The sequence below is a fragment of the Dermacentor albipictus genome, unplaced genomic scaffold, assembly GCF_038994185.2.
Source record: "Dermacentor albipictus isolate Rhodes 1998 colony unplaced genomic scaffold, USDA_Dalb.pri_finalv2 scaffold_22, whole genome shotgun sequence".
In the NCBI taxonomy this organism is placed as follows: domain Eukaryota; kingdom Metazoa; phylum Arthropoda; class Arachnida; order Ixodida; family Ixodidae; genus Dermacentor; species Dermacentor albipictus.
In genome coordinates this window covers 3430515-3573994 of record NW_027225576.1, presented here as the reverse complement: position 1 = coordinate 3573994, position 143480 = coordinate 3430515, and the positions used below count along the sequence as shown (strand labels likewise).

Genomic DNA, 143480 nt, shown 5'->3' with positions numbered 1-143480 from the left:
ACGCACTTCCGCCATTATAGATATGCCACGCCTGTACCATAAGACGCGTATCTTCATTCTTATGCCTGTACAATATCGCGCATTCATCTAACTCTGGCGTGCAGTTACAATCTTGGCAATGTAGGGAAAGATTAGATGGGGATCCACCGGTTAACGACCTTTTATGTTCCATTAGCCTCTGATTGACACACCGTCCCGTTGGCCCGAGGTAGAACTGGCCACAGCTAAGGAGAATATTATAAACCACACCCATACGACAGTCAGTAAAACTATTGTCCTTATTGTGCTGCACTGGACAAATATCTGTGCTTTTTTGCCTTTTACCTGCTCGCTTTTCCTCTGTACGGCAGCGCATATCGTACCTAGCTTATTAATAATATATGGGGTTTTACGTGCCAAAACCACTTTCTGATTATGAGGCACGCCGTAGTGGGGGACTCCGGAAATTTTGACCACCTGGGGTTCTTTAACGTGCACCTAAATCTAAGTACACGGGTGTTTTCGCATTTCGCCCCCATCGAAATGCGGCCGCCGTGGCCGGGATTCGATCCCGCAACCTCGTTATCAGCAGCCTAACACCATAGCCACTGAGCAACCACGGCGGGTTACCTAGCTTATTGAGAGCAGTGAAAGCAACATTAACATCATATCTACTTGCAACTTTTTAAAGCCTGTGCGACACTGAATGAATGTACGGAATAGCCACTATTCTTTTTTTTCCTATTACTGCTTTCTGTAATCACGTCCATCCCCCTCGAAACCGACTTCATTAGGCGCTCAGCCACAGTGGCCACTGCTACACTAGGATAACCTGCTTCTAATAGGCGCCGGACCTGCGCATTAAAACTGGCGCTCATTTTGTGTATGCAGGCAGGCTCTGATGAGAGAAGACTTAAGGCACGACATGGCAATTCCGTTTCTTAGTACTTTGAAATGCTTGGATTGACACTTTAGCAACGACTTCGAAGATCTTGGGGAGTACTGCCAACAAACGTGATTTTGTTCGAAGACCATGGAAATGTCAAGAAACTGAATTACGCGTCGCTGAGGAAATTCCTTGGTAAACTTTAATCCTCCTCCATAAAGTTTGAATTGCTCACTTACTGATCTAGCAGCGGAATTGAATTCTTCCCTATTGCAGAAAATCAGGTAATCATTAACGTAACGAAATAAATAACGCTATCACCTAAGGCTTTCTCTAAACAGCTGTCAATCTTACTCAGGTAAATATTGCTAAGAATAGGGGCAACCTTTGAGCCAATACAAACGCCTGATTTCTGCAGAAAAAACGCCATCTCTCCACCCAATCATCTTCGACTTCAAGTACATTAAACAAAATTCTAGAAAAGCTCCCGTAGAAACACCGCATCTGTCAATAAAAGCCGACTCTTGCACTTGTTTGTTAATGCATTCATTTACGGAATTTAGCAACCCGTCATGCGGCAAGGAATAACACAGGTCTTCGAAATCCATAAAAGCTAAATATGCTGTTAGTCACATCTAAAAGATGTGACTAACAGTCACAACTTTAGTCTGTCCGAAATTAATCGCCTGTGAAAAGTCATGTTCAGTGTAACAGGACCTTCTAGTGCTTTTAAAGATCATTTCCTGCGATGACTCTGGTCCTGATGAAAGTGCTTCGGACAGCGTTCTCAACTGAACTGTCTTCAGTGGCTTGTCTTGGGGCTCCGAATAGACTTCAGGGACAGGAAACTGTGAAATAGTTGAGAGAGGGCAAACGGCACCACATCAACTTGAGAGCACTTTGATAATGAGTAAATATGAAGATACAGCCCAAGAAAGAGTTACATCTGCTTACTACTACAGTACATTTATTATTAAAACTGTCCTATTTTATTAAAAAGCTATGTCACATTTAGCTACTGTGTGCTTTGAGTTGTCACTAATTTGTCTTTGCCATTAGCTAGCCTCTTGCTTAACTCGGATGGTAGATCAACGAAGTTGTAATAAATTTGGTCATGGGTTTCATTTGCTCACGGGTGAATTTTTATTAGAACTGCAAAGGTTTCTTTCTGAGAAACTTGAGTGGGCTTCTTTTATGGCTTCATGCTACTGTTTGGTAGCAGACAATTTCTTATTTCATTACATTGTAAGGTGTAACAGACTACATAAAATATGGGTCCAATCTTTCTACAGGCTACATCATAGTGTATGTTCAGATGTATCGGCCAGACCAGTTATCGTGCCTGCTGCTGTGCCTGCGTTTTTATAGCCACACTCCTAAGTACACATCCTTTAGCGTACTTCTGCATCAATGCAAAAATAGGAATGTCTTAAATTGGCCATTGTTTGACTCACATTTTACTGGCCTGCAACATTATTATGCAAGACTGTTCTCTGTTTTATCTACACTGTTTCACAGCAAGAGCATAGTATGTCATAGTGTGCTTTGAGTATGTATTTGGAATGACGCCATTTTTCTGCTTGTGTAGCTTATTTTTGCAGCTTCAAACCGGCATTTTTCATGTGAAATTATTCATCACAGATGTTGGGGTTATTATGGCTATTGCACTTTTCAGCTGTGGTCAGATATACAATTTCCTTTCTGTAGCATGGTTTATTGATATTGCCAACTTTTGGGCTTCGAGAAAAAAATTGCACAGCTTTCAGCCTAATGTGACCTGGTTTTTCTTTGTGAACAAAACAGGCTGATTCATCGATTGATTACACCTTCCACATGTAAAACAGATACAGTGGGCATCATTGTGCACACTGGGACATTTTACCCATGGGGATTTACACTAGTTATTACACAGCACAACATAACCACAAGACGGACTTGCAGTGGGTGTAGAGTTTTGTTTATGGTGAGCAAAATATTTAAAAGGCGCCTGCATGACCAGGCCAAACTGCGAAATTAGGACATTTGCTAGTAGCTGCAATGCACTCTCTAGGAAGCATTCTACAATATTTTTGTATGATTCATTACTGCAGGGGGTAGAAGAAATTGAACTTCTGTATATTAACATCCTGTAATTTTTATAATCATCACAATAAAACCTATTTTGATTCAGGTTCTGATGGTGCCAGGAGGTGGGCTTCTCTTTCAACAGAGACAGTCTCCCCCATTGCATCGACTAGCTTCTGCAACTCGCATTGCTTCGCTGCCTCCCACCATACTGAAGCCGATGGACTGCATCACAATGGCAAGCCGCACCTCCTTTATTTCTTCGTCTCTCACTCACTTTTTCACTTTGTATGATTAGCCAAAGTCACAAGCTAAGCTCGGTAAGTTTCAAGCAGTACGTCTTGCGTAGAGCCACATTTGCATATGACTGGCTCTCTCACGCTCTCTCGCTTCAAGTGCGCAGGGCCTTATTGGAAATTTAAACCATGTTTTTACCACACAGCCGTTTCATACTTAGCAGACACGTTCACTACCGTGTAATCTAAGCGGCACGCTTTTCTTTGCAATGCCCAAACATGGCGATGGGCCCTTTAGTACGAATTATCATTTTCAAGTTGGGAATATCATGTGGCCATATTGGTCACAAACGAATGCTTTGGCTTAAAAGTGACCGCCTCTTGGATCACCTACAGTGGTGGTGAAAAAAAAAATTGTGCCACATCTGAGTATGGACCCTGTACGTGTGAATGGCGGCGCAACCGCACTGTTGCCTTTTCTGCATTTTGTGCCACAGATGACACCACCAAAGTAAATTTCAGGATAAAAGACAAATCCTCCATTTTCCTGTGAACTTCTGTCCTGGGGTGCTATGCAGGATGCGTCGAGTTTGGCGAAACTCGGGATCTTCACGAGCTCTGGCGACACCCCAAGATGAAAGCACGAATGGTACCGAGACACAGTTTATCTTTCGACAAGCCTCCAGTTTCATTGGTTTATCAAGGTTCACTCTGGCTGGCTATCATTCCTTGGGCGTTGCCTTCTGGGCGGTCGACAAACTGGGGCTCACGTGATCATACCGTCGGTGCATGGTCGTGCCTTCTTTCACTTGTTTGTCGTTCCACCGAGTGCATTACATGCAGAAGCAAGTTGTAAAACAAATGCATTTAGTACAGTATTATTAGTTACTTTAACGTGGTTTAGAAGCATTTTGAAGCCTACGAGATGTGCACTGGATGCGTCTTAGACTAATTTGTAATTTAGTACGCTTCGCATTATACCACGAGGGAACGCTGAAGTGGCGTCATCACATCCATTCAACGGGCAAGCATGGCGGCTAAGCATCAGAGAGGCCCAGTGTAAACAAACCCGTACAAAGAGATTGCAGTGCGCAACGTAGTGATCAGGCTCGACGATGGCCACTATTTCTTGGATAGTTCTGTTCCTCCGTGGGCAATCTTCCCGTGCACCTGGTAAGACTGCCAATAGCTTCGGCGATTTTACAGATCGCAACGCGCACCTACTACCTACTATTCACGGCGAAGTGCTAAAGAAACAACTTGTCCGGTGCTGCTTGTGCGAGTGCGCCGAGTTCCTCCACTCTGCGTGACTGCGAGCGTCACGAACATTACATAGTGGGGGCAAAAGGCAGATATCCTATATAGCGACGATGGGACGAGGAGGTGGTACCGACGATGGATCTCGCTACCAACACAGTGAAGGAGACATCGACAAACTGCAGGTAAGTATATTTCTACTGTTTCATATTTAGCATAATAAGAGTGCACGGATTAAGTCACTTTCGTAGTAACGAACTGAATGGCTAGCAGCTTAAAGAAGGCAGTGAGAACCAATCAGTGTTCGTGCTTTTACATGCAAGTGGGCCCGCGAAAATATGGAAAAGATGAAGGTAACCTTCACTAACTTGGTGAGATAACAGAAATTCATGAGTGACATTAAGCCAGCAAAATTTATGGAAGAGTATCTTTATCCACGTGAAATATCAATAGCAAGTACTGATATAAAGCAGGAAACATACAAAAATTTCATGGGTTGAACAGCACATGGAAGGCATTACCGAATCGTGATCGCCACGTGACCGATACCCTTGAAAAAAGTCTAGAATCATTGCATTCCACCGGTTATGCAATATGGGACATAAACCCGGAGGTTAACAAAGAAACTTGAGATGTCAAGGACTGTGCAGAAAGCGAAGTAAAAAAAATTGTTGGAGATAGCATTAAGGCAGGAAGACAGTGGCGTAATAAACCATGGCAACTGATATGCTAGTTGAGATTAGGAAGAAAGAAAGGAATCGGCAGGCAGGCCATGCACGTATTCGATCACTTGTTGCCAATTCATATCAGGTGATTACATAAGCATGACAGAATGGATGTCAAGGAGAGAGAACCACAGCCGAGGATGGTAGAAAATTGCCTAATGGGACAAAAATATGTTTGTAGGCATAGGATGCAATCAGCTCGTATAAGACGGGATTGTAGGGTGAGGCATTTGTTTTGCAGCGAACAAAAATAGGTTTGTGGTGCTGACAGTAGAGACTCGTGAAGGTGCGGTGCCACCTCAGCTGCTGGCACACTAATCGACATGACAATGGGCTCTGAAAAAGAAAACCCCAGTTATGAAAAATAAAGCAACGTTGTCCCAACGCATTGTTTTATTATGCATACTACACTAGAGGCTTCCACAGTTAAGGGCACTTAGTACTAATAGTGCAACGAGCATTTTTCTTTGTAAATAATGGTTTGTATGCAGCTGATTCATTCCAATACACTTTTTTGCAGCAAAACATTCTGCTGCTGGAGGCACTCAACTGCCTGGTGGCAGTAGGCAAGCGCCAGGCACGTGCTCTTGAGAGTGTGCCAGAGGTCCAGAGGGCTGCTCTGCAACAGTAGTATGGGTGCCCTCACTTGCTCTCCTGTTGAGCCCACAGAAGGCACCTTATAAAGGAGCTTTCAGTTTAATATTTTGTTTATTATTCAAGAACATGAATAAAATTATTGCAGTAAACATTCTGCTGTGCATATTAGGAGACTTGTAACATGCACTTGGTGTCCCTTCAAAATAGGCAGAAACGTAAGACAACCTGTGCCACTCTTGGACCATGTAAATAAAAAATACACCGATGCAGCATACACGTCATCGTGCTGTTTGTTCTTTCTATGTGCAAGAATACAGTGCGTGTTGATTAGCCACAAGATGAATGGTGTGTGTAATTCACAATGAAGACAGGAAACAGCAGGAGCTTAATAATGCTATCACCTATAGACTGTGCATATGACTGACACTCCCCGATTCAAATGTGCCATTACATGCATGTTCGATACCACATATTCTTTAACATTGTCTTATAATTGCATGTACCATATTTCACACATCTTAAGCCCTTGCATAGCACACTCCTCATGTATCCATTTCATAGGCCAAGTAATTGTACACTTTGTCCTTTTGTGTTGTATGAAAAGCAGCAGCCTTTACAGTCGTATAAAACTTCAGAAGACAGGAGAGGCCCCACCCAGATGACCAAAGCGCAGCAGCCGATTGCTTACACGTCTAAAGAAATACACCCTCTCCAACGAGCAGGTATTAGTCTGTCCGGCGGCACGATGTCAGTCTAGAGTGCGTGCCCATTGGTGCAGGCTTGTGTTCACCTGCCTTAAAGTGCAGATTCCGCAGCCTCCTAAAGTTGTATCCGACTATAGAAACACGTAATGCCTTGCACCAGTTGCATAGACTTCTGCAACTTGATAGCACACAATGATCAGGAGCAGAAATCTATAAAGGCATCCAAGCAAAGCTGGCTGGCCACACTTCCATTATGAGGGGCTGGAAAAGGTCTCGCCAAATAATCCCATGACATCCTTGAAAAAGAGTTGGTGTTTGGCATTTCTTTAGAATCAAAAACAGATTACACTGAATGTTGTGTAGCACGTCAAAACAAACCGAGCTTGGTTATTTGCACAGCATGTAATGGGAGGTTGTGCTTCACATAGGAAACCAACTGCTCTGTCGAGTACAATTTTGAGGCCGGTATGGCAGCTATTATGTCAACAGTGCCTATATACGAATTACACTTTTCACAGGCCATTGATTTCACCATTATTTTTGTATGATGGTTCTTTCAATCAGTGCTTGTATTACATGAGCAGGTGGATTTGAAAGCAAAGCTTTGTTTGCAAACCTTCCGACTTCCATAATTGTGTGGCAAGGCACCGGCATGGTGTCGAATAGCTCACACTTCCTTGGTCCTGCACCAAAGAAGCCCAATGCTCTAATTGAAGTTGGATCGCACAACAATTCAATGGCACACAAAGAAGTGTAACACACACAGCAAAGCATTCTGCTGTGTGTATTTCTCTTTGTGTCCCGTCAAATTGTTGTGCAATTAAACTTCAAGCTTCGATACCAATACACCGTCTTCAACCTCACCAATGCTCTAGTTATTAGGCCACAATGGTGCACATCTTTGAAATTTCGCAACACAAATTAGCTCTCCAAAAAATCACAAATGTTAAATTTTGCAGCACAGCTGTATGTATGCACGTGCCATATTCTTTACCACTGAACTTACAGGAATCAAAGAGGCAAGCATTAACTAGCCTTGCTGCTGCCGTTACCATTATCATCATGACACCAATGGAAAGACAGTGCCACGTTTCAGTAAAGGGAGTGCTGGAGGGAAAGGTGTGACAGCGAGGGCGTACAATAAAAATAACGGTTACGAGACATGTTCAATGCCAATATATGCTGCATGTCGCTCAGCCTACTTTGGCATTGCGGCAAGCGTTTACTCGTTTGGGCATAGACACGTTTTGTGTAATCATTGCTCTAAAGCTGTACAAATGGTCTATTTGCTCTGCAATTTTTATTTTTATCATGGTGGGTTAAAGACCCACTTTTCATTGGCATCTGCACCACATTTCTCCCGATATGTAATTTTGCCTTGGTGGTTCATGACATCTTCACGTAGAGAGAGTTCTGCAAAGTATCAGATGTGCATTGTTCTACTGCTTAAGAATTAGAGCCCCATTATGAGACGAAAATATACAATTTATCCATCCAGAATAACGCCGCCCCCCCAAAAAAAGAAGATGCACTAAACCTCTGGCACATGCATCGACAGTGAACAAAGAAAACAATCTGAAGTATTTGCTTCATGCAAGCCAACACACTAATATCCTCAATGCATTTTCATTTCACCACAAATGCATAGGCACAACCGGCTTGGCGCAACATCCACATCTCGCGCTGCAACAAACTGTGCAGTGCCTCGCTGTTTCATAGTGCGGCCGATAAATTACGCATGACCAAAATTCAGCATTGTGCATACTTAGTAACTTCACCAATTAAGAACCCCAAGTTCTTTATGAGATTAGGATTCATAGGTCACTTTACACAATTTGTGATATCCATTTATCTATTTATGCTTAAATAACCTCTTTCCCAAGAAAGTGAGCCATTTGGAAGGCACCCTGACAGACAATTAGAACAATCGGCAAAAAGTGATCAACCAGCGAAAAAGTCTGTTAATCACAGTAACGCTGACATTGAAGGCGCCTTAATTCCTACGTACGTTCCGTCGACATACCCAACTACGTTCATAATGTTCCCACGAAGTAGGAAGCATTCTTTTATATATGCCCGCTCCGCCGCAGTATTCTGGAAAGCTAGCCACAGCTTACGCACTGCCGCATCGATAAGCGCGTCAGACACATCTCTGACACAGTTGCTAACAGTAGTTTGATGGCGTCCAATGTAACGCTCGGCGCTGACGCTTCCCTGAAAACTCCCAGTCCCGTAGAAACGGAGGGCACAGATGACTTGCTCTACGACGGTGAGCGAATGAAGCCCGCCACGCTGTCTCCGCAGACGAGAGTCTTCGCCTAGCTCGTCACACAGCCAGCACACTGATGTCTTCGACAGGCGAAAATGACGCTGAAACTCCCCGTCGGTCATGCAGGTGAACGGGTCCGGACGGTCATAGTGACGCTTGCTGCCGCTGGATGCAATGGAACAGGCTGCTGCTGCCGCTGCCATGTTGCCGAGTTGAACTCGGAGGGGGTTTCGCGATGTACGAGTTTAGCACGAGTTCGCCTGTCAATCAAAACCAGAAGTCACGCCCCGCGTGAGGCATGTAACTATTGCGCGCGCACCCACTACAGTTGGGCCACGCCCAACTTATATTCCGGCAACAGCGACGCGGTGTCGAGCTGAGAGGCATCAACAATCTTGACCGCCGACACAAAACACGCACAACGCACTGTCATCGGTGATGTACTGAGCACCACTATCAAAAACAAAGCGTTGACTGTCGCTGGCTCATGCACACATCTTCTCGGGCTGAGATGGCCGCACAACACGGTTTCATTGCCTGCATTGTGGCGCGTAGCGCACAGTAAATAATTATCGGCACGTCACTGTAGCTGCTTGCAAGGCGTCGATGCGTCGAGGGGGACGACGATGCTGAGGAGTGCAGTCGTTTGAGATGGCTGCTCTGTCATCGGTGATGAAATGGAGCCACAGCGTCGTAAACACGATCAGCGTCCGAGAATCGCTCGCTCTTCTAGACCCAGTGCCATGGCATTTCTTCATCACAAGCACTGCGCACTCAACAGTTCCACCACCTCTCTCCGTTCGAAATCTGATTTCATAACTGCGCACAAGAGCCCTCACCTGCCAAAATGCGAGTGCTGCGGTGTCGTTACGATATCCATCTGCGATCGCTGCTGGCTCCAGCAGAGGTAATCCGCAAGTGCCTTCGACTGCACAACACACTCATATACTGCGCACATGCGCTCAGAGGCGCCTTCCCTGGGCAAGCGATGACAAGCGATGAATTGTGTCGCTGGGGCAGCACGCACTTTTCGCAATGTATCGCAGAGGCTTCGCGCACAAAGATAAACAGGTACATTTTCACTGAACTGCGTCACTACGCACTCCAAAATAACATACCACCATTTGGCAGCGACAGCTGTTGTCTCGTTTTTAGTTGGTAAAGCGGGGGCCTTAATTGCCTAGTGAAGAACTTGCGATGAACAGCCGTACCGCGGCGCTGCGTTTCTATTCCCCTAATAGAGAAAGAGTGGCCATGACTCTTCATGGATCAAGACCGACTTTATTGCGAATAGCACTGCAGCGCCCCTAGGCGACTTATCACCGTATGAACGCCCTCGTGCGTGCGACCCGCTTCAATGTACCGCTTCTAAGCTTTCGCCTCCCTGTCGCCACTCGCGGCAAGAAGTGCAAAATTTAATAATTTGCTCGATCTCCGTTTGTCATCACAAATTTCTAGCGTTGAAAACGAAAAACAGGTACCTAAAGAAACAAAAATGTTTGTTATTTTATTTGTTGTATTTTAACGTATTCGTTTGAGTGAAAGTGTAGGTGCAAGAATGCGCCGCATGTACCCTGTCCGCATTCGATGCAGAATAGAAAGACAGTGCGCGAAAGATGAGGCACGCCCTTGACGCGCCCGGGAAAGGCGTGGCAAGCGGCTCACGGCAAGTGTGCAGACAGACAGCGGGACAGTCACGGTATCGCTAAGTTGCGATAATCCGTTGATAACAATACGCGGCGCTGGCGCGTTTCGTTTTGCAGCCTTCTGCGCTTGAAACGTGGAAGCAGCGTGCCGCGCAGGGTGTGCTCATGTTGTGATACGCGGCTTTTTGTCCACATAATTTTTTGCCTGCACCTTCGGCGCGTTCCGCACTATCTCCGTTCACTGACTGCCGTCGAGCAAACTCGGGTAAAACTCGGGTGAACGAGAAACTCGGCGCATCCTGCATAGCACCCCTGTTTGAGTTTTCGATCGAGCGTCACATAATCATAAAATAACAAATATCATGTAGATATGCAGCTGGTCTATAAACAAAAATTAGACTGTGTGGTAAATGATGAAAATATTCAACTATAGCGCAAAAAGCCAAAGGTCACACGTAGCGCTCGTGTGTGTCTCCATTTTTACCTTACTCAGTTTTCTTGCGCTCGTGTTAAATATGGTCACCACTTTTTCACTCAGTGGCTGTAAGAAAAAATGTGTAGTTCAAGATATTATCGAAGACAATGAATTTTTTCTTGTGTTTTACATCAAAAGATCACTGGACAGATAAATAGGAAAACAGGAATATTAATAAAAGTGCTTATGCGCACTAGGTTCAGAAAGCAAGCAGCCTCGGTTTTCCTCCAGCTGTTATAAGGGCTTAAAAGTGAATTTCCCCGTTATAGGTAAGCTTCCGCTTGCCATGGGTCGCACGTGCACGCAAAGAAGGAAGAACAGGACAAAGTACATGCCATTTCAAAGCAAGGCAGGCGAAGTGAATAAATACGCACATCTTTGTGTATAATAGGCACTGATGTCCAATTTACAAAACTCCCCCGATCCTGTCACTAAAAGTTTTTTTAATTATTCATGGCATATATTCATGCACGAATTTTCCACACACAGTAGCATGAAGCTGGCTGTGCTGTGCGTACGAGGCATCATAGTAGGTGTACATTATGTCAGTGTCCCGATATTGTGGAGTGAACATTGAAGAGATGTGCGTATTTTCAATATGCTGGTACAACCGTGTGGTTTTTTTTATGTAAAAAGGAACTAGCGTTGAAAGTGAGATATTGGTTTAACCATAGTAGCTGACTCGCAAAATAGCAAAACTGTTGTCACAGGAAAATTGTCTAATCTAATTTCGTTCTAAGGGTTTCTTTTCTATAAACAAATTCTAGGGTGCTACGTGCCAAAACCACGACTTTGTTATGAGGCACGCCGTAGGGGTGGACAACGGATTAGTTTTTATAATCAGGGGATCTTTAACATGCCGCCAATGCATGGGACACGGGCGTTTTTACATTTCGGCCGCATCGAATTGTGGCCACCGCGGCGGGTGCGTTTTTTTTTAATACGAACCAAGGAACCAGGTATTTCATGCGTCCAAGCATTACTAAGAGCAGATGGCAGCGCTAACACTGTAGCAAATAATGCTGCAAAGAAGAGCCAGGCTACAGTTTGTTTCGTATAAAAATAGAAAAGTGTTTTGTTTGAAAGCAAGACAAACTGATGGTCAAATAAGGCACATGAAAATGAAAGAAACAGCGAGCTTCTTACTACCGTACAAGGGAACCAACTTCAGTATCAAACAATAATGGTTCTGAAAAAAAAAAACTCAAAGTGGTCTCGGCATTACATGGTTGAAGACTTGTGCTTTAAAACTCAATCTTCAAGACCCCTTATTGTGGAGACGAGATTGGTGCGATACCGTGCTGATTGCTTGGGCGCTGGATATTGGTTCCTCTCTCAGGGCGTCATGCTGCGACTGTTCTGAAAAACAACAGTAGTGCTTTATTATACATGTGGCAGAAGCATGATTGTGCAGAGCTCAGTGAAGCACTCTAGCACAAAACATTTTTTGGGGGAAGAGTGGTCAACAAGGCCCAGCACTGTGTGTGTATGTGAGCACCGTGTGGGAGGACACTGCCGAATAATGTTTATACCGGCCAGATGATTATTCCGTTTCAGTTACCTGCAGAATATTAGTGCGTGGCCAGTCCGTGGCACCGTATACACTTTGAAACACATATCACTCACCATGGGACAAAATGTACACGCCCCGGTCACACACACAACACGTACGCAACACACCCATGACCACGCAGACAACGCACGCGCACACAACACCGACACAACTACATGCTGGTGGCCGTTGTTTGTTTAAAAAATGTAGAATATTATACCGAAACTGCAGAAAACTGCAGAAAACTATATTATACTGCAGAAAACTAAAGTAATGCTTAACAGTCTCGGAAGAGAACAGCAATTTACAATAGGCAGCGAGGCACTGGAAGTCGTAAGGGAATACATCTACTTAGGGCAGGTAGTGATGGCGGATCCGGATCATGAGACGGAAATAATCAGAAGAATAAGAATGGGCTGGGGTGCGTTTGGCAGGCATTCTCAGATCATGAACAGCAGGTTGCCATTATCCCACAAGAGAAAAGTGTATAATAGCTGTGTCTTACCAGTACTCGCGTATGGGGCAGAAACCTGGAGGCTTACGAAAAGGGTTCTACTCAAACTGCGGACGACGCAACGAGCTTTGGAAAGAAGAATGATAGGTGTAACGTTAAGGGACAAGAAAAGAGCAGATTGGGTCAGGGAACAAACGCGAGGTAATGACATCTTAGTTGAAATCAAGAAAAAGAAATGGGCATGGGCAGGACATGTAATGAGGAGGGAAGATAACCGATTGTCATTAAGGGTTACGGACTGGATTCAAAGGGAAGGGAAGCGTAGCAGGGGGCGGCAGAAAGTTAGGTGGGCGGATGAGATTAAGAAGTTTGCAGGCACGGCATGGCCACAATTAGTACATGACCGGGGTTGTTGGAGAAGTATGGGAGAGTCCTTTGCCCTGCAGTGGGCGTAACCAGGCTGATGATGATGATTATACCGAAAACTGCACTGACAAGTTTCACTTTATTATTGCCAATATGCACTAAGGTAGAGGATGTGTGAGCCTCAAGTTGATTGAGGCGTCTGTGGTTTTCTTTTTTAGCTACAGTGAAAGATACAAAAGGAGACACATTCAGAATGTTTATTGCTTCGTTTTAAAGGAACAACAGTCAAAGAAGACAAAGAAAGAAAAAAAATTCCAATTTGGATTCCACTGGTACAGTTGCAAATGTAATTACCACCCTCCTACGTTAATGTTTGTTTTGTTGGTTTCCTTTTTATGCGTGTCGCCTATTTAGGACTATAGTTGAAACAATTTTTAAACCATGCAGCAAATTAGAATGTAACTTTAAAAACTACTATGCACATTCCCTCATGACTTCCAATTTTATGACTCTTGTAAAAGAATCTTACTATTCATGTAAGGCACATGTTTAAACTGCGGAATCGTAACCGATCAGTGGAGAAGCGATGCTTCTTTTTTTTTGGAAATCGTAAATCTAGCAGCACTTTGGAGAGGATGATGACAACTGATAATTAACAGCATTGCCGTTATCAACTTATATATGTCTACAACAGGACGAAGGCCTCTCTCAGCAATCTTATTACTTCTATCTTGTGCCATCCCATCTTATGCCTGCGCAGGGGCGTCTGCGTCAGCAGGCGTTTGGTGTGTTGCGACACCACGTACCCGAGCACACGAGGGTTGGACTCTCCCGCGTGTAGCCGTGCGCGGCTTAGCCGTGTCTTGGGAAAAAGGGATCCTGGGGGTTGAGCCGATGCTCGGTGTTCGGACCTTTAAGGCCCCCCGGCGGAGGCAACACACCTCTTCACCTCTTCGGCCTCGGCTTCACATAGGCGGCTCCTCCAGACTGACCCACCTGGAGGAAATCGTCAGTCGCCTTTCCCTGTCCTCCTCTCCATTCTTCGTCTTTCTCTCCCACTTTCCCATCTTTCCTGTCTTCTCTTCACTTCTTATTACTTCCGTATTTCCTGGCGGCAAGGGTTAACCGTGTGTGATATATTCAACCTTGGGTATATACATTAGGTTATAGTGGCGCTGTATAGCTGGCGTCTGCAGGTTTCTTGGAACCTGTAGCGTCCCCTTGTGGGCTCCGTGGTGGGTGGCGACCACCGCCGCCGAATTTTGAAACCATCCAATGGCAGAAGCATTGCCACGACTTTCAGATCGGCCCCTGAAAAGAGGTCGCACCGAAGCAACTTTCCAGTTCTTTTTAAAACCAAGCGAAGACACATTTACGAAATACCATGTTCTTCATAGCGAAGGCAACACCACCGTTAGAAAACTGTCACCATTCATAGTATCGAAATGCCTAGCAAACACAATTGTATCGGGTTACAAGGCCTCAAAGATGGCTAGCGGAGACCTCCCCCTTGAACTGACCAAGAAAGGTCAACTAGAAAAGCTCGCCGAACTCACCAATATCGGTGACATCAAAGTAACAATCTCTCCACACCGCTCACTCAACACTAGCAGGGGAGTTATATCTGAAGAAGAGTTCTTGAACCTCAGCGACGAAGAGCTCCTCGAAGGATTTCAGGAGCAAAACGTAATTAAGGTTTAGAGAATCATACTACAACGAAATGACCAACAGATCCCGACGAAACATGTGATTTTGACATTTGGCAGTCGCACTGTGCCTGGTTCACTCGACGCAGGATATCTGAAAATCAACGTCAGACCGTACATACCCAACCCAAGGCGGTGTTTCAAGTGCCAGAGATTTGGGCATGCATCTCAATCATACAGAGGAAAGGAAACATGCGCGCGCGAAGTGTAGTGCCAACGACCATCCATCTGACAACTGCAATGCTCCCGCACAATGCGTCAATTGCAAGGGCGATCTTCCTGCTTACTCGCGGAGCTGCCCTTGCTGGAAAAGAGAAAAATAAATAATTGCAATCAGAGTAAAGGAAAAGATTTCATTCTACGAAGCGAGGGAAAGGCTAGGGCACTTACTTCAAGCAAGCTATGCCAGTGTGACGCGGCAGGGGGCAGCGTCACACCGGCCTCAGGAATCTACAGGGTCCACGTCTGGTACCCCTGTAGAAACCCCACCCGCCCCTTGGTGCCTGCAGCCAGTGCTGCTCCATCAGCAACGAAGACGGCCCAGCAGACCACAGTGCCGCTGGGCCCGAAGATGAACCGTACCCCACGGCCTGAGACGCGCGTCTCGGCGCCTGGCTCTCGATCGTCCAGCGCCTCGGAAAAGGCGATGGAGGTCGATCCGAAAACCCCGGCGTCATTGACGCCATAAGACCCGCGTTCCTTGGAGCGCTTACAGAAGGCTAACACCCAAACAATGAAACGTTCCTTTCCTTCGAGCGCTTCCTAAGCTTACGTGAGGCCTCCTTACAGCGAAGGACCGATGGAGGAAGCAAGCGTACTCTGAAAGCTCCTGTCACGCGTCCTCACGCAAGGAGCGGTTGCCGCATGCCTGGGTTCGAGATTATCTCTTAAAATTTTCACGCGAACACCATAATTCTATTGAAAAATGTTGTATCGTCGCACAATATTTAAATTGAAGAGCTAATATAGAGAAGCGTGGACGCTTTCTTCTAGTTTTCTTTACTAAAGTTAAAAGAAGTAGCGCATTACAGTGCAAAACTTGATGTGCTCCATCAACGCTGGTACGCCGGCGTTGTGCAACGCCTAGCAACGCCTAGCCACGCTTTCATGCCGCACGCGTGACTGAAACGAACATGCCTGCTGGCAAGACGTACCATGATGCTCGCGCTTCTCCGCAGGAGGGCGACAGCGCGCATGCGCAAGCAAGCGTCACGTGGTTAAGGAGTGCGGTGAAGCGCTCGTTCAGGGCCAGGAGCGGCGTAAGAACGCATGAAGCTAGCTTTGGAGCTACCTTATAGGCAGGTTGCGAACGTAGTTCCCGCGCCTACTAGGGCGCCCCTCGCGGCGGCGAGCGCGGAACCGGCAGGATACGATCGGCCCGCTTGCGTTCGGAAAGCCTGTATGTGCACTGTTTCGCGCGTAGCTGTTGCCTTTTCTGAGCAATGCCGAAGTGCAACCCGAGCTGTTGAGTAGTGGGCTGCAACAGCACGTACGCCAACTCTCGAGGAACAAAGTTTTACAGGTTTCCAAGCCGACCGTATGAAGCACACGGCGTCAACACTGGATAGCGCTCGTTTGACGGCATAAGCTGTTTTATGTTCCGGCGTTATGTCAAGTGCGTTATAACGCTGAATTCTATGCTTTTACAGCAATGATGGCAGCAACGGGACAACTGCAGTCAGTGGCGTAGCTAGGTCGTCTGGCACCCGGGGCCCATAGGTCTTCTGTCCCCTGCCCCCCTCCCCCGGGTTTATTCGAGGAAGGTGAGGTTATCAACAATTTCCGTGTGTCTCCAGACGTATATGACACCCCCCCCACTGGGCCCTTGGACCTCCCTCCCCCCCCCCCCCCCGTTGCTACGCCACTGCCTGCAGTGCGTACCAGGATATGCAGCAAAAAAAGTAATTTGTTCCCACACTGTACTGCAGTAAAGCTGTGGAACTCTTTCCCAATCCTCTCCCATTCAAACAGCGCTAGGGCTTGCTGAGAGATTTGAGGAGGGGTTGCAGCCGGCTGAGCTGGCATACGCCCTTCTGCGCCCAGCATATTATCAACGAAGGGGCAGTTGAGATAACCAAAATTTTTGACAACGTGGTTTATTGGAACCTCCTTTGCACGCACTGAAAAATCGCAACATAAAGAGTATCGCACTTCCAGTAACTTGGGCGAAAATATTTTCCCAGCGTAGTCTAACACAACTGATAAGTTCATCCCCTTTTTTCTGTGTTTGGGGAGAGCAACGTTAGAATACCTCTGGTAGGTCTTACCAGTTGTTCGTACGCCCCACGTTCCTAGATGGGATGTTTTGGATTCGTATTTGCCGTCCTGTATGTACAGGGAAACTACCGCGGCGTCCTTGCACTTCCCTGCGATGCCAGCACGGCAATCGCAGCTCCCCGCTAGGATTTGTCTGCTGTCGCCGATCTTCAAGAATCAATGTCGCCTATAATTTTTGATATTAACGTTGATATTAACACTTTGATGGTATAATACTTGTTAAATAAAACTTCGTGGTTTCTTATTGCTGGTTTAAGACAGACAACCTATTTTGAAATTAGAGCTTCAAAATGAATTGCATGTGAGGATATAATAATGTGAATAATAAAAATAGGAGACAGGTATAAAATCAGTTTATGCTAGCAGAAGGTCAAGCGCTTCGGTGTCGTTTATTTTTCGACCGCAGTAACTATGTACGGCTTCTGGCCTCGCCTATGTGTTATGAGGTGCACCGAGCGAAAAATTAACTTCAGTTTTATTTTTCTGTTGTTACCTTCGAGCCAGGCTGACTAGCAGCTGTTTTGAGCCGAGCAAGGCCTCAACTGAAAACAGGAATAACAAGATAGGGCACGTGCGAATGAGACCGTAGCCTGTGTGGAAAGTGGCTAAGCGAAGGGTTAACATGAATATATTCGCGTGTACACTTATGGTTGAAACGTCAGTACTGCATTCAAAACAGGAACATAATTATGCCTGCAGACAGAGGAAAGTAATGGTTCCTGCGATTATTCTTGATTACCACTATCCTTCTTGAAATTCAAGTGTCAAATAACTTCCTGGTGTAGTGAGTCAACGATCAGGACGTGAAACGGAAAACCAGCAATGCTTAAAACGATATCATATCTCAGATGGTGCTGTGTCTAGATGAGCATGTTTGATGAATCCTAACAGTTCACAACAGTTCACAGAGGCCAGTTTCTTATGTAATATTGACAAATGGTGACGGATATGTCTTTCGTAGAGTAAAATGGAGACAATGCATGGAACTTTAGCCAATATCTCCTGAAAATTTTACCAGGGCAACTTACTTACTAATTACGTCACTAAAGCCGCCAAGACTCCAAAAAAAGCACGATTATCGTTAAGATAACTACAAACTTTCTAAAGTAAGCGACTTCTTTGAGTTACCCGCACGATTCAATATGAATGGCACCAGTGGCGAATTTTAGAGAAACGCCACTGACGCTTTCTGCGCGTCAGCCATATTATTGTCATTGTGTTTACAGCTTTTTCTTGCGTTGGCGTCAGCTGTTATTTCGCATTCGTGTATCTGTTGTTTTGTGCTGCAGCTATGATAGAACCAGCCAGTGGCGTTATGCACCGCGTTGACACTTGCTTGCATTATTCTCTCTTCTTTTTTTTTTGCTTTCGCTACGTGCGCCCATTGCAAACGATGGCGATTGGCAGCAGTACGGTTGCTGCAGAGCCCGTTGATTTTTTATGCAAAACTCTGCTAGTCAGGGCCCAGATCACAGCACTTGGTTCTATGGCGTTCGCGTGTTTGATCAGGTCATCTTTGGTATCAGAGGATAAAAAAACTTAGTCCTTGAGGACGCTACCGCCACTGTGTCAGTATATACGGGGTATCTGTGGTAATAGGGCATTTAATAGAGCTAATAAATGAGCAAAGTTGCAGTGCCTCATAGCATTTGAGCGCTATAAAATAAGCGAAAATAACTTGCCTTGTATTCCTCTAGCAGACACAAGAACAGCATGCCAGTAAGCTGCACAGAAGTATCGAAGCCTGTAGAAAAGGCTCGACTTGCCTGAGTGGGGCAACTTTCACATGACTAATGTCTCAGTTTGTATAAAGTACGTTTGCAATAGTCCTTATTGCGAGTGACTGCCTTTTCTTGCTAAGGACAAGCAGGCACATTGGCAGATAAACATTTCAGGATGCGAACACTGCTGTAACAAATTTGTGTTGGAAAGCGAAGATCATATTCAAGGTAGTCTAACTCAGCAGTTTGCAGTGCTTGAATTCCCACTGAATGCTAAAGAGGCTTAGCCAAGGCAGCTTCGGTAGTGTCACCAGTGTCATAGTAGTGATCATGTATGGCCACAGGTTGGTATCTTCACTGGACATCTTGTGCGTTCAAGATCCTTGCGACGCACCCATCGCTCCCGTGGCTGCTCGCGATGGAAATCGCAAAACTGAATTTTGCCGTCGGCAAAGTGACATGATAGCACCTATATCTGCTTGGCAGTAGTCTGTCATAAAATGCTGGGGTGCCATATTATTTCCTGCCTTAAATATTTCAAGTGCTTCTCTGATGCAAGCATTTGTTTCAAATTAGACTACACATGCTTTGGCTGACATAAACGACATAGGCGTCCTCACTACAAGAAAAAAGTGGCAGTGCATGGTCAGTAGCCTCGTTTGCAGCGACAGTACACACTACAGTGTTTCTATATTTCTGTAAAAGCTCACTCATAAATTTCGACTGAAAACAGAATAGGAATGTGCTCTTGCACTGCTATGAAAACCATTTTTCAACAGTTTCACTCTTACTGCAAGGTGAGCTACGGTCTTCTTTTTATGGGCGCACAAAGAAATGAGCGTCTGGATTTTGCTTTGAAGCTATTAAACCAGATGAATGGCTTTTCCTGATCAGGATCAGGATCATGCGTCCACACCGTAGATGACGAAGTAACTTACGCTGAGCTTCACGCATCTCGCTGGTGCATTATTTTTTGTTTGCGGAATAAACCTAGCAGTCACTTCCGATCAGTGCGAGTTCAATGCTTCCGTCACGTCGTAGAAGTGCCCCATTTCAAATAGACGACTTGCTTTCTCTAAATTCTTTTCACGAAAAAAGCTATGAAGATCTTGTAATTCCCGAAACTTGGTTAAAATTAATTTCGGCACTCTGTTTCGCGCCATCGCTACCGTTTGACAGGACGCCAAACACGCAGCGCGGGCTGCTGACGCCGTGAGCAATCCTACCACATTCGCGCAACTATTCGTCAGATGGCGCTAGCGGTCGGAAAGACAGGGCGCCGCCTAGCACTTGCAACCTGCCCATGCTGAGGAAGCACCAAGGAAGCCTTCACCGAGGGCCCCTCAGTAAGGAAGCTTTCAGAGTGACATAAGGTAGCCTCACCGAAATGAAGGCTTCCTTACTGAGGTAAGGAAGCTTTCATTGTTTGGCCCTAAGCATATTATACGTTCGCTGAGAAAAGAAAAGGTAACCTGAACGGTTACCGGCTTTTAAACACATGTCACCTACAACTCGTAAGCTCACACGCACAAGTAACTTCTTTTCCAATCCCAATAACATGGCTTTCATCATTCATCGGAATTGCAGAGGCCTAATTCACAACCTAGGTGACATCAACGACATTATAAATAAGTTATCACCAGTGGCATTCTGCCTTCAAGAAACGAACCTAGGACCCAAAGCATACAAATTTTCTTAAAGGCTTTGCAGTTACAAGAAAGGACCGCGAGCACTCCAGTCGTCTATCAGGAGGTGTCGCTATTGTCGTTCAAGGCGGCATCCCTACACGGAACGTTTCACTAAATACTGCGTTTGAGGCAGTAGCTGTCACCGTTTTAAGACTGTCACCTTCTGTTCGTTGTACATCCCTCCCCATACCCATTTCACAACTCGAGACATGTAAAATTTAATTAGGCAGCTGCCGGAGCCTTTTGTTTTAGTTGGAGATTTTAATGCTCATTGCACTCTTTGGGGCAGCGGTAAGAATGACCAAAGAGGACAACTTATTGAAGATTTTATTTTAACAAACAACATCTGTCTTTTAAATTCAGGTGCGCCAACTCATTTTTCATCGAGTTCACGTATTTTACCTGCATTGATTTAGCATTTTGCTCTCCGGACATTTTCACCAATTGTAAATAGGATGTACTGAAGACATCATATGGCAGTGATGATCTACCTGCTATAATCAACCTCACATCAACGCTACCCATTATATCTCACTAACCGCGCCGTTGGAAACTACAAATGGCAGACTGGGCTGTTTTTGCGGAAAGTGCCAGGCTGGAGGAACTTATTTTAACAGACGTAAGCATTCAGGAAATTAATGAAAAGTTTACCAATTGCATAATTTCTGCAGATGAAAAGGCCATTCCGCAATCTTCTGGCGTGGTTCGGAAAAACCTGAATCCTTGGTGGACACGCGAATGCACCGTAGCAAAAACGCAGCAAAACAAGGCCTGGGGAATCTTACGCGGATATCCCACACAAAACAATTTTCTCAGTTTTAAACAAGCCAAAGCGAAAGCCCGATTTATTCGGAGACAGGCAGAAAAAATGTCTTGGCCGAAATATGTGTCTACAATTAATAGCACCGTCACATCCAAAAGGAAGTGGGACCAAGTCAGAAAGTTTAAGGGGGACTACTCACCATACACGATACCCATACTCACACCTTCAAGCACTCAGACAACACTACAAGAACAAGCGAATATACTTGGGGAACTTTTCTATAACGTCTCTAGCTCGGCTAATTATACAAAGAGGTTATTAAAATACAAACCGTCGGCAGAAAAAGAGAAACTACCAACTACTTGTATGTCAAGGGACGAATACAACGCTCCATTTCGGTGGCACCGCAGAAGCCATGTCACCTGTAACTCGTCTTCTGTTCCTTGAACAGGTGCTGTTGATCTGCGCATCTTGCCATGAGAACGCATACAACACGTGCATCGTTGGATCCGTTCCTGATATGGCCGTCTTCGACTGGGAAGTGCCTGTCAGTGACACCGTCGGCACCAGATACTATGGAAGCATCACGGGAACTTCGTCCTGTCCTATAAAGGCAGCGAATTCAGTAGCCTGCGGCAGTGGGCACGGTTGCACCACAGAAGCCATGTCACCTGTAACTCATCTTCTGTTCCTTGAACAGGTTGGTTTCTATACGTATTATGGTTACAAGAATGATAATCGCTTCATTGTAGTGCTGCCGTGCCCAAAAGTGCTTTATTTGTCATTCGCTTCTATGTGTTTGTTGTTATCTGGTGACATTGAGACGAATTCCGGTCCTAACACAACGCTCTTGAAAGAATTGCTTGACGGGCAACAAGCCATCAAAACGGATTTAGCCGCCTTGAGCAAGAGAATAAAACAAGTTGAGAAGACGGTGCAGGCTTTCAGGGACCAAGCCAATGTGATAGCCGAGTTAACTAAGACAAACAAAACCCTGAACGCGTCTGTAAAAACGCTGCACGATAGGCTGGTGTCTTTGAAAGACAGAAGCAGACGAAATAACCTCATGGTTTTTGGAATTCCGGAGGGCGAAAAAGAAACAACAGAAGAGCTGTCTACAAAAGTGCTTACCGATTTATTTGAGAAACAGCTGAACGTATCTCTGCACACAGTTGAATGAATACATAGGATCGGGAAACGGCAGAGCAAACAGCCACGACCTGTTATTCTAAAGCTGTGCGATTCCAGAGAAAAGTCAAAAGTTTACAAAAACTGTAAAAAACTAAAGGGAACTGGCATATCCATTGCTGATAACTACAGCAAGGAAACAGTTACCAAATGCAAGCTTCTTTGGAATTCTGCGCAGGATGAACGAAAACAAGGAAAGCGCGTGCGTCTTGACTATGATAAAATGTTCATCGATGGTGATATGTACAGTTGGGACGACGAAAAAAACCGTCGAGTCAAGCTCAGGCGTAATAAGAGTACTCTATCAGCTGTAAGCGAGGACTGACCGAAACAGAGAGGGCATCATGAATTTCGTCTAGTTAACTTTAACGCTAGAAGTATCGTGAATAAGACTGCAGGCTTAGAGTACATTTTAGTGAATTATGATCCGGACGTTGTTACGATCACAGAGACATGGTTGCGTTCAGAAATTCAAGATAATGAGATAATACCTCCCGGATACAAGATAGTACGTCGGGATCGACAGTCTCGAGGAGGCGGCGTTGCAATAATAATGAAAGAAAATATTGACTTCAAAACACTAAATGGTATCCCAGAACACGAAAGTCTTTGGTATGAAATGAATATTGGAACGTCACGAGTCCTTCTGGGTACAATTTACCGACCCCTAAACTCGCCTCTTTCATTCTTAGAGTCGATACAGAGTTACTTAGAAGCAAACAAAAAGCGCCACTGCCGACTACTCCTAACCGGGGCTTCAATTTACCTGCAATTAACTGGGATACATTCGCAACAGAATTGCGGGAACAGGCACACTGCGATTTGCTCCTTGACATTGCATTCACTTATGACCTTTCACAAATTGTTCGTCAAAGTACGCAAAATTCAGGGGAATGTCCATCTATCCTGGATCTGGTATTTCTTGACGGGCGCTTTGACCAGTTTGAAGTGTCGGTTGAGGAGGGTATCTCAGACCATGAAGTTGTCTTCGTTCAGATACCACATAACGAGACAAAGTCAAAGTATAAAGAGGCAGTTACATTTGTTCCAAATTTTTCGGAAGCTGATGACACAAGTATCATTGACTACTTGTCATTTGCACTGGACAATTTTGATTCTCAAAGTGATATCAACACCATGTGGCTGTCGTTCAAGGATATTATTTACCATTGTATTAGCAAATTTGTGCCGATTCGTAAAAGAAAGAAAACTAAACGGAACCCTTGGATCAACAGGGAAATCATCCAAGTAAAACGTCGAATAAGCCGCCAGAGACGGAAAGTAACCAAAGACCACGCAAAAATAACTGAGTTGTCTGCACAACTGCGTTCTATGATTACTGAAGCCAAAAGTAAATATTACAAAGAAATATTGACAGATTTCATGAAGTCGTCTCCCGATAAATTTTGGTGTCACATGTCGAAAAAGGACAACGAGTCGCATAGCATTGTAATTCATAACACTGTAGTTACTGATCCTGGAGTCATTGCTTCTTCTTACAATGAGTTCTTCCAGTCGGTGTTTTCTGCTCCATCAGAATCCAGTAATGAATCCGTACTCTCCCCATCGCTTCGCTCGGAAGAGATGTCAGACGTTGAAGTCTCGTACGATGAAATTGTAGTGCTTCTACTAAACATTGACGTCAAAAAATCGGTAGGCCCCGATGACATACCCAACGCATTTCTGCGCAGGTATGCGGAATGGGTTGCGCATTACTTAAAAATTATGTTTGACGTGTCACTTGCGGAAGGCCGAGTTCCTGATGACTGGCTTACGGCAAAGGTTGTACCGGTGCACAAATCTGGAGATAGACAGATAATTGAAAATTATCGTCCAATATCGCTGACCTGCGTTTGCTGCAAGCTCTTAGAACATGTTGTAGCCAAGTCAATTTACACGTACATCGAAAATGCGAACTCATTTTTTTCCAACCAACACGGATTCCGACAGCGCCTTTCCACAACAACACTGCTTCTTGGAACAATCCATGACTTTGCCAGTGCATTAAACAATAGGAAACAGATAGATGCCATCTGTCTTGATCTGTCGAAAGCATTCGACAGAGTGCTACATGCAGAATTGATTGTGAAACTCACTAATATGGGAATAAACGCGAAAATAGTAAAATGGATAACCTACGGTACCTCCGGGGCAGAACCCAATACGTAGAAGTGGAACACACTAAATCAAAGCCGTTGAACGTAACGTCTGGTGTCCCTCAGGGGTCTGTGTTAGGCCCTATACTATTTTTAGTATATATTAATGACATTTCCTCAGCAATTGACAAAGGTATCACCGTGCGACTTTTCGCCGACGATTGCTTACTGCACAAAGAAATTAATAGCATAGAAGATCAGAAATTACTCAGTGACGCTCTTAGGGCTACAGAAAAATGGTGTGACAAATGGAAAATGAAAATAAATGAGAGTAAAACTGTTGTATTGCACATAACGAATAAAATAAATCATATTTTTGATTTTAATTACACAGTGAATTCTTCGGTGCTTTCCACGGTTGACGTGCTGAAATACTTAGGCATACATATATCCGAGAATTTAAGCTGGTCCAACCATGTTACAAAAATATGCCAAACTGCGGAAAGGATGCTTTGGTTCTTACGACGGAAATTGCAGTTAGCCTCACAGTCAGTAAAACTAACAGCTTATTTAACGTACGTTCGACCCACGTTAGAATATGCCAGCATAATCTGGGACCCTTATCAGTCAGGGCTAATTGAGAGACTGGAAAGAGTTCAACGTCGAGCAGCAAGGTTTATCCTATCGCGTTATTCTCGCACAGATTCAGTCTCCGAAATGCTCGGATTGCTGCACTTGCCTACGCTCGCTGAACGCAGGCGCATAACTAGGTTAAAGTTCTCAGTCTTCTCACTAAAAACACATTCAACATCAAAAGTGAACAGTATTTGATAGCACGACAAGGTAGAACACTACGGAAAAGCAAATATAGTACTTTTAAAATACCTCAGATGCTCATTAACGCTTATGCATTTTCCTTCTTCCCAATAACCATTAAAGAATGGAATGAGTTACCGGTGTTAACGCGAGAAAGCATCAGTGCGGAATAATTCGAGAAATACTTAAGGCTACATTGAAAGAAGCACGCACGTATTCGTGTTTTTTTCGTTTTGTTTCTTTGGGAGGGGAGAGTGTATGACCTCGTTTATTAACACTGCGTTTATAGTCATATTTATCGGAGTATATGTATTATATTTCGCTTATGTATCTTCTTTGTTCACTTATGTTCTCCTATTAAAACACTATTCATGTACTGCCTTCATGTACTGTACTAATTGCCGAAATACTGCTACTAACTTGGTTTTTTTTTCGCTTTTTGTTTTTTTGCTATATGTATAATTGTAATACCATGTATTGTACTGATTGTCCAAGTGCTGCTTTGACCCACCCTGTAACGGCCGACAGGCCAACAGTATTCGTAAAAAAAAAAATTACGTTACAAGAGCTTAGCAGTGTTCTCTGTACTGGCAAGAAAACTGCAGTTGGTCCTGACCGGATCCATTATTCCATGCTTGCACACCTGTCCCCTGCATCCGTAGATGCTCTCCTTAAATTTTAACAACATATTTGAATCTGGAAGCATGCCAAAAAGTTAGAAAAACGTAATAGTTGTGCCTTTTTTAAAAAAAAAGGTAAATCCCCCACATCCCCAAGCAGCTTTCGACACATTGCCCTGACAAGCTGTTTGGCGAAAACATATGAAAGTATCGTAAATACCAGATTAACTTTCACGCTTCATATACGGAACTCCATTGATTCTCATCAGTGCGGCTATAAAAAAAGGTGTTCAACGACAGACCACCTCGTCCGACTTGAGCGCGAAATACGTGAGGCAGTCGTACACAAACAGCACTGCCTGGCAGTGTTCTTCGATTTAGAAAAAGCGTATGACACCACGTGGAGGTTTGGAATCTTACGTGACCTCGCCGTGTTAGGAATCCGTGGCAAAATGCTAAACTGTATCGCAGATTTTATGTCCAACAGAACATTCCAAATCTGTCTAGGCACTGTGCTCTCGCGCACGTTTATCCAAGAAAAGGGCGTGCCACAAGGTTTCGTACTTAGCACAACACTCTTTATAGTAATAATGAACTCTATCAACGAAGTCATTCCCATCTCTGTTATGCACTCCATACACGTCGATGACCTGCAAATAGCGTGCCACGCCTCAAACTTACCAACATGTGAAAGGCAGCTCCAGATAACAATAAATAAACTAATGGAGTGGGCTGAGAAAAATGGCTTCCGCTTCTCTAGTCAGAAAACTGTTACAGTGCTATTTTCGCAAAAACGAGGGTTGTACTTAGACCCGGATTTAAAATTGAATGATGTTGCGCTGCCGGTAAAACAAGAATATAAATTCTTGGGAGTAATCTTTGAGAAAAACTAAACTTCCTTGCCCACATTAAAGCACCCAAGATTAAGGCAAATAAAGCATTGAATATCCTCAAAGTGTTATCTCATAAGCACTGGGGTTCCGACCGAACGTGTCTTTTACGTATTTACCGGTCTCTTGTTCGTGGCCTTTTAGACTACGGCTCCATTGTTTACGGCTCAGCCAGACAGTCCCACATCCCACGACTTGATCCAGTACATAACCTTGAATTGCGACTGGCCAGTGGTGCCTTCAGAACGTCACTTATTCAAAGTTTATACGTTGAGTGTAATGAACCCTCATTACAGCAGCGCAGAGCATTGCTCACATTCTCTTACATACTCAGAATTCAGTCATCACCGCGACACATATGCTACAGCATCCTCACACAATGCAACTCACGCCTACACTATACAAATAAACCGAATATGATTAAGCCGCTTGTCCTGCGATATGAGGAATATGTCCTGGATTACGACATTCCTCGAGAAGTGCTCCAGGTTGCCAGAAAGCCAAAGCGTTTGCCCCCGTGGTACGACTTTCAACCGTTGTGTGACTGGACATTAACACATTTAGAGAAGAAAGACACCCCACTCGAAGACATAATACAAGAATTCGGTGCTCCTCAGGGCAAATATCAAAATAACATGTTATATTACACTGATGGCTCTAAAACGAAAGGACACGTGGGTGCGGGGGGTCGTAACGGAAAATTGGGAAAAAAGTATTCGATTGCCACAACATGCCTCTGTTTTCACGGCCAATGTTTTCGCTATATGGGTTGTTGTTAAAAAGATTATCGCTGATAAACACAAAAATGCAGTCATATACGAAGATTCTTTCAGCACACTGAAGGCTCTACATTTGAAATCTGAGTGTGAACCCCTGATTGGAGACATTTTAAACATGGTGGCTTTTAACGAATACGGGAGGTCAATTCTTTTCTGCTGGGTCCCAAGCCATGTTGGGATACCGGGTAACGAAGTAGCTGATAGATATGCATTGATGGGAGCGCATAAAGAAATTACCAACACAACACTCCCATATAATGATAGCATCCGTGCAATTAGAAAAGCCTTCTCGGTAAAATGGCAGCGCGAATGGGACCGTTGTGCCGATGACAAGCTACATCTCGCGAAACCCATAGTTGGCGAGTGGAAGTCATGCTATCATCAGCAGCGGTTCATCGAAGTAGTTTTATGCCGACTACGCATTGGGCACATACTCCTCACACACAATTACTTACGAACGAAGACACACTAACATGCGAGAAATGTCAACAGCCACTAACAGTTATGCACATATTACTCACATGTACACTGACTGAAACACACAGACGAACACTTTTGCACAAATTATATCAACTACACATACCTTTACACCCTGCTCTGATTTTGGGTGATGATCCGCTAATCCCATTATGTGACGTCCGTAAATTTCTAGACGACACTGGATTTTCACATAAAATATACATTACTAACACAACTATTTTTTCTTCATAAACTGGATTTTAAAACACCTCGTGTTTGGCGCAGCATAGCCTTAGCTGCTTTTGCGCCATTAAACCCCATTTAACTAACTAACTAACCATCTTATGCCTTGCGAGACTTTGGGATAAGCAGCCTTCGAGTCTCCAATGAAATCCATGGGCGTTCCAGCTGATAGCTTCCCTAATGCGTACGTGTAATGGTACAGAATGAGTTTAACTGTAACGCCAATACTTCTTTAGCTGAGTTTTGAGACGGATGGCTTGAAAGTGGCGCTAGTGTTCGAATTTGTGCTATGGAGCAATGACTTGATCATTTCTTGGAATTGATTTCGGAGTTTGTACACATGGCTGAAATGGAATATTTATGACGTTATTCAGTGAATCGTTTTAATCAGCAACCTGAACATTACAACCCCTCACTCATGTAAAGTCCACTTATTCATCTAATCAACATGGATTTTTGAAACTAAAGAAAGATGTCGCAGTTTCACCCAAAAAGTGATACGTTGATTGGGAGAGCAAATTAATAGTCAGTTATACGAAGTAAGGATAGCAGCCTTATCGGCACTATAGACTTGGAAACATTCGCTTACTAAATGAATTAACAAACATGGTGTCACCGCGTCTAACCAAACATGAACACATCACACTCGATGAGCATGGACACTCGCTGTTAAAACGCTCGTCTGAGCAAGCGCAGCAGTAGCGAGTGAAGTGACCTTCGTCCGGTCTATCGGTTCAACACAACAGTGGCGAGAAGACGGCGTGCGCAAAAATACGAGCCGTCTGCAGACCACCATCAAGATACGGCCGTGCAAAATAAGCACTTGAAGACGGAGTCGAAGCCGCCACCCTCCCTCCCGCGCTGCCTCGCCACTTTCCTGGAAATATCGCGCCCGAGATTGAGCCTTGCGACCGGTCGCGAAATGAGCATTTGCGACCGGAGCGCAACACCGTCTCCCCCCCCCCACCCCCACCCTCCAATCCTTTTACGGCCTTTCGCGCGAAGTAAGACGGCGCGTTTGCTCTGTGGTTTCTTCCTTCGCCAAATTGAGCCGCGATCGTCGGCTCCCCTCGCATATATTCACTCACAAATACAGCATACGACGCACGGAGACACTATTAGCGAGGTTGCACTTTATGCGGGACATCGCGGTGCCGGCGACGACAGAAATGCGCCTGGGGTGTCCGTATGGTTGCTATGAGAATAACAGAAGACACAGAACACCGTATATCATCTGCATAATGCGAAGCTGGCTTTCCTGTAACTGAAATTTTAATACTGAAAGGGAAGTTTGCTTCCGCGCAACGCAGGCTATGTGCGGTCCAAACATGTAGCAGTCGACAAAAAGACAGGCATGGCGGGCTCCCCGGCGTCACGGCGTCTGTGCGACGCGCGGCCACGCTGGGAGCACACACATTCCGCAGAGTGCGTAAACATGCTAATGTCTTCGCTCTTTGGATGGAGGAGCCCATAGAGTCTACCACAAGATCTTTTCCTCTACACACGCCTGTGCTATCAGCGCGTTTTTTGTACCACGTCTACTATCAGCGCTGAAAATGCCGCGCCGGCCCACAAGCATGAAAGACAAAACTATATTAATCGTGAGAGCCTTTTAATCAGAACTCCCATTTGTCGTCTGCTCTACGTCTCTTCCACGGTAACGTTGAACAGCAGAAACAGAAAAAAGTCAGAATTTACTTGAGTACCAGATATTTACAGCATTTACTATACACGACACCGACACGATCCTTCGAGTGCACTATACGTACGCCGCTAACAAATCACACGTCATCTATTTTTGTACCAATGTCAAGCAGAATGGCACAAGGTAGGAAATAGTTCTTATAATTCAAAGCGATGGCCACATAACGTTAACTGTATAGTATTAGATATGTGAAGCAATGATACACGCTACCGTTTTACATTCTTTTACCAAATGTTCTGCTCCGGTCCAATATATGCAATTTTTGATAATTTGTTTCTCATTTTTCTAGTCCATCATTCATGCATTTAGTTATTCTTTGTCAGAGTCAGGAAGTGAAACTAGCAGACAGGCATGCGAGGAAATCTTTCTGGCCACGCACGTGACGACATCATACCTTCGCTGCTCGGGTACTAGCACCGTCCGCACTGTGCTTTTAAAATGCACCGGCAGCACAACAAGCCACGCATTCCAGTGTTCCCGCTAACTATATTCAAAATAAAATGACGCAGTCAGTAGCCAGGCGAAATTGTTTCCCGACATTAACTCTCTAAAACACTCGTACTGCAGCTAACGAAGCAACAAAATCAATACTGGATGTCATGTGCCCTGGTATGAGGCGGGTTTATATGCCAGCATGCAAAGAAATAAAATGTTACAGAACAGTAAAAAAGTCGCACTTTGCTGTCACTCAATAAAATTCGTCGCATAGTGCCCTTTCTTGAGAACTTACGCAAGCTTTTTTTTCTTTTTCGCAGGCACAGCAAAAGAAGTACATTTTGAAAAGGCAAATTTAAGCAATGATACGTTTGTCAAGCCCACTTATAGCCCTTGCGTATGCTATAACAAAAAAAAAACTAAAGCTTAATTTAATACCCAAATCCGACGTTACTTCAGAAACCGAAACGTACGCTAAATTGTCGGAACATGTAGTTGCTAAATTTTGTCGCTGCCCGCCTAAATTTTCTTTGCGGGCTAAATTGTAGTCTTGTTCTATGTCATGAACACGTGGAAAGTATCGGGTAGAATACGTCGTGCGCTGTTTGTAATGTACTTGAAAAGAAAAGCACTCACCTCTTACGATTGGTGACAAAACAAAAGGAGCCGTGCCTACATGCGTTGACTCGAAGAGCAGCCATCTTTATTATGGAACCGGGCATCAAAGCAGTACCGCAAACAGCGCGTTGTGCATGGTATATGCATGAAAAGCAAAAAAAAAGACGCTAAAATTTTATTTTGTAGCTTTTTTAAGCAGTTACAATAATTTAGAACGGTTATATTTCAGTTTTGACTTGATTCATAGGCTGGATATCAAGAACAGAATTTTTTTCTTCTAACAGGCTTCTTGGAAATTCTTGGAATTCCTGAAAAAATCGGAGTTTTACCCAAATTCCATCATCGGGTTTCGGAAGAAGCTCGGGACGCAAGACGCCATGATCTTACTGAAGAACGAGATCATCGACGATACGACGGGCACAAAGGACAACAGGGTCATACTCGTGCTGGACTTGTAGAGCGCCTTCGATAAAGTGAGGCACTCGGCTATCCTGGCCCAAGTATCCAGGCTAAACATGGGCAGAAGGACATACCAGTACATCAAAGACTTCCTGACGGAATGGACCACCGAAATCGGCGCGGGTGACCTGCAGCTCGTAGAGAAGAAGCTGGGCAGCGTCGGAACTCCGCAGGGCTCGGTGATCTCCCCTCTAGTCTTCAATCTCGAGATGATCGGGGTGGCCAACCGGCTAGAAAGAGTAGTGGGAGTCCGGCACACCATCTACGCCGACGGCGTTACGCTATGGGTACCGGGAGGAAGCGACGGACACATCGAGACAACGCTGCAAGAAGCGGTCAACGCCATCGAGGAGCAGCTGGGCGGGTCTGGACTCGTTTGCTCTCCGGCCAAGTCAGAACTGCTGGTGATTCCACCGACAGGAGCGGGCAGGAAAAGAAAGAATATGGAAGTCAAGTACGAGCGTCCCAAGATCACGGCCAAGACAGCGGGAGGACAAGTAATACCGGAGATCGAGAAGATTCGAGTGCTCGGGCTGCTCATCCAGCGAAACCGAGACAACGGTGAAACGGTCAACAAGCTCGCGGGCAAAGCGGCCGCGGCAATGAGACTCATCAAGAGGGTGTCCAACAGAAGAGCGAGGATGAAGGAGGAGAGCCTGACTAGGCTCGTTCAATCCTTCGCAGTTAGCCACATAACGTACGTGGCCGCCCTCCACAACTGGAGGCCGAGCGAACGTAACAAGATAGACGCCACCATACGCAAGGCGTATAAGGCGGCACTCGGTCTCCTCGGGAGCACGAGCACCGAACAATTCATGGCGCTGGGAGTCCACAACACGCTGGATGAAATAGCCGAAGCACAGAGAACGGCGCAACTCGAGCGTCTCTCTGAAACGAGAACCGGAAGACAGATACTGCGGGACCTTGGCCTCGAGCCGAGGGAAGGCAAGCAGCAGAAAGACGTACCTATACCGGATAGCATCAACAGAAAGCTCAGGGTCTGCCCGATCCAGAGGAACGTGAACCTGGAGCACAACAAGGAGCGGAGGTTGGCGAGGGCCAGGGCTCTCGTGGACCTCCACGCCAGAGAAGAAGGCGCCGTCTACGTGGACGCGGTGGAGTATCGAGGGAGCAGCGACGCATACGCGGTGGTGGCTGTCGGGGCCTCGACGGGAGCAACGAAGACCGCGGCGAGCGTCCGGAATCGACAGGCACACCGGGCGAAGGAGGTGGCCATCGCCTTGGCCGTCTCCGACCCCGGATGCGCTACAGTGTTGTGCGACTCTAGAACGGCAGTGAAGAACTACGCCAAAGGTAGGGTATGTAGTGAGGCCACGCGCATACTGCGCAAGGCCGAAGACATCGCACGCAAAAGTACTGTGATGATCAAGCGGTTTCCGGCCCACATGGGCAGTGACGTGTCGGAACGCGGGAACGCGAACCACAACGAGACGGCCAACTCGGCCGCGCGAGGACTAACCAACCGCGCAGCTGCAAGCACGGCCGACTCGGAGTGTTGGTCGCGGTGCAGTGCCAAGGACAAGATGACCACCTTCAACGAAATAGTGAAGTGGTACAGACTGAACAGACAGACTATGCTGTTACCTCACCCGCGGCTTACCCGGAAGGAGGCAATGTTATACAGGCAATTACAGACGGGGTCCCTGCTCACCCCTGTGCTTGCTAAGCACGCGTGTCCTAGCGTGTACGCGAATGACGTGTGTCGACTGTGCGCTAAGGAGAGAGCCACCGCGGCTCACATCCTTTGGGACTGTAGCATAAATCCTTGAGAAGCCAGCGAGAAGACGACGATCCCGCCGCAGCTAGAGGCTGCAACGAGGAGCTATGACAAAAGAGACACAACTCAAGGCCATCCAGCAGGTCTCGGCAGCTCTAGAGAGGCAGCGACCGCGCGAAACCGAGGAGAAGGGGGGCAGCACCCCCAGGAAGGGGGCGGCGGCCCTCTCGGACCCGCAGAAGTAGCGAGGAACCAGGACCTCGAGGAGCACAATGCACGAGACTGACGTAGTGGCCGCATCGCGGTGAAAGCTTGTCCTGCCTGCGTGGAGGGAGCCTAACCGACTCTGCAGGCATTTTCACTAAAGTTGTTCTCTCTCTCTCTTAACAGGTTTCCGTCACAGGGCGTACACAGAAAATTTCTTTTGTGGTACGTAAATTTTCCATAAAGTTTCTTTACACGAACAACTTTTTTTATTACAGTGTATAGCGAAGCTGCTGCCGACGTTACACACCACCATCACAAGCGACGTACGTCACGCCCGCACGCACGTGTATGGGAGTGCAGCATGCATTCTCAGTCTTCTAGGCGCTCCAACAAGCGCGTTAGTGAACTAAATGTATGTTTAAAAGTAAAATGTGTAAAAAAATACGTAAAGTACGACTTGCACACAAGCTACGGACTTGATAGCTACTGATCGTTATTTGAATTATGGTTGAGCGAATAGTGAAATTTCATCTCGAATCGAATAGTGCCGAATAGTGGCCAAAAATATCGAATATCTAATCAAATATAGAATACAACATATTTTATTGAAAATTTACAGAAAGACCAAAGAAATGATGTTTGCTCATGTCCTCGAGCACACAAAGCGATTAGTGACTGTTACCGCAAGGCTACAAATTCTCATGGAGAAACAAAAGCTGTTCCACATGACCTGGCTTCAGGCTCTCTCGCCACGGTGTTACGGTGTTTCCTGCAGTTGAAAACATGCGTTCACTGGGCACCTCTGTAGCAGGGATGGGAAGGTATCGCAAACCAATTTTGGAGATTCCTGCATACAGTGAAGCGCCATGCTCTTTCCAATATTTCAAAAGGATCATCCTTTCTTGGAATCAGCGGCTCATTGAAGTATTTTTCAACTTCTTGACTACAAGGTGCTTGTTCTTTTTTGAGGCCAGCACTTCGACAGCTTCCCAGACTGTTCACCGGCCGTCTTTGCTTGCGGCATGACTTGTCGATGGCTTCGGATTTTGAAAGTGCTGCGACGGAGTGCGATGTGAGCGTGTCGACCAGTAATTTCGGCTGCCAGCAGCTCGGCGCCCTGTTACTGATTGATGGTGGTGCAGCGGTGGCGTAGCGGTAGAACACCCGCCTCGCGTGCAAGAGGTCCGTGGTTCGAATCGTGGTGCCGGCAATTTTCCACCGGATGAAAAAAAAAATCCGCGTGTTGATAAAATTGCATAAGCAGGCCTGGAGTGTGGCCTGATCCCGGTGACCAGAACCGGTAACGCACTCCCTCACCAGAGCAGGATTCGCCACCCTGGTGCAGTACTTGGCCACAACCTCCTATATGAACAACACAATCAAACCCCGGCCCCTCAGTCCCCAGCAGCTGTGAAGCAACTGACCACGGCGGCGGTCAGACCTGCGACGCAGCAGAGGGTGCTAAGAATCACTGGTTCCGGACAGGCCGCCATTGGAATATGAACCTGGCAACGTTTAATGCTAGAACGTTATCTAGTGAGGCGAGTCTAGCAGTGCTATTGGAGGAATTAGAGGGCAGTAAATGGGACATAATAGGGCTCAGTGAAGTTAGGAGGCCAAAAGAAGCATACACAGTGCTAAAAAGCGGGCACGTTCTGTGCTACCGGGGCTTAGCGGAGAGAAGAGAACTAGGCGTCGGATTCCTGATTAATAAGAATATAGCTGGTAACATACAGGAATTCTATAGCATTAACGAGAGGGTGGCAGGTCTTGTTGTGAAACTTAATAAGAGGTACAAAATGAAGATTGTACAGGTCTACGCCCCTACATCCAGCCATGATGACCAGGAAGTCGAAAGCTTTTATGCAGACGTGGAATCGGCGATGGGTAAAGTCAAAACAAAATACACTATACTGATGGGCGACTTCAATGCCAGGGTAGGCAAGAAGCAGGCTGGAGACAAGGCAGTAGGGTAATATGGCATAGGCACTAGGAATATCAGGGGAGAGTTATTAGTAGAGTTTGCGGAACAGAATAATATTAGGATAATGAATACCTTCTTCCGCAAGAGGGATAGCCGAAAGTGGACGTGGAGGAGCCCGAACGGCGAGACTACAAATGAAATAGACTTCATACTTTGCGCTAACCCTGGCATCATACAAGATGTGGACGTGCTCGGCAAGGTGCGCTGCAGTGACCACAGGATGGTCAGAACTCGAATTAGCCTAGACCTGAGAAGGGAACGGAAGAAACTGGTACATAAGAAGCCGATCAATGAGTTAGCGGTAAGAGGGAAAATAGAGAAAATTCCAGATCAAGCTACAGAACAGGTATTCCGCTTTAATTCAGGAAGAGGACCTTAATGTTGAAGCAATGAACGACAATCTTGTGGGCATCATTAAGGAGTGTGCAATGGAAGTCGGTGGTAATTCCGTTAGGCAGGATACCAGTAAACTATCGCAGGAGACAAAAGATCTGATCAAGAAACGCCAATGTATGAAAGCCTCTAACCCTACAGCTGGAATAGAACTGGCAGAACGTTCGAAGTTAATCAATAAGCGTAAGACAGCTGACATAAGGAAGTATAATATGGATAGACTTGAACATGCTCTCAGGAACGGAGGAAGCCTAAAAACAGTGAAGAAGAAACTAGGAATTGGCAAGAATCAGATGTATGCGTTAAGAGACAAAGCCGGCAATATCATTACTAACATGGATGAGATAGTTCAAGTGGCTGAGGAGTTCTATAGAGATTTATGCAGTACCAGTGGCACCCACAGCGATAATGGAAGAGAAAATAGTCTAGAGGAATTCGAAGTCCCACAGGTAACGCCGGAAGAAGTAAAGAAAGCCTTGGGAAATATGCAAAGGGAGAAGGCAGCTGGGGAGGATCAGGTAACAGCAGATTTGTTGAAGGATGGCGGGCAGATTGTTCTAGAGAAACTGGCCACCCTGTATACGCAATGCCTCATGACGTCGAGCGTACCGGAATCTTGGAAAAATGCTAACATAATCCTAATCCATAAGAAAGGGGACGCCAAAGACTTGAGAAATTATAGACCGATCAGCTTACTGTCCGTTACCTACAAAATATTTACTAAGGTAATTGCAAATAGAATCAGGAACACCTTAGACTTCTGTCAAGCAAAGGACCAGGCAGGATTTCGTAAAGGCTACTCAACAATAGATCATATCCACACTATCAATCAGGTGATAGAGAAATGTGCGGAATATAACCAACCCTTATATATAGCTTTCATTGATTACGAGAAAGCGTTTGATTCTGTCGAAACCTCAGCAGTCATGGAGGCATTACGGAACCAGGGTGTAGATGAGCCGTATGTAAAAATACTGGAAGATATCTATAGCGGCTCCACAGCCACCGTAGTCCTCCACAAAGAAAGCAACAAAATCCCAATAAGGAAAGGCGTCAGACAGGGAGATACGATCTCTCCAATGCTATTCACAGCATGTTTACAGGAGGTATTCAGAGACCGGGATTGGGAAGAATTGGGCATAAAAGTTAATGGAGAATACCTTAGTAACTTGCGATTCGCTGATGATATTGTCTTGCTTAGTAACTCAGGGGACCAATTGCAATGCATGCTCAATGACCTGGAGAGGCAAAGCAGAAGAGTGGGTCTAAAAATAAATCTGCAGAAAACTAAAGTAATGTTTAACAGTCTCGGAAGAGAACAGCAATTTACAATAGGTAACGAGGCACTGGAAGTGGTAAGGGAATACATCTACTTAGGGCAGGTAGTGACGGCGGATCCGGATCATGAGACGGAAATAATCAGAAGAATAAGAATGGGCTGGGGTGCGTTTGGCAGGCATTCTCAGATCATGAACAGCAGGTTGCCATTATCCCTCAAGAGAAAAGTCTATAATAGCTGTGTCTTACCAGTACTCACCTACGGGGCAGAAACCTGGAGGCTTACGAAAAGGGTTCTACTCAAATTGAGGACGACGCAACGAGCTATGGAGTTAGGCCAGTTAGGCCTAAGTTAGGCCTAAGCCTAAGTTCTGCCAGTACCTAAGAACATGGACCCCAACCTCCACGAGAGCAGAGGGCAGGCGCGAGCCGAATACGTGGAAAAGACACTAGCGCTACTAGACAACAAGGCATACACGGATGCTGCCACGTACCCGCGAGAAGGGAAGCGCACGGCGACGGCGGTGGTGGTGGACGGCGATGGGAATCTGATCACATGTGCGACGGTAAGGGCAGCCGACACAGCGGAGGCCGAGGAAATTGCCGTGGCGCTGGCCGCAGTAGAAGGATATAGGACAGGCAGGCCTCTAAACATCTTAACAGAATCGAAGGAAGCGTGCAGAAATTACACGAGGGGCAGGATTAGCAAAGCCGCCCTCAGAATTCTTGGCGGAGCCAACTTCACCGAGAGGAACGTTACGCACAAGTTAATCTGGATTCCGGCCCACGCAGGCATAGAGGGTAACGAAAGGGCAGACAGCCTAGCTCGAGAGACCACGTTCTGAGCAGAGCAGTCGCACGCCCCGGAGTATCACCCACATGCTTGTGAGGGAGGATACACAGAAATTAAACTTATACAGAGGGACGAGAGCCAAATATCCCCCACCGCACAAAGCTCTAACGCAGGAGGAAGCAACGAGTTGGCGCAGATTGCAGACAAACTCCTTCCAAATTTATACATCCTAAACAAAATGTACCCAACACAATACAGAGACACCTGCCCAGGGTGCGGGGCCACACCCACACTATATCATGTCACATGGGAATGTAAACAAAATCAATCATTCCACCAACACAATCACCCGAGTGCGGAGCAATGGGAGAGTCGGCTTACCAGCTGCGAGCTCACGGCCCAAAGGGCCTTAGTGCAGCACGCTAGTGGGGTGGCTAGGCTCAGTGGAGCCCTGGAATAGGGGCCCACCCTTGCCGGAAGAGGCTCCAAGTCGCCGGCGCCCAAGAAGACGACGGAGACCTCGAGACGCTAAATCGTTGAAGGAACCAAATAAAGTTTTTCTCTCTCTCTCTGTGTGAATCCATGGCTCATACCCCCTTAAGCATTCATGCTCCTGTAAGCAAGCGCAATATGCAATGGCTCATAGCCCCGTAAGGCAGAGGCTACAAGCGCTCAACAAAGCGAAGAGAGCAGCGCTTAAATTCTTTCTCATCACGCATACAACACACAGAACAGCATGGCGAAAACTGTCATCATCAATGGCTGATACTCCCGTGTGCAATGAATGGCTCATGCCCCAGCGAGAAAGCGAAAACTGCAATGACTAATAGTCCCGTAAATTTCATGGCTTTCTGATGGGAAAGTCAAGATCAAGTATGCTCTCTGGAGGCAAACACGTGGGAGCAAGTGTAATTGAAAAGTTAGAAATGCGCTTAAAAAAGCTCATTAGTTTTGTGAGAAGTGACTGCTTTTTGTCTTGCCTCTCAACAGATATATCCATGTGATAAAAAATAGTGGTACAATGAAAGTGCATATTTGCTTAGTGACATAATACATACTTGCAATGAGCACGGTTAGGTGCTTACATAATTTAACAGCACGTGAATGCAAGGGTGAAAATACAAACCACTCTCATTCTATATTTTAAATGCTGATATGAAGCATACAGATTTTCATGTCTTCTCTTTTATCTATTTATTACACCTAACTTTGTAAGTAAGCCTTCCTCTCAGGTTCCAGAAAGGGGAAGCACTGGGCGGAGATTACCCCATGTTTAAGAAGTCATTATCATTTACGTGCATGCTCACGAAATGAGTTCATTAAAACCGCTCTTGCCTCCCGAAGTGAAAGCAAGGAGCAATTAAGGCCTTTAACTGTGCACACCGTGGTTCACACCTTACGTGTCAGCTAGAAGCCACAGAGTCACTTCCAATTGAAAATTATTTTTTAAATGTAATGTTGCGGTTTCTCCTTCTGTGAAATAGTCATATGATATCTTTTGTCAGGTATTCGATATTTTCTGAGGGCGACTCAATCTACTTGCCGATCAAGTATATCATAATCCATGCCTCATAACCCCGTAAGCATTCACGCTCCTGTAAGCAAGCACACAATGCCATGGATCACAGCCCCGTAAGGCAAAAGCTAGAAGCTCTCAGCAAAGTGAAGAGAGCAGCGCTTACATCTAATCACGCATACAACAAACAGAACAGCATGTCGAAAGCTGTCATCATCAATGGCTAATACCTTTGTGAGCAATGGCGCTTACCCCGGTGAGCAATGGCTCATACCGCCGTAAGAAAGCAAAAGATGCAATGACTCATAGTCCCGTAAGGTTCATGGCTACTCACTTTGCGTGAAATACTTGCGATGACACTACACCTGTTGTCGTTATCGGTGATTTCAATGTGGATGTGTCGGTACCGAAAAGTGAGCGGTTTAGCCGTTCCGTGTTGCATGCATATCCCTTGCGATGCCGCACCGATCCGGCCAAACCAACCACACAGCTCCGTACGTGCATCGATTATCAAAGAATGTGATTGCAGTTGCGAGTGAAATAATGACCACCGACCAAGACAGTAAATGAGTGTGCGTAGCTTTCTTCACGAAGACACACCCATCAAGACAATAATTCAGTTCGTACCTTTGTTCCAAATCATGTGTCACCACCGTGTCGTGTTCTAAAGAGCTTCGCTGGTCAACCACCATTACACAGTGGACTGGCTCATGATTTTTTTCTGTTCGTTCTTGTTGTTCTCTTGTGCTTCTGTATTATTGTTAATATTTACTCTTCGTCGTTAAGCATTGGCCCAGCAAGGTTACACCCTCTTAAAATTGTAAGTTATGAAGTTTCAGCATATAAAAACAACGATTTCGTTATGAGGCAGGCCGCATTGGGGGCCTCTGGATAACTTTAGACCATCTCTGGTATTGTAACTTGCACCCAATGCACGGTACACGGGTGGTTTTGTATTTGACCTCCATCGAGATGCGGCCGCCGAGGTCGGGATTCCAAGCAGCGCACTTGGGCTTAGTAGCGCAACGCCATAGCCACTGCGCAAACACGGCGGCTCACCCTCTTGCTGTAGGGCCTGGCTACACTTTGTTATTAGCTACAGTATGAACACGTGTACAATAGTGTCTCGTTCATTTTTTGATGCAATTTATTTTCCCATGCCCTGCAACAGCCTCCATGTGTGGGCTAGCAATATGTAGGAAATATTGAACTAAATTGTTGTATTCATATGGGAGGTCAGGCCGGACCGGACAGGCCGCCATTGGAATCTGAACCTGGCTATGTTTAACGCTATAACTTCATCTAGTGAGGCGAGTCTAGCAGTGCTATTGGAGGAAATAGAGGGCAGTAAATGCGATATAATAGGGCTCAGTGAAGTTAGGAGGACAAAAGAGGCATATACAGTACTAAAAAGCGGGCATGTCCTGTGCTACCGGTGCTTAGCGGAGAGGCGAGAACTAGGAGTCGGATTCGTGATTAATAAGGCTATAGCTGCTAACATACAGGAATTCTATAACACTAACGAGAGGGTGGCAGGTCTTGTTCTGAAACTTAATAAGCGGTACAAAATGAAGGTCGTACAGGTCTACGCCCCTACATCCAGTCATGATGACCAGAAAGTCGAAAGCTTCTATGAAGACGTGGAATCGGCGATGGGTAAAGCCAAAGCAAAATACACGATACTGATGGGCGACTTCAATGCCAGGGTAGGCAAGAAGCAGGCTGGAGACAAATCAGTGGGGGAATGTGGCTTGGGCTCTAGGCATAGTTATTAGTAGAGTTTGCAGAACCGAATTATATGTGGATAATCAATACCTTCTTCCGCAAGCGGGATAGGCGAAAGTGGACGTGGAGGAGCCCAAATGGCGAGACTAGAAATGAAATAGACTTCATACTCTGCGCTAACCCTGGCATCATACAAAATGTAGGCGTGCACGGCAAAGTGCGCTGCAGTAACCATAGGATGGTAAGAACTCGAATTAGCCTCGACTTGAGGAGGGAACGGAAGAAACTGGTACATAAGAAGCCGATCAATAAGTTAGCGTTAAGAGGGAAAATAGAGGAATTCCAGATCAAGCTACAGAACAGGTCTTCTGCATTAACTCAAGAAGATGACCTTAGTGTTCAGGATATGAACGACAGTATTATGGGCATTATTAAGGAGTGTGCAATAGAAGTCAGTGGTAACTCCGCTAGACAGAATGCCAGTAAGCTATCGCAGGAGGCGAAAGATCTGATGAAGAAACGCTAATGTATGAAAGGCTCTAACCCTACAGCTAGAATAGAACTGGCAGAACTTTCGAAGTTAATCAACAAGCGTAAGACAGCTGACATAAGGAAGTATAATATGGATAGAATTGAACATGCTCTCAGGAACGGAGCGAGCCTAAAAGAAGTGAAGAAGAAACTAGGAATAGGGAAGGATCAGATGTATGCATGTCAGAGACAAAGCCGGCAACATCATTACTAATATGGATGAGATAGTTCAAGTGGCTGAGGAGTTCTGTAGAGATTTGTACAGTACCAGTGGCACCCATGGCGATAATGGAAGAGAGAATAGTCTAGAGGAATTTGAAATCCCGCAAGTAACGCCGGAAGAAGTAAAGAAAGCCTTGGGAGCTATGCAAAGGGGGAAGGCAGTTGGGGAGGATCAGGTAACAGCAGATTTGTTGAAAGATAGTGGGCAGATTGTTCTAGAAAAACTCGCCGCCCTCTATAGGCCATGCCTCATGACTTGGAGCGTACCGGAATCTTGGAAGAACGTTAACATAATCCTAATTCATAAAAAAGGGGACGCCAAAGACTTGAAAAATTATAGACCGATCAGCTTACTGTCCGTTGCCTCCAAAGTATTTACTAAGAGAATCAGGAACACCTTAGACTTCTGTCAACCAAAGGACCAGGCAGGATTCCGTAAAAGCTACTCAACAATACACCATCTTCACATTATCAATCAGGTGATAGAAAAATGTGCGGAATATAACCAACCCTTATATATAGCTTTCATTGATTACGAGAAAGCGTTTGATTCAGTCGAAACCTCAGCAGTCATGGATGCATTACGGAATCAGGGTGTAGACGAGCCGTATGTAAAAATACTAAAAGATATGTATAGCAGCTCCACAACCGCCGTAGTCCTCCATAAAGAAAGCAACAAAATCTCAATAAAGAAAGGCGTCAGGCAGGGAAATACGATCTCTCCAATGCTATTGCCAGCGTGTTTACAGGAGGTATTCCGTGACCTGGATTGGGAAGAATTTGGGATAAGAGTTAATGGAGAATACCTTAGTAACTTGCGATTCGCTGATGATATTGGCTTGCTTAGTAACTCAGGAGACCATTGCAATGCATGCTCACTGACCTGCAGAGGCAAAGCAAAAGGGTGGGTATGAAAATTAATCCTGCAGAAAACTAAAGTAATGTTTAACAGTCTCAGAAGAGGACAGTAGTTGACGATAAGTAGCGAGGCACTGGAAGTGGTAAGGGAATACATCTACTTAGGGCAGGTAGTGACCACGGATCCGGATCATGAGACTAAAATAATCAGAAGAATAAGAATGGGCAGGGGTGCGTTTGGCAGGCATTCTCAAATCATGAACAGCAGGTTGCTTCTATCCCTCAAGAGAAAAGTGTATAACAGGTGTATCTTACCAGTACTCACGTACGGGGTGGAAACCTGGAGGCTTACGAAAAGGGTTCTGCTTAAATTGAGGACTACGCAACGAGCTATGGAGAGAAGAATGATGGGTGTAACGTTAAGAGATAAGAAAAGAGCAGATTGGGTGAGGGAACAAACGCGGGTAATGACATCTTAGTTGAAATCAAGAAAAAGAAATGGGCATGGGCCGGACATGTAATGAGGAGGGAAGATAACCGATGGTCATTAAGGGTTGCGGACTGGATTCCAAGGGAAGGGAAGCGTAGCAGGGGGTGGCAGAAAGTTATGTGGGCGGACGAGATTAAGAAGTTTGCAGGGACGGCGTGGCCACAATTAGTACATGACCGGGGTTGTTGGAGAAATATGGGAGAGGCCTTTGCCCTGCAGTGGGGGTACCCAGGCTGATCATGATGATGATTGAACTTAATCAATAAATAATAAATATTGAAAGCCGTTCGGCAATGCACTAGAATATGCCTCCGGTATTAAAAACACAAGTACGACATTCTTTTTTGCGATAGGAATTATACGGACACTCCCGGCGAATTTTCGCCGTGCAGCCGTCGGCGGCGATGTGGTGGCCCGTGTGAATTTTTTGATGAAGCCGTCGTGGTTTCTTAGTGGTGGTTCCTTAGTGGTTATGGCGTTGCTGAGCTAAGCACGAGCTCGCGGGAAGGAATCCCGGTGGTGGCAGCCGCATTTTGGTGGGGGCGAAATGGAAAAGCACCCGTGTACCTGGAATGAAGAATTGGGTGCACGTTAAAGAACTCCAGGGGGTCGAAATTATTCCGGCGTCTCCAGATACGACGCAGCTCCTAATCGAATCGTGGTGTCGGCACGGAAGACCCCAGAAATAAGTTTTTTAAAATTTTTTTGACATGCTAGATATTATTTATCACACTTAAGTACCAACGGTTCTTTGACCTAGTTTAATGGTCTTGAATAATTTATTCATCAAAATTTTGACAATAGCAGGGAGCAGTGAACAGTCATAAACATTTCCTTGGCAGTGCATGCATTTTATTATAAGTAATTGAAAACTTCCTAACTATATTACGGTTCAAATTTTGATAGTGATGCAGTTTGACATGCCAACATCAGTGCTCTTAACGTAATATTTCACTGGCCGGTAACTATTGTCGACGATATCCCTTCAATCTCATCTCGGGCAGCGTCGAGGTGCGACGCCTGCAGCGCCACTGGTGGCACCCATGACGCTAGCTTTATCAGACGCCCGGTATAGCTGCCAGGGTGCTGTTCCTTCTGCCTTGCGTGCTGTTTCGGGCCATGTCACACCGTTACATAATTACAACGCCGTCCAAGGCGTTCAAGCGCCACACTAAGCCTTGCTATGGCTGTAAGTGCCTGTAGCTTCGGGCAAAATGGCCAACATTTTGCTACTGTAATTGCTACGCTACAAGCGAGTTGGTCATTTCAGGTTCAGGAGCTACTCTACGGCGACAATCTGCAAGGGTAGCAAGATAATGAGGGTACTGGTCCTTTCTGTTCATAGACGTGGTCACACCGAAGACGCTTTCAGCATAGGCGTCTCCTGGTCGTTGCTTACCGTGGCACAGTTAGCGTGCATGGTTGAAGCCAAGTGAATAACCTAGGCTATTTGACTTCTGGAAAGAGTAAGTAGTGAGTGTTAATGATGGCATCTTCGTAGTTGAATGTAAGTATAGGTAAGCAAGGAATGAATGACTAAACGGTTAAACAATAAATATACGCTTTTATTGACACACGAGAAAGTTTTCTTCTGGAATTGAGGAGAAGGAAGCAGAGGAATGAAGGAGAATCACGTGCATCTGAAGGCCAGGGGCGAGTCCATCGTGGCGTGAGGAATGTGTGAACCCTGATGCATCAGATCCTCACAATCGCCGTCGCGTGAATGGGCTTGATGCACGCCGCCTTCAGCGACAGAGATGGCTGGGAGTTCGGCCTTCGTTACTATTCACGTGACCCCACTGGCGGCTGCAGCGACCGTCCCACTGTCGTCACCACTGTCGGCTATGCGGCTCAGGTGTGAAGCTGTGCTGCCTGAGCCTAGAGGTTTAATTATGTTGCCAGTGGTTTTAGTGAGCCCGTGCTCCTGCGAACGGCCGCCGTAATTTCTCGAGCTGTCAAGGCGGCGGCACAATCTTCACCTCGTAGGCCACGACCTTGCTGTTCAGCCAGCTGAATGAGTTGTCAAACTGCAGCAAATCTGCGAAGATAACAGCGGATCGCATGAGCTTACCGGCAGGGCTCCTTTGATCACGTCGTATGCAATATGCTGAAAAATAGAACCACGGTCTCCCCTAATTGATAGCGGTAATGCACAGGGATTCCGTCGCAGCTAATACTTGGAGCTAATGCTCCAAGAGAAATGAGGGCTGCGGGAAACGCTGGGCGTATGGAAGGCGACATTAGGGGTGCGATCTTGTACGCGTTCCAAACTCGAACGGAGGCGGTCCGTTCTTTCCGTCGCGAAATGGGCGGTCCATTCCGTTGCGTTCGTCCGATAGCAGACAACACGGAATGATTGACAGCAGATATCACTTCACAATTGACGTCATGGCGTTCTTCACCGTTCAAACTGACCGACCGTGTGCGGCTCGGTGGAACGGACCGCCTCCGTTCTATTTTGGAACGCGTACAAGATCGCACCCTAGAGCTTTCACTTGTCCGAATGCGTAATTAGCGCGAACAGTAACTTTTGAGAACGGATCCAATACAAATTCAATAGTGCCAAAAGCGAATCGAATAAAATACTGAATAATTTTTGAATAGCTGTCGAATAATGAACTGATCAATCATATAAGGCGATATTATTATCTAAGAGGAATAGGCGGGCTAGTTGGTGGTCGATATCGGAATGGGTCATGTAACCGCGCAAACAACAAAGGACAAATAAGGAAACACACAGGACCCGCGCCTGTCCTGTGTGTTTCCTTCTTTGTCCTTTGTTGTTTGCGCGGTTACATGATCCATTCCGATATTATTATCCTTGTACACTCGCAACGTTAGCAACTTTCTGCAATTACATTGCACGTTATGCGACGTTCTTCAGTACAAGCGCAAATGGAGCGTTAGGCGCAATTAAGCAATTTATTCGCATACTCGTTATTCATTGGGGAGTGAGAATGGTAGCGGGTAAGCAGAAAATGTCTGGCTTCTGAGTGGCGTAGCATGTTCACTACAAAACTCCTCGTCTTTAATATCTGCATGGAGACACAATCTCTCCAATGGTATTCACTGCTTGCTTGGAAGAAGTATTCAAGCTATTAATCTGTGAAGGCTTATGAGTAAGGATCAACCGTGAATTTCTCAGCAAACTTCGGTTCGCAGATGACATTGTCCTATTCAGGAACACTGGGAACAAGTTACAACAAATGATTGAGGGCCTTAACAGAGAGAGTGTAAGAGTGGGGTTGAAGTTTAATATGCAGAAGACAAAGATAATGATGAATAGCAGGGCAAGCGAACAAGAGTTAAGGATTTCCAGTCAGCCTCTAGAGTCTTTGAAGGAGTACGTTTACCTAGGTCAATTACTCACAGGGAACCTTGATCACGAGAAAGAAGTTCACAGAAGAATAAAAATCATTATCATTAAAAAGAAAGGTGTACAATCAATGCATTTGACTGGTGCTTACATATGGGGCAGAAATCTGGAGACTGACAAGGAAGCTTGAGAACAAGTTAAAAATCGCGCAAAGGGCAATGGAACGAATAATCTTAGGCGTAACGTTAAGAGGCAGAAATGGAGCGTTTTGGATCGGAAAGCAAACGGGTATAGCCCGTATTCTAACTGTCATTAAGAGAAAAAAATGGAGCTGGGCAGGTCGTGTAATGCGTAGGGGAGATAACCGGTGGACCATTAGGGTTACAAAATGGGTGCCAAGAGAAGGGAAGCACAGTCGAGGTGGCAGAAGACAAGGTTGGGTAATGAAATTAGGAAGTTCGCGGGCGCTAGTTGGAATCGGTTGGCGCAGGAGAGGAATAATTGGAGATCATAGGGAGAGGCCTTCGTCCTGCAAGGGACATAAAATGGGCTGATGATGATTATGACCAGGAGAATTAAATTTGTCGCGCTTTGGCTCAAGCATTCATCTTCTTAGGGCACAGTTGCCGATTTGACATTACCGAGATCTATTCGAAAATACTCGAACATACGCATTGTGACTATTTGATTCAATGGCCGAATCGAATGGAGCAAGACTCGATTAGTTATTCTCAAGTTTCGTATATTCGCGCACCCCTAGTAATTACAGTTCGCGTAAAGGAGCGCTACCGGCTACATAAACATGAGAAGCAGGGTTGATGAGGCTGTCCTGAGGTGCAGAGTTTAACCTTGATGACACAGGGTTGTTAAAGCGGTAACTGACTATACACAACATATCCGCTGGTTTAAAGCATCGGCAGCGGCGCAACCGAGTGTATGTAGTGGCTTTTGATGGTTGGACGAGAACACCCGTGCAAGACAGAAACGTTCCACGCAATGTTGTTAGACAAAGCGCCACAACATGTCACTACCAGCGTTGTTACGGGCGTGCACATTTTCTGTAAACCTGTATTTCTCTGTAGAGTAATACCTACACTGACAAGCTCAAACTTTATAAATGGGCATATTAACTTCGTGCAACTTCCAGTTAAATGGCGCATTTCCATTTAGGCGTACTTTTCATTACCATTGCCAGGGTCCATATTTGTCCTCTCTTCGAAGCTGTCAGAACAAGTGTGACACGTTTTCCGAGAAATTCGCAGTGGCAAACGACGCAGTAGTTCATGCTTCGCGACCACATGCATCGCGTGAAATCATTAAAACGAACAAAATACCTACATAGTGTAGAAAATATCACGAAAGGTAATGCATATGGACATCATATTGCAAAGTATATATCAGAATGGTGCAGCTAGCAGGGTTGCGCTTGTTGGTACGTGATGCCGCAGTTACAGCGCTTAAATGCCAAATGCAACGAAAGTGTGAATCGTGTTAGTTTGAAATAATGTAGAAATAGAGAATCCTCCATGAAAATTTTTGCGTTTCCAATAGCCGTTTCTGATACCTAAACTGAAAATGTTGGACGGAGGTTGAACTTCTAGTTGATGCCCACGAAAGAAAAGGCATTGCTGAGCGAGTTAGGGGTGCGAATAGAGTGTGTGAAGTTTAGAATTTATTCTGAGGCCCGTAGCCTTAGTACCAGTACGACCGGAACCGATACCAGCAGGATAACCAGTACCAGATCTATATATCTTTCGAATCTGCGCACATTTCCAGACTGCAGAATCTCGCGGATCTTTCCACGAAATAGGCTAGGAACACACCAGATATGGAAAAGCGCGATACCGAAAAGCGAAATGAAAAAGTTGGTAAAGTCTACAGATTAGCCCACCCTGTGTTCTTTTCTAGTCCCTCCTACTAAGTCTTTGTTTTCTCGTCATGCTAATATGTACCCCCCAAGGGTAACTCGCCGAGAAAAGCATTGTCTAAAAAACGCTGCCATAAGCGCTCGTGGAAAATGATGCATTTTCTAGAGCATGCGGTTCCGTGGCATAACCTCTAAAAAATCTCGTAGGGGAAGTGCTATAGGACTCGGGTCATAGCCGCTAACCACCAGATGCACGCGTCGTCTGCTTAGGTGTTGTTTAGAGACTGCTAATAAAAAATTGTAATTACTAGCACTGCAGCTTCAACAAGATTGTTTCGGTGGCATATACTGCTCATTTATGACCAATTTGGCCAAGTTGAAATTTGGTTGCAGTTGGTGTTTAAGCGCATAGGACAAAGGCACATGAGCACCACAAACCCTGACAGAGCGCGCACACGGTGCAGTGTACAGGCACAAGAACAAATCGCTCTGATCAAATTTCCTGCAGTTCTTATGTGGAAAGCTAGCCTGAGTGAATCTTAAGCTTCATTCACAGCGCATGACGCATTGTCGGTCCAGTCTGCGGACGAGCTTGGCGTGGCTCAGCGATGCCGAATCACGTCGTACAGAAAAAAAATTTTAAATGATATGATGGGGTTTCACGTACCAATACCGCGATCTGATTATGAGGTACGCCGTAGTGGATGACCCCGGATTAATTTTGACCACTTGGGGTTCTTCAACGTATACCTAAATCTGAGTACACGGGTCTTTTTGCATTTCAGCCCCCTCGAAGTGCGGCCGCCGTGGCCGGGATTTGATACCGCGACTTTGTGCTTAGCAGCGTAGCACCGAAGCCGCTAAGCAACCACGGCGGGTGTCGCACAGAAGGAAGCCATGCATTGACGAGGGGCTTGCGCTACGATTCGTTGCATATCAGCGACGTCGCATGTCCGTGGGGACACGTGAGTCCAGCGGAGCGATCTCGTAATTCACACCACCAAGCTGACGCAATATCGTGTAGGGCCCTGCGTAGCGAAGCAGCAGCTTTTCAGAGAAGCCGACGCGGTGACGTGGCGTCCATAGGAGGAAAACGGAGCCAAGAGGAAATCGCATGTCCCGATGTCGGCTGTCGTACCGGATCTTCTGCGTAGCCTGAGACTCAGTGAGCCGGAAGCCGGCAATCTGCGTGCCGTGTAAGCCCAGGCGAAGACGTCTTGAGCACGTTCAGTTTGAGTGCTCGTCGAGGAAGGAAACAGTGTGCCAAAGGCAAAGAAGGGTGGTGGCCGAACAGAAGGTAAAAGGGTGAAAAGCCAGTTGCCTTGTGATGGGACGAACTATCGGCGAAGGTCACAAAGGGTAACGTGCTGTCCCATTCACTGTGGTTGTCAGAAACGTACATACACAACATTTCTGGGAACGTCCGTTTGTCTGCGGGTGGTAGGCGGTGGAAAGCCTGTGCTTGGCAGAACAGGAGCGAAGTAGGTCTTCAGCTACTCGGGATAAGAAGGTGGAGACGCGATAACGTCGAGTCGTAAGGGCATTTTTATAAAACGGCAAACGAAACAGTCGTTAGGCGCACCACCTTAGCAATGCGAGCGGTGCACATACCAAGCACGCTAAGCGTTCTTCCGTCGGTGACGCGGAGGGTGCGTGATGCAGCGGGTGTGAGGACTTCGTTCAGGCATCGGCGCAATTGGGCACTCATCACGGATACGTGCGCGCCAGTGTCAATGAGTGCTGGGACAGTGACGCCATTGACTAAAACGTTCATCATGTTCTGTTTGGTCGGCAAAGTGATCAGAGAGGGTTTTGAGGTCGAGTCATCAAGGCAGGGTCACCTCCGGCAGCTACACCACTTAGTTTACCGGAGTCGGGCGTCGGGGCTGCATAGGGGACGGTGGGCGACGAGCTGGTGGCGAACCGTACTGGTGACGTCGGAATGAAGACGAGGGACTGTTCCAAGAAGCACGAGGGTCATTGTTTCGTTGTTGCGGTGCGAATAGAAGCTGGTAACGAAGCTTGCTCTGTTCGGGGCTATAACAACTAGTGAACGGCGGTCGCAGAGGGGAGGAGACAGTACAGTTGTTGAAATGGTGAGTAACGTTACCAATACGACGGCCGGCAAAACAGATTGGCCAAACGCTGCGGTTCGCCACTCGGCTGTATTTTGGTAGCGTGCGCGATACTGCGCACCAGTCGATGAGCCTGGAGCATAAGGCACCTGTGAAGCGGCAACGGCACATACAGAATTTATTAAGATTACTTAAGATTAGTCACTTGTTCGCAGACTATTTCCTGCATAAATGGTGCTGTAGGCAAGTTGTTCCGCTCACTGGGGAGGGGAAAAAATTGCTGCAAGTGTGACTGCTTCAAGTTCTCGCCGCACTATCCGCGTCAGGTTATCTGATGATGATGATCGCTGCACTCTTAGCCTGTCTTCACAAGAGGATGTCGCAGCTGCGTCTGGCAGACGTGCGAACGGCGTTGCAATGCGGCCGCTCTAGGCCTGCTTGAAGCGGTGACACTCTTTTATGATGCCCTGTACTGTTTCACAATTTTTGCACATGAGCAGGTTGAAAGCATCGACAGCGACCCCTTCAGTACATTCGCAACATTGTCTGACTGAGCCATATCGCTGCCGGCCTTACAGCACAGAGCCAGCACATCCTGGATGTAAGAGACGTATGATTCTGTGGACGTCTGAGCGCGAATCGCTAGTTCTTTCTTAGCAGTGCTCTTCCACCCGGCGGGACGGTCCAACAAGTCCCTCAGCTTCTCTTTTCTCGTGTCCCAGTCGTAAAGCTCTTCCTCGTGGCTGTCATTCCACAGCTTCGCCGTGCCTTCCAGGTAGAAAACCAAGTTAACCAACACATTCGTCGGATGCAATTTGTTGTGGGCACTTACGTGCTCATACGTGACCATCCAGTCTTCCCCGTCGAGGTGGTCGGTGCCGCAGAACGTTCCTGGATCCCGCGTCTGAGCCAGCACAACCGTCGGTGTTGTAGCGTTGATGTGACCCGCGCAATATCGGGTCCTATTTCGTCCATCATGTTGTCCAGTCCGAGGTGACGACCACTGCGGAGCTCCGTTGTTGTTTCTCGTGGGTACTTCATACCTCCACCAATTTGTTACGTTGCAGAAGTCACATATAAAGATGTATTTACAATATTGTTACGGATGTAGAATGGATTTACTTACAGTGAAAAGCGCAGAGAAGAGATGTGAAGGTCCGCAACAACCGATCATCCCAAAAGCCTCACGCCGCTTCTTCCTTCTCTTTCCCGCTCCTCCGAGGCGGCTCTACATTTTCCTCCGGGGCAGACGAAATATCAAGCAAGTCAGAGTGCGCGTTGATGATACGGTTTCAATCGCGCGACGTGCACAACTTGCGTCTTGTGTGAACGGCGTTTATAAGCCATCACTTTAGCGTTGACATAGGCCACTTCACTCTAGCATTTGAGAATGATGAACGGGCCCGAATACTTGGAGAGAAGCTTTTGGCAAAGTCCCCTTTTCCGAATCAGTGTCCACAGTCACACGAAGTCACCGGTGGCGAATGTGACGGGCACATGTGCGTCGTAGCGAGCCTTAGCGTGAACATGCGACAATAGGGTTCAGAGCCGGGCAAGTCAACGTGCTTCTTCTGCACGACACAATATCTGCGTGACAGAAGCATCGTCGTTAGGTGAAAAAGGAAGTATGGTGTCGAGAAAACATTGAAGGTGGCGTGCGTGGAGGAGAAAGAAAGGAATGTATCCTGTGAGTTCATGCTTGGCTGTGTTGAAGGCATAAGTGATGAACGGTAATACGGCATCCCAGTTCTTATGATCCGCTGAGACATACACTGAAAGTATGTTGACGAGGGTATGATTGGTGAACTCGGTTGGACCGTTGGTTTGCGGATGATAAGGCGTGGAATGGCGGTATTGAGCACCACAAAGGCGTAGCAACTCTTCCCACGACGTCAGCGATGAACTGCCGGCCGCGATCACTTATCACCACAGGAGAAGCTCCATGGCGGAGTATAATATAATGCAGAAGAAACCGCGAAACATCGGATGCTGTAGTTGAGACAAGTGCTATTGTTTCGGTATAACGTGTTAAATAAGCCACGCACACAATTATCCAGCGGCAGCCAGTGGAAGACATGGGGAAGGGACCGAGTAAATCTATACTCACTTTCTCAAAAGGTAAAGTCGGCGGTTTAACTGGTTGCAGAGTTCCTGCAGGAGCTGTAGTCAGTTGTTTGTGGCGTTGACAGACATCACAGCTGGCGACATACTGATTGGTTGTCTTCCACGAGTGAGACCAATAGAAACGTTGTCGGAGGCGGTGGAGCGTTCGAGCGAAGCAAAGGTGACCGGATGTAGGGTCGTTGTGCATGGCCCGAAGTACAGCAAGGCGCAGGCATTTTGGGTAGACGAGCAGCAGTGGAGCACCGTTGTTTCATTAATTCTTGTGGTAAAGCAGACCGTCACGAATCACAAATGACGTAGCCCATTCAGATCCGTGGGTCGCATCAATAATCGGCTTTAGTGAAGGGTCGCGCTGTTCGTTCTTGTACACGGCAAAGATTGCAGTTAAGTAGTCGTAGAAATCGTCATCATCAGTACCCACGCTCTGAGAGGGAAGACGAGATAAGCAGTCGGCATCTGTGCGGTACCGACCGCTGTTATAAACAACAGAACAGTCGTATTCTTGAAGACGCAAGGCCCACCGAACCAACTACCCAGCTGGGCCACGCAGCCCAACGAACCAGCAGAGAGAATGATGATCAGTGGCACTCTTGAAATGGTGGCCATAAAAATAAGATCCGAACTTGTGGATGGCGAAAACAACAGCAAGGCATTCCAGTTCCGTGACTATAATTGCTCTCTGCTTTCGTCGAAGCACGACTTGCGTACACAACGACGTGTTGGCGTCCGTCATGAAACTGGACGAGCACCGCACCAACACCCACACCACTTGTATCAGTATGCACTTCCGTAAATGCCTCCGGATCGGAATGGCGGAAAAGTGGCCCAGAAGTGAGCAATACCTTCGGCTGCTGGAAAGCATTCTCGCACTCAGCAGACCATATGTAGGGAGTGTCCTTGCGGATTAGGTCAGCCAGGAGACAAGCCGTAGATCTGGCCGTATACCGTCCTTGTCGACGAGATATCCCAGCACAAGGGCGTTAGGCCCACCAAAAATGACACTTCTTAGCGTTTAAAATAAGGCCAGCCTATCGGATGCAGTGCAAAACAACGCCGAGCCGCTGGTTGTGCGCGTAGAAAGTTTGGCCGAAAATAATCACGTCATCTAAATAACGCATAAAGGTCTCCCATTTGAGACCACGGAGGATGGAGTCCATAAATCACTCGAAGGTTGCGGCGCCATTACACAAGCAAAACGGCATGACGTTAAACTCATAGAGTCCGTCAGACGGAACAAAAGCGGTCTTTTCTATGTCAGACGGGCGCATCGGTATCTGCGAGTACCGGCACCGGAGGTCAACCAACGAAAAATAGGATGCGGAGTGAAGGCAGTCAACAGCATCGTCCATGCGTGGTAAGGAATACACGTCTTTTTTTGACAGCATTCAGGCGGCGGTAGTCGACAGAAAATCTCCATGAGTTGTCTTTCTTTTTCACTAGTATAACAGGAGCTGCCCAAGGACTGCAAGACCCCTGAATAACGCCTTTATGCAGCATGTCGTCGACCTGTTCGGCCATCCTCTTTCTTTCTGTGGGAGATACACGATAGGGTTTCTGACATATCGGAGTCGCTTGCCCTGTGTCGATGCGGTGGTGCATGCGGGACTCTGGCAACATCCGAGAACGCTCGCGTCGAGTAAAATCAAATACTGACGTGTAGCAGGCCAGCACTTGTTGGAGTACGTCCTGCTCAAAAGACGACAAGGACTTGTTTATTATACGTCGCAAGTGATCCGAATAGTTCGGCAATGGTCCATTGATGTATGAAGACGTTGCAACTGTTCGTAAATCAATTGTGGCTTGCTCCTCAAATGTTGCCAATTTAAGGCCGACTGGCAGGGCAACAGACTCCGTAGAAGCGTTCACTGTCCACAAGAAAGCGTGCCCGTCGATGGCTTGAACACTAGATCGAGGGACCAACACATTCTTCTTAATCGCGTTGTTATGACCTGGCTCGACAAGAGCTGTGCGTGATCCCGTCCGGACACGTGAAGAACTCACGGGAACAAACATGGCTGTCCGACAGGGCAGTAACACATCTTCAGACAGTGAAAACACCCCGGCTTGATCGGTCTGCAAATCAAGTATGGCGATTGGCAGCGTGCTCCTTAGTAAAATCTCTCCAGTCCCACAGTCAAGTGTAGCGCTACATTCATGTAGGAAATCTGTGCCTAGAATAACAGCATGAGTTGCCTAGACCAATACAGTGAACTCGGCTCTAAAGCTATGTCCTCCGATCGCAACCAAAACCGAACACCAAGAGGGCGCAACATTTCACCTCCAACTCCATGAAAAGTTTCTTTCCGATCCCACACGAACATAACTTTCTGTCGCAAGTGATCTTTGAAGCGAAGTCTCATAACAGAAATAGCTGCACCCGTATCCACAAGAGCAGTAGTATTTACACCGTCTAAACACACACACACACCTTGTTCTTCAGCATAATAACATACGGAGGAATTGGCGAGTCTGAGCGTCCCACGACCGCAGCTCCATCGGCTGCACCAGCTAGTTTCCCAGTTGCGGCGGGGAAGGCAACCGACGGCGGCGCAGGGATGGCGAACGGCGCAGTCAGGTCGGCGGTGGTGTTACGCTCGGAGACAGGAGACTCATCGCGCGATTGGTGCGACCACTGTTGCCGCAGAGAGTGGACTCCAATGGCGCGGGCGCGTCTTCGTGCACACGAGCTGTGACACCGAAAAACGTGGCGCTTGCTGCGGGCGGCGGCGACAGAAACGCGCAATACGTCCTCGGGAACCGCAGCCGTAGCAGACGGGTATGTCGCAGTTGAAACTAAATGGAGCAGGTACGCGTGGCGCCGAGTATGATTCCGCGGGAGGATGTCGTTTCATCGGGTATTCCGCAGGAACACGTCGTCGTGTTGGGTAGTACTCTGTAGTGTCACGACAAAGTGGTGAGGACTGGCGGCGACTGAGATTCACCGGGACAGACCGCAAGCTCGTGTTACTGAAGTGTGGTTCTTCAGAAAGCGGTCGTCGCTCGATGCGATGTTCTCGCGACCAGGATGGTGGTTCGAGAATGCACTCGTCAACGCACACTGATAACCAGCGTCTACTCCCTGAAGTCATGCTAGTTATTCTTGAACCACTCAACGCACGATCGAGGCGATGTCATCGCAGGCAGCGACGTCCATACTTGCAACTGTAGTGACGTTGTTAAAGCGCCCGAACTTCGGTAAGATCTTTCGCGTCTTCAGAGCTTCGAACGACTGACATTGCTGCCTGAATTCGGAATGAGTATGCAGGTTTTCTTTCATTATTAAAAAATTGTAGACGTCCTCAGCGATGCCTTTCAACAGATATCCTACTTTTGTCTTCATCTGACATATTCGCGTTTACAATTCCGCGTAGGTTCCATACTTCTTCACAGCACGTTGCACACGTTTCACCATGGGCTCTGCGCGAAAGCGCGTGTCCCGCTTTCTTCTTTTTGTAATTGGAGTCACCAAAGCAGGCTTTCAATTCCTGGGCGGCAAAGGTTTCCCAAGTGGTGAGCCCGCGTTCATGAATGAAAACACATTCACAAGCTGCGTTCACAAACTGCGGTCAGCACGCGTTCATGAATGAAAACACGTTCACAAGCTGTTCATGAATACAACGTTCACAAGCTGCGCTGACGTACTCCACCCGTTATGCCGGCTTACTCTTTCGTAGAGCCTCAATCTGTCATCCACGTCTTGATCTGTTTTACCCAAGAATATGCCTGGTTCACGCGTCCAGTCGCTAGCTTGCCTTGGTCTCTGGCTAGCTTGTACGATGCCTTTTTCGATGGTGTTCGTTGACCGGCCTGCTTGGGCATCCGCCATGCTTGTTGACTCTAGTGGTAGTCCAGCCAGGCGTCTGCTTCTTCGAAGATCTTGTGGGACTGGCTTGGCCAAGGCGTCAAGTACCCAACATCTTCACCACTTGTTACGGATGTAGAATGAATTTATTTACAGTGAAAAAGGTGGAGAAGAGATGGGATGGTCCGAAGCAGCGGATCATTCCAAAAACCTCGCGCCGCTTCTTCCTTCTCTTTCACGCTCCTCCGGTGCGGCGTTGCAATATTCACATGGGAGACAGCGATGCACATCGAGATTACTGTCGAGACCGATTCCACCTTTTCACGTCAATACGTCTTCTTCTGACTGGCGCCACATTTAGTTGCACTATAACAATATTATGCCAGATCGAATAATTGTTATAGATATAAACAGTGACTTTAAATGAAGCAGCAACGCCCAATATTGACGCGTGAACAGCACATTGTTTATCTTTGTCGCATGATCTTTTTTCAGCCACTAACAAATGTTACACAGTTAACGCTTAGCGCATGACTCGCCTTCCTGCATCGGAACTTTCTTCAATGTTGTCGCCAATTCCAAAGCGAGGGAATCTTTTCTAACCGGCTTGGATGCGTGACCAGGGTAATAAACGGGAACTGAATCGAAAATCGAAAACTGCAAAAACCGTTATTGTTGCTCGAACTGGAACTGAACCCGAACGTTACGATTTTTGTAATGCCGGAGCGAAGGAAAAAATCAACATTTTTGCTTCAGGTTGGCCACCTTTTTTGGAGCTTTTCATCCATCCATAGCCTGTGCATGTGCCTCAACTATGGTATGCCTAATTTGTAAGCACACAGAGCATGTTCCTGTGGTTTAAAAGTAGCAGCACTGTAAATATGGTTTCCCGCGTATCGCGTCAGGGGGCACACTAGGTGTTGTGTTAAAGCGATACTTTCCATCGCTTCCGACGTGCGGACTCGCCCGAATTTGATGCCCGCAAACTACATGAGAGCGCAGCACGTATACTTGTTGCTTGTCCCCCGTATGACTCTGAACGATGGGCACTGGTCTCTTCGTTCGTGCCAATTAGCAGCGGTCCATTCAGTGAAAAAGTGGCACTGGGCCATTGATCGAATATATCAATCAAGGTAGCCATCAACGCTCTGTTAGAATATTTAGTTGGCACAAGCCTCGATTCAAGCCCGTGAGCGGGGCGGGGCCATTCGAACACGGGTGTGCAAAAAATCGCATCCCGCTGGCTGGCGTCATTACTGCTTCTCTGTGCCCTATTTTTGTCCTCTTGCTTTTTCCCTTGAACAGAATAGCAGGCTGCATGAGTCTCCATATAACCACAATATATTCTACTCTCTCTCCCTCAGCAAAGCTTCTCTTCACATAGATTCCTCCATTGGTGCGAGATATACTTAATTATTTTGCAACTATGTGCAGCCTCAAGAACAAACGACTGACATAATCTTTCAGTGCAGCTTAGCAGCAGCGTCGAGTTGAACAAAATAAATTTGCGCTGTTTTCTTGTAATTATTATTCGGTTATGCGAATCAATTTCAACTCGTTCGACACTGTGCGGGACGCGGATAGTGTTCTGCATTCTGGTACGCACGCGAGCGCCAGCAATCACGCTGGAATCGTACACTTGCCGCGTGCATCAGATTTCGATGACCGATGACTGCGCTCACCGATATGGTTGTGAAGTTAACTTCTTTCCGCACGCCTTCGGCAGTGCCTTATTCCTCACCGTCATGACAACGTGACAATATCAATTCTCAACTATATTATGCTACTGCTATGAACATCTTAATAAATATGCCACCGGCATGTCTTATTATTGGAACTTCTCTTCTAATATTTTTCTTGATTATGTATTTTGTGTCGCTCACCGCTGAAATTCACGCCTGCTTAGTCCATCGAGCCCCCTTTGCTACTGAAATTATTCGCTGTATCTCTCTTTCTCCGGATGTTTGTTTCAAGACGTGAGCGTTCACTTCCCTATATTCTGTTTTATCGAATACCTTAAGGAACATGAACGCTGCAATGTATAGAGCAAGAAAAATTAGCCCCACTACTTTTGAAACACTTAAACAATTAAGTGTTGAACGGGTCGGTCAGATGTTCTTCATGAACAACGATGGGAACACCTTGTTTTTGCGTGTTTCCAAGATATACCTGCGTTCTTTAGTGAAAGACTTTTCCGGTGTATTCCTTTTATAAAAAGAACAACGACAGAATAAAGCAAGGATGCCGTGGATGCCTGCTACAACTTATAGTAAGGATTAGCACCAAAATAATCTGCTTGGGATTCCATAAATTGAGAACACCTCCTAAGTTTACTACACATAAGAAGTTTCGTAATAAATTAAATGCTGATATCAAGGAGGCTGAAAGGATACAGGGTGATCATTTTAAAGTTTTGTGGAATATTTAAAAATAGCCTGTTGCAGATAACATAATTCCAGTCCTTGCGCTGGAATATTCAGAGGTGAACATTACTTGCGCGACAAATCGAAACACACTTTCAACGAATTACAAAAAAAAACACCAATTAGCTTTTGAATTAACTACCTTACGGCACATATTACAGTTTACAAATTATAGCCGGTGAGTTTGCACGACGTATCCACTCGAAATGAATTTCCAGAATGACGGCATTTTGCACATATTCGCCATCAATCTTGCCGTAAAAATGTACTGTTGTTCAACGCAACTTTTTTTAACATACTGCTCCTTTATGCATTGAAACATAAAAGTAACTGAAAAGATCATGTATTTCGTTCCACACTTTGGGAAATAATATCTCGAAACTGGTGTCTTCCTGGAAATTCATTTCAAGTGCATGTGTCTTGCAAGCTCCTGGTTACAATTTGTAAATTGCAATATGCGCGACAAGGTAATTCATTAAGAAGTAAATTACCTTATTTTTGTGAATTAGTTGAATATGTGTTTTGATTTCTCGTGGTAGTAATGTCTGCCTCTAGGAATAGTCCAGCTCAAGGACAAGAATTAGGCTATCGGCCACAGGCGATTTTTAAAAATTTCAGAACACTTATAAATGATCCCACTGTATTCAGTTGAGCCCGAACACAGCGAACACCATTGCGCAAATATTGTTCTCTTTATCAACAGTACGTTATAGTTGGACTTGCCCTAAAAACTAACCATCATTAGCTAAACAAGTTGAAGAAAGTACGCTTAACACCTGAAAATGAGGCTCACTGCGCTTATTGGAAGAAATCGGACAAATTGGTTTTGCGTACTGTATAAGTAGTCTCGAGCCAATAATGGCCATTACAAGTTTGTCAGACTGTTTACATCGTCCTAGTTAAAGCCTCTGACATATACGAAATGCTTCCGTGAGGCTATAAAGAATAATACCGTCGATATCCAGAGCATTCGTGGCGTATTTGTGGGATCAGTGGTTTTGATGTCATACTCGCTGCAACTGGAGGTCTCCGTATGTGGAGGTTGTCGCAACTTTAAAATTTACTTAATCCGAGGTGTTCTCCGAAGCACCAACGCCGAAACCAGCCGCAGGTATGCCCATCTTGGCCCGCAGTGGGCAAGACTTGCATCGACCACATGCGTCTGCAAGGCTGAGCTGACGTCGCGCACTAAGCCTTAGTGGACATCGATTAGAAGGAAATTTCAGCTTTCCGAAAACAGATAAAGCAGAAGAGAGACCCATGACCACGGTTCCAGCAAGTGTTACAGAAGCAACTATGAGAACATTTAATGTCCTGGCACTCGCAAACTACTTCAGCACGGTGTTTTCAATAGTAAGTGTGCTGACGTTACCCGTTTATAGCATTGCAGTTGCCGCGTTTCACTCATTGTAGCCCTTCCCTTTCTCATTCAGATCGATTGAGATCGTTCACTTTGGTGCGTTGCACATCAATGATAGCCTGTGCGACGTAACTACGGCGGCAGCGCATTTGTGAGTGAGAAAAAAATATTTGAACATAAAAGTGAAGCGCTGCGCTGTTTTGCTGCGTCACATGGCGTGCAGCCGTCTGCCTTCCCCTGGCGCACCGAGACGCAGCCGTACCGCGGTTCAATAAATTAAAATTAAATTATGAGGTTTTCTGTGGCAAAGCCACGATCTCATTATGAGGCCCGCCGTAGTGGGGGGCTGCGGTATAATTTTGACCACCTGGGGTTCTTTAACCTGCACCTAAATCTAAGTACACGGGCGTGTTTGCATTTCGCCCCCATCAAAATGCGGCCGCTGGGGCCAGGATTTGATCCCGCGACGTCGTGCTTAGAAGCGCAACACCAAAGCCAGCAAGCAACCACGGCAGGTCGTGGTTCATTCCGTCCGTTGTATTCGTACTGCATCAGCCCAACAGCAGGCCGTTTTAAGTGAATGGCTCCCTCATAGAATTTTTGCGAAAATTCTTAGGTGTTGATAAACTGTTAGTAGCAGTTAAGTTTACTTTAACTCGCATCGTTATAAGCGGGCTCGACTATTACGTGGCAGACTTACCATTAATTTGGTAACGCCTAGTCTAATTCGGCAACTTCCTCACGAAGGAACGTAACAGTAGGCATATTGACCAAAAAAGGGCTAAGTGATAAGTTCAGTTATTATTTTCTTACATGCTGTCCGCACAGGAGCTTCATTTTAGCTCCTTACCCCACAAGTTATACTGAAAGCCGTAAGGTGAGAAACATGTTTATGAAATCTCCCATAAAGAAAAAAAGAACAGCAGTCACTCACAAAAAAAAAAAGAACGCAGCTGCTTTCCACCATATTAAGGCAGGCCCAATAAAGGATGTTGCTTGATTTACTGCAGTCACGTTTTTTCTAATATATGCAGCTCTAATCGGGAATAAAAAGTTTACCGACTCCAGAATACCTTAACATGGCAACCGTTCCGGTGCTAAATGAGAGAAGCGACAGATACGTTGGGCAACTATTGGCCTATATCTGTTTCAACCAAATTAAAACAATATTATAGAACATGTAATCTCTATACCTTTTGTGGATTTTTTTAGAAAACACTCAAAATATACCAGCTAAGCAATTTGGGTTCCGCAAGAACGAATCTGCAGAGCTAGCGTTGATTAGTACAAAAAAGGCTCGTTGAATGTATTGAAAACAAGCTTTACTTGTTGGCAATATTCCTAAGCAATAGAAATGCTTTGGATTCGATAAAACATTTATTGTTATTAACAAAGATAATGTATCAGCGAAGATGTACTAAATTTAATTGTCAACTACCTGAGAACGCGTAATTAATAAGTTCAATCCAGAGAAGTCGTCTCTGTTCAAAAGGTTATAACTAGGGGTGTTCCGCAGGGCTCCATAATTGGACCTTGGCCCTTTTTATTGTATAATAATTACATATACAAAATATCACTAACTGACGACATCGTACATTGCGCGGATGACGCGAGTATATCCTTCAGAGATTCCAACACCGTGAAATTAAAAGGAAAGCCAGATTCTTAGAGGAGCTTTTCTTGCGGCTAGAAGCAAAGGAGCTTCAATGGAAGATTACAAAAGTGAAAGTGAGAGCCCAAAATCTTCCCATCAGGTGCAATAGCAAACCACAGCGATGGCCTGTTGGTAGAGCATCCACCCCGTATTCGGGAGGTATTGGGTTCAAAGCCCGGTGCCGCTAGAAACCGACTGGTTTTATGAGGCGTAGAGCTGTCCCTAGGCCCGGTGCTCGGCTACTTGTACGGGGTTCGCGTTTCAAAAGGGGGCCCAGTAGATACCCTGTAGGTAGTCTCTTGGCGCCCCTTGTGCTAGCACAGGTTACCTGGTCGAATAGCATCCACCGTAGCTGTGGAAGGCAGACTAGAGCTGCCGCCGAGTTCCTACCGGTGAATTCGGTACAAGCTTGCTCCCGGCCATGGTGCTCGGCCATTACGGTACGTAAACGCTCCGAAAGCGGTGTTTGCCTCCAACCAGATGGAATCCCCACCTATTAGGTGCACTGAAACGCCACGTAATAAATGGCTGCCATGGGAGCGCCCCAAACCTCTTCAGTGTATGTATTTAGCGTATTAGCGCCTGTGTATGCCCTCATCATTTGTGTGAACGTCTTTTATCCAAGCGCGCAGCTTCACCAAAGTCATGAATCACCGACTAGCCCATCAGTACAAATTACGCAACTTCATATTGAATTTTCAAGATAATATCGTACATTCTGTTAACATAAAAATTTTCTGCGTGCATTTCCACGAACATTCACCTTGCCACGTACACATTCCTTATTTGAAACTGAAGTTATCAAGGGCTGTACGTGTTCTATGGAAACTTCATTGTCAAATTGCAGCTAAGCTTGAAACTGACATTAACCCCTTAATGCATCAATGCTAATTCTTCTTTGTGAAAAAATTAAGCAAGATTTTGTTGAGGCCCGCATATGTCAGACCAACCTCACTATTTATTTAGAAAAATACACACCCTTGGTTGTGACTTTATGAAACAGAATTGTCGCCTACTATATACGATACACTATGTAATTACGGGTATACTTTTCACCATGCAATAGAACATTTGAATTGCCGAAAACTTGAAAAAAAAGGATATCACAACCATTGAAAAAACTTGAGGCATTGCTGAAACAAACGAACTCCATTTCGCACAGCTCCACCTTGTACAAGTTTAATTAAATTGGATGGTGTTATCCTTGATTGACTTATTGTAGTTTTGAAATCTAAACCGGATCATTTGTAGAGCTGAGTGTTACGTTAATTTTGCTTTGCATAGCCTTTAAGAGCTTGACACGAGAGTTATGTATTTGTGGTTACTGGTGTTATTAGGTCTTGGAATGTGACCGGCCTCAAGCTATCTTCATCGTAATCACTGTTGGAATTGTCATTCTCTTTCTTATTCTGCACCAAAAATGGTCCCAAGAGAGAGTATAGCTCGAAGAAATGCTATGTTTTGCGAACAAATACATTTTATTACGAGGAAACAAGTATCTACCATTATCCAGAAAACAACCAATAACAGCATGGTGTATCATGTATGATAGAATTCGTCCTTCTCTAGCAGTACCACCCGAAATAATAATATTTGGGGTTTTACGTGCCAGAACCACTTTCTGATTATGAGGCACGCCGTAGTGGAGGACTCCGGAAATTTGGACCACCTGGGGTTCTTTAACGTGCACCTAAATCTAAGCACACGGGTGTTTTCGCATTTCGCCCCCATCGAAATGCGGCCGCCGTGGCCGGGATTCGATCCCGCGACCTCGTGCTCAGCAGCCCAACACCATAGCCACTGAGCAACCACGGCGGGTCCACCCGAAATTATTTCTTGGTCAAAACATCACAGTTGACTAATCGACAGTAGTTAAAAACCCTGCCATTTCAGTTCGCTGATTTCAAGTGTATTTATTCAGCAAATAATCCGTTTATTTACAAACTTGTTAGATGTCATGCGAAGATCTGCCACCGTGTATTTTTAAACAAAAGAAAACCTAAATATTATTTTTCGTGACAAAGACGCTGCGTATTTGACTGTTTTAGAGGACATACACTATGGATGAGTATGTAGGATTTTGTTTCTTTCAATTCTATTACCCTAGAAGTAGTTCTGTGCGTACCATATATGATCTACCGTGTGGCAAAGGCTTAATAAAGAGACCATCGCGGGATTTGATCGCAGGATGAAATCCCGGGCACAACGGCCGCCTTTCAATGGGGGTGAAATGCGAAAACACTAGTGTGCATAAATTTAGGTGCACGTTAAAGACCCAGGTGGTCGAAATTATTCCAGAATCCTCCATTGCGGCGTGCCTCATAATCAGATCGTGGTTTTCGTACGTAAAACTCCATACTTTCTTTTAATTTCTTTCCTTTCAAGAAACCTAGGAACATGATTAAAAGTAAAAGTGAAAAGTGTTTACAAACCATTGCAGATATAAATTTACTGCACTAAAATACTTTCTGTTTCATGATTTTAGGTCTGCAATACATAAGCTGTCTTTTGCTATTCTCAACGGCAGATTCGTTAACCTTTGCGACATGATTAAGAAAGCCCAAGGGCAGAGTACCTGCTTGCTCATTGACCTCTGGATGGAGACTAAGACATGCCAACAAAATATGCCGTATGGTTTCTGCGCCATTTCCACACACTATGTGTGTATAAATAAGTCGCGGGAAATTTTCTGCTATAACATCGCGTTCTCAGGCATCCAGAAGTGGCTTCCAGCAGTAGTGAACTGCCATTTGAAATCAACAAACAGCGCCCCTATCTGCCGCGAGCTGAAGCAAGTACGGTTACTATAGGAGAGCGTATTTTTTTCGCGAATCACTAAACACAGAGTTGTGCAGAGTCAACGAGCCATAAGTACGCTTAAGCAACAGATTTTCCGGACACGACGCATGCGCGGTATCGTATCGTGTTTTCTTTTTTCGGCCGCTAACATGTTTCAAATTTGGTAGCCATCAGAGGTTGAAGTACGAGACTGTATGACAAAATCCCGAATATTAGTTCATTTTTAAGCAGAAAAATTTAAACAAAGCTTTCAAATAAGGACAGCAGAAAAAAACCCCGCTTCTGTTTATATGTTCCTTGAGTTTTACAAAGTTGTCCGCTTTATGCTATCGCAGCTGCGCTTCTCGATATGAACAAACAAGCTTCAGAATTTCACCAGGCAAATGAAGAGACTTTACTAGATAAGGAAACCAGCAATGGGCACTTTAGAACGTTTTCGCCGGCGCCTGCGTGCCGGCTGCGCCCACAAAGCCGGTTCAATAAGCACTGCGCAGAAATCTATGAGGGCTGATTCGCTCGCCTTGAGCGCTGCGCCTAGCGTGCCGGCTGCTTGTATATTTGACCTGAGTTGCCTTTGCACATACGTTTGCACAAGGCCTCGCGCTGTGCCTATCGCCCCGGTTTTGTGGACGTAGTCGTTACAAGGTAAATATACCTGTTAGCGAAGCTTCCATAGAAGCCCATACGTTCAAAACATGGCGGTTGTTGGGCGGTTCATGCGGCTTATACTGCCATTTGTACGAGGAGGGAATACTTCCGGAGGAAGAATAAAACAATGTGACGTCATATGCGTTAAAAACATAAGTGACGTCGTTTCGTTCTCAAAGGCACGAAATTTGTTTTGGTGGTCTGTCACTAGAGCTGTGTGTTTAAATGCCCCGCCATGAGACTTTATGGGCGGTACAAGCTTTCAGCGTGAAAAGCGATGCACGAAAAGGTCAGCCGTACGGGTGTCCAAACCGCACTTCTAGATCAGAACATACTTTCGTTGGAGACCGACGAAAGCTTTAGGTGTAGAGTGCTGGTTCTATCGTCGGACGTCGAGCCTGTTGGCCTGCGCAGTTGCACGAAAATGACTAAGATAAACAATTATCTGGCGGTCGTAACTCACTACTTTTGACTCAATAGGTTGAGAAAGGATGAAGCTACTCGCGTCACCAAATTCAGACCAGCGTCGACAAGCACAAAAGCACAACTTGTTAGGGGGGCATAGTGTAACAGGCGAACATTGCGAGCACGCCCTTGTGAACACTTTCAGTGAGCTACATTGCTTTGCAAGCGATAGCGGCGTCAACTCTTACGATGCTCTTACGTCAGCTCTTACCATGGGCGCTGAAAAAAAGGTATTTCTTGATAACAATAAAATGACATGGCGTGGTCTTTTCTTTACTCGTCACGCATATATAAAATTGAGTGGGAATTTTATTTTCGTTGAGTGGGTCCACCTGTCTCTCTCTTTAATTAAAAAAACGTTTATTTTCCCAATGTTTGTTCGCTCCAAACGTAGTCGCGCTTTAATCGCAGCTCCCATAACCACCCTTGCTGACGTCGGTGGCAATTTGTTATGAACCGCTTTTCGGCCGAATCTTCGCGACCTATTTGGACCGACCTTGGCCGATACGCAGGCGTGGGCGTAAAGCCTACGACACAGCTACCAGGCGCAAAGCGCTCTGCTACACAAATTGGCTGTGCGAATCCCGCCTGCAACCGCAAGACCATTCGCAAAGAATTATTGCGAAAGCTATTCGCGTATTTCACAAATGCCGTACTCTCACTAACGGCGAGGTCACGCGCGAGCGACTCGATATTATAAGGAGAGGCAAGTGATGAAAATGAACACGTAGTTGCTGCGTAGTGACAAATTAGTTAGCCCGAGTTCTTGGTTAACAAGAATGGTGACACAGGAATAAATGGGCTTTTAATAATCAAAATACTTGCAGAATGGACTTGGGCAATGGTTTTCACCAAACGACAGGTGGCGCATGTTACTAGATATATAAACAGAGAAAAATTAATACACTCTCTGGTTTTATGTGCGAAAACCACGATATGATTGTGAGGCACGCCTTAGTGGGGTACTCCAGATAAATGTTGACCAAGTGAGATTCTTTAGCTTGCGCCCAATGGACGGTACGCAGGCGTACTTGCATTTCAGTTCCACCAAAACGTGGCCGCCGTGGCCTGGAGATTCATTCCGCGCCATAGAGCTTTAGTGGCACAACGTGAAAACCACTACTCCATCATTGCGGTATCTGTCAGCAGTACAAGTAAACTGTCAGCAGTACAAGTAACAGCAACGATTTCAAATGGCGCCGGAAACGGGGTTTCGTACTATGCCAGCGACTGGGTATTCCGACTTCGAAACACATGGGGCTGTTTCCAAGGTCAGCGTGCCGTAGCGTGATCATATACGAATTTGTTTACATCGCGAGTTCTATTGAATGGCCGATTCATCATAAAATCTGCGGCCCTATAAAGTGTTACGTTTCGTGCTGACAAGGGCGTTCATGCGACGAACGTACCCAATGCTGCAGTCACGTCTCACACGTTTGATCAACGAACAATCTGAACGACCTTGGGAGAAACGTAAAAAGATCATTTGTCTTGCACGCATGACACTTATTCCCGTGGGGGAAAGTTTGCGCAACTTGGCAGCTCGCTCTCACGCACGCCAATTACTCGCCCATTGCCTGCCGCATTCAGGAATGCTGCAGCAAGGCCGCGTACAGCCACGAAAAGTGGACAGTTGAAACGAAACACGGCAATTTTCTCAATTGCGGCACACCATTAGTTCTGTACATTTGAGTTCATTAAAGGAGATAGCGAATTTCTGCATTCCCTGTCTTCGTGGCCTCAAGGAAACGTTTCGTACATGCGACCGAGGCGCTATTCGGGTGAGGCACTTTCGAAATGAAAGGCAAGTGCACTTATCGAACCGTCGGCTAAGCGACATCCCTTATTTGAGCATTGTTTATTAGTTCGTTGTGATGGTCATTTATGCGCTACCAGTGTATCCTTCAGCAAATATGATGCCGCTTAATAGCAAGTTATTTTTTTTTATTACGCGCACTCCTGCTTTCTAAGAGAGTGAGTGTAGCCACTTGTGCAACTGTTGAAGCATTCGCTTTGTCTTGTCTGTGACGCAGAAGTTTCGCTGATGATGAGAAAAATGGTTTGATTTATTTCGGGGGTTTAAACTCCCAAAGAAAAACTGGGACTGTGAGAGACGGCGTTAATGGTGGGCTCCTGATTAATTTTTACCACCTGGGTTTCCTTAACGCGCGCCTAAATCTTTTGTAGACGAGCGCTTTTGCGTTTCGTCCACATCGAAATGCGGCTGGGAGTCGAACTCGTCCCCTCGTGCTCAGCAGCAGAACGCCTTTGAGCCACCGCGGCGAGTGATGGCGGAAAAAGACTGAAGCGCCAATTTTGGGCTACTTCCAAGTCTCATTCTTATCGCCGAAGAGAGCGCTGATATGCTCGCTTCAAGACGTTTACGTGATCCCGACCTGCTGAATCGATCTGCGCTTATCCTGATGAAGGCCCGCTCTCCATACTCGCAATGAGGTGCACGTCGGTAGCTATGAACAATTTCCGCGAATTTTAAACGGCTTGATCAAACAACTCGCTGATTGTCTTTTACAACAGAAACGGTTTCCTCAAGGTCTCCTGCAGACACATGTTGCACAGACGAAAAGGACATACGTCATCGCTTGACATGGCAGAGCATGACATGCCTGAAAGTGCCCGTTTACGGTGGCCTCATGCCCGCTCCGAGCAAGCGCCATGTTCGCTCTGAAGACCGCTGCCGTCTTGGATGAGCGAATGAGATGAGAGCGGACGTGTGGCTGACGCACAAGGTAAAAAGTTGATAGCCGTTCTACGTGACGTCCGCACGGCCGACCGCACACGACACCCCGCGTGCAGCATGCCTGCTGCACGAGTACGGCGGGAACGGGCATGCCATTTTAACTCGGCCCCAAGGAAAACAAAAGCTCTGTACAACTGACCCCTCACCTCTGTGTCATGTTGGGAGATATTATGCATTTTAAATTTCGCACGTTCGCAGGTATAGGTGCGACCCTCTTGTGAGGCTTCAGACCGAATCTAAATACTGGTTGCGTTAGAAAATATGTACAGATTCGACAAAATCCAGCATTTAGAATTCCGTACATACGTCGTCAATACGTTCGCGATTAATAAATTTTTTTTTGACTAAATCACTGATACGGATAGATTAGAGAAAAAAATATTTAGAAGGTCAGTTAAAATTACTCTATGGAATTTAGCACGAGTGATGCCCAGTGGCGTAGCAACAGGGGGGGCCGGGGGGCCGTGGGCCCCGGGTGCACGGGGCCAGTAGGGGGGGTGTCATATACGTCTGAAGACACCCGAAAATTGTCGACATCCTCGCCTTCCTCGACTACACTCAGGGGGGGTGACCGAAGAGCTAAGGGCCTCGGGTGCCAGACGACCTAGCTACGCCACTGTTCGTATTAAATATGTCCTGAACACAACACAAGATGTATCTCCTACATCTTTATGTATTTTATCGTAATATTTTGTCTCGAAATTATTTACAGAGAGTAAATCCTTTCATGGCCTTTTCCAGGGCAGCAAACAGAAAGCGTTTTCCAAGACAGCAAACAGCATGTGATCATAACGAAAGTAAGCTTCCTACAGTGCCTACGCGCTGCATCTTTCTTTCTCGCAGGAGCTACAGCATCGCTCAGTACCTTAATTTGAACTTTTCGCAGACGCTTCGAGCAACAAGCGCACTCAAATAAATGTAAATAAGCCCGACATTTTTTTTTCTTTACTCAAGTGCGTTACTTCGCAATTACTCATCCAGTGCTCCTGCAGCAAATTTATTGCTCACATTTGAAAAACGCAGTCGAGAAGGCTCAGCACATTGCGAAGCGTGCTTGTTGTATCGGCGCAGGACATATAAAATACCGAAAGTAGAAATGAGCTCGCGATACAACGATGCTCTAGAACAGGATTTTGAATTCATAAACAACCAAACTGTTTGGTTAAGCTGACCTGCCAAATCTCTCCGTTCCACTTGTTGAGTCAAGCGGAGGCGGACGTCTGTTAAAAGGTGGAGATATCGATGGCACATAAGCAGGATGGTTCGCAACGTTGTTTTTTCTGTTACCAATGAAGTGGCGTCTGCAGATCCTGCAGACCACGGTCCTTCGTCAGGGCTACGCAACACAACTGCAGAAGAACAAAACTGTCGCACTTTCTCAAGCGAGCCGGGGGGGGGGGGGGTGCACGGGGCAGTAGGGGGGGGGGGGGTTGTCATATACGTCTGATGACACCGGAACATTGTCGATATCCTCGCCTTCCTCGACTACACCCGGGGGGGGGTGACAGAAGAGCTATCGGCCCCGGGTGCCAGACGACCTAGCTACGCCACTGATGATGCCAGTACACGTTATATTAAGAATTTATTGCATATGAATCTACCAAATTCTATATACAGTTCACAAAGGAACTCCTATAGAAACTGCATTGAAATTACTCTAAAGAATTTAGTGCAATAGACATGAATACTCCTTCTATTGAACATATATCGCGTATGAATTACAAATTCATACGCGAGTACAAATTCTTTAGGTGGGACAGAGATTCACGAGGCGGTGGTGCTGCCATCATAGTTAAAAATTCCGTCCATGCTTCTACGATTGAATCTAATGTTCCCGAAAGTGTATGGTGTAAGCTTACATTCGAAAACAGAACGTACTTCATTGGCGTAGTATACAGACCACCTGCGTCTTCGCCAGCGTTTCTGGAACTGCTAAGCGAATTCTTGGTTGACCATGTTAACAGGAACACGAGGCTGATAATGGCTGGGGACTTTCATTTGCCGCACATTAATTGGCAAAGTTTATTGCCCGGCGAGACAGAAACAGTTAGCTCGGAAAAGCTCTTGGAAATAAAATTTTGTCATGGCTTCGAACAAATTGTTCAAGAACCAACTAGAGTTACAGAGAAGTCAAAGTCATTATTGGATCTTGTTTTCCTATCGCACAACATAATAGATTATGCATTAGATATATTGGAGGGCATATCAGACCATAAAATGTTGTCTTTGGACATGCAGACCAATGTGGGCAGTATAGGGAGACCGTTTCTACCGGTAAAAGTAAAAGACTTTAAAAATGCAGATGACACCGCCATCATAGATTTTTTAGAATTACAGTTTAGTTACTTCGAGCAGGCATCGAAGAGCGAGTCTGTGGAACAACTGTGGCAAAGATTTAAAAGTAGCATCATAGCTTGCGTCGAGCACTTTGTTCCAACTCGTATTAAGAAAACGCGCAAACGAAACCCCTGGATAACAGGCAGCATTATCCATATGAAACGGAAAATTAAAAGACTACGAAAACAGAAAGTGAGAGCGATGGAAGTTGCAGCTATAATAATTGAGATGAAAGAAGCTCTTGTGAAATCGAAAAAACAGTTCTTTGATCACACGCTTGCCAACTTTCTTAAATGTTCACCACACAAATTTTGGCGTTACTTCAGTGAAAGAAAGGAAAAAGTTGAACAGATCGAACATGAAGGGAAAGTCCTGACACGAGTTGAAGACTTAGCTGATGCTTTCAATCGCTTCTTTCAATCTGTTTATACGACAGACAAAGGTGATAAGATAGGCGAATACATGAACGGCGACATGAGGACCGCAATGGAATCAGTTATTGTCAGCCGTGAAGGTGTTTTACAATTGCTTCTTGAAGTAGACGCGAAGAAGGCAAGCGGACCGGATGGTCTACCAACTGAATTTTTGAAACGATATGCCGAATGCGTTTCCTTTTACTTAGAGATAATATATGCGAAGTCAATTGAAACTCGTTCACTTCCACAAGACCGGCGCAATGCAATAGTAATCCCTGTTTTTAAAGGTGGCAACCGTATGCAAGTAAACAATTACCGACCCATATCCCTGACGTCAGTTTGCTGCAAGGCTCTAGAACACGTTATTGCAAAGCATATTATTAGTTTTCTTGACACTAACGAGTTACTTTCCACAATTCAGCATGGATTTAGGAGCGGTCTTTCTACGGTGACACAGTTAACAGAAACACTCCATGATTTCTACCTGAACATGGATGCACACCTACAAACAGACGTAATAAGCGTTGATTTTAGGAAAGCTTTCGATAAGGTTTCTCACCGTAAATTACTTTTTAAGCTCGATAAAATAGGAATAGGTAAAGAAGTAATACAATGGATAGAGGCCTATTTATCTATGCGTCAACAGTCCGTAAGGATTGAGGATTGCATTTCAAATCCATTGCGTGTGTACTCTGGGGTTCCCCAAGGTTCCGTTTTGGGACCAATACTTTTTTTGTTGTTTGTTAATGATATCGGTGCACTAGTCGAACCGCCTGTTAAAATGAAACTTTTTGCTGATGATTGTTTGATTTATTCGCCAATAGGTTGCGAAGATGACCAAATTAATCTAAATAGATGCTTACAGGCATTAGACGAGTGGTGTTTAACATGGGACATGGAAATAAACTATAGCAAAACAACATTTACGCATATTCGCTCAAGCAGGAGCAAATTTTCCTTCATATACCACATCGGAAACCATCCTCTGAATAATGCAGCTTCTTTCAAATACTTAGGAGTCAGTATTATGCACACATTGCAATGGCACTCACACGTTGATAATATATGTTCTAAGGCAAACCAAAAACTATACTTTTTAAAGAAAAAACTGGAATGCGCTACACGGGACGTGAAATTAACAGCCTACAAAACTTTTGTACGACCAGTCTTGGAGTACGCTTGTGTTGTGTGGTCCCCTCATCAGAAAGTCCTGAAAGCAAAAATAGAAAGAATACAAAGATTGGCAGTCCGTTCCATATGCGGTAAATACCGACGCATGGAGTCTGTTACAGCCTTGTTAAAATCGTGTGAACTAGAGCCTCTGGAGGAACGCAGAAGTAAGCATAGGCTAAAGTTTCTTTTTAAAATCATGAGTGGGCGAACGAAAATAAACAAGGATCTATATCTACAACCCCCAGGACGGAGATGCGATCGTCTAAACAATAGCAGAGCTATTCAACCTTATTTAACACGTACTGATGCTTTTCGTTTCTCCTTTTTTCCTGACACAATTGAAATGTGGAACAGATTGCCTGATGCAGTTGTGAGCAACGAGGGCTCTGCCGAATTTGAAAATGCGTTGGATACTTTCTTTTACGAGAATGTATACTAAATTGTTGCTGCGAGCACTTTCGTTGATTTTTCTTTGTATAACTACTGTTATTTGCTTTGTTGACTTCCAAGAGCGCCAGTGCATTTGTATGTTACATAGAAAGAAAATTATGTATCATGTATTCTTGACACATCACCCTCCCTGTAATGACCCCAACAACGGGGTTGACAGTATCAAATAAATAAATAAATAAAATAAATAGGTAGATTTCTAAAGGGGAGTCGCTTTACACTTCCTATAGAAATTCGCTGCAGGCGACTCTATAGACATCGACTTCCCATATAGTTACTTTAGGCCGGAGATGAACTCCATAGGCGAATTTATATTCAACGTTAATTTTTGTAATGGCGAACGAGCAGCCGTTTCTAACCCATTTGCCCCCTTCACTGAACTGTTGTAGCCTTTCGTTACGCTTTATCGCACCTTGGCAGCAAAGTTCGGACATTAGACAGTTTTAGTTACACGTACGTAGAGGCTTCACGTACGCAAACGTGAAAAGCCTACGTACAGTCGAGCGCGATTTGAAGGTTATCGCGCGAGCGTCGTCCCGCCCAGCACTCCAGGCACCTGGCGGCCGGTTTCGGGACAGGAAAAATCATGATTTCGCACTCTTCTCTCCCTCGTTCGCTGTTACATACAACAACCATCACCCCGCGACAAACTCACCGCCCTTTCTCTCTATTCTAAGCTTTCCATTTGTTGCGATAAAGTGTGGACTTGGTTACCTCGTATCTTCGCGGGCTTAAGCTAATGTTCTTGGTCACCCATTCTTCCTGGCTCAGCAGCAATGACGTTACATAGGCTAGATACAGCTTCGTAACGTCCAATTTCAGATAATACCGAAGAATACGTCATGCGCACTACGATCAGTGCCTGTTCGCAGAACCAAAAAAAAAAAGAAAAAGAAACTGATAGCGCAGCAGGGAGTGACGGCTGCTGAAGGAACAGCAAAAAGAGTGAGGGAAGCAGGCCTGATACCTCCCTTGCCTCGGCAGAGAATTCTGAGCCATGGCGCTGTTCGCGTTCCCGGTCGACGCTCGCGCGATAACCTTCAAATCGCGCTCGACTGTACCTTACGTGCACGCCATCTGAAACGCTTTTAGCTACACGTACGCGACGCACGCCAATAGGGACCCCGTAGCCCCATCTATCGGGAAATGTGAACACGGCGGTAGCCAATTCGATCCTGTCGCCGTGTTTCAATGCAAGCCGTCTGCGCGCGCGCGGCCCGCTGTCGCTTGTTCGTGATCTCGCGGAACTCCCACGCGAAGCTGTGTACGCGCGCAAGAAACGCACGCATAGAATTGAATCTCACGTACGTCCGTGAGACGAGGGCGCGCCCGCTACGTTTTACGCATGCGCACTGCTGACACGTAGAAGCTCTACGTACGCAAAGCCTCTACGTAGGTGTAACTAAAACTGTCCATTCTCTTGACGACCTTGACGGTGGTGCCTTCTGATTAGCCACTGTCAAACACAACGCGCCGTGCACTGAAAGATGGCGCCACCGTTCTGTCGCAGACGAATAAGCCTCCTTCGAGCCGTGTATGCTGCCTGACGCTGCTTCAGGCAGCATACGCCAGCCAATTTGGCCCTTCGCTCGTGCACCAATGGTCAGACGCACCAGATTGGGTTTATTACAGAAGAGGGCTTTATTGAGGCATTCCGTATACTTGCATTTCTACGTTATCTCTCGACGTAACGCAACATAAAGCAGCACACATATAACTCGTCTCGAATAGGTATAACCATCCGTACTACCGCTACCGATGCGCCTATTACCGGCTTTATTCGCGACGGAATTCTGGAACGATACACCGAGCGCTACATAAATATGGTCCCCGAAACAAATAGACGACGTAAGCGCATCATTCCTTAAATGAACCAAATTCATTTATTTGATTTCTTATCCCTTTTAATGTGACTAGTTTTCTTTAGCTCTTTGCTGTTCTGTGTACTCTTACTTTCTTCGCTACGAGCACTTGGCATAGATCAACCGAGTTGCGACGTTCATCGCTGAACGCTAAGCAGTGCATTCAGACGCACGTGATGTTACCCAATACCTTTATGACTTCTCAAGGTTTAGATAATGTGGTCGGTGGTATCGCCATGTCGCATTTCTCCACTGCCTGGGATGACGGTTCCAGGTCACGTCTGTCACCAAAATCCGCTGCAAGTCTCCTGTCTACATGCACCGAATTGTTTTCTTATTCCATGTTCTACCATGCAACTTGCAGAGTAGTTTGTGGCTACCGTCAATGTTTCTACGGCAATGAGTGATCGCAGCTGCTGCGGTAAGCTATATATATCGTTCGATTCAGAAATCAAATGCTCCTATGTTTTTATTTGCTGAGGTGTTCATTATTGTGATTAAAGGTATAACAGCGTGACTTCTCGGATGACAAAAAAAGCACAGTACACAGTCAAGGACAAGTGCTTTTCCTTGTCTGTGTTTCTTGGTTTCTTGTGCTCGTTCGAGAAGTCACGCTGTTTTCCCTTTAATCAAACAGGACCAACTAGCCCAACCTTTGGCATTACTAAGTTACATGTTCAATTGCACTTGGACATTTTAGGAACATTGAAAAGTTTAAGACGTTCATACATTCGACACATTTACTCGCTGGTTAGAGATGTTATATTTATGCCTAAATAGGGAAGCAACCTGCGTGTTTCATTGCATATAACGAAGTACACCTGATAAGTAAGCAAAAAGTTACCCACGATCAGATTCACCGCTGCAAATGCCGCAGAACGCGTTATAGCAATGGATGTAGTATCGAGATAGAGGTACACTCTAAGAAAAATGCCGGGGAAAACGGGAGTAACTGCGCCGTTAGTCCTAAAAAGGGCGCTTTCGTCCTTCAAAGGATTAACTGCATGAATGTGCGTGCTGTGTGCAAATTTCGGAGACTAAGTGTTTAGTCCCTGCTCGAAAAGAGAGCAATGGGAGGACGAACGGCAACAGTTACTCCCCAGGCACATCGCTGTTTTCGTGCGTGTCATGGAGCAATGCGGCGGAAACGGTATTGGCTATAAATCGTGAATGGTTCGAAGTTCGTGCTTTGTCTATTGAACTACATGCAAAGCAGCACCTTGCCTCCTCGTGAGAAAATTACGTAAAACTTAAAACTGGAATGTGAAGAGCCATGCCCTTCGTGCGCACCCCATAAGTGAGCGATACAAATTAAACGCGCAAGTCATTGATAGACGGCTAGATTTTCTTGGTCAATAGTACCTAAGTTCCTTCCGTTCCAAGGAGGTTGCGAACTGAAGCGATGTGTAGCTCAAACGGCACACGCTAAGCAACAAAGAAATTGGCCTTCTCTGTCGTCTTCGGTGCCCCGTTTGAGCTCGCTACACGTATACATGGCGTAGTGCCTCAGTTTAAATCACCCTAAGAATACTCGGGCTGATTCCTTTTCGCAGTCACTTATGGTTGCGAACACACTCAACGTTAGACACTCATTGCATAGCTTGTACAAAATACGAAGTCGCTTTTATATTGCCGCACTTGCGTTCCTATGCTTAACCTCATCTAAATATCCCCTCTTGTCAACCAAGCGGCGCGGTTGACAGGCGCAGCTTCGCCGGCTTTTGTCTAGGAAGCGCCTCGACTTCGTCGCCGTGCAGGAGACGAAGATTGAGAGTGATGACGAGACAGAAAGGGCTTTGCGACCTTTTCTGTCTGAATATAACGTCTGCGTTTCACACGCTCTTGGTTTATCCGCGGGTTGTTTCCTGCTTCTGAAAAAGAGCCTATTTTGTTCAGCACTTAGTTACCATGTAGACACTGAAGGTCGATATATATATTGTGATTTTGTGTTGCAGGGTGTGCCATGGCGATTAGTTATTGGCGTTATTGGTGTGCCATGGCGATTAGCTTATGCAGATGATTTAGCGTTCTTCTGCACGGATAAGTCGAGTGTTGAAAAGGTAGTATCAACAATAGAGGAATTTGGCAGCAGCGTATCAGGAGCACGAATGAACTCCGCAAAAAGCTTAGGCTTATGGTTTGGTTCATGGTGCTATACACCAGAACAGTTTGCAGGCGTTAATTGGACCGGTGTCTCGCCAAAGTATCTCGGCGTGCCGCTAGACGCATATAAATTAAGCGCACACTATTGGAAAGAACAAGTTTCGGCCCTGCAAAGTTACGCACAGACATTCGTTCCACACCGACTTTCTATTTTTGGGAAAGCCGAGGCCTGCAATAAGTTCTTGGCAACAAAAATTTACTATGTATTGCAAGTTATACATTGTGCCAGGCTCTACATCCAACGTTTTCACCGAATTTTTGCAACCTTCGTATGGTCTTCAACTTTTGAGCCCATGAGGCGAGACAATATTTTCAGGCCCGTTAGTGAAGGTGGGCTGGGTTTAGTGCATCTTTATGTGCGGCAAATAGTGTCTCGTTTCTTCTTTTTTCGCGATACATCGGATCCTATACTTCGGTCATTCATGCAAGTCACACTTGTTAATGCGTTAGCCGACTTAATTGTTTCTTCGAATTTTTCTTCGCGTTTATGCTTGTGGGGATTCATGCAAGAAGTTTACTTGGCGATTCGTTTCCTGACAGTTCGGTTTTCCACTGAATACTTGTGCTCTGCGTCGCGTAAAACGTTATACAAAGATCTATTGTGCATGCTTTTTCCGCCTCCATTTTACCGATCACTATACATTCAATGGCCAGGTCACGATGTTCTAAAACGAGTTCGTAAAATGTATGTATCCCCTTGCTGCAAAACGTTCTTTTATATACTTCATAGTGAAACCATACCGGTTAAAACATGGCTACAGAAAAAGGGTATCTTTGTCTCTTCTGTTAACTGTCTTAACTGTCGCCTTTGTGACGTGCCAGAGACGATTGAACATTGTTTTATTAGCTGCACCGACGCCATACTATTTTGGGATGTCCTCCAACGGACTTTAAAAAAAGACTTTGACATCAACGCTCATACTGTCCGATACCTGCTGCCGACCGCTGATAATACTGCACCTTTTGATATGTTTTTTTCTTATCGGAATGCACAGTTTATGGAAAACGCGAATGATGGACAGAAACGCCGAAACGGTTGTACCTACAAGGGTGAATTTCATCCAAATGACCCTACACCTAAAGCAGGTTTATGATGAACTTGATACCCAGCCGGACTGGTACCCCATTTTGGTGAGGTGCCTATCCTTACCACCCTTCTAAAGTGAAACCACATTTCTACCCACAGTATGAACGATGCCTTTCCTCTGAGTGACTCTCAGTGTGCTCTCCATTCTCTGACTATTCACAACTGGTGAATATCGGGTTGTTGCTACTGTAATAAATACCATGAAAGAAAAAAAAAAGCGGCGCGGTGGAGTGGTTAGGGCACCTGACTTGTAAGCGAGCGGACGTAAGTTCGAATCCCACTCTCGGCATTTTTTTTCAGCTCATTTATTTTTTTATTAGGGTATAAATGCCTAATTTCATGAATTCTACCTTTGCGGAGCATCGGAACGAATTACCGTTACTCCCTTGAGGAGCATCGGGCAAGAGCAACTGTTAGTCCCCGAAGGAGTAAGCGCATGGGGAGTAACAGTTCCTCCCATGTCAGTTCGTTCCAAAAGGAGTAATGATTGTGGCAAATCAGTTAGTCCCCAAAAGGACTAACCTCCCTACCCCTCTTAGTCCTTTTTTTTCTTAGAGTGTATAGCATTACACCTAACCAACTTTCACATTCAGCGCAGTTTCACATTCGCTGCAGTGTCCTCAAGAGGTGCTCTTGAGCGCACTGCTGCGCAGCTAGCATAAGATAAATGAATATTTTCTTCCACAAAGGCGTTTAAATTTGCATAACGTTTAGTTTGGTAAGTGTGCCACTCTTAGCACATTATTGGCCCTTGCGCCATAATAAACACTCATACATCATTAGTTCTGCAATTGGTGATGTCATAAGTGCCATCACCTTGGTATCCGCGCACCGATTAGCGTTGTTCCAGAGGACGCGGGCACCGTCAGGAGCACTTGAGCTATCGGTTTATTGGCACGTTCGCTTTTCCGGTAAGTATTCGTCCTCAACGCTTTACTGCTCACGCCGCGTTACCCTGTGAAGTCACTCCTTTGTAGTGTACCTCAGCGGGCTTGTTTACACAAACATTTATTTTTTGGGTACCTTCCGCTTTTAGGTGACTTTTCACTCTGTTCGTGGCACTTGCAAAAAGTGTTATCATGTTGTAGCAATCAAAACTACACGTACACTAAAAAAGCCCATACATCAACAGTCTTGATGAATAATGGGTTTGGTGGACGAAGCGCGTTTCAATTTCAATTAAATATTGCCTGGACGTCGCGCACGACCAGACAACGCAACAGGTTGGGGCAGATCCGACACCCTCGTTTTGCCCATTGTGCTACGGTTACAATACCGTCCTGACTGAGAAGGCCACTCACAGGTTCCGGGCCTGGTACAGACGTGTGAGCCATGCTCGGGTATCAGGCTGCAGGAAGGAACGCGATCCACCTCGAGCAGCTGCTCCTCCCCACCTGCGCCACTGGGTGGCGATGGTCGGAAGCGCAACCCGAAAGCCAGGTCTCCCTTGGCCGTTTGGAAAGTCCACATAAGCCGAGAGCCGGCCTGCTCCACAAGCACGGCGAGCTCGAAGCGGTCACGGCGCTCGACGCTCAATTGCTGCACCCCTTGGCGGCCCCACAGCTGCTTGGAGGCGAGATCTTTGCGGTACTCGTCGGGAACCTCGCCGCCGGGGCACACCAAGTGCGGACACCGCGGGTCCCCGTCAGGTCCCGTCAGAGATCCGCCCCACTGGACCGGCAGCTTGGTCAGGTCCACGTACTTGACCAAGTCGTCCTTCCAGCCATCTGCGTGTGTGAGCGACCTCCGTGAGCATAGCGGTATCGCCAAAAAGCACCCAATTACGCATACATCCTCAGAACAACGCGCCAACAGCCAAGGTACTACTGAAAGTTCACAAACACCGGCGCATTACTGCTTTGCTTCGTTACTTGTTACTTGCTTGAACAAATAGGCAGAAAAAAATAATCACAAAGGCTTCTTACTCCTCGCTCACAGAGCCTCGATCATTTCGTCCGGGAACGAGATAGCCACGCGCATGTATGTACGTACGTTTACTCACCAGTGCAGTAAATGCGCTTCTCCAGGGGTTTAGATTGGATTTTGAGATTACTGATTATAAAATTCGCATACACTCTAAGAAAAAAAGGACTAAAAGGGGTAGGGAGGTTAGTCCTTTTGGGGACTAACTGATTTGCCACAGCCATTAGTCCTTTTGGGGACGAACTGACATGGGATGAACTGTTACTCCCCATGCGCTTACTCCTTCGGGGACTAACAGTTGCCCCTGCCCGATGGTCCTTAAGGGAGTAACGGTAATTCGTTCCGATGCTCCGCAAAGGTGGAATTAATTAAATCAGGCATTTATACCCTAATAACAAAAATTGATGAGGTGAAAAAAAAAATGTGCCCGAGAGCAGGATTCGAACTCGCATCCTCTCGCTCACAGGTCAGGTACTCTAACCACTTCGCCACGCCGCTTGGTTGACAAGACGGGATATTTAGACAAGGTTAAGCATGGGAACACAAGTGCGGCAATATCAAAGTGACTCCGTATTTTCTGCAAGCTATGCAGTGAGAGTGTAACGTTGAGTGTACTTGCAACCATAAGCGACTGCGAAAAGAAATCAGCCCGAGTATTCGGGCTGATTTGTTTCGCAGTCGGGGCACCGAAGATGACAGAGAAGGGCAATTTCTCTGTCACTTAGCGTGTGCCGTTTCAGCTACACATCTCTTCAGTTCACAACCTCCTTGGAACGGAAGGAACTTAAGTACTATTGACCAAGAAAATCTAGCCGTCCATCAATGACTTGTGCGTTTAATGTGTATCGCTCACTTATGGGGTGCGCACGAAGGGCGTGCCTCCTCACATTCCAGTTTTAAGTTTCACGTAATTTTTTGACGAAGAGGCAAAGTGCTGCTTTGCATGTAGTTCAATGGGCGTCTTGCGCTGGAGTTTGAGGTATAGTAGCGGCGCCTGGTGGCGGCGAGGGAAACGACATCTGGGTCGTACCAGCTTGGGTCGTATTGAGCCCTGGCTGTGGCGAAGCACGTTTCTAGGCCGATTTTTGCGTCGATTCGCACTTTTTTCTGCCCTGTTGCGAGTGCGAAAAGGCTCGTCACTTCTCACAGACCATGCCGACCACGCTGCGAGCTCGCCGCAGCTATAGTTTAACGAAAACGGGCTCTCCGTGTGCCGTGGGACGTATGGCTGGGAGCAGACGGAATCGGTGACGCCGATCCGGAGAGACCTAGCCCAGCCTCGAGAAGGCGTCACCGTCATTACTTCTGCGTCGTGGGCTGCCATGAACAAGAAGGCCTGAATCCCAACATCAGATTCTACTGTTTTCCTTCAAGGCCTCACGAAGTGGAGCATCGGGCGCGCTGCATAGCTGCAGTTCGTCGCGCTGAGTAAGCGAAACTTCGCGCCATGCTGACTGCTTCGCCTGTCTTGAAGCTTGCTTGATTATCTGGGTTCTAAATTTTGGTCCTTTGCACCTACAGTCCCGACAGCACACCGACATAGCAGCAGGCATGGCTGGTAATTCACGATTCGAGACCCGGCCACAGCGGCAATGAACAATTCGACCGATGCGAAGTAGTTAAGTGACCAGGTGTGTGCAAATGACCACAAATGGCCGGGCTGATTCGGTGACAATTCACTACCCCACTACGAGCAGCACAGAGTTAAATGTGCTCATACTTGACCTCAAGTCAGCATGTTGAGGCAGCGCAGCAAGGTAGTATTGATTACAGCAGATCGATGTTCGAGCGCTGTCATTAAAAGCTACGTCAAGCGAGCAGCGCATGAGCTCGCGCTGCAGCGCGATTCGCACGTACGTGCGAGCTCATATGCATTGCAACCCGCCGTGGTTGCTCAGTGGCTATGGTGTTAGGCTGCTGAGCACGAGGTCGCGGGATCGAATCCCGGCCACGGCGGCCGCATTTCGATGGGGGCGAAATGCGAAAACACCCGTGTACTTAGATTTAGGTGCACGTTGAAGAACCCCAGGTGGTCAAAATTTCCGGAGTCCCCCACTACGGCGTGCCTCATAATCAGAAAGTGGTTTTGGCACGTAAAACCCCATATATTATTATTATTATATGCATTGCATCAGTTATTACCAGTTACTAAACGGGACAGATGCCCGCAACGACAACGCAGGCATAACTACTTGTTTAGCGGCATGCAGTCAACAAAGATTGCAGGAGGCCCACCGTTTCGCGGCATGTCGAAAGACCGCTGCCTTCGCGGCGCGTACGATCGTGTGCTCGAGCAGTTCCGTACACATGATGTCTGCTTATCGCTGCTGTGGATTCATTTATAGCAAACATTTCCTCGCGTTTGTGCGCCTGAATCTAGCAGCGTGCAAACCTAACCTGAAGTTCCACTTCGTACGCGACTCGCTTCACTTGCGATTGACACCGCGCTAAAACTTCGCCGCTTAATTCTTGAACGGCATACAGGTATTCCGCACTGCATAATTTCTTGCCTTTACGCAGCGTGCCACCCCTGAAAAAATCTTCGGCACCGGATATTCGCTGCAGGCCATGATACAACACAACCGAAAGTGGCGGGTCCATATTGTAAACGTGCTTTCCGAAGCAGACCACCGAGCTTGGTACGACCCATTTTAGGACAGAGGGCGCTTTTTAGCACCTTTTTCGCAGCGACCCCTGGGCAATGCAAGAGCCCCATAGAAAATGCACTAACTTCGAACCGTTCACGATTTATAGACAATACCGTTGTCGCCGCATCGCTCTATGACACGGACGGAAACAGCGAAGCGCCTGGGGAGTAACTGTTGCTGTTCGTCCTCCCATTGCTCTCTTTTCGGGCAGGGACTAAACACTTACTCTCCGAAATTTGCACGCGGCACGCACATTCATGCAGTTAGTCCTTTGAGGGACGAAAGCGCCCTTTTTAGGACTAACGGCGCAGTTACTCCCGTTTTCCCCGGGATTTTTCTTAGAGTGTAGTTGAAGAGTAACATTTATTCAAATTGTATGCAAGGAAATCTCGGTGCCTGGTAGACGCCGCCAGCTACTCCTCATTTCTTTATGGATAGATGAGCTCAAAAAAGAAGAAAGCGTATGGTTGTTCCGGTCCCACGGCTTGCGTTTCCAGTAGGTGACAGGTGAGTAAATAAGGGGATTTCAGGGGCTCGATTCTTTGTTAGTTATTGCAACCGCATGAAGAAAACATACAGTGAATAATTTTTTGATGCAAAAAAGGCGGCATCAGTAGCAGCTAAACGGCACCTCAATTCCGATTGGCTGCGACCCAACGCCACGAGCGCTCCTCGCCGGAGCAGGGGCTTTAGAGCAGAGCGGGCGCGTGAAGGGAGAGGGCTTTCGATAGCCGGCGCGCACTCTCTATGTCTCTCTCTCACCCCCATTGGACCGCTGCTGCGCGCCCCCGCTTGTCTTAGTGGCCGCTGCTGCTTCGTCGCTGTCTCATCGCTTGCGCCTTGTACGTTGCAAACACTAAATAATAATAAATATTAAATAAATGGACTTGATTTCTGAGCAATATCGTCCAAATGATTCCGGTCTACACCCAATATGAGAATGTAGGAACTGTAAAAAAATGAAACCCGCACCAATGTATTCGCAAAACTCAATAACATCCCCCGCATCAAAACTAGAAAACATTACTGGCAGCGCAAAACTTGAAGGACAACTGAGCGGCGTTAAAATGGACATTAAAGCTTTCGTATTCACAACTGCGTTTTCTTCCCACGTTTTCCGTGCACGCAAGCGTGCGCTTCCGACTCTCTCGCAAACGTGCGCTCTACATGGCAACAGATGTTCGTGCCTCGCGCTTGGACTGCTCTTTCCCCGCAGGTATCCGAATCCATCCTGCGGCGGTCTTGCTAGAGGCTCGCACTTGTCACGCTGCAGTAGTAAACCCTCGTTTCCGTCTCTTCGAAGATGTGGCACAACGATTCGCCACCGTCTCCTTCTCGTGAGGCCGCTGGCGCGTGGCTTTAGCGCTCAACGTGCTGTCCGGACAGGCCGCCATTGGAATCTGAACCAAGTAACGTTTAATGTTAGAACGTTATCTAGTGAGGAGAGTCTAGCAGTGTTATTGGAGGAATTAGAGGGTAGTAAATGGGATATAATAGGGCTCAGTGAGGTTAGGAGGACAAAAGAAGCATATACAGTGCTAAACAGCGGGCACGTACTGTGCTACCGGGGCTTAGCGGAGAGACGAGAACTAGGAGTCGGATTCCTGATTAATAAGGATATAGCTCGTAACATACAGGAATTCTATAGCATTAACGAGAGGGTGGCAGGTCTTGTTGTGAAACTTAATAAGAGGTACAAATTGAAGGTTATACAGGTCTAGGCCCCTACATCCAGTCATGATGACCAGGAAGTCGAAAGCTTTTATGAAGACGTGGAACCGGCGATCGGTAAAGTCAAAACAAAAAGTACACTATACTGATGGGCGACTTCAATGCCAGGGTAGGCAAGAAGCAGGCTGGAGACAAGTCAGTGGGGGAATATGGCATAGGCTCTAGGAATACCAGGGGAGAGTTATTAGTAGAGTTTGCGGAACAGAATAATATGCGGATAATGAATACCTTTTTCCGCAAGCGGGTTAGCCGAAAGTGGACGTGGAGGAGCCCGAATGGTGAGACTAGAAATGAAATCGACTTCATACTCTACGCTAACCCTGGCATCATACAAGATGTACACGTGCTCGGCAAGTTGCACTGCAGTGACCATAGGATGGTAAGAACTCGAATTAGCCTAGACATGAGGAGGGAACGGAAGAAACTGGTACATAAGAAGCCAATCAATGAGTTAGCTATAAGAAGGAAACTAGAGGAATTCCGGATCAAGCTACAGGACAGGTATTCGGCTTTACCTCAGGAAAAGGACCTTAGTGTTGAAGTAATGAACGACAATCTTATGGGCATCATTAAGGAGTGCGCAATAGAAGTTGGTGGTAACTCCGTTAGACAGGAGACCAGTAAGCTATCGCAGGAGGCGAAAGAACCCATCAAGAAACGCCAATGTATGAAAGCCTCTAACCCTACAGCTAGAATAGAACTGGCAGAACTTTCTAAGTTAATCAACAAGCGTAAGACAGCTGACATAAGGAAGTATGATATGGATAGAATTGAAGATGCTCTCAAGAACGGAGGAAGCCTACAAGTGGTGAAGATGAAACTAGTAATAGGCAAGAATCATGTGCATGCGTTAAGAGTCAAAGCCGGCAAAATCGTTACTAATATGGATGAGATAGTTCCAGTAGCTGAGGAGCTCTACAGAGATTTATACAGTACTAGTAACACCCACGACGAGAAGGTGAGAGAGAATAGTCCAGAGGAACTTGAAATCCCACAAGTAACGCCGGAAGACGTAAAGAACGCCTTGGGAGCTGTGCAAAGGGGGATGGCAGCTGGGGAGGATCAGGTAACAGCAGATTTCTTGAAGTATGGTGGGAACATTGTCCTAGAAAGACTGGCCACCCTATATACACAATGCCTCATGACCTCGAACGTGCCGGAATCTTGGAAGAACGCTAACATAATCCTAATCCATAAGAAAGGGGACGCCAAAGACATGAAAAATTAGAGACCAATCAGCTTACTGTCCGTTGCCTACAAAGTATTTACTAACGTAATCGCAAATACAATCAGGAACACCTTAGACTTCTGTCAACCAAAGGACCAGGCAGGATTCCGTAAAGGCTACTCAAAAATAGACCATATTCACACTATCAATCAGGTGATAGAGAAATGTGCGGAATATAACCAACCCTTATATATAGCCTTCATTGATTACGAAAATGCGTTTGATTCAGTCGAAACCTGAGCACTCATGGAGGCATTACGGAATCAGGGTGTAGATGAGCCATATGTAAAAATACTGGAAGATATCTATAGCGGCTCCACAGCCACTGTAGTCCTCCATAAAGAAAGCAACAAAATCCCAATAAAGAAAGGGGTCAGACAGGGAGATACGATCTCTCCAATGCTATTCACAGCATGTTTACAGGAGGTATTCAGAGACCTGGAGTGGGAAGAATTGGGGATAAAAGTTGATGGAGAATACCTTAGCAACTTGCGATTCGCTGATGATATTGCCTTGCTTAGTAACTCAGGAGACCAATTGCAATGCATGCTCACTGACCTGGAGAGACAAAGCAGAAGGGTGGATCTGAAAATTAATCTCCAGAAAACTAAAGTAATGTTTAACAGTCTCGGAAGAGAACAGCAGTTTACGGTAGGTAGCGAGGCACTGGAAGTGGTAAGGGACTACATCTACTTAGGGCAGGTAGTGACCACGGATCCGGATCATGAGACTAAAATAACCAGAAGAATAAAAATGGGCTGGGGTGCATTTGGCAGGCATTCTCAAATCATGAACAGCAGGTTGCCACTATCCCTCAAGAGAAAAGTGTATAACAGCTGTGTCTTACCAGTACTTATTTATAGGGCAGAAACCTGGAGGCTTACGAAAAGGGTTCGGCTGAAATTGAGGACGACGCAACGAGCTATGGAAAGAAGAATGATGGGTGTAACGTTAAGGGGTCAGAAAACAGCAGATTGGGTGGGGGAACAAACGCGGTTAAATGACATCTTAGTTGAAATCAAGAAACTGAAATGGGCATGGGCCGGACATGTAATGAGGAGGGAAGGTAACCGACGGTCATTAAGGGTTACGGACTGGATTCGAAGGGAAGGGAAGCGTAGCAAGGGGCGGCAGCAAGTTAGGTGGGCGGATGACATTAAGACGTTTGCAGGGACAACTGGGCCACAGTTAGTACATGACCGGAGTAGTTGGAGAAGTATGGGAGAGGCCTCTGCGGTGTAGTGGGCGTAACCAGGCTGATGATCATGATGATTCACTACTAATAAAAAATGCTCAAATGTCTTGTGATTTTTTTATGGACTTCATCATGCCTCCAAAACTTCTTGTGGTACAGGCAAAGAGACAAGAGGAAGGAACACCTTTGTCGTCGTTTACTGTATTAACCTTGTGTAAGGGAAGAAAGGCTTTGTCGATATATGATACCCATGCCTTAAGTAATAGATTAGTCGAACACAAGTATCACATAATGTGCTTATTCGGGTTAACCTTCACTTTGTCTGAAGATAATAATTCCAAACGCAGTTAGCATCATTGCACACAAAGTTTCTAGGCTATAACCGTGTCTCATATACCCGTATATCGGATCCACTCTAGAATATGCCGGAGCTGGTCCGATATAAGCGCTGTAGGCTATTAATTTTTTTAATCGGTGGTGCTAATTGCGTTTGGTACTGATAGCTGAGACCCGCTAGTAACATTGACACTGGTAGCACTAGTCAGTAATGTAACACTCGTCAGTAATTTTACTGTCTACCATTACCAAATGAAGTTATACAAATGCAATAAATTGTGTGAGAACCAAGCCGTAAATATAACCATATATTTTTTAAGAATACACAGCACCGAAAATTGTTGATTCAGATGTAATTCGAAAAATATGGAACTACGTTCGGCTCTTCTGGAGACTCAGAACTTCCTTGTCACATATTATTCTCACCGCTGAAGAAAAGAAGTAAAAGAGAACTAGAAAAGTAACGCGTCGCTAGAAAAAAATGCGAAATGTTACCTGCGGAACACAAAGTGTGCTACATACGGACAGACAAAAGCAGAACTCAAGTTTAGCATGCATTAGCGCAGTATATATGGCGCAAGACCCACGACGCTGCATTCGCTCGTCGCTTTACTTGTGCTGATAGCACACCGTCGTTTAAACATCGTACGCGCGAACTTTGCAGCTTGTTGGTTATCCCTTAGAGTTTTTAAGTGTGCGTACTGTTGTGCATATACGTCAGGTTATAAAGGAAACTGAAAATTGTTAGGAAGAACCGTTACCTTTGGCATAGATGGCCACCTTGTCCACCGTCCGCTGCGTCAGAAATGGGCGGACAATTTTCCATAGTACCGGAAAAAAGTTGGGCGCTGGAAGACGTGCAAGAGGCGCGTTAGATGCTATGTTAATGAAGCATTCGCCGCGCCAAGCGAATAAACAAAAGACAAACAAATAAAGAAACAAAACCACACATTCCATCTTCATACAGCAACATAGCTTGACGGCACACTAGCGCCCATTGCGGTAAAATTGGTTAGGCAACATAAAGCCCATGAATAAACGAGAACATCAGGCGGCGCGTTAACGGAAAGATCCAAGGCTAGAATCATCTGTAGGAGAACACGCAAGCCAATCGCGTTTTCGGAAATGTTAGTGGTGGCAGCCGACCAATGGCGAACAATAATTACGAACAAAACGTATTGCGTATTGTGATATCAGGCGGTATGCACTCTATTCGACAGCATGTTCAAGGGAGAGCTCATTCATTCCTCCGTGAGTGGAGCTTAAGAGGAAGCTTTAGCTCGTGCCCAACTCCGACGCGGCCTATTCAAATACATGTAAAACGCAGAAGCGCTTTTCTGAGATAACCCCTGGACCGATTTTTATGAAATTTGTTGAAATTGAGAGAGAAAGGTAAATTTTAGTGACTGTTGCAAGCAGAATTTTGATTTAGGCTCTCATTTTTGTTGAAAAGCTTTTCAAAAATTCGAAAGTTCGAGAAAAGATGGAAGCACGAAGTTTACAAATTAATAGCTCTCCGTCAAGAACAGATATCACAGTTCTGTAAACGGCATCCATTAGATCATTCAAAGCGGACAAATTGGATATGTGACTTTATATATTACGTGAATTTCTTCCGTTGCGTGCAAAGGTGCTGCAGAACCTGTATTTGCACATCATTAAATTTTTAGAGATTCATGTATAACTTATCAATTTTGTCCGCTTTAGGTGTACTATCAGATGCAATTCACAGAATTGTGATATCATATTTCTGGCTGAGTTACGGAGTTGTAAACTTGATAGTGTTGTTTTCTGAAAGTTTGCAATTTATGCCAAGCTTTAGTGAAAAATTGACGATCTACATCGAAACTTCGACACCAACAGTGACTACATTTTAAATGCAACACACATCGTCAAGGTGACTTTATTTCACCAGCTCAAATACAATGTCCTCTTGTAGTCTGCAGTCCTCAGTGTTGACGAAGGAATAAGCAATGAAATCTAATACTGATAAACGAATATTATAGTTTTTTTGGAAAGACAGTATTGATTTCTGTTCGACATTAATTGTTCGGCTTTCTTGACCTACTATCTCTTTCAACTTTCATCTGCCACATTTGCAGAGGAAACTTTTTACTGTGTTACCAACAATTAGTTTTTAAAAAAGAAGCTTTCTTTGCTCTGCTGGTTAGCGTCTATAGAACATTCCTTTGGAAGCTTTTGTTGGGAATTCTGCCGGCAGCCCCAAATGTGTAGCCTGCTCTATGCTTTTGCTTACCATTAATGACGAATCCCTTTTCAAGGGACTCTGGATAGTTGGCCTCGTACTTCTTGAGCAGGTCAGTCAAGAGCTCGATCACTGTGAACAGGAGACAACCGTATCATTTCATGTCCATGCCGAAGACACACAATAAACAAACCACCCCGGTGGCTTAGCCGTTACGGTGTTCCATTGTTAAGCACGAGGTCGCGGTATCTAATCCCGGCCGCGCCGGCCTCATTTAGATGGGGGCGAAATGCAAAAACGCCCGTGTCCCATGCATTGGAGATGTGTTAAAGATTCCCGGGTGGTAAAAATAATCCGGAGTCTTCCACTACGGCGTGCCTTATAACCAAATCGTGGTTTTGGCACGTAACACCCAAGAATTCATTCATTCAGGCTTAACAAATGTCTACGCTTATATGTAAGTAATTCAATAAGGAATGAACATGCGCACACGTTTTGTTATTGCAAGAATGCAATACCTTTGCGTAACGAATTACATACAATTAATTATTTCTATTCAATAACATTCTTGGTAGTATTGTAATTTAACGATTACTTTGGTTACTCGCTAACGCCCACTGCAATTCAATTACATATTGCAGTAATAAATTACATGTAACTAATCAATTGATTGACGAGACCAGCTATTACAGGCGAACAGCTATGAGCATTTAGATTTGGTGGGAACTGCAGTAGAATGCTGGTGGCCTGCACGTGATATTGTCCAAACTGATGAAAACTTGTAATTAGGTTACCTTTATGCCTCAATGACCTGAACGTTGCTGTTTTGCATATTTGTACACTTCTCTTAAAAATCAGACCTGTCAGCATACTCTTGATAAAAAATTCTCTCCCCCTATCTATCTCTCTTGGAAGCGCTTTTCAGAAGCCTTCGTAGGCAGTAAGAGTTGCTGCTTAGTGCAGTCTAAGACTTCTTTCACGCGCGCAGAAGCTTTTGGCCGGTAAACGCACGTTTCAATACGCCCTGACACGTGACTCACATACATTTTGACACTCAAATAGCGCCTAATAAAATGGCTTAATATTATGCAACTTTACTGTAAATCATATTGCATATTTTGCTACATTTTTGGGGGAACATGAATTTCTCCTGGAATCTATCACAATTAGTCGTTTAAGTCTAAATGGCTAACGAGAGAAGGGCGGTGGGAGACGGTCGACCAGACGTTGGCCGAAATATGAAAACGGCCCTTCTGTGGCCCGAGGTTAATGGCTACCTAGTAGTTGGTTCCCGGAGAATAACCAATGTCCAATTTTTCCATTTTTCACTGGCCCTATCAGGAACGCCCTTCAATAGCCCAAGCAATAATCAAACATTGCTACTTATAGAGGAGGCACACGCGAGTATCGCGACATTGAGCAAGCACAGTCTTCCTCGCAATGTGTTTGTCCTTTACAACACTGCATTTCCTTCCACTGAGCTCATTGATCGAGTTTCCAGTGCCGCTGCCTGATGCCTTCACGAGAAAACGAGAAAATCTTACAAGCAATCGTTAGGCAACAAAAGCAACATTTCAAGGGCTGCAGTGCACACACTGAAACAACCAAGTCAACGAATACCGCTGTCACACGGGCACTTGCGCACTCCGTTGACACGAAACTCCCCGATGGAGATTGACGGCGATGAAGTTGCGGCCGTGCTACACGCCACAATGCGAGCTTTCGACGGGCGCCGCATGGGACAGAAACGGCGCTGCGGCGCTTACTTTCGCGTGCAACTGCTCGCACGTATACAGCCGCCGTTAAAGGCAGTTTTCTTTTTTCTTTTTTTTTTCGTCCAATGTGTAATCTAATAAAATCACGGCGAGAAAGTTTGCTGTACGTTGCCGCAAGACTTGTTTTCCAAGCATAGCGAACTTGATGCGATGCTGGCCACACTGCGCTCGTGCTTTCGTGGGTGGCCAGCATGGGATCACGTTGTTCGACCGGTGCGCTTCGAGTTGTGTTTCTGTGCTGTGTAATCGTGCCTGTGTTCGTGGTGAGCTCCACCGCTTCCAGAAGAGTGACGAAGCGGTTAACAAAAGAAATGGTGGAACGTCATTTCCCAATGCGGCATGGCGGAGCAGTGGTGTAGAGGGTACAGGCGCTATGTCCTTAAAAAAACAAATAAAATTTCCATTACGTGGGGTATAATCCAAGGCAAAAAAATAATAATGCTAAAATTTGTAAGTGCGCAAGCTAAGACGATTTTATCAGCGTGGTTTTCTTTGCAGCTGTAGCTATCTGGGAACGAGAGTACTGAATCCAGTCGTAATGGTCATTGCCGAACTCCCTTCGCCAAAATCTCCATTTAACTTCATTGGCGCAGGGGAGACCGCGTGACAGGGAGCGCAACTCCCTTGACGTAAAGACGAAGGAGTTAAATGGAGTTCGCGGGTGCCCGCGTCGCAGGGGTACTATCCTATTTACTGCATTTGTGCAAAGTTATTTCAAGCAGGGCCGAAAGTAACACAAATGTAATTAATTACTCCCTGGTCCTTGCCAATTACTATCGTGGGGCAGCAATTGGTCACTTTAATCAAGCAAAATTTTGAATACGGTAACTGTAATTGTAATAGGTCACCTTTTTCCCCTAACGTGTACATATTAAAACAACGCGAATGAATGAGCTCGCAGTAGCATGCTTCACGATACAATTTGCCCGGCTTTACTAAATAGTAACCTTGAAAGAATGGTACTCGCCTTGCCAAGAGTACAGCTGACGAATAGAGAAACCTTCGAGGTCCACAACGATGTACTGGGTATCTATCGAGTGTCCCAACTGAAATGGTGAGAGAATGATGAAATGGTGCGCGAAGATATAAAAGAAACCACGCGCTGCAATTGACAGCGACGCGCCGCACTACGGCGTACTTTTAGAAGCTGTTGGTGTTAGCGCACCAATGTGTTCACCCCATGGGTGCGCACACGTAGGTGGGCACGCATACGAGATCTGTCCCACCGGATCATGCAGTGAGTCGGAGAAAAACTGGGAAAGGCTGTAGCAGCGCCGCTCTCTCTCTCTCTCCACTCGAAAGTAGCGGTTTGGCTTCTAGTACGAGCCGGGCCGCTGTATGAGATTGCAGTGTGTTATGCGTGCACTTCTTCTGCAAACATTTTTAGTATTTGTCGAAACAGAGATCGACGAACAGACACAAGGTAGGGTCAATATCAAACCGTTGTAAAATTAAGCAAGAATAATGGAGAAATTAATCAAATACTGCAAAACAGATATGAAAAGGTCTTTTTAAAGAAGGAACTGTGTTCAAGTATTTCCAGTGTACTCGGGAAGACCACTAAGACCGCAACAACGCCAAATCACAACACTCCCTTCCGCTTCATGCGAAGATGAAATCGTGTGCATTCTCTTGCGCTCAGTGATCGGCGAATGACTCTCACAAAAAAATCAGCAGCTGCTAGCTTGAGAAAATCGTCCGTTTATTGAATTTTGACAGCTAACGTGGAAATGAAAAAAGGTTTCGTCCAAGATGGGTCGGTAGCAGCTACAGCTGATCCCTGAGCAAAAGTTGCGACGAAAGCAATGTTGCATTGATTGAAAAAATTCACCTGACAGCAATAAATATTTTCAGAGCGTCTTCACCAGCGACGAGACAAATTTACGAAAACGACATGGAGCTGAAGTTGCAAATCAAGAAGCGGAAAAAAAATATGAGCCAAGGTCACGAAAGTCACGGAAGGATAATGCGCAAATCAAAGACATGTTGATTGTGTTTATTGACTGTCATGGAATTGTGTACCACGAATTTGTACTTGAATATGCAGCAGCTCACGCAGCTTTCTATGTGGAGTCCCTGAAGCGTTGGATGGATCGATGGATGTTATGAACGTCCACTTTGGGACGGGGAGGTGGGTTGCGCCACCAGGTTCTTGCTATTATACTGCCTAATGTCCTACCTAGGTAAAAAAAAATAGGAAAAAGAAATAAAAACAAAAAGCACGATGAATTCCCATAACCAAATTTTCTGACCCCCTATTTTGAACTTTGCTTTTGTAATTTTCCTTTTTTTGTCGTTTCCCTACTTTTCTTCCCCTCCAATCTTCCAGTGCGTCTTAAAGATCGTGTGCGCCGCGTGCAGGTAAATTTGTCGGAGGAGGAGCGTTGGATTCTGAACGGTAATAATGCCCCTGCAGCCTCGGTAATAAAAGTGCGTGAGATTTCCCGAATCCAATTCTATCACTGTGCTGGAACACGCTCTGTATTCGCCTGATATAGCCCCGTGCGACTTCTTTTTATCTCTCAAGTACAGATCGATGCTACGGGGGCGGTATTTATAATATGTGACGGTCATTCAAACGGAAACGAAATCGCATCTAGCGGAAGAGGGCTTCCAAATCTCCATCGAACAAGGAAATAAGTGGCAACCAGTGTATTTCGTTTAGTGGGAAGTGTTCTGAAGGGTGCCACCTTGATGCCTCTGTTTGTGAAATTATTTTTGAAACGTACCGCATGAACTTTTGCGAGAGACACGCAAACACACACGCGCAAACACACGCGCGCTCAGCCACACACGTACAAATCTTCGCGCGCGAACAGTACATAAGCACTGGTGTTGCATCCGACAGATATCACCGCTGTAGAAAAATGATAACTAGCGCTCCACTCTCGCCACAACCAGTAGCATAGAAAAGGTAAAAAAATACACAGAAAAGGAAGAATACGAACAGATAAATGCACCGGTGCGTTCCCGATGCAGAGAGCAGGACATTGGCGTTTGTAGGTAGCTTATATACAAGTACATGAAAACGGAGAAATAGTTTTTCTGTACTACCACCACACCAAATTTGATCAAGTTTGTCGCATAAGAAAGAAAAGTTATCATCGTGTGACTGTAGCAAGCAGATTTTTTATTTTGTTCATGAACGTTTTCACAATATTAACATCACTGTGCTGGGTGTTCCAGCGCTGTGATGATTGAAATATGGTGAGGAGAGAGACAAGAAGCGCAAAAAATGCAATATAAAGGTGGGACGAAGAAAAGCTGCCACACACACACACAAAAAAAAAAAAGATGCCATCACAAAATAAACATATTCACCTGAAACTGTTGACGATGCTATTAAACATGCTGATGGAATGGACCCCGCAACGATCTTGCTAATGTAGCTAACCATCATGCATTGACCTAGCTCAGTCGACCTTTCTGCACTCATTCAAATAGATTCTCTGTCTAGTTCTTACACATTCAGCATCATTACCAAACATTAACACCTTCATTCAGTAGCATTACAACTACTCTTGCAAAACAATCACCTCAAAGTAATTTTTCCGAAACACCACGTGCAGTGTACCGTAGATAAAAGAACTTACGTGATTTAGTAACGTCATGAAAGATATCACCCTCAGCTAAACTTCGCTATCATCCTTGCCACAAGCCCCACTGCAAGGCATGCACCCACATGACCACTACATCTGTAGCAATGAGCACAGCGTCAAATTTGAATTTCAGTTTAATAGGCGACTTCGGCTTCGACACGAGTAACGTTGTGTACATGCTGGAATGCTCCGTGTGCGACTTGATGCATTGGACAAACTGAAACCCCCTTCAGACTGCGTTTTAATAATCACAGCTCACGCGCCATAAGCCTTCCTTCGTTGTAAGCTTTAAGTCATATTCTCATGATACTACCGAACTGTTAGATTTACTTTTTATTATTGTTGAAGGTGTGCGCAAGTGATCCGCAACATATAACAAAAATCACAGCTATCAGGCATTAAACTATTTACAGAAAATAAAACAATTCAGTTCATGTGTGCATGTATTTAAAGATGATGACTTAAGTGTACGGTGTAAGTCATTCTATGTTATTAACGCTGAAAACAAGAATGTCATTTTTCCACAGTTGGTGTTACATTCGGTAGTAGACTGTGAAATTATGCGCAAACCAAGTGAGTGAGCAATCTGCAATCGATAAATTCGCAAGTAAGCTGTTTTTTGACCGATATAAAGAACAGAATACTTAAACCGTATTTAAGCAATCCAGATAGATGGAAAATAAAGTTAACTTCAAAGTAGAGATGGAAAATAAAGTTAACTTCGAAGTAGAGATATCATTACAGTAACAAGAGCGGTTGGTATTTGTACCAATAGCCTGGTTCTGTACGTGTTAAATAGACGAAAGGTGACAGTTATGTTTTTCACAAGCAAGCAAAGCCGTTGGTGGTATGACTATGCATAAACGCAAAGTATAAAGATACTAATGCGTGTACTGGAAAAAATGCTCGTGGTTTAATCAGTGTTCTTATATCGAAATGTGTTTTTTATTTAACAAAAGCAATATGTCTAGTTAACTTCATGTTTGGATCTAATCTTTAGTCAAGGAATGACACACAGTCCTCTGCAGGAATAAGGTGACTGTCGATAGTTGATTGTGCTATGCACGGCAGCATCCTCTGTGTTGTTTGAAAAATCATGAACTGAGTTTTCACAGGGTTTAAAATTAAGTTATTTCTCAATTTGATTGTTCAATTTAAGAAGCGAGGTTTTTAAAGAATTGTACAATATGAAAATAATGGTATAATCAACGTGTAGAACACTAGTAGAATGGTTAGGGCAATCAAGCAAGTCATTAATGTAAATACAAGACTACAATTAGGTGTCCAAATTTTAAGCCCTGGAGTAGCCCTTGATTAATAACTTTAAACTCGGAATAAGCGTCCCCTGCACAAGCTGTTTCTTCCCGGTGAGGTAAGTAACATTTTAGAAAAGCTAAAGCGTGACCTGTTACACCTGACAATTATAGTTTGGGAAATGAGAATGGTATGATTAACGGTGCCAAAACCTTTAGTAAAATCTAGAAATTCTGAGCCCACAGATTTGCCGCTAGCAACAGAACACTTCAATTATCGGTTAATGAAATTAAATCGATGTTGGTTGAACTGCCAGGACGGAAACTGAATTGGCAAGGTTTCAACAAATCAAATTTCGCTAGGTAGCTCTTATACGTTTAAGAAATAACCTTTCGATATTTCTTAAGTATGCATCAATAATCTCACCTTATGGAGCGTGCATCACGAAAACAAGCAGACGAAGCGAGAATAGCAAATCCCTTTAGTCACCTTGCGCGAAGCCTCCCTCTTGATCTTCTCCTGCAATTCGAGCAGGTACATGCAGTGCCGGCAAATTTCGGACGGGGAGAGCACCTGTAGAAAACCTGGATGCATAATTGATAAACGCGGTAAATACACGACGCCAGCCATAGTTGCCATAAGGAATATGGAAGGCCTAGGGCCCTGTCCAGCAGGAATGCATACCTGAGGATGGGAAGTGACAATGACAGTTTATATTGGCCGGGCAATTAAATTTGCGCTTAAGTTTTAGCTAATGTCAGGCGCTGAGCCTCTTTTTGTGTTCGAGGGTCATTTGTTTTCCTTCGGCAAGCATTGGTTGCAGGAGTACAACTTAGACAACGTACAATGCTTAGACAAATGAAAAATCCATTTACATGCAGTCAGAATCAGCTTTCCTGTTCCCAAATGTAGAAACGGTGCGAAAAATGAGCGTGAGGGAAAACAGAATAAACTTGATATATACAATCGTCGCCATTCCCAGGTTTTATCACATGTGCATGAGTGTGTGTGCGTGCGTTCGCATGTACACCCGTGAGCAAAAGTATGTGGACCAGGGATCGCGCGATAAAACTAATTTCTTCTCCTTTCTGTTAATGCAAGTTGAAATTAAAGATTGCAGTCCAAACTTGGCATTACAAATTTTCTAGTGGTGTCATCAGTTTTCTCTTATACGTGTTAATTACAAAGAAATTCTGTTTTATAGGCAACCTTGTGGTCCGTATACTTTTGCTCACGGGTGTACGTCTGTGCGTGTGTAGGCGGTGAAAATGAGCTACTGTTGGGATTAAGTAAAATGGCGATTCCGCATCAAACAAACCTCGCAAAATGTTCCACGTTACAAAGGCCTTGTCCCTAATCGCATCTTCGCATGGTTGTTTCGGCTAGTTCGGATGGGAGTGCCTGTCGGCGCTCCCAGAAGATAAATTTGGTCGCATTCAGGTCACGTTTCCCGGCCACGTGTCCCTTTCCCGTGGTTGCGCTGACGAAGGGCGGCTCTCGGTCCGTTCTCGGCAACGGCGATTAAAATGGATGACGGCGCTGACCGCGTTACCGGAAGTTTTCCTCGACTTTCGCTTCCTTCCGTCTCACTGCTAGGAAAAGCAGCCGGCTGTTCGGTTGGCGCAAGATATCTCCCACTTGGATCCAGAGGACCTCCGCAATTCCTTCGCTCGAATTACAGCGACCATCCAAAGAATCCACTAGCGACCTGCGCATTCGATCTAATGCATCTAAAAGAGGAAAGAAGAAGCGCCGGCTACTTTTCGAATCAAGTTTTTTTTTTATATATAGCGCCATGTGTGAAGTTTTTCACATGTGGTGTTATGCATTGATATAATTTTGTGCGTACAACGTAATTTCACGTGCCATCCGTGAACCTTCCACGCTATAAAGGCACATGATAGGCATGAAAGAAGAGGACACTTTGGAGCTGGTGTTAATAAAGAGGTTGGTTACGGGTGGTCTTCGTACAATTAACATGCGACGTACTGGCGGAGGTGCGAGGTACAAGCACTGTGGCTCCGATGTTTCCGACGGTACTCCGCGCATTTTTGAATCCACACTCACAGCTAAATAGAGCCGCCGCCTGCAAGGACTACCTCCGCCAGTGTGCCGCTAGTGAAGTACAGGAACAGGGCGCGAAACCAAAGTCTTTACGAACAAAAGTTAAAGAGTGTGCAAGCCCGTACCTTTCTAGTGCCGAAGGCTAACAGGTGGCATGTGGCAATACACTTATATATATAAAACGTACTCTACATATATGGCATAGGCATATAACATGCTCTACATATTTAACATCCACACATATGTACTTAACATGCACTCTAACATAGGACTCTAAATGGCACAACGTTGAAAGAAACCATAAATTAACACTTGGAAGAAAACAACAGTACAATTTAGCATACGAAGCAGAAGAAGGGCGGTAGAAATCAAGCAATCATACGAACAACACTTTCTCATAAAATGTTTGTATAGTGTATGCACATGTGCAAATAGCGCCTAAGTATGCCATTGTCCTCAATAATTTTTTAAAGCTATTAGAAATAACTTCTGATGGACGACAATGTAAAGTGCGCTATTGAATGATGAAAATACACTTTTATTACGAAATGCCAGTGAAAACAAAACAGTCGTAAGTTATTCAAAGTAGTTAGCGCAACAACCCTCACCAGTGTATACGCTTATTTCGTTCTTCTTTGGTTTTGTTTTAGGCTGAACAGAGCTTTTTTCTAAATCGCACGGGGCATGCATAGCGCCTTCCTAGGCGGATTACCTGAAGAGGTGGTCATTACTTGTACGATAAATCGAAACGTCCAAGTAGCTAATAAAATAATTGGCAATCAGTGTTTATGAATGTTGAATTGAGAACACATTTCGCGATTGCGAAATTGGAGCGCAGCAGTTGCTCAGGCATGTTCATTTAATGGGATGCAGCACCTTTTCGAGATATCCTTTCCAAGAATGTGCACACACACACACACATATACACACACACAAAAGCATACATATATATATATATATATATATATATATATATATATATATATATATATATATATATATATATATATATTAAGGACAGATATCTCGAAAATGGTGCTAGTTTTATGATCTCCTAAGACGACACGACTTCACAACTACTCCTATTCAGTTTCGCAATGACAACATGTGCCCCAACGTAGGTTATTGAAGAAATTGTGAGTATTTTTGTTCTCAACAAACAACTACAGTTCACTTAAATGCAGGGGGGGGGGGGAAATGATTTAACGGGCAAGATGAGGTAGCAGCCATTACTAAGTTACCTCGACTGCACTATACCCACTTGTACAGTAAATAGTAAGAGGTTCGTAACCTTCTGAGAGAGATACAAACTGTTGCTGTAACTCTGTTTGCAGTAGGAAACTTTCTACTACATCTTTGATTTGGGCTACTTGGTTCACATATATTCAAAAGGCACTGCGCGACTGGGACGGAGACACAGAAGCACAAGCCACAGCGCAAGCGCTGACTAAAAACTGGTTTTATTTGCACCGAAACCGTCCTATTTATACGCAAAGGCCTGTCATGTAACACCGCATTTAACACAGATATAGTCACACGTGTTGAACCAAAAACAAGCTACCGCAAACGATTAAGAACATGCTGCTAAATCCACAGAAACAGTAAGAAAAGCATATGTTCATCGAACATAGTTTACTATCGCCACTTTCTCAATGCTTAGAGCTAAGGCGAAGTCACTATGCAGAAAAAGTAATAATGAAAATAAGTAACAGGCGCTCAGAACAAGGTATTTACGCACTTGGCTTGAACAGGCTTCTGTGACGAAAATGAAAAAAAGCAAAAACCCTTGAAAAGGGGTACAACATTTAAGACCTAAACAAAAGCTTCACGAAACTCGATCTCAGCGTCATTCACGTCATCACCTTGCTATACACACGTTTTTCAGTGCGTATAGCAAGGCTGGCGGGAGCGCTGCGGTGGTCGCGATCCTGTAGTCATCCAGCATTCAATCATAGGTAAACAAACGTGCGTCCACTTATCCAATTATTTTCGTTGCTAACCTTTCAGCAGCACCTTTGCAACATATTTGTAAGGGAGCATTATCAACAGGCATTTTTCCAGTTGATATGAAAACAGCTAGGGTTGCGGTCTTGCACAAAGGTGGTCCTATGAATAATCTTAACAATTATCGACGGATTTCAGTGTTACCCTTATTCTCAAATGCTTTGGAGCACATAATAAAAACAAGACTGAACGTGAATTGCTTGTCAAGGAACAATTCGGCTTTCGCGAAATAAAATCTACAGAAACAGCTTTAGTATCAAATAAATATTAGCTAAGAATAAGGAGTTCACCCTAGGAATTTTTTTAGACTTCTGAAAAGCATCTTACTCGGTTAAGCATGATATACTGTTTGAAAATTACCATATTACGGCATTCGAGGGGCAGCTCTACAATTAATACGCAGTTATTTAACAGACAGGCTGCAGTATACGCCTCTTCACGGGTATAAATTTCAGCTACAGCCTTTGAAATTCGGTGCACCACAAGGTTCTATACTCGGTCCACTATTTGTTATTATTTACATAAATGATATCGTGCCGGTACCACAAACTAGCTAGCTTGTTTGATACTAGCTTGTTTTTCTCTAGCAGCCGTTTAAGAGGTTTAGAAAAGGCGGCGAACTAGTGGTTGATCTCGCTTTCATACTGGATTGAATGTAACCAGCTGGAATTAAACGTTAGTAAAACTAAATATATTTTAATCAAAGGCATAAATAAGCGCGAATATTACACCATTTCTGTTCGATTTAAAAATAATGACATCGAGCGTGTCCCGTTGTTTAAATTCTTAGGTGCACTTTTTCATGAAAACATCACTTGGACACCGCAAATCAACAAAGTACAAGCCAGTATGTCTAGATCAATTTCTGTCTTACATAAACCTAGGTCTCTGGTACCAAACTGGCTGAAGGTCCAGTTATACTATTCACTAGTTCATTATCATCTCCATTACTGTCTCTTAATCAGGGGTACGACTTCAAGAAGGAACCTTGAAAGGTTAATAATTGTACAGAAAATCTGGAACCAACTGAACACACTGCGCCATTTTTTGACAAGCTTAAGTTGCTTACTGTTAACGAACTTTACAGCCTTAAGCTCGCCTTGTATATTCGCAAGGAAATTGGAAATGAAGTGAGTAGTTATATGGCTCAGTGCTACCCTACTAATGTTCTCTGTGATCTCCCACACGAGCGATTTAGAATACCGTTATTCCGAACCATTTACGGTAATCAAACATTGTTCTATCTAATACCCAACCTTCTCCGCAACAATAGTTATATCCACGAACTTATTCAACAATGTACTTCTATACACAATTTAAAGAAAAAGTCACAATGTACTTACTGTCTGGTACTGTGTCCTAAATAGGTTCTTGAGTTATAAAGAAACTTTTTTATTGTTCTATAACCTTTGTACGCCGCTGCATTCTCTAACAGTTACACATTGCTAGGAATGGTTATGTTACATTTTGTATAACGCTTGCACAATCTTGTACTCTTTAATGTGTTGCCAGGGTTATTGCTGTTGCATTATTCTGTGATCCTGTTAATTTAAGATGCTTAATGGGGATGTTACTTCTGTTCTTGAACAATTTTTTTTTGCGGTGCTCTAATGCACAAAGTCATTGTTTTTCTTTTTTTTATTCTCACTGTTTCTGAGCAAATGTATGGGTGGAAGGACCTTAGTGAGAAAGAGTTAATCTGCCTTTAGTTCTTTCAACTCAGGCAATATATGTCTGAATAAACTGAAACTGAAACTCACCCTTGATGTCTACACTGCCGATATTTATTAACCAGACTGGATGTCCCTTGGGATTGCAGTCGAGGATGCCTCCCGGAAAGTGTTCGCGCATCACCTGCGGGGAATGATCTGTCAACACGCTTCTACAGTAATATGTCGACATGAGAGAATCGAGCGGCATAGTGGCGTTGTGCTCCTGGGACCTTAACCTCAAGAACGCGAGTTGAAAGGGGTTGACATGGAAGAAAGACAGTGTAACTTCTTGATTGCATTATTCTAGCATGTAGTTTCTTGTTTAAGTTACACTACCTGCAAGATCAGTCCACATGTACGGATTGCGCTAACTCTATGATCGGCCCATATTTTTCGTCGAGTAAAGAAACCTTTTCAGATGTGTTTTTAGGCGCGCGCTGGTTGAACAAGATAATTTGGGCTTAATTGCGGAACATTTTGCGCTAACTGCGCAATATTACTGCACGCTAACTTGATTAATCTTTTGCGTTGCAAGATAAATTTTGACGCTTGCGTGCGCTAAAGTGCCCGAACCGGCCTTATCTTTAAAATGTGGTCATAAAGTGGCAGCCACATACCTAGATTTCGGTAACCCCAAATCAATCTCAAGTCGCCAAAGAAGGCTTTATCTCCAAAAAAGCACTTGCGCTACGATTCTTCATAAGGGCCGATGAAAGCTAAATGTGACGTATGACATATCATTAGTGAAGGCGGCCAGCCAATGGAATACTAACCTCCGAAAACTGCTCCTGACTTCTGGCCGCGGATGTATAGAACTTTTCAATGTACAGACCGCACACCAGGGGCTGCCACAGGCCAGCCGCCATAAAACGCCTTCTTAAAACGCCTTCCTGAACCACTTTTTATCGAAGTCAAAAATGCGCTTGAAGATAATATCGACTATTTCCGAAATACTTGGCCGCAACAAGTACTTCAGTGCGTTTAATAGAAGCGGAGTTATTGGCAATCAAACATCCCGTTCGCTGTTCACATCGTGCCAGCTCGTGCGACGGATGGTAGCCACATCCGTATTTTGAAGCGCTATCGATAGCTTAATACCAAGGCGTCTAACCAAGAACGGGCAGGATTGAGCGCGGCGGCTCGTAAGCGTGCGTGCGGTCTGACCTTAACTCGGCGGCGTTCGAGCGTAGTGAAATGTTCAAATCTAAACGACATTAGCGGGAGCCGACGGCTACGACACCGATAAACAGAGCAGCCAAAGCTCTAGTTCTACAAGGGCGACCGCAGCCGAGCGTGAGCAGGCGATAGTCGGCTTCATCCGGAAGCACGTAATAATTATTGAAATTCGAATGCAGATTTTCGCTTACTTCAGCGCGTCGGTTAAACTGCGTGAATAAATATATGCAGTAACAGTAGGAAAAAGCACAATGATCCAAACGCCCTTCTTGACTAACGTCAGCTATTAGCCAACCGCAGCCGTGCATGGGAATCTGCTATATTACGAAATAAAGCGTCCGGAAAAGATTGAGGAGCAGGCTTCTGTTGACAAGAAAGCGTTTGTGAAAAATGTGATTTCGTGCTCCACTTGCGACATCCACGCACCTCGCACGACTGCAAAATTTGGCTGAGATGTTCACAGAGCGTATGCGATCCGCGGGCCGTGTTTTTCACCGAATCGGGGGCGTGGTTCGGGACCCCTTTAATGGATAGCAAGCAGGTATCAGCCGCGGCCCGCCACCTCCAGCAACGTTTCTCGCAGAGGCCAAGAATTGCCTAATTGATTCTATTTACTTAAAGTGGTGGAAAGCTGAGTGACTACATGCTCTGTCTGGAACTGCAATAACTGCGAGAGAGACTTGAATGTGTGGGATTAGACGGCGCGCGAGCTTCGTCTGCCTCAGCTGCCCGACTGTGCGACTGTTCCTCATGCACACCTGTTGGCGAGGCCAACAATTTCTACTGCCGGCGCTGGATAGCCAGTGGCCGGCCATGACCAGCAACCCATTGCCGACAGTGACTGCCAGGCTAAAACAACCTGCAGCGAAAACAAAACGTTACCACCATTGTTGACGCAATATATAACAGAATGATGAACTTCGATAAGCATGCAAGTCAGCGTACGCCCTCCATGCGCAACCGCGCCTGACATATATCCCAACAATCATGCACCAAGATTTAAAATATGCAAAAGCCACGTAGCTGGACAGCACCAAGGTAATGTTATTTGCCGTGGCTTGGAGATGCTCAGATAAATATTGCAGTCTGCCTAATTACATAATTAGTCTTAGTAAGTAATCAACTTCTCAGATGTAATACATGAAAAGTGTCAATGAGAAAATTGTACAGAAACATGAAAAACTCCCCATACAACTTTCTGTTGCTCAGCACGCGCTACATAAAAGTGTTTTCCGAGTGTGAATTAAGCCCGCAAATACACGAAAAGTGCCTCGAGCGGCCAGTTCCGTGGCAATTTTGTGTGTATTCGCGGGCTGGAGACCCTGGCTAAAATGCTCGAACTTAGGCCACAACTTTACCGATGCCCCCCCCCCCCCCCTTTTTTTGTCTTCCCGTGATCCATTAGCACGAATGTTTAGGGAACGAGGTAGGAATGATTTCAACCAGATCAAAATTTTACTCTTTTTACATTTTTACAAATTTTACAATTTCTTTTTACAAATTTTACAAACTCTTTTTTGAGCGCAATAATCTGTTCTAACAGATCTAGATCGTGAACACGTTTGCACCTTGCTTTGGATTGTTGTATCTTCCTTTTCAAATGGATAATTTCGCGTGATATCCAGGGGTTATGCACACGTTTTCTTTTTTTCCCTCAAGGGCATAAACTGGGCTATGCATTCATGTACAAGGGCTTTAAACATTAGCCAAACTTTGTTTATATCCGTATTTTCTTGGAGACAAAGCTCTTAAACCGTTCAAAAGAAATGTCCAATTCGTCAAGTATAGCCGCATCATCGGCCATATTGCAGTCCCTCTAAGTCGAAACACGTCGGGATACATTTCCATTTTGCTGCAGCGTTAGTGTTATGCCAACGATGAAATGATCAGAAATTCCAGGGAAAATATCAACTTTGTGTGGCCGGAGGAACAAGTTTTCACTGAGAAATATAAGGTCAAGGACAGATTTGCTGGCTTGCTGGACACGAGTGCATTCATTGACAACTTGGTGAGGACTGTGCGAAAAACACATTTCGATTAGTGCGGTGGCAGACTCGCATTCCCTACTTCCAGGAAACATGCTGTCCCACAATACTCCAGGAACATTAAAATCACCTGCTACAATAACGTTCTTGTTTTGTACACGCAGGCAATGCATGAAATCATTCAGTCTCTCGATAGCTGCTGCACTTGTCCCAGGTGGGCGATACACTGCACCGATTACAACTTCGGTTACCCGCCAAAAAGTTTTACACCACTGGAAACCGTGAAGACTTTGTTCTATGAAGACAACACGCCGTCAAGCTGGACCTGTATTGTTAAAGGGCACTCATTAGTACAGATATTACTTATTCATTAGGGCATAGAGTCTATTGCCATGGCATATTGTGGTGCAAAGTGAAGTGTGAGGCGAAGCACGGATATCTACGAACTCACCTTGGGCACCTGATAGTCGGTAAGCAGGCTGTCCACGTCACACAGCTGCCGCCATCGCAGATGCTGTTTGGAAAGCGAAACATGAGGCAGGGACTGCGTGTCCGCCAGGGCGCACTTGACTGACTCACCTGGCGAAACATGTGCTCCGCCCGGGCAGTGTCGAACTCACGTGCTGCGCATACGCCATACGTCACATAAACTACGGCAAACAGTGGTGAATTTCCTCCTTCGAACGAAAGTATCTTTAACCGCTCAACAAATTTCGCCTATAGGCTTGTGATAACATCAGAGGTTGAGGCCAAGACGCGCGCTATATATAACCTTCGCTCCGTGAGCCCTTTTCGTACACTTAAAGGTGCACCTGTTCGGTGCGTCTGATCAAATTTTCCCATAGTAGTATAACATTTCTTTCATTACCGTTTAAGTAATCATCTCGCCAGGGAATCGTTACGCCTCTGAGGGTTCCTTCAAGGAGATCAAGCTCGCCTCGACCAAGTCGTTTCAACTGCCCAAGGATATTACTGCCGAATGTTTTCTCACAGAGAGAATTTCGAATTGCGTGTTGTCAATCTATTTACTTTGGTGCTCATTGACTTTTTGGAACGCAAAAAAGGAAGAATATCAGTGGGACAGATTTCACAACTCAGTAAGTATCAGTCTAGCTAATGTAACGATGGTAAAAAAAAGAAGCAAGCCCCTATGTTTTTTTGTCGTCAGAAAGTGCAGAATTGCGACTCTTTGTCAGATAAATCAAATCAAGGTGCTGCTTCCCTAATGCGTTTGGTTTCAACTTTCCTTCAGCATTACCTGCAGTCGCAGAAGACGCTGAGGAAACCATCGTTACAATTTTTGCACAACAGACTTTACAGCATCATTTCTTCTTCATGAACTTCTTGTCTTAAAACCTACTAAATTTACTGAAATTTTTCTGTAGAAATCAAGCATTTTCTATAGCAGACATTTTTTGAAAGAGCGAGCGAAGCAATTCGATCACTAATAAAACATATTACAATAATTACCTTCTTAGTTGTAAATTTTACGGGCATGTTCATGTTAAGAACTTGACAAGAATCGTCAAGAACGTTTAGGTGCGCGTTTCTGCATCCCAAAGTGGTCATGTGGACCGAAATAAATGGCGTGAAACTACTCGTTCAATTTACTTGATTACGCCTAGCGCAACCCCTTGGGACGTATTCTCGGACCATAACTTTCTGCCATACTACCGCCTTCGCGCGACGTAGCGCTCAACCAGCCAACTGGCTCATCCGGTTAAGCTCAACCAGCCAATAGGCGCGCACTGAAAGTAATATCTCCGAAAGCGACCTTCCAAGAATACTTCCCCTGATTGACGTATTATTGCGGCGTAAAAAGAAGCTACGGCATGTCACGTTATAACGCGGTAGGTCTCGCCTCTGCTGCTGAAATGGCTACGCGTTGAATCGGTGGCTGAGCAAAGCGCCAATCGGCTTGTGCGAAGAAGTCAGCGTGACGGCAGCTTTATTTCACGCGAACCTCGACGTCGCAGAAGTGTTGTACCTTGAGTCGCAGCTTCCAGGACCCAGCTATTTCCGTCTACATGACCATTTTAAAACGTAGAAACACGTAACTAGGTTAATATGAAGATGTACTCTAACTTTACGATATGAAACGGTGCCGTAAAGAAATATTGTAATTAGTTTAAATATTGACTGCATCGCTTTTGTTTTTCTTGGAAGTGACGTCCACCAGACATACGGTTTATCAGTAGTTACGTGATACGACTAAATTTTTGTAAGCTTCCTCTATTGAAAAAAAAAGAACGCGTTCGAATTAAAGGAAAAACGCACTAGATAAATGGATTAAGTACGGAGCCATATTAACTTGTGTTGACGACTGTGCGCGTTGTGTACGCACGTCGTCTCTCTCTTTCTCTCTCATCCTTGTCATCTCCTCTTCTCTCGTTCAAAACGTATGGCAGCAAAGCGGAATTTTCGTTCCGATTAACTGTTTTAAAGACAAAGTCTTTCTGAGTTAGTGACCACCACTTCTCCGTATCGGGTAAATTTCTAGCCTCTTATCGTTTACATGGAAACATACATGGTAAATATACATCGTGCCATCGTCTTCTCACACGTAGTAGTCGTGGCAGCACACGTCGGCGCGCGGTTTCTGCCGGGAAGCACCGCGTCCGTCACATCGCGCAAACATGCTTCCGCGTCCTAATGGTCGCCAGCCGAGGAGCTCCTGTGAAAAGCTAGTCGCGGTGGAGCAAGGGCACACGCGCCAAGACCGCTTTCTCGGTCTCGATGCAGAAACAACGTTCTGCTGCGTGCGGAGCGTGTGCTCGACGCACTGCGGGAAGCTAAGGCGACAACGCCTGCAAATACAAGAAGCTCAAAAGCAGACGCACATCCGCGTACTTCATATCAGAACGTAGTTTGGATGTGTTAAATCACTAAAATATTTAAATTACTAACCCGTCATCATAGCTCAAAATATGGGCCGATCCCGAAGATGGTGCAGTAAAAAACGAATTTCAGTCGTACGCTACTCCCAACCCATTCACCTGAGGAGTGACGCGTTAAAAGTGTGGTAAGCAGTGACTTCGCCCGTAGCTCACACACAGCTAGCTGTGGAAGACCTTGTCATTCGTCGACTTCGACTGGAGGTTGATTCTTGCACCAACTTTTTTATTCTTTCTTTCGTCTCTTTGATACTGAGTGCTCAAGGTCGGATCCAAGTGACGTATAGGCCTAAGTCGTATCATAAGAAGCCAATAAACACTGACACCAAGGACAACATACTTGTGCTTTACAACTACTTCTGCTCAATAAATGAAATAAGGAAACAATAAATTAATGGAAATTAAAGTGGAAAAAAGGTTGTTTCTACCATCCACTTTAATTTCCATTAATTTATCGTTTCTTTATTTCATTTATTAAGCACAAGTAATTTCCCATATGTTGTTCTTGGTGTCAGTGTTTATTGGCTTCTTATGATACGACTAATAAAAATCGGGCCCCTCGGTTAACCCCCTTTCTTCTCGTATAGGCCTAAGGTGTGCCGTAATCACCGGAGAAATCACGCCACACGACAGATTATTAGATAACATTGTTTATTAGGAAGAGTCGGTCGCTGTGACTATCTTTTGCGTGAAACGCTGTATCCATAAAACTTGCGGGCATTTTCTTGCGGAAAAGGATACCTTCACTCTTTAACGGCGAGGTGGGATAGTCGGGTCTGATATAGCCGATGCCGTCACCTTCGGTAACTGACAACTACTGCACACTGTGTAGACACATCTGTCGTACAGGTTCTCTTTGCTAAATACCTGATGGAAACATGCCTTGATAAGCTTTCTTAAAATAATGAGTAAAAGCGCCCGCGTGTGCGATAGGTGATTTAGCTTTTGTTTTCTGATTGGAAATAAGAGAAAGTATGGGGCGACTTGAGCAAGATTTGACATTGTTTCTGCGGGGGATTTCAAACCGCCTTGCACAATGAAGAAAGCCGAAACTAACGTGACTTCAGGACTCTCAATAGATGTCTACACAACGAAGGACAAGCCACGTCTAAAGCGAAGGCACGCCTTGACTTTGCACGTGTTTCATTTAGGCATACGCTGTGACACTTAGTGTGCCTTACACTTACACTTAGGAGTGACACTTACACCACTCATGACTGCAGCATTCAAGCAGTACGAAAGAGTCAAGTACAACGATGCCTTTGCAGTGGATCAAACAAGGAGCGATAATCAGGTTGCATACAGCATATGGGAACTGACAGAACAATTGGTGACGACATCTAGCATTACGCTACGCATCCAAGCATCAACTGTAACAGTATGCTATGGAGCAATTCTCTGAGTGGTAGGGCTGGCCTGGCCAGCAGTTGTATCTTTATTTAGAAATTGAGGCTAACCGGATCGAGTAAATAAAATCTGTCAGCCTACACTTGCGCCGGTAGTGAAACTGCCCACAAATGCGAATCGTGGTTAACAAAAAAAAAAGAATAAAATACATTTCGTTCTCAAAATACATGGAGCATTTTCCATTTACCCTATTAGGACAAATTTTGCTAAGTTTTAAAAAAATACTGTACTTCAACGTATACAGAAAAAAGAAAAATATTGTAAAACAAAGAATGTATCAAGTTTCGGTTGAAAACTGCAATGAAATAAAATAAAAGTCCTGTGTTTACTTGTGTTTTTTTTTTCACAGGGTAAAATAAGGATTCACAGCACGGTAGTGCTCACCTCGTAACCATCGCAGCAAGTAGGCGTCGGTGTCATCCGGACGCCGGACATCCACCACCGCCGTGCGAAACTGCGGCAAATGGTCCAGCATTTTGGGCATCTGCAGTGTCTGCTTCTCGAGTGCTGGCAAATTGCGCTAGTGGCATGCTGCCCAATTATTTCGAACAACTGCCAGTACAACTGCACTACACACTTCAGCGACGCACTGCCATTGAATGCGAGAGAGGGTTAGGTGGTAATTGCCCTCACAATAGGGCGCCAGCAGCAAGTACAAGGCATAGCAACTGGCTAGTGGGACGAGTTCGCCCTGCAGTGTCCGTCAAATGGCGATAATATTAGTGTGGCAACTAGCAGCATCTTGCGTGCGTTTTTTGTTACGGCTGTGCTTACTGGCCACAATTCTGGGGCTTCCACGCCAAATGCCGGCACACTGTCCAGCGCGGCAAATTTCCGAATCGCATCCACAACGAATATTTAAAAAAGAAACGACCGTTTTATATCAATTGAACGCCGCATAATTTATCGTTCTTAAAAAAAGTAAAATGAAATGTTTGCATGGAGTATGTGCGGTAAAAGTGAAAGAAAAAAGAAAGAAGCTTATTTGCATCATTCGATGCATGAATGGAATATGCCGTTCATAACTGGGTGTTCATCCGGTCAACCGAAGAACTCGTTCAAGGCAAACAATTGATTTCATTTGCCTGGTGCAGCGCCGCATCGCAGCAATGAAACGAACCAAGAGCAGCTCACCGGGCTGTTCACCTCACCAGTGCACGTAGAGTTGTGTTGGCAGATGGATATTAGTGCAATGATACAACATTACACATTGCCTTGTACTGATGAAAACAGTGCGAGACTGAGGAATAACTCTTTTCGTGGCATAAATTGAAACAAAAGCCGGTACTTTTCGTAAAAGCGATGCATTCCTAAGGAAGGACCGGAAAGGACTGAGGAGTCGGCAAACTCGCGGCTTTCGCTCAGGGAGCGGTGCCTCGGCGCCCCCACAAAACCTGGGATCTCCTGCAGAGTCACTGGGAACAATGCCTTCTTGCATAGGATTTTCTGCGTCGAGATTCTAATAGGGGGTTGTCATTCGGTGTATTCGAACACAGACGAGCTTTTTATAATCTGGAATAATGAATTCGCAAATCGAATATGACTTGAATAACATTACTATTCGATTGGTATCCGATAGCTCGAATACTAATACGCCGTGTCATACATTTTCCCCTTACATTTTGTAAATTAGGAAAAATTCTGAGCTGAATGGCATGCGGTGTGCTAGAAGTGCAGGATGTGTGCCCTTGCATTCCCTCTGCCTGCACGAAGTTGAGGCATTTACTCGTTCCTTCGGTAACGTGCGTTCGCTTTCTTTCGAAGCGAGGCGCCAGCCCGGCAGCAGCGGAACAGCAATGCCTTGAGCTAATTTTAGAATGATCGGGCATAGCAACGAATTGGGTTAGGATGTGGCTCTGGTAGGGTCTCGCAATCGTTATCTATCGCGCCGGATTTGGTGCGCGCTGACGATGACTAACACTATAGGGTAATGAGCACACACGTTTATTTAGACACATGCGAAATTTACCAGAGCGTGTATCGTCAAGACTGAGGCCCTAATCTTCGTGTTTTGGTTTTCCGTGGTAACGACCAATCTTGAACTGCACCAATTAACACTCGGACAAACAGAAGAACGCAGGACAGCAGCACATGTCCTTTGTTCTTCGTATGTCCCTGCCTTAAGTGGCGTCTTAAGGATGTGTCTCGGGTGTTCTAGGAAGTAACGCACATAACACGTTTATTTCAGAGGTTACAACCACGCGAAGGCATCAGACACTGGATCCGGGGAAACACGGGGTGAAATGAATCGTCACTTTTCACTGAAATGCAAGAACATTAAGGAAACGGAAAAGTGAGGGAAAAGACAACTTGACGCAGAATGGAGCCGAACTCACATCTTGAGCATTACATGTGCTTTTACACGTTATACGAAATATGTATTCGCTATTTCCAAGGCAACCTCGCGCTTTCTCTTTAAAGCCATGCAACTAGCCATGATATGTTTGACATCGAAAAACCCAGACAATCATAAAATACGATCTTTACGCGAGACTTGAGCAACAGAGGAGTGCAAAGTGAGAAATCTAGAACATTCCACGGTATAATGCACTGGCTGCGATATACAGCTACTAAGAAAACGGTCCCGCTTTTAAAACTCGAGCTTGGTGGCCGCGTTATGGTGTGTCGACGTGCAAGAACGTGGGCGAATTCGAAAAGCTTTCCGTTCGTAAGTTCTCTTTCCTACTGGCCGGTCGTCTTCGCAAATGATATGTACACCACTGGCTCAAGTTTAACCACAATATGATTATAAAGCATGCCTGAAAAATTTTTAAGAACAATTCTCGCATAATACATTTTTGTGAAAGGGGCCGAGGTGGCCAAATAGAACTGCAGCCTTCCACTATGGTGCACAGCTGCTCAAAGACTTAACTCGAAGAATGATGACACATTTCTAGAGGAGAATTTTTAACCGAAGTACGCTGCAACGAGCAAGCATCGAATGCTTCAGAAGGAAGGTCCATTTTACTAATGCGCCTTTTAAGTCCCGTGAAGAAGGCATTTCCAGCATTTTCCGAAAGTGGAGCAGAAAGGTGCATTAGGAGCGTTGGTGTTAAGTGTGACGCAAGCTGTGCGTCATATCCCCGATGCTGTTTTAGTTCGTTACACCTTATAAATATCAATTGATGACGCCCGTCTCTACTGACCATACCAAAGGCTGCTCATACCAAAAATAGCTGCCTTATCTTGACTGCTGTGTGTCGGCTGAGACAACGCCTTGACAACGGATAACGCCAGCGCGCGTATTGCTGCAGACGTACGGAAGTCAAGACACTTGCCTACAGAACGCGCGGGTCAACCGCTCTGGTTTGCACTGGCGGAATTTAGCGACGACACCTGATGCGAACCCGTCTAGATGTCGATGTGCGCGGCTATGTTTACGAAATGTCTTTTCTCGCACTGCTGGTTGCCTCATACTCTGGCTTTGACCGTCAGGAGCGCGTTGCATATACATGTGTCTTGACCTCTGTACACGGTATCCAGATGCCGTGGATGGCTTCCTTGATAACAAACTCCAGCGCCTGCACTGACGCACATCCACGCCGACCGCCGACAGCATGTGCGATCCAGCGCCGCTCACCAGTGTCTCGACTGATAACTGGCTACTTGCACCAACAATGGCAGCCTTATTTCGTCCACTAAGCGTCTCATCGGGCTGCCCGCACGTTTCATCTGCATTCAGTAAACTCGGCGCCCACAGGCTAATCAGCCTCGATGAAGTAGACAATACTCCCGCAGACACACTTAAGTTCTTCAACTCGCTCAATATGCCAAAGGTGAAGGCTCTTCTGAGCAGACTCATAGCGCCTCGACCTACTCCTTCTACCCCTTATGATAATACACCGCCACGCTTAATCACTTGATTGATTAATTATTCGATTGAATAATTAAGCAGTCAGTGAATACATATATATACATGTACTTTTACATATTTTGGCATCCTTTGCCGAAATTAACATTTTTATGCCTGCCATTAGACGTTCGCTCGCATGGAAAAAGAGGCCAAAAAAGCATATCGCTATCGGCTTACTGATCTTCAACCATATCTTCCTGTACACGGGTCATGACAAGATGTGTACCCTACTTTGTGTACATTGCACGAAGAACGTGTATTTGACAGCCACAGAGATATAGGCACTCAGAGTGCACGGCTGCCGGAGGTTCAAAGGGTGCTTCACGAAATTAATAAAGCAGTAGTCAAGTTACGCTTCCTTCGCAAAAATCTTAAGACTATGTCGCACCGTTTCCGACATACTTCTCCCCAGCTTTGCTTAAAAATGCCATGACATAGTAGTTATGTTCGCCCACAACTGCTAAAGGTGCGCTTTTCGTCAACTGTTGCCTGGATCGTCAATGTACTTCACAGCGCATACAGGTATCTAGAAATTGGTGCTGCACCTGGAATGTCTGCTAGGCAGAAATGACAACTTTTCGGCTTGAATTCCGCACTTCTAACATGTGCACCAACATGAATATTTAGGAAAAGTTAATTACTGGATCTTGTTAATTAGCTGCCTGGACAATAGGACGTTCCGCGCCGGCATGCAATTTCTGCCTCCACCAGAACCCTACCTCAAAAGACGGAACAGCCTCACAGCCGAATAAAAGCGAAAAATATTCAATTCTACAAAAACCTGGTATAACAAGATATAGGTGTGTGCGTATATATGCAGTTCTATATGAAATTTTCCTACGGATGTAGCGCTGCAGGAGGCGTTTTTGCGTGGCTTCGCGGTCTCTTCCCTGCCGCACTGGAATTGCAAACATGTCGAAGGCGTCTACCGCGAACCCACCGGCTGCATCGCTGGTGTTCGTTCTGTTCTCTCAGAGGCGAAACTACCGCGGGCCATGAATGGCGCTTCACTTCGCCGAACGAGCGGATGCAGGACAAGGAACACACGGCTTACCTGCTCCAGAGCACTGCGCTGGCGTTTATCGAGGTCGTGCAGGTAACCGCTCATGACGCGCGGCGGAGGGTCGGATCAGCACGTCCAGTCGATAATCGTGGCCCGCTGCGTCTGTCTCTCGCACGAGGTTTTGGTTTCACGCGGAAAATGGCGACACAGCGCACCCTCCTCTCCCACGCCGAGAGCACCAACGCTGGCTGTGAGAGGGAAGGAAGGAAGGCGGCGTTACGCGTGCCTGACCGGTGTACGCTTGGTGTCGTTCAATGGCGCACGCCGTGATGATAATTGCCTCTCAATGTCTACACGCACGCACTGCAAGCGGCGCCTGCTTCGTGGCAAGAATGGTGTTTCCACTTTCCTCCTCTAATGTTGTGCAGTACTGGGCTTCTTCGATTTTCCACTTCTGGCTACCCGCGGGCTGCCAGAGCCAGCCAGAGCGTCTTCGTTTTTCTCGGTTTGCTCGCGCTGGACGGTTCTAGCTACCCGCGGGCTGCCAGAACCTGCCAGGACGATTTTGGTCTGGCTGCTCTCTGGAAGTTCTCAGGCTAGCAGACGACCAAAAGAGGCGATGGGCGCTCGCCGCCATCTTTACGGGGACTTCACGGATTGCAACGCGGGCCCTTGAGGACTTAAATTTACCTCGCTCAGCCAACTGTCTACGGTCATCTTCGGATTTCCTTACTTCTAGCGTTATCTTTTTAGGTGCTAATGCTCCGTTCCGCATCGCGAAGCGGTGTGATACGAGCCTTAGTGAACCGTTTGGAGCTTTTGTGTGTGTATATATGTGTGTGTCCCCTGATTGCTTCTTCGCGGCGGTGAACAGCGCGCCGCGCTCTCATGCGTGCATGTTATCTGCATCGTGTTCCACGCAAGCTGTAGACGCTCATTCACACATTGCGGTACATTTTGGGTTCGTCTTTCTCTGGTGGCGTTCCTTTTCACATATTTCGCGTATGTATATCTCTAACCGCCGTGGTTGCTCAGTGGCTATGGTGTTGGGCTGCTGAGCACGAGGTCGCGGGATCGAATCCCGGCCACGGCGGCCGCATTTCGATGGGGGCCAAATGCGAAAACACCCGTGTGCTTAGATTTAGGTGCACGTTAAAGAACCCCAGGTGGTCAAAATTTCCGGAGTCCTCCACTACGGCGTGCCTCATAATTAGAAAGTGGTTTTGGCACGTAAAACCCCAAATATTATTATTATTATTGTATATCTCTCCTTTCTCTGCAGTTAGCGAAGGCTTTGCAGTTAGCCCGTGTTCGCTCCGTCTCTCCGTCGTATGCTTAGGTGGCAGCTCGAAACCGATATGTGTTTGAAGTGCAGGCCGTTGATCTAAGAATACACTAATTGCACTCGGTACATTTAGACACACGTACATTGGCTTATTGCTCTCATGATTGCGACCAATGTTGTTTTTCGGGTAGAACGTTTCGCTGGTCACAGGCGACGTGCATCTTCACGCGCCAGCCGCGTCCCCAGCTCCTTAAATGAGAAGCACCATTAGCCGCAACAAACTTTCTGAAATCGAAGCCCAAGCAGGTCGGCGCGAAATTTTATGCGTATGAGACGTACCCGATAACCTGCTTTTTCATGTCTTGTGGTGACACAACGCTAACTCATCAATGTCGCCGGTGGTCGACGTGATCGCTGCGAGCAAGGATCCTCCAGCCATCGCTTTCGAGTATACAATCACGATTTCGCGTCTTGTCATCCGCCGCGTCGGAGGCCATCTGTTGCGCTGCGCAAGGCGAGGTTGGCCGAGTACGCGTACTGCGCCGAGTCGCGCGAAAGTGATCGTATCCCTGAATGCAACTATATATTTTCAAGCTGGCAACGCATAAATGGGCCGACTACGCCGAGCGCGCGCCGGCCTCGCCGGGCGCTGCCATGCTGGTAGCATGTTTACATTTGGCCAGCTGTACCGGCGTTCGATTTTGCAAACTTCGGGCAGGTTCGGGTTGTCTTGGGATCCCAGCCCACGTGACTTCCTGTCAGAACCGGAACTAGCTGGCTGCCATCTGGCTGCCAGCGGGCGGCCAGAACTCCGAAAATCGAAGAGGCCCACTGAGTGAAAGTCGGTAAAAAAAAAGCCGGGGGCAGTGTTCATGAGGAAGTAGTAGGCAAAAAAAAAAAACGATATTCTCGCTGAGTGTCCCCCTCACCTCTGCTCCCCTCAGGCGACAGGGACCTGTTCTCGAGAGTCGCCGAGACGTGACGCTAAGGGACAGACTGCAGTTGCGCAAGCCGGTGGGGAAGAGCAAACTGTTTAAGCAGGCGCGCACGGAGTACTTTATTATTGGCGTACCATTCCACTGGCCTAAGCATTGTCATCACAATTCTTAAGTTGTTTTTCTTCTTTCATAATTCTGCAGGGGCCCTATAACGTAAAACTATTCCAATATGTTTCTATTCCAATTTCCTGACGTCAAATTTGCGTAACCACCGACGCAAGCACCGGGCGGTCACCCATAGGGTTGTCTGAACAGACCAATCAAACGCTCTCCTCGTTCATAGGAGGTCCCTTTTGTTTGCGTGAAAAACGAATAACATTGCCTACACTGAGCGGCTTGTTGTATCTAATTGGCTGACAAGAGGCGAGGAGAACGCTCAAGTGGAGAGGGATTCACTAGGGCAGAGCCAGTGCACTGAAAACCGATAACCGGATGAAGAGGGTGGTGCAGGCTTCTGCGATTGGTCGGCTTTCCCTTAGTTAGCTTGTGGTGGCTGGTCGAAAATCGCGGCGGCATGCAACGGAAGCTTAAGAATGACGCTAAAATTGACCCTCAGCAAAGAAGAGTTGGTAGAATGAGGTAGTAAACGCGTCGAAAGTGCTTAAAAACGTTACACGGTCACGCAAGAAGTTTTTTTTATACGCAAATACACCCATGCTTTCCGGCAGGTGCGAGTAGCCAGCGTCTCAGCGATCGGCGGCAGCTATCTTTTATTCCTTTCGGAACGGGGCAGCCTGCGGCTATTCCGAAAAAAATTCAGTTTTGTTCGGCATATTAATGCATCTTTATCGCGTACACGTCACTTTGACGCGGTGAGTTCGTGCGGTTTTGTGACGTCGCGTGACAGGCAGGTGAAGTGGGTGCAGCTTGAAAACTTTTTACCAATAGCCGAGGGCTAATGGCGAAAAGGGGTCGAATCAGAAATAACTGTTTTTCTTTTTTCTGTCAAATCATGCATAATCAGTGTGCACACATCATATCAGATGGGGAGGTATTGCGGTTTTTGTAACGTCGCGTGACAGACAGGTGAAATGGGGGATGGTCCAAAAAAGTTTTTGACCAATCACGGAGGGCTGATAGCAGAATTGGAATAGAAAAGTTTGGAATAGTTTTACGTTATAGCGCCCCAGGTCTCCAATTACCTCTAGCTGCACAATTCCGAATGGGACCGGATGCTAGTACAAGCTGCATTGAGAAGCATCTTTGGCAGAAACCCGCCGTGGTTGCTTAGTGGCTATGGTATTGCGATCATAAGCATGAGGTTGCAGGATCAAGTCATGGCCACGGCGGCCGCATTGCGATGCGGGCGAATTGCAAAAACACGCTTGTACTTAGATTTAGGTGCACATTAAAGAACCGCAGGTGGTCAAAATTAATCCGGAGTCCCGCACTACGGCGTGCCTCGTAATCAGATCGTGTTTTTGGCACCTGAAACCCCATAAATTAAAAGAAATGTTCGGCAGAGGGGTAACTAAGGACGATTTGCGGCGGCAGATGCTTCACGCGTTCATGATTTTAGCGTACGCAAAAGATGCTTTGTTAAGACGGAACATCGTACGTTGTCAAATCGGAGGAGAATGAAGTGAAGGCCGCCTGTGGGTCAGGGCCGCCACTAGTCGACTACTACAAACAATCGACAAAATTGTACTGCGCCCAACTCTACCAAGCACCAACGTTGTACGTCACCTAATTTTGACGTGGCGTAACACAACAATTTATGTTATTTTTTTCAGTTTCAATTTCACTTTATTTCAAATATACTCCTGTAGCCTAGGTCTAAAGGCAGAGTAACTGCGCTACGTGATCCTGAGCACCTGCCATCACACATGTTGCATGACAAAGAGCTGTAAAAAATACATACGTCAGCAGCAACTTACTCTGCAATGGCGCAGCTACAAGGACATATTCATTTATTTATTTGCCAAATTTCCACAGCACCTTCAATGGGCATTGCAGTGGGGCACCACATACATTTGCGCGTTCTTCCGGGTGAGTGCAGCTGACGTGTATGAGGGACTCGTAGTTTTGCTGCCGGCGCTCAAATGAAGCACCGCGTTGGTGCCCTCCATTTCCGCTACCTTCAAAGCAAAGGAAGTTGGTAACTGCGGAAAAACTTCTGTATTTGCGGTTTTCCCAAGACAACTCCTTACACACGCTCTATCTGCACTAAATACAATTCGCGGCCACTGTATGTGTGGTGCTCGCAATCGGGTCCCCCGCTACGTCGTTATTATTTACTATATTTTTTGCGTGAGAGAAATCAACCGAATATATTCGTGTAAACGCTTTCTGTAAACTAGAAGCCAATGTGGTTTCACTGCAGCGATACTACGGATTCTTAACGGACGGTTGCAGGTGCGCAAGTACGTTACCGTGTGATGTTCCTGCGTATTTCCAGTCGTTGTTTAGTTTGGAACGGATTGTTTTGAAGATCGCCTGTCAGAGGTAACGCAATTTGGTCGCGTTGCGTCGATGATATTGTTACATGGAAGGAGAGGGGCACAGCAAGCGTGAAACTACTTACAGGGTGTATTTAGAAGGGCAGTAAACACTGGCCAACGTGCAAGCCAGCCAGCGTCAAGCAAGGCATGTCGTTTTGGTGGCCGCTTATGGTTACGTCCCACTAAATCCAAGGGTAGACATCATCGTCTCCGTGTAGCGTGTAGCATGACCCCCGGCAGCAGAAGTGCCGGCCCGGCGCCACTAAGCACCCGCAGCAGAGTAATGGTGGTAATACTAGAAACGTAGACGACGCAGCTGGACAACTGAACGGAAGATGTAATGCAACCGGCAGGCAGACACAATCGCATACGTGACATCAGCCACTTGTCGAAGGACGTGGTACGGGCCCGTCTAGCGAGGAAGGAGCTTTTTAGAGAGCCCCACATGTCGCGATGGTGATAGCACGACGACACCAGGAGTCAAACGCTTGCCGCGGTGCCGCTGGTTGGGTAGGAGCTTGTGATTGTCTTGTGAAGCAGCAAGTCTACTACGGGCTATTGTCCGCGCGCAATCAGCCAAGGCAGTGGCATGTGCTCATGCACTAGTGGAAGCAGCAGGGGAAGGATGTGTGCAACGGTAAAGCTGGTTCACGTCCGAGCAAAAAGTAAAAGGGAGACTATCCAGTAGTGTCGTGGCGGCAAGAATTATATGCGAATGTCACGTATGTCAGCGCAGGGTCCCAATCACGGTGGTCAGCCGACACGTACTTTTAAAGCTTGTCTGTAGGGTCTGATTGAAGCGCTCGGTGAGCCCGTTGGTCTGAGGATAGTATGTTAAAGCGCTACTGGGCTTCGTGGAGCAGGAACGAAGGATAATGTCGCCGACTTGAGACAGGTAGGTGAGCCCTCGACAGGTCAGCAATTGGCGTGAGTCGCCGTGTATTAAAATTACGTCATGGAGGATAAAGTCCGCCACGTCTGCAGCACAACTGGTCGCCAGCGCTCGTGTCATTGCGCAGCGCGTCGCGTAGTCGGCAGCGCCGGCAACCCACTTGTTTCCTGAAGCAGATGCAGGAAAAGGACTGAGAAGGTGCAAGCCGACCCGGAAGGAGGGCCTAGGTGGGAAGTCGATGGGCTGAAGATACCCGGCAGGAAGCACAGACGGTTTCTTTCGGCGTTGGCAGAGCTCGCAGGCGCTGATATGACGCCGCGCTGAGCGGGCTGCGACAGGCAAATAGAAGCGCTGGTGCTCGCGGTCATTTGTGCGAGAAACACCAAGGTGGCCAGTGGTTGGGGCATGATCAAGTTCAAGAACTGTGGAGCGCTGGTATGGTGTTATAACTAGGATAATGTCTGGAAAGTCCGGGTACACGTTACATCGACACACGTTGTCCTTCAGGATAAACATGCGCACAGACGCGTCACTGGCAGAGGATTACCGGTGTTCGTATAATTGACTTGAGAGGGAGCTTTAGCTCGGGTGCTCCTGTCTAAATACATGTAAAAGGAGAATTCGTTTTTATCGGTAGCCACTGCACCAAATTTGACGAGATTTGTTGCATTTCAAAGAAAAACTTAAAATCTAGTGACTGTTGGTTTCGAATTTTTGAGTTAGGTCGTCAATTTTCTTATTAAAAATGGGCTAAAATCAAAAATTTTCAAAAAATGAGACTATCCAGTTTACAACTCTGTAACTCAGCAACGAAAAATGATCATACAATTCTGTGAGTTGCATCAAATTGTACATCTAAAGCGGACAAAATTGATATGTTACACATGAATTTCAAAAAAATTTAATAATAAGGAAATACAACTTTTGCAATACCCTTGTAAACAACGTAACAAATTTACGTAAGATGTAAAATGTCACACTGAATTTGTCCGCTTTGAATGATATAATGGATGCCGTTTGCAGAACCGCGATATCAGTTCTTTATACAGAGCTACGAATTTCTAGACTTCGTGCTTCTATTTTTTTCAAACGGTCGCATATTTGAAAATATTTTTAACAAACTTCAAGCCTTAAATCGAAATTCCGCTGCCAACAGTCACTAGAATTTAACTTTGTCTCTCAAATGCAACAAATTTCATGAAAATTGGTCCAAGGGTTATCTCAGAAAAACGTTTTTGCGTTTTACATGTATTTGAATAGGCCGCGTCGCAGTTGGGCCCGAGCTAAAGCTTCTCCTTAAAGAGGCGAGCCAACTCAGAGCATTGTGCTCGGAGACTAATGTGAATGGTCAGCCGAATAGATAGGGGTGAAATTTCGCAACTGCCCAGAAAAGGGCTTGGCACCCATGTTATGTAAACGAATAATTCCGCTCATATATGCGGCCGGCCACCTACTGGCATAAGCGACGACGCAGTTTGCTCCACGTTGACGTTGGGCCAAGGTAGCGCCGTAACGACCCGCATCAGTGCGCGCTTCGGTTGGGGGGTGATGGGCCGAAGTTGGCCAAAATAGGAGGTGCTGTGAGTAATGTGGGGAGCTCGGAGAAAGCGAGGTAAAAGAGGCGTCTTGTTTAAGACCTGTGAGCGGACCTGGAGTGAATGCAAAATTCTTCACAAGCCAGTGAAAATAGGATCAGAGCCCTACAAAGGTGGGAATATCTTCCTCAGATTTCGCCACAGGAAAATCTTTCACGGCTCGAATTTTCTATGGGTCAGGTTGTACACTGGCAGAGTTCTCAATATGGTCAAGGACCGTAATGTGGCGACTGCCAAAATGGCACTTTGAAGAATTCCACAGAAGCACAGCCCGGCAGCCCAAGTCAAGAATCGCTGAGAGGCGTTCGATATGTGTACCAAACGCAGTTGAAAAGACAATTACATCATAGAAATAGCACAGGCCTGTAAACCATTTGAACTCATAAAGCAGAGTGCCCATGGTTCACTCGAAAGTGGCTGGGGCACAACACAGACCAAAAGGCATACGTTGAAGTGGCAAAGCCGATCAGAAGTTACAAAAGCCGTTTTCTCTCGGTCCGTGTGGTCCACAGCGATTTGCAATGTCCATACAGAAGGTCGATTGAAGTGTAGTAAGTGGCACCATACAGGCAATCAAGGGCCAGGCACGTACCCAGGGGGGGGCCCGGGGGGGCCCGGCCCCCCCCCCCCCCCCCCGAAATCAAGTGGCATACCTGCCCCCCCTCCCCACACCACCCACGCCACCACTCCTCACACATTCCTAAAGCGCCGCCAGATCAATGTTGAGACTTGGCAGCTATTAATCGGTCAGCATTATGCTGCCTTTTTCACTCCTTTTAGATGGCGGTTGTTATCGGCATCTCTTGTAATGTGAAGGAGAGTTTTCTCATAGATTCCGCACCCGTGCAATTAAACCGAGATGCGTTCAGTTGTCGCCATCTACTCAACCGGCCCGCGCATAGCTGTTGCTTTTGTTAGTTCAACCTTCTTTGTTTAGGCTGGTCCTGTGACCAGGAAAGGCATGCGGCTGTTACTGTGTTGGTCTGTACTCTCGTGGAACGAGTTGCGGCCGGAGAAAATGCCAATTGCGTTTAACTTTTCCCTTTGCTTCATTGTTTCCTTGAGTTACGGCTCGCCGCGAGGCTGGCAGATGCCTGCAACCATATACACGTTATATGGTTTTGATAAGGTGGCAAATAAAATAACGTGAAAGTGCATCCATCATGAAACCATGCAATAACCCTTAAACCCCTGAGCAAGATGGCTGTCGCCCTTTACCTCGTCTGTTTTTCCCTAATTATATAGCACATTTCGTGCAAAATTGGCAACTGGAAACAAAAATCGCAAGGAGTTGAAAAATTAAGTGATCTACGAAGGGAGAGAGCCAAGGCAACAACCAAACTGCAAGGAAAATCGAATAATAAAAAAAGCTAACCGTTGTTTATGAGAATATTTATGGATCAACATCTTTTTATTAAAAAAAGTAAGTAGAGAAAACGCTGCCGGAAGTGGAGAACAATTACTTGCTTTGAATGACGCTTCTACAGTTATCGGTCGAACCGCCTCACGTAGCCACTTCTCTGCTGTGCTTATGTGGGTGTTTATCTAACCTTTCGCGGTGAGCGCAGTACATCTAGAATCGCAGAGCCCTGCGCTCTACGCGATTGTGTGGGACTGGCGGCCGCACAGCGTTACGCAATTCGCGGAACTGTCAAAACTGATCAACAAGGTGAAAATAACTGCTGTTCGAAACTATAACATGAGAAAGACTGAAGAAGCTGGAAAAAATGAACGCAGCCTGAAATCAGTAAAAAAGAAACCTGGCTTGGGACAAACCATGGTGTGTACACTAAAAGATAATATCATCAGCAATCTCGAAGATATAGTATAAGCAGCGGAAAAATTCTAAGCTGACCTGTATACAGTACTCAGAGGAGACACAATACCTCACTTAGAAACAGTAATGAACAGGATACAGAAACTCTCCTATAACTAGCGATGAGGTGAGAAGGGCCCTGCAAGAAATGAAACGATGAAGAGCGGGAGGAGAAGGTGGAATAACAGTCGATTTATTCAAAGATGGAGGAGACATAATGCTTGGAAAGCTGGCGGCTTTTTATACGAAGTGTCTATTGACTGCAAGGGTCCCAGAAAACTGGAAGAATGCAGACATTATACTAATCCACAAAAAAGGCGACGTTAAAGAATTGAAAAATTATGGGACCATTAGCTCGCTCCCAGTATTATATAATATATTTACCAAAATAATCTCCAATAGAATGAGGGCAACACTAGATTTTGTCAAACAAGGGAACAGGCTGGCTTCAGGAAGAGATACTTTACAATAGATCACATCCATGTCATAACTCAGGTTATAGTGAAATCCGCAGAGTACAATAAGCCTCTCTACGTGGCTTATATAGATTACGAAAAGGCATTTGATTCAGTAGAGATACCAGCAGTCATAGAGGCACTACGTAATCAAGGACTACAGAACGCTTACGTAAAAAGCTTGAAAAATATTGCTACATGCGTGTGGTATTTGTTTGTTTGAACGAGGCGCGTGGGCTACATCACTCCAAAAAAGAGGAGGAAGAACGAACTGGGCGCACGCTGTGAATCTAACCGGTCAGCGCTGCAACCGTTGTTGTAAATATAATCTATAAATAGTTTCTTGTCTTACTGGCTCGTCCTTCGCGTAAGAATATACACAGAGGTTCTACAGCTACCTTAATTCTACACAAGAAAAGCAGGGAGATACCTATAGGCAAATTGGTCAGACAGGGAGACACTATTTCTCCAAAGCTATTCACTGCGTGCTTAGAAGAAGTCAAGCTATTAAACTGGGAAGGCTTAGGAGTAAAGATCGACGGCAAATATCTCAGCAACCTTTGGTTGGCCGATGATATTGTTCTATTCAACAACAGTGCAGACGAGTTACAACAAATGATTGGAGACCTTAACTGAGAGAGTGTAAGAGTGGGGTTGAATATTCATATGCAGAAGGTGAAGATAATGATAAATAGTCGGGCAAAGGAACAAGACATCAGGATCGCCAGTCGGTCACTAGAGACTGTGAAGGAGTTCGTTTACCTAGGTCAATTAATCACATAGAACCCTGATCATGAGAAGGAAATTCACAGAAGAATAAAAATAGGTTGGATCGCATACGGCAGACATTGCCAGCTCCTGACTGGAAGCTTACCATTATTATTGAAAAGTAAGGTGTGCACTCAGTGCATTTTGCCAGTGCTGGCATATGGGGCAGAGACTTGAGATCAAGTTAAGAACCGCGCAAAGAGCGATCGAACGAAGATTGCTAGGCATAACGTTAAGAGAGAGAAAGAGAGTGGTTTGGATCAGAGAGCGAACGGGTATAGACGATATTCTAATTGACATCAAGGGGAAAAAATGTAGCTGGGCAGGTCATGTAATGCGTCGGTTAGATAACCGTTGGACTATTAGGGTTACAGAATGGGTACCAAGAGAAGGGAAGCGCAGTAGAAGACGGCAGGAAACTATATATGGTGCGATGAAATTAGAAAATTCGCGGGTGCTAGTTGGAATCGGTTGGCGGCAGGACAGGGGTAATTGGAGATCGCAGGGAGAGGCCTTCGTCCCGCAGTGGACATTAAACAGGATGATGATGATGATGATGATGATGATGATGATGATGGTGATGGACGTGGTGGGCCCCCACCGAAAAAAAATTCTGGGTACGTGCCTGTCAAGGGCGTCATCACTTCGCGGTAAAGGGTAGGCGTCTTTTTTTATAGTGTTGTTTAGGTGACGGTAGTCCACGAAAACCACTCCGATACATCTTTCCTTTTAACTAAAACGACAGGGGGCGCCCAGGCACTGGAGGATGACTCGTGAATGTCTTTCGCCGTCATCTTGTTGACTTCCTGCAGGATGACGCTTCCATAAGACGCACACACTCGGTAGGGGCGTCGATGAACAGGACTTGCATTGCCTGTGTGAATACAGTGCACGACAACGGGCGCCTGGATGAAAAGCTGATTACCGAAGTCGAGAAAGTCTCGACACCACTCGAGAATACGTCGAAGGGCTTCAACGTGCCCAGGCCGAAGGTCTTTGGTGAACATGCTGCAGGGACGTACCCAGGGGGGGGCCCGGGGGGGCCCGGCCCCCCCCCCCCCCGAAATCATGTGGCATACCCCCCTCCCCACCCACGCCACCACTCCTCACACATTCTTAAAGCGCCGCCAGATTAATGTTGAGACTTGGCGCCTGTTCATCGGTCAGCCTTATGCTGCCTTTTTCACTCCTTTTAGATGGCGGTAGTTATCGGCATTTCTTGTAATGTGAAGGACAGTTTTCTCATAGATTCCGCACCCGCGCGATTAACTCGAGATGCGCTCAGTTGTCACCATCTATTCAACCGTCACGCGCACAGCTGTTGCTTTTGATAGTTCAACCTTCTTTGTTTAGGCTGATCCTGGGACCAGGAGAGGGATGCGGCTGTTACTCAGCTGGTCTGTACTCTCATCGAACGAGTTGCGGCCGGAGACAACGCCAATTGCGTTTAACTTTTCCCTCTGCTTCATTATTTCCTTGAGTTACGGCTCGCCGCGACGCTGGCAGATGCCCGGAACCATATACACGTGATATGGGTTAGATAAGGTGGGAAATAAAATGATGTGAAAGAGCGTCCATCATGGAACCCTGCAATAACCCTTAAACCCATAAGCAAGATGACTGTCGCCAGTTACCTCGTCTGTTTTTCCTTAATTGTATAGCACTTTTCGTGCAAAATTGGAAACCGGAAACAAAAATCGCAAGGAGTTGGGAAATTAAGCGATCTACTAAGGGAGAGAGCCAACGCAACCAAACTGCAAGCAAAAGTGAATAATAAAAATGTTAACCATTGTTTATGAGAATATTTATGGATCAACATCTCTTTATTTAAAAAGGAAGTAGAGAAAACGCCGCTGGAAGTGGAGAATAATTACTTGCTTTCAATGACGCTTCTACAGTTATCGGTCGAACCGCCTCACGTAGCCACTTCTCTGCTGTGCTTATGTGGGTGTTTTTCTAACCTTTCTCGGTGAGCGCAGTACGTCTAGAATCGCAGAGTCTTGCGCTCTACGCAGTTGTGTGGGAATCGCGGCCGCATAGCGTTACGCAATTCGCGGAACTGTCAAAACTGATCAACAAGGCGAAAATAACTGATATTCGAAACTATAACATGTGAAAGACTGAAGAAGCCGTAAAAAAATGAACACAGCCTGAAATCAGTAAAAACGAAACCTGTCATAGGACAAACTATGATGTATGCACTAAAAGATAATAGGGATAATATCATAAGCAATCTCGAAGATACAGTAAAAGCAGCGGAAATATTCTAAGGTGACCTGTATACAGTACCCAGAGGAGTCACGATACCTCACTTAGAAAGAGTAATGAACAGGATACAGAAACTCTCCTATAACGAGCGATGAGGTCAGAAGGGCGCTGCAAGACATGAAACGATGAAGAGCGGGAGGAGAAGGTGGAATAACAACAGTCCATTTAATCAAAGATGGAGGAGACATAATGCTTAGAAAACTGGCGGCTCTTTATACGATGTGTATATCGACTGCAAGGGTCCCAGAAAACTGGAAGAATGCAGACATTATACTAATCCACAAAAAAGGAGACGTTAAAGAATTGAAAAATTATAGGACCATTAGCTCGCCCCCAGTACTATATAAGATATTTACCAAAATAATCTCCAATAGAATAAGGGCAACGCTGGATTTTGTCAACCAAGAGAACAGGCTGGCTTCATGAAGAGATAGCTTACAATGGATCACATCCATGTCATCAATCAGGTTATCGCGAAATCCGCAGAGTACAATAAGCCTCTCTACGTGGCTTATATAGATTACGAAAAGGCATTTGATTCAGTAGAGATACCAGCAGTCATAGAGGCACTACGTAATCAAGGACTACAGAACGCCTACGTAAAAAGCTTGAAAAATATTGCTACATGCGTTTGGTATTTGTTTGTTCGAACGAGGCGCGTGGGCTACATCACTCCAGAAAAGAGGAAGAAGAACGAACTGGGCGCACGCTGTGAATCTAACCGGTCAGCGCTGCAACCGTTGTTGTAAATATAATCTATAAATAGTTTCTTGTCTTACTGGCTCGTCCTTCGCGTAAGAATATACACAGAGGTTCTACAGCTACCTTAATTCTACACAAGAAAAGCAGGGAGATACCTATAGGGAAATTGGTCAGACAGGGAGACACTATTTCTCCAAAGCTATTCACTGCGTGCTTAGAAGAAGTCAAGCTATTAAACTTGGAAGGCTTAGGAGTAAAGATCGAGGGCAAATATCTCAGCAACCTTCGGTTTGCCGATGACATTGTTCTATTCAACAACAATGCAGACGAGTTACAACAAATGATTGGAGACCTTAACAGAGAGAGTGTAAGAGTGGGGTTGAATATTAATATGCAGAAGATGACGATAATGATAAATAGCCGGGCAAAGGAACAAGAGATCAGGATCGCCAGTCGGCCACTAGAGACTGTGAAGGACTACTTTTACCTAGGTCAATAAACCACAAGGAACCCTGATCATGAGAACGAAATTCACAGAAGAATAAAAGTAGGTTGTATCGCATACGGCAGACATTGCCAGCTCCTGACTGGAAGCTTACCATTATTATTGAAAAGTAAGGTGTGCAGTCAGTGCATTTTGCCAGTGCTGACATATGGGGCAGAGGCTTGAGAATGAGTTAAGGACCGCGCAAAGAGCGATCGAACGAAGATTGCTAGGCATAACGTTAAGACAGAGAAAGAGAGCGGTTTGGATCAGAGAGCGAACGGGTATAGACGATATTCTAATTGACACCAAGAGGACAAAATGTAGCTGGGCAGGTCATGTAATGCGCCGGTTAGATAACCGTTGGACCATTAGGGTTACAGAATGGGTATCAAGAGAAGGAAAACGCAATCGAGGACGACGAAACACTAAGTGGAGCGATGAAATTAGGAAATTCGCGGGCGCTAGTTGTAATCGGTTGGCGCAGGAAAGGGGTAAATGGAGATCGCAGGGAGAGGCCTTCGTCCTGCAGTGGTCATAAAACAGGTTGATGATGATGATGATGATGATGATGATGATGATCATGGAGGTGGTGGGCCCCCCCCGAAAAAAAATCTTGGGTACGTGCCTGACATGCTGTGATCCTGCTGCTGGGAAATCAACCTGGACCAACACCATGAGTGAAGCCGCGGATCACTGGCCCGGAGTAAAAAACCTGCCGTCGAAATACGGTCGCCCTCATTTGGCAGCAGCATCCACAGCAGTAGTTCGACGAAGCACTCGTTAATAAGTTCACTGCATTTTTACACGTTTTTCACACTTTTCATTTGTCTTTCAATCTTATTTCTTATCGAGTCTGTGAATGCTGCTCTTATTGAGTGTCGTGGAGAGCTGAAATGTTAATTTGACTATTTTACCACGTTTCCGTGAGTAACATTTGCCCTCTACTATAAAATACAGTTATGTCGGAGGAATTCGCCAAGGCACTCGACGAGCTATGACCTGAACTAAGACAGCAAATAAATGAGCTGAAAGATAGCCTTGAGAAAGACATCAGGAAAAATGCCAGGGAGATAGAAACAGTTTGTTTCGTCAGCGAAAGTTATGAAGAAATTAATGTTTCAGTGGAAAGGGCTCAAAAGGAAAGCAGAGTTCAAAACACTGAAAAATCTTCAAAATCAACGCAATGCCTTCAGTGAACCAATAAAGCAGCACGAGGTTCGCCTTACTCACGCAGAACAGCACTCTAGGTGCTTCAACGTTGAAGTGAGTGGTGTACAGCAGCTAGAGAATGAAAATGTCCGGCAAATAACAAAAGCCCTGGCAGGAGCGGTAGGCGCGCCCCTCGTGGACAGCGACATTGAAGCTTGTCACCGCGTGCGTACAGTACAGCAAGCAATAGCGGTACGCGCATCATTGTTGTGCAGTTCTCGCGAAGGCACAGCGAGATTTCTTTCTGTATCGTGCATATGCAAAATACATAATACAGATTCCTTTCTTGCAAAAGCCAAGAAGAAGCAGTCAACATCTGCGGACCTCGATTTGCCACAAATGTTCCACTCTATATAACGGAACATCTATGTCCTGTTTTGAAGCGGTTATTTGGCGACGCAAATCCGAAGCACAAGGAACGTGGCTGGAAGTGTGTGTTGGCAAGGGATGGAAAAACTTTCCAGCGCAAGTCCGACAACTGTAATGTTACGATCACTTGCCATGATGATTTATTGAAGCTCCTGTGAGTGCATTTGCACTTACACTTCTGTGGAATTTATTTTTGAACATGATACTTCGTCCTACTCACGTCTAAAAATTAGCGAAAGAGGCTGAACTAAACAGGTGTAGAGTTTGCAGCGGTAATGTTGACAGAAACATGGTATACGACGTTATCGCAAGTCTTCCATCTCCCGTGTTATGAATATTTCTTTTCAAATCGCGAAAGTAAACGAGGGGGCAGTATCCTAGTTTTAGTTAGAGGTAGTATGATTTGAAGCAGTGTTGATGAAATAACAACACACTATGAAGTGCTCACTGTGCAAGGCGAGGAAAGCCTCTTCTGTACTTTGTATCAGCCGCCTTCCAGAGGCAATACTGCCTTTCTTGCCTTCCGGTACCAGCTTCTTTCTCACACGACGGACCAGAAATTAGATATTTATTTAAGTGCTGACATCAATGTAAACATGTTTATATCTAGTCATATACAAACAGATCCTAGTTCCATTATAAGAGTAAACGGTTTCGTAAATGTAATAACCCAAGCCACAAGGATCGCTGAAGAAACCGCATCGCTGCTCGACATCGCTGTTCGAATGATTTGCCACAAATATTAACACATGCCCGCTGCCTTCTCTATGCTGATGACACAACCACTTTCGTATCCGACAAATATTGCGTCACACTACTAAAGAAATAAAACAATGATCTCGCTAATGTTCCTGCATGGTGCCTCAAAAACACGTTATATATCAATCCATCAAAGACAACATTTATGGTATTTCATTACCCTCAAAACATTATTCGTAGGTTCCTTAGTTGTAACACTTAATCACATACGTACAAGATCTGGGTCAACCAAATTTCTAGGCATTATCTTAGATGAGCAATTGAAATTCAAGCGCCATTCCCAATTTCTTGTTCAAAAAATTTCTTTTGGCGTTCACGTCATTGTCAAATCGCGCTCCTTTTTTGAACCAAGTATTCCTTTGTCTTTGGATTACGCGTATATTCACAGTCATTTTTGATATTGCCTCTTTTCATGGGGTAATACACACTTCACTCCATCTCCACCAACTAGAAGCTTTACAAAAGCAAGCGGTACGATTGATGACATTTCAACCTTTTACGTGTCACTTTGCTCCCATTTTTCGTTCCCTAAACCTTCTCCCCTTGCGCATGTTATTCCATCATAAGCTGTTGCTAATAATGTTTCGCCTCATAAATACGGAGCTAGGTATTGAATGTTCTACCTGTACTGACCCCACTAATAATAATAACACAAGGTTTTCCGCAGGTCACAGTTTGCTCCTTTCTAAAATTCGAACTAACTATGGGAAATTTACCGTCATGTTTTCAGGCATATCATTGTGGAATTCGATTCCCTCCGATGTCAAATCATGCCCATTTCAAGCCTTCAAGCGCAAAGCTAAGGCGTATTATAACAATTCTTTACCAAACTACTAGTATATTTTGTGCAAAGTAAACATTATTAAATATATTTGTATTGTACTGTTCCTAATTTTCTTTTTATATATATTTTTTTCTGTCCCTGTCAATACTTTTCAGCATTGCTTGTTCCCTATGCTACGAACACCTAATTCTGCATTAAAACATTTTTTTTTCTTCCTGGTGAAGACTTTTCCGCGTTGCCTGTTCCACACACTACTACCACACTTTTGTATTCAAAGCTGTTTTTTCTTCTTCTTTCAATCCAGTATTTTTTTTTTTGCTGACAAACACAACCTTTGTATGATGTAGCCTGCTACTGTTGCCACAATTGTACTAACCCCCATTTGTTTCTTGTTTAGGAGGTCCCCCCGACAGTTTTTACTTCGGGACCTCCGATTGCACAATTATACTTCACCTGTTTGTACTTCAAAGGCGTGGCAGTTTGGGCGAGTTGGTATGTCATGACTGTTTAGGCTGTTTTTTGCTCTTCCTAAGCTGCGCTACAAGCCTAAAACTGTTTGCACGACTGATGAAAATTAATTCAACTTCTAAAATCAACTTGAACATGTTTTTAACAAACGCTGATACGCCGCTTTTGCAAGCTGATACCAACAGCAGAGATATTAGCGATGTCCTTGCAATAGCTATGTTTACTGCGAGAAATCTGCACAGTAACCGTAGTAAAAAGACAGACAATTACATTCAGAGAATAACAAAGCGAAGACGTCCATCTTTCCGCAATGATATTGGACAGCAAGCTTGGAACAGCGTTTTCGAGGCAAGGTCATGTGACACCGCTTTTATTAGATTCAGAAACGTCTTTAAGGGAATTAATTATAGAAATTTCCCTTTAACCAAGGTAAAAGAAATTAAGAAAGCTCGCAAACCATGGCTCAGCCAGGAAATGTTAAACATGATTAAGCACACGCTGCATGCACGATTTATAGAAACCAGAGACCTTATACTTCTTAAGGAAATTAAGTCGTACAGGAAGAAACTTAACACAAAATGAAAATCAACCAGATACTCATGTAGGAAAGTACGGAGCATTCATAGTTAAGCAGTTTGAAAAACGCAACATTTTTTACTGTTTCCCACTACCTTAAGGGGCCCGGGACCACTTTTACCGAAGAGTAGAAACGCATTTGAAGTGAAAATAGACTATTTCAGAAATACTTTGTCGCAAAAAGTATTTCATTGCGTTCAGCATAATCGGAGTTATTGACAATCAAACACGGCCTCTGCTGTGCTCCCGTTCCTTCTTCAGTGCTTTGCGCTGCGAAGGCTACGGCGGAGTGGGGCGTGCCGATCCTGAATGTCACCACGGCGTGCAATTCACATTTGATTTTGGATGTTAACGCAGGCGTCATGACTTCCCATTTTGGTGCCTACGACGCGCTGGACGTAAGCCAAACGTGGTTGACCTCAGCGAGCCGCAGTGCGCTTAGCCAGTGGTCTCGTGGCAGCACCTCGCGGAGGCACCCCACGGTGGTTGCGATATATACGCTACGTCGCAGGCCGCAACTACCGATAGCAGCCGTGTATGAGGAGCAGGATTCTGTTGAAAAGAGAGCGTTTGAAAGAAAGGTGACTTCGCGGTCCACTTGCGAGCTCCAAGCACCGCGTACGACAGTAAAACTTGGCTTAGATTTTCACAGCAGCGTATGCGACGCGCGAACTGTTATTTCACAAGCGCGATGGGTGGTTCAGGACCTCTTTAAATACTGCGCCTTATAACATTCAATCCAAAGACAAGGTTCTATGCAGTAATGCACCAGCAATCGTCTTCAATGATAATTTAATTGAGCCGAGTACCCAAGCTCACAGCAACTCCGGTTAAAATGTTACCATGCAAGCAAATGCTCAATGGGAGTCCCTCTTTCTTGCACCTACTACCTCTCTGAAGTATTTCTGAGCTATAATAGTATCAAGAATACCAAATGTAGGGAGACAAACGGCATGCATATAGGGCCAGTGAAATACGTACTTGACATCATATGTCCTGTAATCAGACACATTTATAACATGACCTTAAATTCTGTAATTCTTCCTGGCCACATACAAGTTACTCTAGTTATTCTTATATTTAAGCACGGTGACTAGAACGCGTCTAGCCATTATCATCCACTTTCAATATTGCTCGCCTTTTCCAAGGATATAGAGAAACTTATCCACGTCATCTTGTTATCCCTTACAAAAATGACTTTAGGGCCCGTACATGGTCGCTCCGCACGTCCGTTCCGCCCTCGTCCGGCCGCGTGCGTATGGCTCTCTACTGGTGAGCGAGGAGCGGACGCAAGTTTCCCGTCCGGCCGCCTGCTCGTCTCTCATTGGCTGGTCCGAGGCGGATAGTTCGGCTGTCGTCACAGCAAACATGGCGCGTGCTCGAAGCGAAGCGAAGCGGGGACGCAAGGCCTAGGCTACAGCCGCGTCAGAAACAGTCTATTTTTTTCTCCTTTTTGTGATTTTTACTAGAGATATGTGGCACCCACGGAGTTAGTCATGGGAAGAAGCAAGCCGGTGTACCCTTCCAGACCTCATCAGTGCGTGCGATCGCCAACAGAATCAGACGGAGCGCAGGAAGTGTGTGTTGTGTTTACGAGAGCGTCGGAAGAAATATTTGAAGCTGTCGACTTCGTGATTTCTTGTGTCATGCTTCGCGTGTGCGTCGCAGACGAGAACTCCATCACATACACGTGCATTCTGAGCAGCACACACGTTCAAGGCGTGGCGAAATAAGTAGCGTCCGATTGGCGCACCCAGCGTACACGTTTGGTTTCTGCTCTGTGTTTGCGGATCGTTCCGCGGAGTGGTGAATGCCAGCCCTTCGCAACTTTCAGAAGTAACGATACGATCAGTAGCGATAAGTTTTTATCGCCTAGTTATCGCTGCCATTCTGCGTGTGCTATACTGCGTATGAGCCGTTTTGCCGGCTGCGATGCGCCGTGGTGACCGCGACGTTCGAGCTGTGCTCTTGCTGTTATGAAGTGCGTTTGCGAGCTACAAATCGTGATGTATATGTGCGATGTGTTGCAGCGTTACTGGGTGTAGAAGTTGTCGTACTACGCGATGTTCGTGTGCTCAGAAGTGAGCTGAGCATAAGTGTTGCCGATTGCGTTTTCTTATGTAGTAGCCCGATAGAGAAGCCCTATCACACCGGCCTTTTCTGCTTCGTACATCTATCGTTTGTTTCAAAAGTTGTTACTGCACGGTTAAAGATGCTTCTATCGGTGGGGGAAAATTAGGGAACAACATTATAATTGCATACGTGAAGACGTTCAGCGCTGTCGTGAAATGTGGACGCGCCTGAGAGCACTAATGTCATGAATGCAATTAAAAATTCCCAAGACAGTGTTAAGAGAACGGTTAAAAAAGAAAACATTTGAGAAGGTAAGCACAGCAGCTTGTGAACCCGCTCCTATAATACCTCGACCCGCGTCTGTTTGTAAATGTATGTTTTCTTGCGTTTGTCAATTTTTTTTCTATTTCCCACATTTCTTTACGTTGGATTTTTTCTTAGTTCTCGCATTTGTGTGTGAATACGTGCCTGCTTCCATGCGTGCTTGCGCTTACCATTATTTCTGTCCTTTTATATTACATTAGCATTTGCTTTTGCTAGTTTTCTTTCAGTAAAGTCATTACACATTTTCATTAACCAATCTCATTCAAAGCACTAACTCATGTACACGGCAGGGCTGGCCTCTTCCATCTCATTAAAACCTTTCTCACTGGTCTACCTCGTCTTCTCAATCTGCCTACTCGCTGTGTTTTCTGTCCTTGCTTCTTGTGTTGTTGCTGCAGTGTGATTAACCAACTTGCTCAAAACAGATTTTGATCGCCTATGAAAACAGAAAGGTTTAGAGATAGATTTTCTTAACAGCGTCATGGGGGTTGCACAGCAACTTAGCCTCTTACCTCTGTTCATGTTCATGCATCAGTGCATGTGGCAGCTCGCCAGAAGTGCACATGAAAGGGTGCCATATTGTGAAACTACACCTTGCTATGCTGTTGCATTTTTCATGCAATCAGTCTTAGTAAACGGATGGTTTCACTGCCCATCACATATGATGGCGAAAAATTTCAACATGAATAACATTGTGCAGTGGGGTGTCATTTCCTGTCTGATGCTTTCGTCGTTGCAAAGACATTTTTCGGTAAATAGAGCCCAGCAAAGCAGTGCACTGATAGCTTTTGCAACTTTCACCATTTATTACTTCACAATCGTCATTGTCTAAACCTGGCCGTCGATCGCTATGCCGATGGCTTGTGAATTAAATAATTGCCTCAATAAAACACATTCAACTTCACTCAGAATTTTTTAGTACAAACAATGCTAGCAAAGCTATTCAGGGTGAATAATTGTGCTTACATTGGTGTTACTTGCCGTCAGATAAACAAATACAACAATGGCTGCGACATGACTGTGATTTGACGTGCAAACTGCTAATGGTGCCTTTCAAGCCTGCCCTCGACTACTGCTATTAATAGTTACCCGACTGAGTATTTTGGGCCTAACTAAGCTAATGATGTTTGATAATTGTTCTCCTATTCGCATTACTTGCCTGGGCCAGGTAACCAAAATAAACAATGCCACCACATGAGTGAGTGTTTGCATGCAAGCTGCAAACAGTGGCTGTCATTTTCGCATTGAGTGCTGCCGTTTCACCAACAGTGGCGACGACTTGACTGCGCTTTGACGTGCAGACTGCTAATGGTGCCTTTCAAGCGTGCCCTCGACTACTGCTATTAATAGTTACCCGACTGAATATTTTGGGCCTAACTAAGCTAATGATGTTTGATAATTGTTCTCCTATTCGCATTACTTGCCTGGGCCAGGTAACCAAAATAAACAATGCCACCACATGAGTGTGTGTTTGCATGCAAGCTGTCAACAGTGGCTGTCATTTTCGCATTGAGTGCTGCCGTTTCACCAACAGTGGCGACGATTTGACTGCGTTTTGACGTGCAGACTCCTAATGGTGCCTTTCAAGCGTGCCCTCGACTACTGCTATTAATAGTTACCCGAATTAGTATTTTGGGCCTCACTAAGCTAATGATGTTTGATAATTGTTCTCTTATTCACATTACTTGCCTGGGCCAGGTAACCAAAATAAATAATGCCACCACATGAATATGTGTTTGCATGCAAACTGCTAAAGTGGCGGTCAATTTCGCGTTGACTACTGCTGTTTCACCTACAATGGCTACGACATGGCTGCGGTTTGAAGTGCAGATGCTGAAGGTGCCTTTCAAGCATACCCCGATGACTGTTATTTCATAGTGTACTTGATGTACACAAACGTGTACAGCTATATTAAAATTGCATTACAACATTGGCTCAAGTAATTTAGAACATACTCAAAAATTTTTACAAGTGGAAACAAAGTTTCCACTTACCATATGTTCATTGGATACAAAGGCTCAACTCTTTGTATCCCAGCTGCAACACATGTTGCCATTAGGAAGTGCTGCACCACAACTTCTGTGCGGTAGTTAGACCCCACTGAAACACATGTGTTACATCAGTGCTTTGATACAGCCACACAGATTGCACAACCTGAGGAGCAGTTACCCGCCGTGATTGCTTAGTGGTTGTGGTGTTGGGCTGCTAAGCATGAGGCTACGGGATCGACTGCCAGCCACAGCGGCTGCATTTTGATGGGGGCGAAATGCGAAAACACCCGCATACTTACATTCCATGAATCCAACTGCTTTAAGCACTCTCTTAAAATTGGCAGAGTGAAAAAAAAAGCACGAGCAAGCGTATCAGCAAGCTGTACTCGGAGCCTCATACGCGTGCTCAGTGGTAAAAAGGTGCGTCTTGGCGGCCTACGCAAATGCATTCCGCGACAGATGTGCGTGTGTTCCGTATTCTTGCAAGCTGTCACTAGCACTACAGAAACCGCGCCACCGCGCTTCCGGCGACACTATCAGTTTCGCGTGACGCAGAACGCAGCACGTTGGATAATTAGAGAGGTTTTGTTCAACCAGCCAAGGCAGCGCGCACTGAAAGTAATCATCCGAGAATACGTCGCGTGCTGCAACGTGATGCGATTGCAATACATCTGTAAAAGGTGGCGCAGATAAGACGACTGTGCAATGTTTCGAAGAAGGATGACGGTGCCAATGCAACACATACGGGTGCAGAAGAGAATGTGGCAGCCTAGAGTTGCATTTTCACCGGAACGCGGGAACTTGAAATCAGATCTGCAAAAATATGCCAGTGTCGTCTGCTGTCAAAGGTCGTTGCCAACCTTGAACACCTTTGCTCCGCCGAACGGTTGCCAGCTGTCAACAGGCCGCGTCGCCCAATAGGAGTGCGCGTGCGTTCCGCTCGTGCGGATTGAGCGTGCATCGAATTTTGCGACACCTTCCGCCTTTCGGGCTTCCGCACGCGGCCGGACGAGGGCGGAACGGACGGGCGGAGCGACCATGTACGGTCCCTTAGACTGTCTATAAAAGTCTATAGACTTTTCATAGACGACCTTTCCTTTCTATAGATTTGGACATTTGTTGATACAAAGTATATAGACTGTCTATAGACGAAAGTCGATAAAGTTTCTATTTCTTTTTGTCTATTCGCAGTCTATAGACGGTCTATAGAAGAAAGTTGATAAGGTGTTTGTTTCCTTTTTGTCTACTTCCCCTCTATAGAATACCTACAGACGAAAGTCGACACAGTCTCTATCTATTTTTTTTCCATACTTTGTCTAGAGACTTTCTATAGACGAAAGTCGATAGTGTTTCTATTTCTTTTTGTTTACTCGCAGTCTATAGACGGTCTATAGAAAAAAGGCGATAAGGTGTTTGTTTCTTTTTTGCCTACTTCCCCTCTATATGGACTACCTGTATACGAAAGCCGATACAGTTTCTATTTTTTTTCTCCATACTTTGTCTATAGACTCTATATTATGAACAATAGCCGACAAGGTTTCTATTTCTTTTTCTCTGCTCCCGGTGTATTGAATGTCTATAGAAGAAAGTCGATAATATGTAATTCCGAGTTCCCATACCCCACGCCCTCTGCGAACGCGATGATATGGCACTGGTTCATGCACGACGGCACCGCAACCCCGGCGCGGCGGGCAAACCGTGCGGACTGCTAGTCTGCGTTCGGTGCAGCTGCCCTGAACGAGGATCGCGGCGGAGCAGGCACCATCCGAGTCACCAAGGTCTTCCAGACACCCGAAGGCCCTAAACCTGGCTGCTTCCCGCACGTACACTTCGCGGAGACCAGGTGGTGAAGGTCAGATGGTGATGATCTGGCAAAGGTGGTGAATAAGTCGCGAAAGCCGGCAGACCAGGTGGTGAATTCACCACCTGGTCTGCCTCTGAGTTGTCGTGGTATTGCATGTCTATAGATTAACAATAGACAAACATCGTTAATCTGGGCCCAACCCATGTACGCTGTAACCAAGCGCAGGTACCAGTGGATAATACGTAGCTGCGTTTGATATAAGCCACTGAAGTTGTATACTGCTGAGATTGCTGTAGAGCCTATTTGTAGACATTAGTATACACGTAGTGTATACCTCCGCATTTGTTGACCACATGATATGATCTACGCAGTCGGTCTCGGCAATCCCAAGACAGTCTTCACAGTTGTCGCATCACTTTTGCGGCAGTAGAATAAAGAAAGCTAAATGCCGATTCAATTGTTATAATAGACGTTATGAACGCCAGCTTCAGCTACAAGTGGATTCCAAACAGGCATCGAGCTAACAGCAAAGACACTCGTAATGTTTGTAGCTGACAACGCGGACTTTGTGAATGTGCGATGAACCGATGTCGCGCATGTGGTGTTCGCGTTGTGTGTCGTCCGATTCTCGGATACTTTTCACATTTTCTTCATACCTCGGCTGCGTCACTAACATCGGGCGGTTTTTTGTTGACTGATATCCTGCACTATAAACCCATCAAAGTTTCTCATTCACTTAAAATAGGTGCCAAATTATCAGAGCCCACCCAGTATTTCGCCGGCGGTATGCCTGGGCAGCCACGCATATGAGTACCTCAATGCTGTACTGATTGCTTTGACCTACCATCGGAACAGAAAATTAGCACTAACATACGTGCGGGCATCACATTTGACGGTACGCTGGAAGATATGCTACAAGTACGCTGTATTACTAATCGACGCTGGCAATAATGCGTCTTAAACGTTTGAAGGGCCCTGTAATGGCTTTTACAAACAGCGCATTCAAGTTAGCGTTCCAGTCTCATACGATAGCCCACAGCGTTTGTCATACAACCTGCCAGCGCATTTCCTTCGTCCACGAAAAAAGTTGAATAATGGTGATAAAGATGAATAAACCACCCGTTCCGGCGCGCATGGCGCACAGAGAGAGAGAGAGAAAAAAAATGAAGGAGGAAAAGGCGCTCACACTCCTCCGAGCGCGCACGCCCTCGCGCGCGGAGCTCCTGCGCATGCTCGGAGATCTTGCGCATGCGCGGCGGTGCGCCATTTCAACGAGTGCGCCAGGCACGTAAACGGTTGTACCGGTGTGCGGTGTCCGCCTGAACGTTGGTGTCTGTGTATGCGTGTCATCTTTGTGGCATCACACGTCAACTACACTGAACGGTAAGCTTTAGCAAAGATGTTTTGCGTCAATAGCTCATGATTATGTGAGCGCATTTCGTAGCGCGAAGCGGCTGCATGTAGCGCAGGCGACTCGGGTATAGTGTCGATTTGTCGTTGACATGGTTTCATAACGCGCTCTTGTTCTCGCTTCTACTATACGGAATGTTTTACGGCGAGCGATCGCTCGGGCTTGGTGATTTTAGCATAATAGTTTAGGTGCGTAAAGAAGGAAGCTACACCATGTTTTAACTTGATATTGAGCTACCACTAAGCGGATTGTGTATGTTGGGCAGCCAGTGTGATAGATCTCATTTCGTGGCGCTTGATCCGGCCGCGATGAATGCTGCGCCGCATGTGTAGTGAAATTCTCGTGACACGCTTTACGCATATATCTCGAAATTGTGTTAGCATCAAGAATGTTCTGACAGACACGTATAGTTGAATAACTGCTAACGTACTCGGATGAAAGGCCGTGTTTGCGGGGCATGCATCAGCAGTGTGTGCACTGCCGTTTTCGCATTGTTTAAAAGTAGCAGTATATTTAAGGTTTCTGGCAACCAATCTAAATAATTTTGGGAAGTTACCGCAAGCAAAACACGAGACTTGAAGAAATGTCAAGCGAAAATCTCTAGATTCACCCAATCTATTTATATGCAACCACAAACGCTTTTGGAGCATGAAACCTGCGATAAGCTCAGTCACTTGCAGCTTCGCAACTTAGCCGAAAAAATTGGAGCACAATAAATTAGTCGCTCCGGGAAGCACCTTTACACGTTTCAGACTGAAGGCATTGCGTTTGACGGTAGTTGGAAGATTTGTTTTTTGTCTCTTTTTTAACCAGTTTAGCAGCAGAAGTTATCTTTCGAGCTATATGAAAAGCGTTAAGCGCCTTTCGATGCTTCGGCGTTGTGCAGTTTACGTGCTCTTAATCTCTAAGCAGCTGCTGGCGCAGATTCGCATTGTGCCAGTCGTGCATGGTATGAAGCCCTTGTCGTGCGCAATAAGTGTTCCGGTTTTCATTACTGTTGCATGTAGTGCCGTCGTCTTGGACAGACTGCATACTATATGCGCTGTACAAAAGAAAAAAGAGCCAGATTATCAATTTGGTGGTCTTTTCTTAGTAGATAACGCACAGATTATTCAAATAATTCAGTGGACATTGCGTTTGTTCTACCCTTATTAACACACCTAAGAGATCGTAACATGTTTTAGTTCATAAGTAACCTGATCAGTACGCCCCCATTCATGTGCATTCTACTGAAAGTGTGGCAAATGTATTCATTTCGAAGTATGAGAAAAGAGACAATGCAGACTGTTCTAAGCGGAAATAAATTGCAAATGTTAACGTGATTGTTCAAAACTGCAGTCAATATGCTGAGCATGTTCGATCGGCACGGGCACATTGCATTAACACCTGAAAAATGTGCACAGTCCAGCAGTGTATCTTTGTTTCAACAATTATTATTATAGGAATCGTTTGGGATTCTCGCATTTCTTTTATTTTTATAAGTACACTGTGTGTCACATGAACCTGTCTTGAAACGAAACGTACCGTTGCTAACACCGGCGACCATTATGGTTGTCTAACTGCTTATCATACTGTAATATAACGAAACATCATAATGGCACTTATTATTATTGCCATGTAGTCTTTAGTCAGAGGTAAACAAAGTTAACTAGAGGCATAAGTGATGAGAGCAAATTATATAAAAAACTACTATTGAACCGTAAAAATAACTCATTGTATAGTTTTCCCTCACATTGTTGCATCTGTTTTACGTGTGTCTCTGTGTCTTCCGTGCTTTACTCGTGTGGCCATCAATTACGAACTTGCCGAAGCCAGCTTTATTAAACAAGGGATTCAGGTCAGTTGCATCTAATACTACATGTTAAGTGACTGACGTGTTATTCGTTTTATCTAAATATTATGGACTGGCACTACTTGGCAAGCATTAAACCATAGTATTTTTTGTTGCACTTAAGCTGCAGCCGTCATAGATTGCCAGAAAATTTTCATGAAAACAGCCAGGAAAGGCTTGGAAAAAGATCGGGAAACTGTAAATTGGCCACATAGGTATGCTGTCTTGTTACATGTCAGTTTCCAGAGAGTCTCTGGAATATATTATTTAAATATATTTTTAAATATATTTAAATATCATTATTTAATATTATATAAATATATTTTTAAAACGTTTCACTTCATAAAAATTGAGGGAAATTGGTTCTATTTATTGAAAAAAAAAGTCACGCAGACTGACAAGGCATTTCTTACTCAATATGTTTTTTTTTGCGTTAACTAAACGTCCTGAACCTCGATAGCCTAGAAAAAATTTTCATCTTTCAAAGCACCTTAAATAATTTACTGTGATAGAATTCATTCGAACTATACTATCAGTTCTGTTTCCTAGGAGGTGCATATCTGTCGTGCCATGACACAAAGTGCTCGTGTGGTATTTCGGGTGCTCATGTGGTATACCTAACTTGGAAACCTGTTAGCATGCCCAAGAGGCCTCATTACCTGCAAGAAATTAAGGTGCCATATCAATACAATCAACCCATCTGTCATCTGTTGAAGTTATGGCCAATGACCCATTCATTTAAAAGTATGAGAAATACATTTCAATGTGTACTAAGCAAAATAAATTACAATCTTAGGCATGATACTGGGAATATTCTAGTCACGTCTTCTGAAAATATCCCTCTGCACGGGCATACTTAACTACCAGCCAAAAAAAACTGTACAGACAGCCCAACTGGGTAACGTTTCCGCAATAAATATAGGGACCATTTGGGATAAGTACATTAATGCATCATATATGAACTTGTCATAAAAGGCAACATACTGTTGCTGACACGAGCAGCAGTTGTGACTGTTTAATTGTTCACCATACCATGCAATAGAACATTGCATAAAGGTACTGATTTGTATTGACAAGCAGCCATTAGTCATAGTTAAACCGCATTAAGTATTGACTTAGATGGTTTGAGTAAATATATTAAGCTGCTTAATGAACATACAAAGAATACACATCTGTTATTTTTGCCTCATATTGCTGCATGTACTTATTTGCTGCATACACCTGCAGCACCTTTGGGACTAATGACACAAAGGACAAGGCCAGCCTGGCGACCATGCTTGCCAAGGAGTAGTGTAAATATTTAATCTGTTTCCATAATAGCATAAGACAAGAATTTAAGGAATTCATGTATCATATAGAGCAATAAAAACGGTTAATGCATTGCCGGTGCATTTGTTTTATTTTTTGCACTGCATGATTCAGCACTATATAAATTCTGTTTATGCAACATATATGAAAGTACAGCTGGTTTAGGAGCTTTATTAATCTTCTAACGGTAATGCATAAGTGCAGATGAAAAGGAACAGGTGCACATGCATAATATCAGCATTCCCATGCATATCATATCTATAAAATGAAATGAAATACATTCAAGACGTTTTGCTACCGCATGCAATGAAAAATGTAAACTAACTTGTAGATAGCCGCTATGGAGTTACGGCCTTATACCCCTGTCACACGGGCACCCGCGAACTCCGTTGAGCATGAAACTCCCTAACGGAGATTGACGGCAATGGAATTGCGGCCGTGCTACACGGCACAACGTTTATAGATAACACGGCACAGTGCGAGCTTTCGACGGGCGCCGCACGGGGTACAAACGGCGCTGCTGCGCTTACTTCCGCGTGCAACTGTTCACATGTGCGGTCGCCGTTAAAGTAATTTATGTGCATTTTTTTAACGCAGTATGTAATAATATAAAATCACAGGAAACTTTGCGGTACGTTACCGCAAGACTTTTGTTTTCCAAGCATAGCGAAGTTGCAAGCGATGCT

The 143480-nt window shown here is 45.4% G+C and overlaps 1 protein-coding gene across 1 annotated transcript; it reads right to left on the bottom strand.

Moving 5' to 3' along the window:
• Positions 1–44952: 44952 nt before the first annotated feature.
• LOC135915731 (SEC14-like protein 2) lies at positions 44953–114332 on the bottom strand. Its single transcript, XM_065448855.2, has 11 exons — positions 114232–114332; positions 109709–109778; positions 105603–105646; positions 105475–105537; positions 101911–102004; positions 96572–96666; positions 92197–92275; positions 89506–89586; positions 88010–88096; positions 79489–79914; positions 44953–45446 (listed from the first exon to the last, which is right to left on the bottom strand). The coding sequence occupies exons 1-11, from the start codon at positions 114283–114285 to the stop codon at positions 45364–45366; spliced, it is 1176 nt and encodes a 391-aa protein (XP_065304927.1). The 5' UTR covers positions 114286–114332; the 3' UTR covers positions 44953–45363.
• Positions 114333–143480: the final 29148 nt, after the last annotated feature.

Bases quoted from the DNA above. Each gene is read 5' to 3' on its own strand.
- LOC135915731 (XM_065448855.2), bottom strand. From the start codon at position 114,285: ATGAGCGGTTACCTGCACGACCTCGATAAACGCCAGCGCAGTGCTCTG. The intron at 105,538-105,602 runs GTGAGTCAGTCA...CTTTCCAAACAG, and splicing joins CGGAGCACATGTTTCGCCAG to CATCTGCGATGGCGGCAGCT. The intron at 88,097-89,505 runs GTAAGCAAAAGC...CACGTCTTCCAG, and splicing joins AAAGGGATTCGTCATTAATG to CGCCCAACTTTTTTCCGGTA.